The 137934-nt window shown below is 40.0% G+C and overlaps 1 protein-coding gene across 3 annotated transcripts; it reads right to left on the bottom strand.

Moving 5' to 3' along the window:
* Positions 1–23659: 23659 nt before the first annotated feature.
* Positions 23660–97091, bottom strand: add3a (adducin 3 (gamma) a). 3 transcript variants are annotated; one of them, XM_053330683.1, is made up of 15 exons: positions 96925–97091; positions 57320–57564; positions 47342–47480; positions 46522–46673; positions 45866–45946; positions 40330–40479; positions 39714–39857; positions 39009–39107; positions 37495–37671; positions 35565–35822; positions 34765–34869; positions 34264–34350; positions 32398–32521; positions 28957–29049; positions 23660–26694 (listed from the first exon to the last, which is right to left on the bottom strand). In XM_053330683.1, the coding sequence occupies exons 2-15, from the start codon at positions 57512–57514 to the stop codon at positions 26444–26446; spliced, it is 2055 nt and encodes a 684-aa protein (XP_053186658.1). In that variant the 5' UTR covers positions 57515–57564; positions 96925–97091; the 3' UTR covers positions 23660–26443. The 3 variants fall into 3 exon arrangements, with proteins under 3 accessions (XP_053186658.1, XP_053186650.1, XP_053186664.1); XM_053330675.1 differs by lacking the exon at positions 96925–97091 and adding an exon at positions 64970–65364; XM_053330689.1 differs by lacking the exons at positions 28957–29049; positions 96925–97091 and adding an exon at positions 64970–65364.
* Between the last annotated feature and the right edge of the window lie 40843 nt (positions 97092–137934).

Below are 137934 nucleotides of genomic sequence, written 5' to 3'. Positions count from 1 at the left end.
GCACACAGGCACATCCTCTTTAGGTTTTTAGGCCAGCTTCTCCATTTCAGGTTACTGGGTGCAGTTAGACTTTGCCTTTTAGGTTGCATTCATCTCCTGTAGTGAATACCATTAGGGCAAGATTCTCCCAATGCACACACATGTTATATACTAGCATTGCTCAAAGCTATACAATGAGAAGTTGTTAAGCCTTCATAATGTTTTCAACTTCGGCAAGGGTCACAGGGGGTCATGAGCCCAGTAGGTCACAAGCAAGTGTTGGACCAGTCAGGTCACGTGCTGCAGGGAGGGAAGGGAATGGAGGAGTCATGTTGGTAGGCAACAGTGACCACAGTGTGAAGGTAAAGAGACGCTATAGCTCAGGGGTATGGATGTCCTACAGACACATTGTTTGTCACCTCCCCCTTACACAGACAGGTCAAACAATTTCCCTTCACGCTATCGTCCCGATTAAAGGTTGCCCCATACGCTTTTAATTAAAAGGCAACACCCATGTCAAAACAAGGGGACAAGCTTAGTCATAAAGCCACAGAGAGCTCAGACTTCAAGAGGAGACAGGAACAGAGGTCAAACATTTTCAATAAGTCAAGCTCATTTTTCCAAGCCTAAGGGGCAAACCACAACAACAACAAGTTAGTTCATAAATTAAAGGGGAAAAAGGGCTGAATAGCAGAACCAATGCTAAAGTCCTCCAAACTGAAATGAGATGGTAAGCTGCAACAAGGTTTGTCCTTTAACTGTAATGTCCCTTTATCATCAGTAGGGATTCAAGTCTCAACTCATTTTCAATAGTGTTTAATTTGCCAATTATTTGTCTAATTGTGTATAAAAATAAAAATAATAATAAAAATAGAAAACATGCCTGTTCCAAGTTCCTACAGCGATGTCTTCAGAGTGATGTCTTGATTTTTTTGTCCAATCAACAGTCTAAAATACAAGTGTTTATGAAATACAATAGAGAAAAGAAATGAATCCTCACATTGTACAAGTTGTTAACTTGAAATGTTTGGCATTTTCAGCCAGCACTATGACTCAATATTTGACAGTGTTAGTTGGTCTATCAACCACTTGGGTTCAGACTGATATATCTACAACTATCAGGTGGATTGACATAAAACTTAGTCACAGTCCTCACAGGATGCCTCCTAATTACTGAAGAAGAAGATTCCTTAACTTTCTAGCACTATGAGCAGGTCAAAGGTTCTAGTCGGTTGGTTGGTCACATACTTTGGTCCAGACTGAAATATTTCAACATCTTCTCAATGGATTGTCACAATCTTTGGTGGACATTCAAGATTGATGGACAATGTATCCACATGATTTTGGTGGTCATCTGACTTTTTCTTTAGTGCCACTTTGGAGGTGACACTTCTGGTTTTGAGTGAAATGTGTTGACGATATTGGTTGGTTTTATTAATGCATTGCCAAAAAATTAGGTACAGACATTCATGTTACCCTCAGGATGAATTTTAATAACTTGGGTGGTCCTCTGACTTCACCTAACACCATTACACAGTCAAAATCTTTATTTTTTTCAAATGTAGGCTACTTTGATTTCTGGTCAAATACCTGCAAAGCTAATGATGTTCCCACCACCCTCAGGTGTAGTTTCTATTTAGTGCTAACTATACTGAATATTAAACCTTGAAAACATCAGAATGCTTGGCGTCTGTGATTTACTTAAATAGTTAATTGATCTTCATATTACGATGATCAACTAATCATCTGAGCACTAGTAAAAATGATGCTAATTAATAGCTTCTGAAGAGTTTCAGTGGAGAGCAGTAGTGGAAATGTAGCTAACAATGATGATAATAACGTGCTGATGAGAATAATGCATTATTTATCATATGTTTTCAGAGGATGTAAAAACATTTGAAGGCTTATTGAAAACTGATCTGATTGCATTTTGCCTGGAAGAAATTACAGAGTTTGTTTTGCTGGAGCCATTTTGCATCATCTCTGAGTCAACATCATCTATCCAGTCTCTGTGGATTGTGGACGTATTACAGTACCCAGCTAAATGAAACTCTCAAATCATCTGAAGGCGGTATCGTAGGGACGGGAGAAACATTGACACAATAAAAATGTTCAGCTATAATGGGTCTCTCTTGCCCGTTATTGCTTTGTCTGAAAACTCACTGACATTTTCGTAAATGTCACAGATTTACATCATTCTCGGTGGACCACTTCAGCTGGTGGTGTTCATGGGTAATTAGGCAACGTCCATGTGCACCTCCGCACTCATTGAGCTAGAGTGGTTAGAAAGGAAAGAAACAAAGTGGGACTGAGTGATACACAGGAAAGGAAAGTAGGGTTTAAAGAAAGTTGTTGAAAGAATATCATCACATCTCTCTGCACTAAACACAAACAGCTCTCCAGTATGACACCTTTGTCCTGGCAGCGGGGCGTGAGAGATTTGAAGAGTGGCCATTCATACAGCTGACCTTTTTACAGCCTTGTATGCCTGTCTGTTTAGCTTTCCAAAACACCAGAAGCACCCTTCTGCTTCCCATTCACCCAGCTGGCCTTTTGACCTCGCCCTGCGCTTTTTCCACAACTTGAATGCATAAAAAGTATGAACTTTAATTGTAAATGATGAAATCAGAGGTAAAGAAAAATAGAAGCAAGTAAAATACTGTAAACATGTCAAATTGAAAGATGCATTTGAGCCATGAGTGTCAGCTGCAGGGCACTGAATCTACCCTCCTTTTTTGTTTTGGCCACTGTCACCAGGTGGGGATAACAAGGCCTCTGAAAGAAACCCTCATCATTCACCACAATAGGTATTTGCTCTCCGTGGGAAGTCCAGCCCTAAACACACGAACACTGCATACATGTCCCGCTGCTGTTTTCCCCTCCACAGATCAATTACTGTAATTCCTTGGCTTACATGTGAACCAACCGTGATGGCTCTTTACACACACACACACACACACACACACACACACACACACACACAAACACACACACAAACACACACACACACACACACACACACACACACACACACACACACACACACACACACACACACACACACCACATGTGCACATTATTTATCCAGCAGGAGTCGGACAATTGCTGCCATTCCTGTGCGTTAGGGTATAGGAAGAGAAATGGAGAATCTGTAGTTCCCAGGCTGAATAGTCCTAGCTCCACAACAAATAGCTACCACTGTGTTTCAGTTACATCTTATTTACAAAACTCACTGTGCAAACTGATGGCACGCTAGCACAGGTTCCTGTGCATCATTTCTGCCTCCTCCCAACACTGTCCATCAGATAGAGGGAATGCTTGTTCAAGGAAAATGACTGGGTTAGAGTGACGAAGCATTTTTTCATGGGAGCCTCTTCAACTGACCTCATGTTGACACCGTGGGCTATGTTACTGTCAGTGTGCTTATTTTCCCAAGGGCCCCTTAGCTGTATGGTTCTCTGCTTTGTCAGGGCTTTCTAGCCAAGATACTAATCTGTCTTCCATCAAGATTGCAGTGAGGCTTTTCTTTTGTTTGGCTAAAAACCGTGCGGCCGCTGGGGAAAGGCTTCCTGGGTATTATCTCCATTTCAGGATATTCTCAGCCCTTCCTTGTGATACAGTATCAAAACAACACATTATACAGCTGCACCCCGCCCTGTCCCTCAACTCAGTGTTGCTGATGCGGCTACAATTGCACCTCTCAATCTCAATTCTCACTTCCTGTCTCAACATTCTCCCCACTCCATATTTACACTTTTTTTTTTTTTTTTTTTTAGAATTTCACTTTGGTGTCCCACTCTTAGAAAAGACATTCAAAATACTCACAGCACCTACTTGCTCCACAAACACTCTGATGAAAGGAAAGCATTGGTTAAACATAAACCTGTTAGATGACAGACTGATGTCGCCCCTCCTCAGGCGCTTGCCCTTTGGCGCGCAGTGACCATTGTTCGCCTCTGTTCCCAGGCACTGACATCTGGTGACAATGGCCACAGCGGCAAAGAGGGAAGAGAGCAAGTGCGCACATGCAGAACTGCATATATACAAACACACACAAAGAAACATACAAATACACTTGCAGATATTACAGAAACAAACAAACTTGTGATAATAAATATACAATTGGAACAAAAGGCACAAACTGAGTGATTACACACAAACACACACATATGCATATACAAATATATGAAAACAAACAGAAGAGGAAACAAAAAAACAAAAACCTCTGCTGATGAACTCAAATGCAAGAGCTGAACCAAAAATGAATACACATCACACTCATAAACACACTCACAGTTGTTACTCACTCCCCTAAGCATGGGAGTGGCTGAGAGTCACACACACACACACACACACACACCCTTACATGCAGACTAATCAGATGTGTAAATGCTTATTAAGAGTCTAAGGGATCATACTAAATCAGTGCACACAGATACACATTGTACACACATTTCTTCCAGTTAAAGGGGAAAGTTAGACAGGTAAGCAGAGTGGGGGACAAACACACATCCAGCATGTCCTTTCTCTCCTGTCAGTGGAGCCAGTGACGAAATAGTGTTTTCTTTAGGTCCCTCACTAGCCCATCATTTAGTCACGGGGGCCTCAGACTACTGTCTCTGTTCCTCTGGCGCTCCACTGGAGGTGTGGCACTGCGCTTCCCTAAAACATTAAAACAACCCCCCCCCCAAGCCACCCACCTCCACCCTGTGTCTCTGATGTGAGATGCTGCCAAATTAGGCAGCAGGGCCTTGGGGCAGTGTGTCTCTTCTGCAAATTAGAGAGGAGAGAGTACAGAAAGACAGAGGGCGTATGCAGGACAGAGAGAGAGAGACAGAGAGGAGAGAGAGAGACAGTAGGTTCAAAGGACTAATGACCTGCGTAGGAGGGGAGCAGTAATGGGGGTTTTGTAGAAGGAGTCGGTGGCGGGATGGATAAATAGGACGAGAAAGACACATGACGTCGTCCCCTGCTGCTTGTTTAGCCTGGTCATGCCAGGAAGTGGTAGGACACAATGTATTTGTGTATCCTTGCAAAATAGGTGGGTCTGGAAGTGCATTTACATAGTTAAGTTACAGTAATTCAAGGGAACATATTTGAACCATCCAGTCCTGCAAACCATCCCACACCTCTTTTGTGGAGCAGTTCATACTTTAGAGCAGGGTTGTACGGCATAAAAATTAGACAGCGTGACAGAGCTAATGTGATAACTTCTCTCATTTTGGACTTTCTGGTTCCCTCTGTTCTGTATTAATCTGGTCGATTATTATAATGATAGTTAGTGTCCAAATTAAGTGCTGCTCAACAGGGTAACGCTGTCCAATCAAACACAAAGAGGGATTTTTACACTACAAAGACTTCAACTCAGAAGATATCCACTTGATTTGACTGATTTGGCTGTTACCATAAAACAAAGCTTCAGAAAAAAGGCTAAAACACATTATTGCACAAAACGAGGACATATGAATAGGAGGAATGATTACAGTCAGCAAAATCTGTTCCAATGTTCATCTGGGCTCCTGACTATTGTATTTGTACAGACCTAAAACGTTTTGAACCTATCCTTTAAATTTGGGTGGAAATTTGACAGTTGAGAACCTCAGTTTGAAGTAGCTATCTTTCTTAATGATGGAGACATTGCACCTCAAACAGAGACCGATTTGCATTTGGCCAGTAAAAATCATCTTTATGACTCCTTTGCTGTAAAGAGCACTTACTGGAATATTGTCTGAAAAAGGTCAGCCAACAAGAAAACTTAGATGTTGGTTCAGTACTTTAATGTAGTACCAAGTGTGTTTCTTTTTTTTTTTGTCATAAGCTGAAAGTATTAAACATGCTCGGCATTAGTTGATCCTAAAAAAAAAAGGAAAAAAAAAAGAAAAAAACTCAAAAAGCCAATGCTAACACACAAACCTGGCTGTATTCCCCAACACATGCGCGATAATTACACTCTTGCTCTCATCTTTCCTCTAGTTGTAGACGAGACCCCTGGAGACGTTGTGGTGTGATGATTGTGTGCACTCAGAGCAGCTGAAGAGGAGGTGAAAAGACGAGCCAGAAGAGAGGAAGAAAGTAACATGGAAATAGAGGAGAGAAGATGCTGTGAGAATCCTTCCTCTGTTGTTTTCACACTGGCTTCCTGTTGTCACCACTCCCATTTCCTGTCCCAGAGGAACTCCTTTATTTCTCCTCTCACACTTCCCACAATTCGCCTCTGTTTTTGTGTTTATTTCCCCACCTGGTCTACATGTTTTCCTTTCAGGGGTGAATGCCTCTTTTTTGTATTTCCATCTTGATTCGTGTTGTGTAAACCAGTTTCTGTGTCGGTAAGCTGTGCCTTGAAGGAGTTTTGTTGATCATAATTTGCATAATTTAAGTCTGAACTTTCTCCTGTTAAAATATTTGTCATGTTTATCAATCAAAAGGTCTGACCATGCAGGAACACACTCAACCACTCACATCCCTCCTGCATCTTATCTACCCTTTGCCTACCTACTTCTGTCTACCCTCCCTTTTCTGTTTTTTGTTTTCCCAGTTACTTCTTCCTTTCGTACTCCTTCACCTTCCTCCCCCAAGGGCCTGTCTGTGAATCTTCTCCACTCCCTCCCCTTCTTCTCCCCTCTGTGGTCGTGTCTGTCTGTTTTCTAAGGGGTGGGGAGGGGGATTGGGGGGGGGGGGGCATGCAGTCTTCTGCCTGTAAGAGGAGCAGTAACCTTTCTTTGGGTCCTTGCTGATTTCATTATTTTCATTACTGGGAGACTTCCACCGTGGCAATCCCATTAGGATAAGACGGGGGCCCAGCAGGAGAAGGCGCGCTGCCTGGGTGTCGGATGTGTGTATGTGTGTATGTGTGTGCGTGAGTATATAGTGTGGGTGTCCTACAGGGTAAGCACCTAAAATTAAGCATGGCTGCATTTACTTGGAGTTTCAGGGGGTCTAAATTGCAAATGTCTGTTTTAATATTTCCCTTCTCTACTGTAACACACTACTAAATTGAAAAGAGAAACATTTTACATTATTATTATCAATATAATCAATCTGAATATGTGAAGTTAAACAGACTCAGCATAACTTTTCACAGCCTGAGACATATGTGTAAAGTTTAAGTATAATTATAAGATTGTCCGTAACCTAAAACAAGCAGTAATAAGTAATGAAATCGATGAATTTCCCATATGTGCTGTCATTCTGCTATACCCCTCAGATACATAAAAAGGAATCTGTATTGCAACCCTAAAACACGTAACTGCTGTATGTGACAACTTTGCACCTGATGTGTTTTATTTGCCTGCACAAAAATGAAACCTTTGCATCTCATGGCATCAATCTTATTCACTTTTAGAGTGTAAGTGAAGTCATAACCAGCGCTTCTCCGACATTTTCACACTCATCTCTGTCCTCCTCTCTGTCTGCTAAGGTCAAATGAGAGCACTGTGGAGCGTAATCGTCTTTCAACCTTTGCAGACTGGCCTGTTAGTTACTGTGCCTTCACACTATGAGCTACATGGATGATGTGGTGCTGCTCTGATCAGTTATAGATTATCTCTGCTGCATTCATTTATGTTTGTTTTATTCATTGCACATAGAAGCAAAATCAGATTACAGATCTGAACTCTGTGTAATATAATGACACAGGAATTCTATAACTAACTTTATTATAATGTTTATAATTGTAAAACCTCTACACACCTGTATCAGCCCACACAGATGTTTTCATATGCTGCCTTACTAGACCTCCTCTCTCGACTGTGTGAACAGACTGGGCTTGACTATCCTGTTATATTTGTTGTACCTGTTAGGTTCGGACAACATTATCATTGACATCATATAATTACTACTATAACTCCAGGAAACTTTAACCTGACAAGGTTCAGCAGTCTAGTTGAAGACATCTGTGTGGGTATACAGAGTCATATCATGAACATTTTCAGGTGTATATTTATGTTCTGGGGCTCCCATGGTACATGGTACACATTTGCATGATTTCCAACAAACAGTAGCAGGAGGAGTTCACTTCCTTTTCATGCTCTTGAAGTATACACTTCCAAATAACTCAAACACATCCATACATCTGTTGTGAAATAAGTTATTGGACAACCCATAGAAAAACCTTAGCAACAAAGGTTGCTAAACAGACAGTTATTTGTGTCATGTGCAAACAATCTGACGTAATCACAAAGAGGAAGTAGAGGCAACTTTGCAAATGATGTGTTCAAAGCAGTTGACGCCCTGGGTTTTAACTTTCACAGAGAATTTTTACATACATTCAGTTTTAGATCTTTGACTATTTTTAACAGACATCTGACATCTTAACATTATAAAAAATAACAGACAGAAAGCCATAGCGTCTGTTTCTTTTAGCTATGCATTTGATGAAGCCCTTTAAAAAATGGTGAGGATCATGTATATTTTTCTTTAGTGGTTGTCTGAATCATTGCAGTCACTAAAGTATGACTTGTTGTTTACCGGCAACAGGTGAAAGGCATCAGGGTTAATTGGATAAGACTTACATCAGGATGTATATATCCTTACTTCCTGTGGGACAAACCTCTCTCATGATTGAGAAGAATTGCAGTCTCAGTGTATGTGAACAGGTGTGAGTCTAATCCAATTAACGATGAATGACAATGAATGACAATGAATGATCTTTTGCCTGAAGCCATACCATAAAGTACATATTCTTGTCTGTCATCTGATAAGTAAAAAATATTTAAGCTAATAAACAGAGCTATATATTTATACAGTACAAGTGTTTCATCTCCTTTTATCTCCCTGCTGGCCCATATTTCTTGGCAGTGTCTTAATGTCTTTTTCTGTTTGAGCCCAGACCTTTTGAATCTTTTACCGAAAGAAAGCAAAATTCAAAGAGCTGCACTTTCATAAGACAACTAAAGCTCTCTAAATTAATTTGGGAGCAATGTTTATTGCCATTTTCAGACAAACAGTGCTCACTCTCATCTTTGATGAGCCTCAGAGGGAGCCATGGAGCATAATAGTCAATGAATCATCATGAAAGTCGGGGGGTTGAACCTCAGCGGCCTCCTTACATCATCATCTGGAGCCGAACTCCCGCCATGCACTCATCAACCTGACAGCTTAAACGCCCCATTTAGCGCCCTTCTTGTGGAGTGTGCATGTCTGAGCATAGAAGGGGAGCAAGAGGGGGGTGGGTGGCTATGGGGCCTTGTTTAAACCAAAAGGGAATGTGGTGCCATATGCATATACATTCATACAAATATACACATTCACATACTACACTGACAACTGACCCTTTGGCACAAACAGACTTCAGCCCCTTTAACTCATGACTGCAGCTGTTAAATCCTTATAAGTCTAATGCTTTGATGTTTCTGTCAGCAAAATAAATTCCCTCCAAAAACCCTCCTGCCACTAATTTGGTATTACAGGGTGCCTCGGTCACGCAAGTTATGATCAGAGGAGATGTACTGTATGTACAGTGGTGCTGAATCTCCAATCTGATATTGGATAGAGTCTGAGGGAACTTACTAATAGAGTAGAGAACAACTTAGAACTTGCGTGCAGATAAAAGAATTTAGACTGCAACATGCTGAATGTTATCCTCTTGGTAACCACTGAGATTAAGATAAAGTGTCATCGATGCATGTACAGACACACACACACACTCACAGACGCACATCTATCCTTCTGAGTACCCCCCACTGGCATTCATTCCCAAAATCCTCTAACCTAACCTAAACCATCAGCACTATATGTAAAATTCTAAGCCGTCCTCAAACCTTAATCCTTACTAAACGCAAGTTCTAACTGTAGAATAACTATTGAAGAAGTGAACCGCAGTAATGAGCAGAATGTCATTGCACTTCCCTTCAGTTTTATATTGTTTTGGTTTTGGCCTGTAACTTTACTGTTGGTTCACGCTCATCAGTGTTGTTTCCAGAAGCCGCATGCAACCATTTTTTCAGCAAAAAGCTCTCATAAGACAAAAGCATGCTACCTTCCCAGCACCAAACAGCAGGCAGACAAAGTGACTGACTAGCTGGTGAACACTGAGCAGCTAAAAAGCTACAGTAGATACAGCTAAGAGTTGTTTTGGACCATTCATAAGGTGGACAGTAAAATAACCCAAAATGAATGTTAATGCTGGTACTTATTAATAGGCTTAAATGGCTGCTGGAAGATGATCATTACTACTAAGTCTACAACTGCCCATTTATAAAGAATTCTCCATCTTTGTTTCCATCTGATTTTAGTAAAATATTGGTTATTTTTTCTGAAGTGTAATGTTGTATGTGTTAACCATATAAAGTTACACCCAATGTGTAAACTAAGATTATATGAAAGATTTCAAGAACATTAGCTGTATTTCTATCACTGTACACTGCTGGCATGTTGCAAAATGTTATGAATTCTGCTTTAGCACTACGATACTTTCTGTTTTACCATTGACCTACAGTTGAAATAGGGTGACCTTAGCAGTTGGCTGTTTCTGGGTAAGTAGGTCTGGGATGGGCCTCCAGCAAGGCAGAGGCCCAGCCAAACAATGGGAGCCAAAGGGAAAGAGTGGTAGAGAGGGTCCTCCAACCTCTACAGCCAAAACTAGGTCTTCCATTCACTAAGTCGTCATACACAGACAATGGGGCTGGATGGGGGTGTGTGAGTGAGTTAGTGAGTGAATGAGCGAGTGAGTGAGTGAGTGAGGGAGTGAGTGAGTGAGTGAGTGAGTGAGGAGTTTGTGGGTATGTATGAGTGTTTAACATGTGTGCTCTGCCTCCTTTAAGAGAACCTGTTCTACATGAACAACACACACAAACACGAACAGAAGGAGCCCCTATAGCCATGCCTTGCAACCCAGTTATAGGTCCTCTGCAGTCCAAATGTGTCCCTATTGAACATCTGTGCTTTATCAAAACCAAAGGGCTCTCCTCTATTCATCTCCCACTCTTATAGCCCCTGAATGGTGATTTGATGTGTATTGTTCAACCCTCTGGTCACGAACCCTGCTCTGTGATATTTTACTCCCAGGGAGGGGTTTAAAAAAATTGGAATGGGCCTTTAGCATCCCATTTCCATGGCTGATTACATGTCAGATGCCACTTTCCCCCCGTTTCATCCATTCTGCTTCTTGCTGGACATTAAAATGAGTTATGAGTTAAGCTGTGGCTGTCGTTGGGGAGGCGTTTCTTTCTTTTTATTTCTTTGCATCACGTTTGAAATTCAAATGTTCAAATCTTAATCCAGTGTTCGGTGAAAACGACTTTGGTGAGAAGTTATTGCTCCGTTAAATTATTCAAACATTATCTTTTAGGGGGGTGGCTGGTCCTTTTCCCCCCAAAAAAGTCTGGGCAGAGACAATGAGCTATGTGAACAACTTCGGCGAGTCAATCGGCAACTCCCAGCCAAACACAGACTCTCATTGTGTGCCAGTGTGATGGGAGAGACTAGAGAGAAGAAAGACGAGGGAAAAGTTGATATTTCATACTGAGTGAATGAGAGGAGGGGCAGAGCGAACAGAGCCAGCTGCAGAGGAAAAGAAATGACTCTTGATATTCATTTTTTCTTTTCTTTCTTTCTTTCTCTCGTTCTAAGATAGAGAAGGATGCAGGAAAACAGATAGATAGACAGAGAGGGGTGGGATCTCCTCCACCTTGAAGAAAATCGTTAATTCTATCCCACTCGTGTGGGCTGTCCTTCTTGTAGTTGTGTATGTGGTTGTGTAGGGGTGTGTAGAAAAGAAATGGGGTAGCTATCCCCCTCCTTAGACAAAGGGCGCAGATGGCTGGCCCTTCTCAGCTTTGGGGTGGGGTGGTGTGAGCAGACGCCTGCGACAGAGCGCCGTGCCCTCCCATGGAGCTCATTTCAGTTCCCCACTGAAAGAGACAGCAGACAGGGGGGCCCTGCTTATAACAAGAAGGGCTTAGAGACACTGAATTTGACCCCCCCTTCAACACCCAAATGCCCCCTCACCACTGGCCCATGACCCCTGCTCCTCACCAGGTCACATGCGCAGTTACGGTGATGGGAGGAATGCCAAGACAGAAGAGGGGAAGAGGGAGTGACAGAGACACAGACAGAGAACACAACCTGGCCATAAAACAAGAGAACAGAGACTCATTTTTACTGTACTGTGAGAGATGTGTGATGTATGAGCCTGACAAAATGAATAAAACATTCTGTAAGTTTCACTACCTCCCCCAGTCTTCATTAGAAGTAAGTAATAAGAAGCTCCTTATTTATGTGGCAAGATAAGCTGATGTGCAATGTTAGTAGCAAAACTTTGATTGTTAGAATAATTTGCTGTCTGCTTCAATATAATGTAAAGAATAGGTGTAAATAAAAAAAAAACATTGAACTGTGATATTACTCAGCTTTAAAATAAGTCTAGCAGTTAGAAGTAAATGGGACAACTAACAAAGATCCAAAGAGGCAAATATTGAACTCCCTAACTCTCTATGTCAAATATAAAGCTACAGCTAGAAGGCAGTTAGTTTAGCTTAGCAGTACAGGCCTAGAAACAGTTCCAGCACAAAGCTCCTCTAGAACTTTTTACATGTTGGTTTTTGTTTGGATTAAACAAACAAATCAATAATGTGTTATATAGAGGTTATATAGAGGTTTTAAACTTTGGACAGAGCCTGGCTAGCTGTTTTCTCCTGTTTCCAGTCTGTTGCATGGATATATAAAGACAACTGGATACACTGAAGGCCACTCATTCCTATGAAAGTTACTCAGTGTCACATGACACCAAAAAAGCAACTTCCTGCTTTAAGAAATTATCCTGATGATGTCTGATTCAGCCTTCCTGACAACTTGAATGGGGAGAAAAAAAATAAACAATTGCATGCTCTTCTAAACTTTCAAAATGTGATTGACCGAATGATCAGATTTTGCTAGTAAAATGAGTCATTTTGCAGGACACTCAAAAAATGTTTCCAATAATTTACAGATGTCTTGTTCACAATGTGAGTCAAAGGCAAAACGTCTTTTTGGACATATGCGCATCACGTGACAGATGCAGAAGTTGTAATCACACTTTTTGGCCACTATGTCAAATTGGCTTCAAGCCCCAGGACTGTTCCTGGGGGGTTAGTCTCTCGCCTCAGTGATCTGTAGCCTATATTTGCTGACTCTAGCAGCCACAAGTTGACAGACTAAAAAGCAGACAAAAGACAGAAAGAGACAAAGTTTGTTCAAGAAAAGAAAGAGGACAAGGTATCTCATCAACTTTAGAGGTTTGCATGTGTGGTCATGGCTCAAGTGTCTGTATCACCATCATCCTCCCAATCAACCTGACCTAGACTACACTTTGCTGCGTTGTTTTGTTCATTTAACCCACTTCAGATAGCTTGTTCTTGTTTTGGGAGATCTCCCTGCTGGGATAACATAGCCAAACTGTTTCAACATGGCTGATTAGCAGTGAGCTGATCCTGCTCGTGTTTAGGCTACACCAAAACATGTCAACGTACATCATCTACTTTCCCTAAGCAGAGTTTGATTAAGGGCAGCATTCGAATAGGGATAATCTGCAGGTGATTATCTGTAGTAGATACAGAAAAAGAGATGGAGGCACATTCATAATTCCTATGTAATACACAGCACTTAGTCCCTTTGACCCAATGACCTATATCCCGTCTTGTAGAAGGGGGAGCCTATATTGTGATACTGAAAGGCTTACAATGGCTTATGTGGAGGGACCTCGGGCACAGTGAGACGCTTGTCAACCCACTCCAGATCCAGGGGGATTTGACCACAATGTGTGCATTATAATGGGCAGTGGGATGTATGTAGGCGCTGTGGCAGCTGCCCCATACACTGTACACAACGCATAGTACTTATGTGTGTGTGTGCTAATGGAGAAAGCGAGGGGGGGGGGGGGGGGGACTGTTTGCAAGTCTAAGTGTGTGCATGTAATAAAGACAGAAAGGGCAGGAGAAAATATTGTTCGTCAGTTGGGGCATGTGCTGTGTGGCATATTGTGTAAGTGTGTGTGCGCCTGTGGGCGTCTATACGAGTCTGAATGTGTTTCTGTGTGTCTGTGTATATGTGTGTGTGTGTGTATGTGGGTGCATGTGTGAAATTTAATAGAAAAGAAAGAAAAGACTTAAGTTCTCAGCGTGCACATGTCCATCATGTTTTTTTCTGAGAACATGTCTCAAAGCATAAATGTGTGTGTGGAAAGTGTGTGTGTGTGTGTGTGTGTGTGTGTGTGTGTGTGTGTGTGCGTGTACAGCTGTGAAGCTTGTTTAAACCAGTTCCCACTGAGGTGAGAATAGAACATGCACACACATATGAAACATTCATGCATATGTAGACTCAGCAATTGCAATTCTGTGTACGTACTGTATCTGTGCATTGGCATGTGTGTGTGTGTGTGTGTGTGTGTGTGTGTGTGTGTGTGTGTGTGTGTGTGTGTGTGTACATTATAGAGTGAGAGGGAGAAAGGATGGATTGTTTTCACGGTTGTGCACATAAAAACATTGTGTGTGATTAGAATGAGACAGAAGAAGGGCATAAGAAAAGGTTTTGTGTTGGAGTTGTGCAGTGTGTGTGTGCGCACGTGTGTGTGTGTGTTTGTGTGTGTGTGTGTGTGTGTGAGTAGAGTGTAGCGTTACAGTGAGTAGGGAGGAGCCCATGTTCATAGTTGGTGAATGGAGGTCAGTGTGACTCCTGAATAAAAGAGAAGAGACAGGAAAACATGACAGATAGAGGATGAATCAACAGCTACTCCTCGCTTCTCGCTTTCTCTCTCCCTCTCCCTTTTCACTTCTCCTCCCTTCCTCCTTTCAAAACCCTCCATGCCCAGCTATAACCACCCTGTTTTGAAGAAGTGAAGAGTGGAACTAAAGTTATTATTAACATTCAAATTGCAAATCTGCTGTGATAATGGTACATCTCCAACAAAAGACTCAACCCAGGCATTAACACATGGTATTTCTGGTTTGCAAATCGCTGCACAGTCACCATAAGGATGCACAGTCACCATAAGGATGATATCTTTGGTCAGCGTTGGTGCATTACTTCTGCATACTCACTGAACTCACTGTAATAATAGTATAATTTAATCCAAAACTTGACTAAAATTGTTTCCATTTCAGATGTTACGTACATACATGAACCTAATCAAAGTTCAGCAGGCTTTTATACCGTTTTCCAACCAGAGCAATTCCAAACAGTTTCATGATCACTGCTCCACACCTGAGTTTACTGTGAGTCAGAAACAGCTCATATTTGGTATGAAAAGATGAACAGACACAGGAATTGTTCAGCTTGTACATTATGCCACATCAAACGTAGTATTTTTGTGTGAAAGTGGCATTAGTCTCATCAGCAAATGAAAATGATTTCCCCTGTGGGAAGCATGAAATTGGGAAATTTCTGCCAGCAAATGTGATTACCATAACAGACCCCCCCCCCCCCCCCCTTATTCGTCTACAATTAACCAGACATGAAGTTTTCCTTCCATTATTTACTGTATATTAGATAGTCAACCTTTAACATCATCTTGTTTTCACATTATAATAAATTCTTTGGGTTTTATATATATAGTACCAGTCAAAAGTTTGGACACACTTTCCCATTCACATCTATATATATATACACATTTATATATGTTTAATATATGCTTTTCAGTGTCTGGCTACACTGAACAGTACATCTATATTTTTGAATTTTTCAAAGATGCATTTAAAAGTGCTGTTTTTCCAGAAAATAGAAATAATCCTTCATGTTGCTGTCACTTTATTTTCTATACTACACTTTGTTATAACGCCTCTCACACTGCGAGTAGGAGTTCAAACTGAGCAGAAAGTTTATCCTGATCCATATTCTCCACGTCTCACATTTCTCCTCTTTCAGCCACACCTTTCCTCCCCTATGCCCTTCACCCACCTCTCCCTCCTATTTTTCCCTTTCTCACCTCGGCAGAGGGACAGTCACTGGGGAGTCACACTTCTGTCTCTCCTCCCTCCTCCCTTCACAATCCCCTGTTGTTGTTGTTGCCCTCCAAATCTCTGTTGGCAGACTATGGAGAGAGAGCGAGAGAGGCACCCAGGAAGAAATAGACTTCTGTGCCCCCCCCCCCCCCCCCCCCACAACCCTCCTCACCTCACCATCCCCCTCTGTTGTTGTTGTTGTCTCCCCTCCAAATCTCTGCTGGCAGGCAATTGAAAGATAGATAGAGAGAGAGAGGGACAGAGGGAGAGAGTGAGATAGAGAGAGAGAGAGAGAGAGAGAGAGACAGAGAGAGAGAGAGAGAGAGAGAGAGAGAGAGAGAGAAGAGAGAGAGAGAGAGAGAGAGAGAGAGAGAGAGAGAGAGAGAAGGTAGGAGTGGGAAAGAGAGCATTGGGAGTCTTCTCAACAGGGGTATAGTTCTCAGGATGGCAGGAAATTACCCATGTTGTTTTTTGGTAATCCTTTTTTAATATCAGGTTTTGGGACAAGGGGGGTGGGGGGTATGAAGGCAGGAGTGGGGAGAGAGAGGAGAAGAAGAGAGACAAAAGAGGGATCCAGGCCAGACAAAACGATTGGCGACTCCCGGGGGGACGATATGGTGTCTGTGTGTACATAACACACATCTCAAGTGGTAGAAATGAATAGCATTATGAGAATCACACAGTTTGTCTTTGCTTCTCAGTGATGCCATCGCTATCCACTGCAATGAATAACATGAATGGGCTTTTAAGTTTTTCTCTTTGAGAAGATTTTCCCCCTTTTTTTTAGATTTATAAAGCTCTGCTCATGTCACTTTGGTTCCAACGGGACAAACACACCGCTGAATGAAATATAGTCTACTGCATTCCCAAATCATTTTGCATGGTAAACCTCTCATCAAATTAAATGGGTTGAAATTGAAATTATTGTTGACTTTGCTCATGAGGCATGGACATTTTGGTTTACGGTACTCTAGTTTAAAGTTGCACGCAATATTTTTTTTTAGGTTAACAATAGATCATATGTATAATTGAAAAGTTGCTCATAGTGACAAACACAGGAGCTATCGTGTGTCTCTGCAATGCGACATAGCAATGCAAACATTTTCATCTTCCTTTAGCTCATTGTTCTGGTTTTCCAGCCTGCAACCTCCAATCTCAGCAACCTTGTTTTCAGCAGCAGAACAACCAGCTCAGAAGCATATGACAAACATAAAATTAGCATCAAGTCAGCTAAAAATGTTTAAGATTCAGCAGATAAAGACCAAGGTCATTTTGTCAGAAATTGGTGACCAAAACACAGCTAAAAGGTGAGCAAATATTAGCTTTACATTCAGTAGCCCTGTTGGTTGTTGTGTAATTATTTGCTAAAAAAGGATTTATAGATGTGCATCAAGGGGTCATGGCATAACCACAAAGTTAAAACATAGTAGCTGTGCGATAACTGTTGTGCACCTCCCACAAGTTGGGGCTAGAGCAGCTATGGAGATTATACTTCTAGACTGCAAGAACTGTGATTGATCAGCTTTGACAGATTGTGTTTTCTTATTCAGGTGGGGATGTTGATAGTGAAGACATTAAGTTGAATAAGGCTCAGTCTTGTCATAACTTTATAAGGTGATAGTTAATATGCTGTTTCTTATGGAGTTCCTCAGCCCCAAGTAGCCAACACATCAGTTAATGCAGCAACAAACTAAAAGGTTGAAAAATGTCTTGTGATCATGATTTCTTTTCATTAAAATAATGAATATCCAAGATGTTTCTTTCAGAACTTTAAAGAAAATTAAACTCAACTTCCAAAACGTCAAACCATTTCAGCACACTCCACTTCAGATTTGAAGGCTTGATAAGAATGGGCTCGTACTGATAAGGGGAGAAGGATCTGCCTACATTCTCATCCCATTAATCAGTGTCACTTAGAGAAATCCAAGCCTCCCATTAGCGTTCCATTGCAGAGATAGTGGCTGACACAAAAGAGGAGGATCAGCCCACAAGACACAACTCACAGTAGCCTGGTTGTACCTTATTGACCCCCTTTATGACAGACGTACCCCTTTAGCAAGGGAGTTCGTCATCTGTCTCAGCTGTCTTCCTCTCCTCCCCCATACCCCTTTCTTCAGTGGGGTGTGGTGGATAGAGAATAGGAAGAAAAAAGAAAACAGTGTCTCTATTAAGGTATTGTTAAGGTATTGTCAGCAAACATGTACGTCACCTTCTTTTCAGGATGCCGTGTGACCCTGGTATTTAGCACAGGGATGATATATACCCCATGCAACATACACACGCACACACACACGCACACACACACACACCACACGTCCACATTATTTATCTAGCAGGAGTCAGACAATTCCTGTGCGTTAGGGTATAGGAAGAGAGAAATGGGGTATTAGACACAAATCAGTGCAACACAGATAAAAAGAGGTTTTAGAGGTCACATGCAGTCTATCCTTGTTCATCATGTAGGTCTACTTGGCTCCAAAATCTGCCTCCTAACAACTAGGTGAACTGTGACTTTTCTCAACTGAAATGCAAAAAGTTAATGTGGCTAGAAAATTTGTATACATGTGCTGTGTGTGAAGAAATGTGGTTTGAGCAATAAGCAATCTCAGTACTTCCATAGTAGGTGTAGTGGAAGACACCAGAATTTTGGATCCAACACTGCATTTGAGGGTAGATAATTCCTTTAAAGGGAGCAGACCCCAAATTAACTATACCCAAATGACCACATAAGCACATTTCAGCTCGGTCCAATTCATTTTAAATCAGTTTTTTTTCCATAAAAGTTGTGTCTAATCCAGCCCAATCAATTTCAGTTTAGCCTTGTGCAATCCAGCATTCTTAGAGTTCAATTTCATCCAGCAGAGTCATACCCAGTTCAATCAAAACCTACACTATTTAGCCTACTTTAGCCAAGTGCAACCCAGCAGTGTGGCTCAGTTCATCCTGTCAACTGAACCTGTGCGACAAAAACAAACCCAGCATAGATCAGCACACTTCAGGCCCTTCTTTGCCTCTTCCTTCCTGGATCCCTGGTTTCTGGTGATAAGGAGGTTAAAGAGCGACGTGTGTGTGTGTGTGTGAAGGAGTTGACATTGCACTAGAGAACACAATGAGTACTCAACATTCTTCCAGTTTTTGCTAAGAATACACAAACACACTCTTCTATCATCCCCTTTGTAGAAGAGTATTGATCCCTGAAACACTTAATGGCAATATTAACAAATGATCAGGTCAGGATGATTTAGGTGATGCTGTGCTGTGTATCCACACTTAAAACATATGATAGTATAGTGGTTAACACATGGACTAAATGACATGTGCTTTAAAACTGCCCTGTTTATTCACTAAATAATATATATCATAATATATGGTTTGGTCTCAGATAAATCCTCCATTTTTAAAATATTGAGCAGAGGCCCAGCCCTTCCCAGTATTCTATTGAATCCTTGACAACCAATGAGGAAATAGGATGCTATTGATCTCCAATGGAGGATTAGATTTCCAATGGCTAAAGGATACAGGTCCCATTGTGCAATGGGAGGGGCATGTGACCAATGCCCTATATATGTAACCCAAAGCAGAGAGTCAATAGCCAGGAGAACAAATGATACTATGGCAATGGGCAATCTATGCAGCTAATTCCTCTCTGCAGTCACTGCATTTGTCACATGGATCACTTGACTGCAAGGGACTATAAAGCAGATAAGGCAGTCAGTAGCAGACCCTGCAAGGTTTTCTTTCAAGGGCACTTAACGTCCATCACTACTGATTAGCCCCAACATGTAACCACTGTTCCTCTTAATTGGTTTGTTGGGTACTGTTACACTGCTGTTTTGCTTACATTTGTCAAATGGCCAGGAACATGACTCCAGGTGAATGCTAATATTGCTGAATGTCTACTGGATATGTAGGTAACCGCTAACTAACACAACTTATCAACTTATATGATGATAATATGTAAATGTTGTGTTTATAGCTTCTTCTGCTGCCCTCAGATGCACACTGAAGAAGACACATAAGAAGATATAAACATATATATATTTTATTCCCCTGTGGCGAGCATAAAAACTGAAAGAATTAGAAGAGATTTGATTTGGATTTGGAAACTCTGTTTGAACTTGCTAAAGCACAAGTTGTTCATGAAACTAAAATCATATCAGAAAATGTTTAGTTATAGCCTAGTCAACAACTGAAATAAACTTTGTACAAATTTGTCAACAATGAAAATAATCCAATATTTTCATCATGTAGCTCTTTCCAAATGCAGTGTCTGACTTTCTTGGCCAATTTAAGTATTCAGATAACTGACATTTCATTCACAAGCTTGTTTCTCTACCAGGCCATTGCTGAGGGCTCCATTGTGTTCCTGTCCTTGAATGTCAGTGCTAAAATCGGCATTATTTGTTCGAGGAAGAGGTCATTTAAAATGATAGTTTACTTAATACTTTGTTAATTTAACACCATGATAGGCCTGATCACGGTTTTAAAGGAATAGTTTGACAATTTTAAATTTGGTCAAAGTTCCAAAACTCAAAGTGAATGTATGTAAAAATGGTCCCTGCAAGTCAAAAGTCTTTCCTTGAACACTTTGTTTGCAGTGTCCTGTCCACAGGTTGTTGATGTTGACCACTTGCAAATTTCAGATCCACTTTGGGCTCAAACATACACAGATGTATTTTAGGAGTTTCAATTTCGAGTAAAGAGCGAGTTTAGCCCCAGAATAAGAACATAGACCTGGAGATGTGCATGATATGTCCCCTTTAATTCACATAGACACTACCCTGCTACAAACACAAATACTCTGTGTATGGCATGTTGGACAAAACGCGACCACAACTAAAAACGTATGTTGGAAAAACAATTAAAATAAAAAAGAACAATCTTTTCTGAGGACATGTAATCTGATTTTATAATGCTTTTTATGTTTTCTCTCATGCAGAAAGTTCCTCAGAAGAAGAAATTGTACCAGCAGCCTGTTGTATTGCTGTGTGTGTGTGTGTGTGTGTGTGTGTGTGTGTGTGTGTGTGTGTGTGTGTGTGCCTGCATGTGGGTGGTCTCATGGGGTGTGCATTTGGGCTCAGACCTAACTGACCCCTTATGTTGTTTACCAGTTCTTAATTCATCCCAGTGGCATCTGGGCATCATTGCAGTCTTTGGTACCATGGAGTTTGCGGAGTGGAGGGGTGTCTAAGTCGAGTATGTTGGGGTGGGGTGGGGGTGCTAGTGTGTGTGTGTGTGCAGGTATGGGGGTTGCCCTGAAAAAAGGCCTATCATGGTTTCCATACTCCCCCAGCAAAGCATCCATCTGGACACAAGTAGGCTCATTGTTTTGACACTCCCAGCATGGTGCTGTCTGGAGGAGAGGAGAAACTCTCAACCCTCTTAATTGCACCGAATATGTTGCAATAGGATATATCTGTGTAATGTACAAATGCGTGTAATGTATCTGTGTTGGTTTGTTGTCAATTTGAAGTGATTCAGTCTAAAACTCATTATTTAAAAAAAAAAAAAAATCAGGCATCTTCTTACAAAGTTCAAAAATTGAAATGTGGAAATAATCCTCTTTGTCTGATTGCATACTAAATGGTAAAAACTTTTTCCCCCTAATAAAAAAAGTAATAGATATCACACAACAGCAGTTTGGAAATAAACTATACACTATACATTTCACTTATATATTGCACTAGTCCATGAGGGAAGAAAGATACACAATGAGAGATGAAGCTTTTTAGATCCCCAAACTAATTTCCCTTGTATTGTTATTTATCTTTCCAAATACCAGAGTAAAAGAATGAACACACACACATCAAATGACCTCAGAATCAACACTTCACTTTAGCTATAAGAACAGTGAATATAAGCAGCACTGATTAAACCACCACAGTCAATGGACACACAAAATGCACTGAGTCACAGGATCACTCATATGCTTTTATTGTTCATATCAGGAATGCGGCCAAATAAAGTGCTGTATACTGATATCACATTCACTGACACCAGGACAGGATTACAGTGTTGTAAATGCTATATATGGAAGCCACACTAGCAATATCTATAACATAAATGATCCTAGATTAAGACATGGAAGTGAGGGGGGAAACAAAAGGGCGCTAGTCCAGTTTCTTTCTCATTCTTTCTGCTCACTAACACACTCCCTGATGTGTCTTTAATCTGGCTTCAGTGGAGACAAAAATCCAGTCAAACAGTACTTGATGATTAGTGTTTGTTGATAGACATCAGAAGTTTCCTTTCAATAAATGTAGTGAAAGGGTTGAGTTTGACAATTTAATGAATGCCCGAATTGTTGGAGAGAAAGTAATTTCAGCATCAGGACATTCATTAAATTGTCAAACTCAACTATTTCTGGTGTATAAGTAGCCTGAAAATACAGATTTGGCTTGTAGTAGTGGAAGATGAGTTGTATTTTTTTTTCTCAGAAGTGTTGTAGTAGTTGATCGAATCAGCAGTGTTAAGACAGTGGAAACAGGCCAAGGGGACAAAGAGGCATCATTACTACAGTTTAAATTTCTACTCTTATCTAGAAACACACATCATAACAAGAGAAGTGAGTGTCATCTCAGCCAGTCATGTGAGAAACAGCTTGGTCTTGTAAAGCTGAAAACTTTAGAAAAAGGAAATTTAATTGTTTCTAAGACAACACAAAAGGGCAAAGACAAGTTTGGTTGAAAGTACTGTAGAACAAAAAGACTGCTAACTCTACATCAGAATATAAATATTCAGTTGATTGGTAGATATTGAAAGACCAGACAGAGAGAGAAACCTTACAGGGAAGTTAGCACACCATATCATGATGTGGGTTTTGCATATTTTGTTTTGCATCTGAGTATCCTCAGATAAACACAGTCAAGGCACATTGGCTGCTCACACGAACACAAAGTCCCTCAGTTACATGGATACTCTATTGGACAGTCTGCGCTTACTCTGCAACACAGAGGCCATGTTGTGCCCAGCTGTGACAGGGTTTACACCAACAAGAGATAGACATCCCTCTTATGGCAGCACAGGGTTGATTTGGATATTAAGAGTGAGACAGGACTCAAAAGGTCACACGTACTCATACAAAAAGCTAGAACACATAACCTCTGATCAAAGGATATTCTGAAATTGGAGTTTGCAGGTTTGAGGGGTAAATTTCAGCTCTGAATGAATATACAACATTTTTGAGGAAAGGGATTTTCTAATATACAACTTTCTCTACATTCCAAAAGCAAAAAAAAACAAAAACAACTCTTCTCATGGCTTCAGGGTCAATTTCCTCACACAAAGCAATGCATATCTTCCTATGTGAAAGGAAGCGTCAATGTGCTCCACTTGATGGCCCTTTTGTCAAGTGCTTTCACATTTCCTGTGCCTCTGTTAGTCACTCTCACATTCTTACTTGCATTTACTCAATCATTGCCACAAATGTACCATAACGCCCTGATTGAGCTATTCACACACATAGTATATTCATTTTCATCTTGAAATATCACAAATAGAGATTTTAAAAAGGCACCAGTTACTATTATTTCCTGCTCATATTAACACCGTAGTGCTTTAGCATAGGTCCTTCTATATGCTGTTCTGCAATAGTGAGTAGAATGATCATTATGGATGCAGCATTAAGTGTGTCAAACTGTGAATATGTACAATTTGTCTGTGATAATGGTTTAAAGTAAAAATGGATGTTGTATGGATTATGTTGAACACAAAAAAAGAAATCTGGAGAATGATGTGGATTATAATGCACAAAGATGAAAAAATGAGCCTCTGTTTCTTAAAATACAGTTTATTTGTGAATTTACACTGATTAGCAATACATCTAAAAGCAACTCCATTAGATAACCATTTATATAGGATTTTCACAGGTCACAAAGTAGCTTGGCTCATTCTGGCATGCCAAAGCAAAACTCGTTCTCTTTTGAAAAACAGAAAAAAAAAAAGTGGATAAAGAGGCATTAGTAAAAGCAAGGTGCAAACAGTTGGAAACAGAAGAGGAAAAATAAAAAGGATGCAATGCACATTCAGTTCATCTGGGAGCAATTTATGCTCATAAAATGGTTAATAAAAACAAGCCTAGTGCTCTCTGCAAACTAAAAGAGAAAAAAAGAAAGCGTACTGCGATACAAATGAAGGATGAAAAAAAAGAGAACTTTTCAGGAGGAGAGATGGTATGAAAGAGTGATAAAAACATGATGCGTTAGTGTCAGGTTGTCCTTACCCCCTGTTCCTCTCTGCTACACACATATGCACTTCCATTTCCAAACTCACACCTCCCTTTCTCCATCTTTCAGTTGTGTGACCTCAGCTCTTTGCCCAGAGCCAAAAGCTATCGTTTAACACAGCTAAAGATGTGTCCTAAACCAAACCCCTCCCCCCTCCCCCCCTCCAAATCCAATACTTCACATTGCTAGCTGGGATATTGGTACATCTGGTTAAACTGCGGGGGGAGGATATGTGGCAACCCATCACACTTTGGCTTTGCAGAGTTCAACGGTGGGTCATCTGACAGTTACAACACGATCGTGTTTACGAGAGAAATTACACGAGGGAGGCTTTTAGAAACTGAAATGACGACCGGGCTCGCAGAGTGATCAAATAAAAATAAATGTCCATGTGACCTCCTTATAATCTTCCAGTTTGAGGAGGAAATAAACGGCAAATTAAGCGAGGAAGCGTAGCTGCAGTGAATGTAGCTACTGAAAATAAAGTTTTTTGGGAGCCTGAGGGGTGTCGATGCAGTCACTGGGGTGATTTAACAGAGGTCTTATTGGGTCCTTGATGCCCGAGCAGGCAGACGAGAATCTCAACCCTTGTCTCATCATTAAAATAATGGAGGAAAAAAAATTACAATATGGCTTTAAAAACACACACATAAAAACACCAAACAAAGACGTCACCGCTCCACACTCCAAGATCCATGATTCTCATTTCAGCTGGCGACTGCAGATAGTTTGACTTAGTATTTTGGCACTACACCTCCTGTTTTTTTTTAGGTTTTTTTTTTTTTAGTTTCGCTGAGTAGAGATAATATCTCATGTGTGACACCAATGAAAGACTTTTCTTTCTTCTTATGACTCACTTTCTGGGTCCTGACCGCTCTCCGAAACCATGCCTCGCTTGCTACTTGCACACCTTTTACCAAATACTTCACAATCTCCTTCACTGGTGAAACCACCTGCAACTAAAATGTGTTATATACCACAAGAAAAGTGCAGCACAATAAAATAAAAAATATATAGTTAAAAATCTATAGCCAACATATCCAGTTTCCATATATCTGTGTTATATAGTAAATTTGTGTACTCTGAAGATTAGCAATCAGGCATCACGTCAGCCATATAAATTCACTTCTTGCAAAGAAGAGAAAACATGCGTAACATCTGTATTCTCTGTAAAAGCTTAGAAATGAGTACAAAACAGAGGTGACTAACACCAAATTTGTGTTCAATAAAAAAAAGAGATCAAATTTCATGAGATGACATAAACTAAAACACAGTGACACGTCACTAAAGTGAGATTGTTTCTTTCTTTCTTCCTTTTAGTTTGGCAAAAAAAAGAAATTGAGATGAGGAGGAGAAGATACGAAAAATGCTACATAAATATTCAGAGTGGGTTGACGGCTCTTTGAGATAATGTCAACTGAGTTGTGATAGACCGTCAGCCTTCTTCCTCACTCTCTACTCCAGTCTAGTAAGTCTTAAACACGTCTGTGGTGTTGAAATTCAACCACAACCAGTTGAGGAGAAGGTTTGTATCTGAAGCTTGCTCTTTAAGAAGCTTGAAAAGTGTGAGAGAGTGAGGCAGAGGGAAAACCTCTCTCACAGTAAATAAACCAACACAGACCCTGTGGATGTTTTGTCTGAGACCAGTTTTCCAGTGTGACTTCAAATTCCATGTGGCCTCTCAGTTCCCTAATGCAGAGTCAGGTGACCAAATGTGAAAACAAAACCTTAAAAGACTGGGGAGTCTCAGCAGACTAAAAAAGGGTTTTGTTTTAGCTTGTGCAGCTTTGCAACACTCACGTCATGATCCAATCATTTCATAAAATTGGATTTTTGCAGCAAGAAAAACACAAGGTGGTTTCAAGTTCTGTTCTCAGCCTGGGAAACAACACAAGAGGATCCAGTTATTCAGGATCTAAATGGCCTCAACTGACACTTCAAGGCTCATGAGGAGCCCTGTTAGAGTACTGCATAGGTGATGAGTTGTGTAGACAACATACACCATGTCATCTCACATCTGCTGCAACGTTAATTTGTGGACCCACACACCCACCCCAAAATATTCTTGTGTTTTGACAGAATGTGAGACCTTTTTTCTTTTTTTTACAAACTAATTCATTTTTTGTTAAATCCTTTCTTCTGCCTTAAGCACATAGAACCTTCTGTTAAAAACTTAAAATAAAATAAAAAACAGAAATCATAGAATGACATTTAAAACAGGACAAAATAAAAACAGACATTTAACAGAAAAGGTGGCTGCTGCCCTTCTCTCTCTTCTTCTATGCAGACGGTCTTCCTGCCTGCCTCTACCCCGTCGCCTGTTTGCTCTCAGGCCTCCGTCTTCTCTTTCTTTTTATTCTTCTTTAGGAAGGACGGGGTGCGGAACTTCTTCTTCTTCTTGGTGTTGGGTGATTTGGAGGGCGAGCTCTCTGGGGACAGTGCCTCCTCGATCTTCTCGCCGGGGCGCACCGTGATTTCCACACTCTCCACACTGGTGGTCAGCTGGCTCACACGCTTGCACAGCTCCTCATCCACGTCGCCGTGGTCATCTTTGCCATTCATCAGGCCCGTGTGGTTCTCTGAGGGAGGAGGAGGGAGACACAGGTTAGGTAAAGACAGGAAACATTAGATAGATATTATCAGCAAGACAAGCAACAATAGCATCTAATAACACCCATAACTAATATACAACCACATGGCTTGCAGTATGCTTAATATTGACAACCACAAGTACAAAGCACTGCATGTACTGCAAAAATGTCACACATTTTAACTACAACTAAATATATCAATACACAATTATATTAATAATCCAAAATAAAGATAAGGCTCACGTCAATCCTTCAAAGGGTGGGCATGCCATAATACTGTAAAATGTAGTGTAACTCTGTGGCCAAAATAACACCACAAATATGAATGCCAATGCTACAGCCTAAAAAAGTACCATAAAATTGTGTCAAAACCATTTGACACAGTCTCAACTAAAACAGAACATTATGAGGATCCCAAATATATATTTACTGCAAGAACTTTGCCCTGAACTTATATTCTACAGGTGTTTATGTTATTTTGTCAACCCCTCAATCTCTCATACCATCCTCTTGTTGTTACTGTGAGACTGTGCTGTCTTTCACACACTAATTCAATGTGGACAGTGTGTTGAACTTCCGCTTCTAACATAGACACGCTGTCCCCGTGCTCTACATATTTCATAATATCCCTGCGTAAAACCCCAGTGACCTGAGTCTGTCCTCATTTCAACTTCAAAAAATGGGGCTTTGAAGAGTGGACTATACCCTCTCCCTTAATGACTGTTCACGTAACAGGCCTGCAAATACAGGGTAGGGAATGCAGGGCAATGGCATCATGTTACTACAATGAACCACTAAAACAGTGATGACTTCTCAGGTTATTTTCATCTTTGCACAAAAACACACACAGGGCGACATTAAAGTGAGGCTCAAACAACAATTGACCCGCTTTCAGCACAACTGGCTGACCTCAAAGCCATGGCGTCAAAAAATATGGGTCCCCTGGGCCAATGTGCTGTCGTGGCTTAATTGTTACTCATTGTGTGGTTTTGCATGTTTGTGCTGGAGGGAAGCTGACAGGAAGTCAATCCCATAGTGACATTATTTACAACGCTCTGATCTTTGTCTCCCTTGGAGGTACACCAAATGGCTTCAAATGTCATGGACAAGAATAAATTGTGTAGTGTTAAAGAATAAAATACTTTGACAAATAGATCTAAATAGTGAGCGAGAGGCTATACTTTAATAAAGAGAAATCGTATGATGTGACATCAAAGCGCACTCATGTTACCAAACCAGCAGGTCATTGAGGTTAGACACCAAATGAAATCCCCAAGAGGGTTTGCTTCTCTCTCTCTCTGCTGCCAAATGACTGCATTAAGCATTCATAAACCATGATCTTTTAAAGGAATAGTTGGACATTTTAGGAAAAATGCTTTCTTGCCAAGAGTTAGATGAGGAAGTTGACTAGATTCTCATGTCTAACTCTAACCCTAACCCTACTGTATCAATAAAGTATTGAGCAAGAGCTAGAAGGTGAATGACTTAGCAAGATGACAGAAGTGCTGGGTGGACTATACACTATTTGTCATGAAAAATGCCTTTATATATTGTATGTTTCTGTAATGATGAAACAAACTAGATTTAAGAAGTGAATTAGTGAGCTTAACAAGTGTTGATAGATAGATGTTTGAACTTCAGACACAGCTAAGCTAGCTGACTCCAACTAGTTGCTGAGCTATGCTAATTGACTCTAGCTCCATAGTTAACGCACAAATATGAGAGTGGCATCTATCCTCTTATCTTACTCATGGCAAGAAAGTGTATTTCCCTAAAGTGTTGAACTATTATCAAAGCCAGAGGATAGCGATGAGCAAAAATGTCCCAACAACTTGATTTTCACGTAAAATAAACAGAAACCAGTGACACCCTAAAAAAACATCTACAAATGTATGCTATGCAAAATGAGTACTTTAAAGGTTTCCAGTGGATGGGGGATCTTCTTAGCCAGAATTTAATTTGTAAAGATAAGCCATTTTGGGTCACTAATGGAGGAATGGAAAACTCTTTTTTTGTGTTAGTTTCATTCATTTAGACAGGTGAGTTTTTATATTGAACATCATCAGTGCAGCAAACTTACAACATAGATCAGTAGTTTAAGTCCAACATACTGAGCTCAGTAAATTTTAGTGACATTTCCACTCACATGCACACACACAGAAACACATATCTGATCTTAAAGACAAACAGCAAGGCAGCAAAGATCACTGTGAAAAACTCTCCCTCTCTCTCTCTCTGAGTGAATGATACCTTCTTTAGCTGGAGTGCTTTGCGGGGACTGGGTGAGAGACATAGACTGAGAGAGAGTGGAGCCATCGTCGGAGGTTAGCTCGTGTTCGCCATCTGCAGGGAGGGTGGGGAGGGGGTCCGGGTGGGGGTGGGGGTGGGGTTATGAGGAATGGATGAGAGGATTGCAGGGTGGTGTAGGGGATTGAAGTGGTGGGACGACAGCAGTGGGTTGAGAGGTTGTGGGGGGGGGGGGGGGGTTGAGGGATTGGGATGGAGGGTCAGAAGGGGGTGAGGGAGCGAAGGGGGGTTTGAGAGATTAGTGGTAATACACACATGTTAGAATCAGGCCATGCACAGCTGCTTTCACATACAATTTCCAAAATCCTTGTCTGTTGATCATCAGGCTCTCGCAGTGCCATCACTCATTTGTTGTCTCTTGTTTCTCCTGGTGGCTGAACATGTACTGTAACATTTTGTTGTACCTTAACATTCGGGTCTGAAAAGCTAAGCCTTCAGTTCATGAAAGTTAATTGTAACCTTTTGGTGGCCTAAAAAAGTCTTGTTCATTGTTTGGTTGTGCTAAAAGGTCCTCTGAGGAGCTGGATGTTAATTTTTTTTTTCTGGAAAGTACATTTTGTTTTATGGTTGTAAGTCTGTTTTTCTTTCTTTTTAACCATAGAAATTGCACTGTGCTAACTAAGGTAGCAGCTAGCGTTAGGGTCAGCTCCACCCTATCATCCAGATATGATCACTTCTGGCTCCAAAAATCCATGATGATGATGTCCGAATGGCATAGTCGAGAATTAAAATGTCCACAACCCAATGGATGACTATGTTCATGTATGATTTATGCTTAGACTTGAATGAGTAAGCATATCCAAACTTTTGACTGGTACTGTAGTTTGTAACTATATCTGAAAATACTCTTTTTAGTATTGTGGTTTTATAAATGCAACAAACATATTTTGATAGTGCTGATTATTTTGACACATAATTCACAAAGTGGTGAAAAATGGCCTTATGATTGCTTGTTTTGTCCAAAAACTATTCAATGTACAATTACATAAACAGTGCAAAGCATCAATATTTTGGTATTTCTCCTCAATAAATGACTTCAACAAATACAATACAATTTTTTTTGGCTTGATTTTATTCAATGCTATTGACTAAATGGACGACTCACTAACTATTTCAGCCCATATATCAATCATATCATGCTGATGTTAGCTTCTAATCCTCTGTTTTTTAAAAACATAATCATGCCTAAAAATAAAAGCTTTTAATGCTCTTCATCTTCTTGCTCTAGATTAAATAAGACTTAATACTTTTTTGTATCCCCCCTCCTGTTTTCATTTTTTTCTTCAAGAGCAACTTATCGTTCCTGCATCTTCAAGCAAAAAAAAAATCCATTTGTCTTTTCATGTATCTTTCACAATAAAAAACCTTGTTTGCAGCAGCTGTTAAAACAACTTTAGTTGTATAGTAAATGTTGCAGTCCAGCTCAGCATTAGTAGCTTCATTAGTGTTAAAACACTGATAAGTGTGAATGAAATGATATTCCCATATCACGTTAACACATTCATTAGCACATTCAGAGTTACACATTCAGTTGGCTGAAGGCATCATTCACGACTCCTTCATGCACAGCCTATAGAAATGTGTGTGTGTGTGTGTGTGTGTGTGTGTAGCCCAGGCATGTATCAGGCCATTCCAGACGGTCTCCAGCTTGCATCCAGATTGGTCACCGGGGATTCATGGGGCTATGGGGGCAACAGTGTCATAGCAACAAGCTCCGCTCATGCGGCGGGCGTGAAGACCTGCTGTCTGTTCAGTCATCTTAGTCACACCGATCTCTCACACATGTGCACAAACACACATCGACACTTGCTCCATGTTTATGCACATAAGAACATTTGGACGATCCTATTAACATGCATGAACACATGTGCATACTTATGTACATGTGTGTGTGAACAAAAATACACATTCATCTAGTCCAATGTGGCAGAGCCTGAGTAGACAAACCCCCTTCACTATCTGTTCACTATTGATATTGCCTCTCAGAAAGGCAGTGGGACAGAGGGCTAATATGATTAGCATTGACTATTCTGTGTGTGTGTGTGTGTGTGTGTGTGTGTGTGTGTGTGTGTGTGTGTGTGTGTGTGTCACAAGGTTAATGCAGATATAGCCAGCAGCTGTACCCGTGGGGACGGATCCTTGAAAGGTATATGGTGTTTGTGTTTGTGTTGTGTGTGTGTGCGTTGTGTCTATGAGTGTGTTTGGAGTGTGTAAGCATATGGCAATAATGACTGTGACTCCCACTAAGGAGACAGCGCTACACACTGGGATTGTATGGATGCTTATTGACAACTAATCTGCTGAGAGAGCACTGAATGACGATCCAGATGCACAGTAATCAATTTCTAAGTCAAGATTTGAGGAGGAGGAGGGAAAGATTAGTAAGGGCAGAGCATGTTTTTGGAAAACCCAGATTTGCTTCAAGCTCAGTTTGAAATCTGCTCCAGCTGTTTTAGCCGATTCTGAGCACTTGAGAATGTCAGACGGCACTTGTTAACAAATCTAACAGGCTTCAGCAGGACGTGCCCATATCTGGCTGTTAGGGTCACATATTTTTCACAGACAGAAAAATGAAAAAGCTGATGGAGCACACTGGGAATGAGCCTGACACAATTTACTCTGCTCTCATTGCATGTGAGGTAACAAACTAGAGATAAACTCACATTGGATTTTTTTAGGCTGATACTGATATAATAATAATAAAAGTCAGATAATCCAATATGCCTGGTTATTAAAGTATTGTGATACAGATATGTCTAGGGTGAGATATTTAAGCTATACAATGAAACTGAATGAAATTATTTGAAGGAAAATGTATATATGACAGATATAGGTAAAGCCTTCAAAACCTGCCTTGCTGAAAGTTACTGAGCTGTATATCAGCTGACATCTACGCCAATATATGTGGTTGGCTTATAAACTGTGCCCTGCTGTTACATCAGTTGGTCTTTAGTGCCAACTGAAAAAATTGAGAACATGCTACCAGCAAAAATCTAATGGCACAATCTTGCTGTCTCAAATTAATTTCTGCCCAGATGCTCTCAAATTGTGACTTAAATGTTGATGATGGATCAGATGTGTTTTAAACCTGTTTAATAATTTGGTTGAAAGGCCAAATTATGTTTACGGCTAACACTAAGGGACAAGAGTTTGGCTTTGAGCACATGTCACTGTGTGTGTGTGTGTGTGTGTGTGTGTGTGTGAGTCCATATGTCTCTCAGTGTGACTGGGCTCTTGTGGTGTTTGCAAGTTGAGCGAAAGAGAGTTCAGGATCCAGTCCACACAACAACTATGAACATTCATGAATTTACATGTGTGTGTGTGTGTGTGTGTGTGTGTGTGTGATTGTTTGTTTGAGTGTGTATGTGTGAGTGTGTGTCGTACCGTTAGGGCCCAGGTGCCTCCTATCCATATTTTTGCGGTACTCATCCAGGTCTTTCTCTGACAGCTCACTGAAGGGGTTGGGAGGCAAGGGAGCCATCTGCTCCTCCTCTGTGGGCACGTATGGCTGTGGTAGGAGACAGAGAGAGGAGTGAGCAAGGGAGCACACGCACACGCACGCACATGCATGCACGCACGCACACACACAAATGCCTTCTTAAGTCACTTTTGGTGTATTTCCATAGATTTACATTCATTTCCTAGGGACTTATCCTAACATTAATCACTGACCCAAAAAAAAGAAATCAGCATTTCAACATTTGGGGACACAACTTTTGTCCCAAACTGCACAAAACAACCCCAATCAACTAGTCTTAAGTCTGGTATGTGTCCCTGAAAGTGACTTAAGTCATACCCCACATACACACACTACGCACTTACAGAAATGCAAAGAACAAAGACTAAACAAGCACTCACACATACACATGAGCAGATGTCTGTACAAAATAAATGCACACACAAAATCTCTCTCTCTCTCTCTCTCTCACACACACACATAGTACACACTCACTGACTCAATTAAATACTCAGAAAAAAACAAAAAACTAAACAAAGCATAAATCATATACACACTCCTAAAGACAGACTCGTTCACCCGCTGTGTCTGAGAAGGACAATCATTCATTACAGCATAACTGAGGCTGCTCATATAAAGATGAAAAGAGTGTTGACCACATCACACAAAACTCATCTTATTCTCATTCAATTAGTTTGCAAACCCCAACATCTTTATAACAGACTGCAGAAAATAAACACTGTGCAAACATGAGACACATACTAATGCAATTTACATTACAAGCACCACACGCAACAACTCATACACATGCACACTAAACATGTGAGGGATATTATATCTTCTCAGGTGTATGTGTAGGTGTGTGTAGGTGTGTGTAAAAATATGTCCTCAAGGCTGTCATGCTCCAACACACCATCAAACTCTAACATCTCACAGAAAAATGGGTGAAACTTTGTCTGAGGTGGAAATAAAACTGATGTACATGAACACAATTCTGTGTTGATCTTGGAAGACAACAATAATAAAAACATGCAGTTTTGTGCTCTGAACAGGCAACAACTGTGAAAAAATAATGAGTAAAATTAAAACACAACTGTAAACAGGAACAATTAGCAAACACTTGCGTATATTTACCAGAACTTTTATCTGCACCAGATCCTTCAAAACAAGATACCAACCACAGCATAGTCAGCATCAAATATTATTATTTTCTAATGTCACCATGCTGTCATTATTTTCTGTTTTGATGTGCAAAAATATCCCATAATGAAATTAAGACTCATTCAGCATTTGCAGCACAATGTGTTCACTTGCCTCCACCTTGTGGTCAAAAGGTGTATTAGCTACCTGTGTTTTCTGGTACATCAATGAAGAGAATGGATCATAATTAAAACCCATTAACACCCACAGTTCACCCACATAGGTGATTTTCACTGATTCAAAATCTTGTCAGGACTGTGTGGGTGTATGCAAACTGTGCACATGTGTTTTTTTTTGTTTTTTTATTGCATCTGCTGGGTTATGAGAACTTACAACTTCATGATTCATATTCGTTGATGGAGTTTGGTGATCTCACATAGGGAGTCTTTTCACAGCAGACTTTCTGACTTGTCATAGCATAAAAAGCTGAAATGTTACACTAGTGGCATGAATGATGGTTGTAGTCAGAGCAGGTGTCCCAGCTCTTGTGCACCCTGACTCATTGTTTTGCATCAGTGTTTGAACAGGAAGATTTATAGCTATGATGCCAGTAAATCAGGTGAATTTGGATATCATCAAGGGCTCAGTCTTACCCGTCGTGGTTCGTCGACAGGGATGCCTGCAAGGTGTTGAGAGCGTGGCCCTGATGTCATCACATCAAACCGGTTCTGCTCTCTGATCTGTAATAGGACAAAACACACAATCATATACCTCATGCTAATCCAGGCGTCTCCTCATAAATAATATTTCTGCTTCAGTGCAAACCTAAATTCTTCTTTAAATATTCCTCTTAGGGCAAAGAATTAACAACCTCTCAGTTCAAATGTACTGCTCTAGTGTTTCTATCAAGAACTGTATAAAAAGAAAATGCTCTCTCTGTTTCTTTACTCTTATATACTTCCTGATCATTTGACTCAACCTACTAACATCACCAAATCAATGATTCAAATCTTAACACTTTTAGATGCTCATCACCTTGATGATCTAACAACTGATATAGTTAGAAAGTGCTGTTTAACTGGATGAAACTTCTTCCTAACTTGCTTCTTGCAACATTCAATTCATGCAGAGTGAGAGCAAAAAGTCAGACTCACTTGGTTCCTCTTCTGCAGCACCTCAGTAGGGTCTGTGTTGAGAGGGACAAACTGATTGGGGTCCTCAATCCGGATTGGGGTTCCCGTCTCATCTGCTTTCATCCACTGTATCAGGAAAGCAGATGAAAACAAGTCAGATCCAAACATTCAACACATAAAAACAACAAACTAGCACTGTAAAAATCTGTAAAAGCTCCAGTGTAAATGTTGTAAGTTACCCTATGTATATTGCACTGTGTGAAAACAATTTTATTACAACCAGATACAATCAAACACCAACACCCTTAAGGCCCTTTTCACAGAAGACATTAATCATGGCCACATTACATTTACAGTAACACATGTATTTTCTTTTCTACTCTATATAGTTTATATATTTGTTAAAAAAGCCTGGTTTGCAAATTACACTTAATGACTGGAGCCCTCTTTGAAGGTCTCATACATTATTCACTAAAAGCTAAAAACCACTACGTAAAAAGCTTCAATGTAAATGAAATCAATTGGTACAACTAAGCCAAAATTATTGTAGTCCTCGATTCAGCCACTAGATGGCGACCTAGTACCAAGCCAGGAAACACATCCAGTCAAAACAACATACTCAGCATCAACTGTACATGGACTGAATGACAAATCAGGCCATGAAATATACACTGTATCTATATAACTTCATGTTTAGTTTTATTATATTAAATATATTAAACCACACGTACTTCACAAATACACACTAATTTGTTAAAACCGTGTGTTCCTTCATTTTATCACAACACACACACACATTCACACACAGACACCATGCTCACCATGGTTGTCCGGCTGTTGTAGCGCTCCTCTCCTCCCTCCACATTGACCTTGGTGTAGCTGTTGGGTGAGTTGAGCCAACGTGTCTTCTCCCTCTGCTGCCGCTGCTGAAGGAACTTGAAGGGCAGCCGTGAGGCGCCACCGTCCCCATCATCCTCAAACATGAACGCTGTGACAGTGGCAGGGATCTCCACATCACTCTTGTGCCTCGGCTTCTCCCGCACAATTGGATGCCGGTAGGTGTAACCTGTCCTGTAGCCCTGCAGCAAGACGCAAGATAACACAAGTTCACACTGACCGATTACAGGACCTGTAAATATAAACCATATGGGCTCTCAAGAAGTTTCTACTTGTTTGTTGTATGTTTATGTAGTCCCCATTTGACTTCTATTCAAACTTGTATTTGTTGTTGCAGCATCCTGTTTCACCCATGAGGATCATTAAATTGCCTTAGCTCATAGCTTACATCATCATACATATTGTATATGAAGTGAATGCTAAACTATAACTGAAATGAGCATTTATTCTGTAATTTTCCTTCCTGTAATGCTAGCTGACCTGCCAGTTTCACACTCAGTCAAACAGAGAGGAAAAGACAGAAACATTGCTGTGACCGCAGGGTTTCTGGCAGCACAGACCAGAGTCATTCACAGTCAGTCACAGAGCCATTTCCTGTCTGACCCTTTCTCTTTCGCCTCTCTCTGCCCTCTCCTCTTTATCCTCATGTATCCTTTCTTTCACACTCCAATTTCCCCCTCTCTCTGTCACTGCCCCCTCACAACTGTTTTTCAGAATTTTTTTTTCCAGACTCGATTTGACAGTTAAGTTCCGTGCTTGTCTGCTTTTTCCTTTACTGTTCATCTAAGCCCCATGGTCAAAGTTGACCTTTTTAGATGATTTGCTCACCCAAATGGCATGCTCTTTTCCTGCTTCACATGGGGACATTTATACACATTGACAGCCGGAAGCTTGTCACATTTCTAAATGCATAGAGTGACAAGTTTATTCTCTTCCCCCTTCATTATCTTTACTGTTTCTGGGTTTTATACCGAAGAGCTTATCAGATACAAATGCTGTGTTTATGAGGTGAGAGAGAAGAGAGGGATGATGGGAAAGGAGGGGGGAGATGAGATGTTGGAAGGCAATGATTCATCGAGAGGGGGAGAGAGCAGAAGGGTAGGATGTATGGAGGAGGATGAAAAGTGTGGGGTGTGAGAGCTGAGATAGGGAGACAGAAATAGTGATGCAAGTGAGACAGAGACAGATAAGTGCAGCTCAGATAGAAAGAGAGCAGAGGGACACATTTACCAGAACCCCTACACTTGATATTTGTAAAAGAAGCCAGCTGTTTTACATTGTGACTCAAAATGATAATGTTTTTTTTTATCATCACTCATTTCCTCCTCAAAACACTCTCTCCATTAGTATCTTTTTCCTAAATTTCTCATTGTTGTTTAAAACAAATCCCTCCTTGAACTGTTTTTGAACAACTTTCCTTCTCAAAGACACCCTTTTTTTTCTCTAAAGATAGTCAGTTTACATAGTTTAGGTTTCTGTAGGTGGTGTGTTTTTTTTCTAACTGCTAATCCAGGGTGATTTTTAGTATCCTACCCAGCCCTTCTGCCCTGCTCTAATCCAAAGAGACAGAAATAGGCACAAATGTCAAACAGACCACAGATTTTTAAAATGGCAATTATGAAACCTTAATAAAATGCGTATAGATGTGCTTTTATTCATCAATGACAAAGAAAAGCCAAAGAGACATTTGGGCATATTTAAATGTCACATATTATTTAGAAAGGCTTTTTTTTTTTTTTACCCCTTATTACCTTATTATAAGAGAAGATAACAGTATATTGTACAGTATATATGTCATCAGTGTGTTTGTGCCAAAAATGTATGTACGAATATCACTTTGACATATGCACTTACCAGATTATCCAGCATTCTCATCAGAGACTCAAACTCCAGCTCGCCAACCTTCCACTTGTATTGACTGGCCATGTTCACATTGCCCGCTGAAGCCACGGCATGCACTCGTGACTTGTACTTCTCTTGGTCCAGCACTATCAGGTTGTCCACGCCGCCAGCACATGAGATGGCATTCACCTAAAACCACAAAGTAAGCACAGAGGGAGATATGTGTGAGCTTTACTCTGACATCACCAAACATCTGAGGCATTTTGTCATGTAAATCCTTAAAATGAGAATATTCCTGCTTGTGTGCAGGAACAGTCTTCCCCCACGTGGGAGAAAAATATCATTAAGCTACTGCAACACCAAGTAATGTACATGACATACAACAAACATGGTTGGGGGATTTATTTATAGAAATTAAGCTGGGCTTTGCGGGATGGATTAATGTTTTCTTTTGCTAGACTGGGGAGAGTCAATCAGGAGATTTGGTATGCCTGTTACAGAAGGGGACACAACAACATCTCTAAAATCCACTGCACAAGAGAACACAAAGACACGCAAGAATTCCAAGAGAAAAACACCAGAGATATCCCACATGCATGTATACACTTTGCCAAGCTTGTGAGACATGAGCTCACATACTGGTATATACATTGTTTGCTTCTTCAATAGGGCTTTATAAAGGGTCTTTAAAACTGACACCCACATGATAACATGTCAAATAAAAAACGTACTTATTCCGATGATAGTAATTCCCAAATTGGGAGATAAATCTGAAGATGATTAATGGCATAAAAAGGCAAATATATTTCTGTTATGCATAATGGAATTTTTTTTTATGTAAGATACTTCATGCTTTCACTTCTTCAGTGCTCTGAAGATCCTTACACAATCTAAGGAGAAAAAATATCTATACTCAGGACATAACCAGTAATGAGGGGAAGACAACATTGCTCCATTTCAAAAAAGACAATTTGTGTCATCAAACTAGAGAAGACAGAAATTGTTGCAGTCCTATAAAGGTAAGATTCTGCTGATACAATAACACCTACTAGCTGCTTATTAATGCAAAAACAACAATCAGTCTAACACTAATTTCTGGTTTCTGGTCCAGATCTCATGATCTCTCCCCTCTGCCAACATCTCGTCAGCTTTCTTCTTGACTCAAGCAAAACAAAAAGGAATAACACCACCCTTCTCTAATGCTGCTTTGGACCGACATCAACAAACACACATCAGATCGTCACTCCCTTCATTAAACTCCTAATAGCCTGGCTGTGTGACAGTGTTTGGCCAACATGTGCAACAAGGGAAGAGATTATGATTTGCAGTGTTGTTAGTGGCCGTTGTTAAAATAGTGAGGGTGGGGAAATGTGGAACTACTATAGAAGATTAGAATTAGCGGGAAAGCTGCCGCCGTTCTGGTCTAATTCATGAGTAGTGAAGCTGAGTGCTGCTGGAATGTGCTGGGTACCGAAAACAACAGCAACAGTTAGCTGGCATGTGTGTGTGTGTGTGTGTGTGTGTACCTGGATTTCGCAGGCATACTGGGCATTGTAGATGTAGTGAAAGGCCTCTTCGATGGTCTCCCCAAGAGCAACCACGCCGTGATTCCTCAACACCAAAACCTGCAAAACACACATTAGGAAGAGCCGAACGACAAGATTAAACACTTTGAGAGTTTTTAAGTGGTCCAACCATCTAACTTTCTCTACTTGTGACTGTACAATTATGTGACAGGCCCTTTAATAAATAAGTAACAACCAAAAAATGTTTGATTTCATGGATCAACAACTGTAATTGCCACTGGATGACAGCAGGATCTGGCAACAAACCAGAGACGGAAATTCCCTTGAATTCTCTGAAATATGACTAATTTAAATTCTGTTGAGAAACATGGGGAAGTACATACAGGGGAATGAAAATGACAGCAAAATGAATTTAAATGATCTATAACTTGCAGAAGACAAGCCAAACGCAGCGTTCCACAGGATGCTAATGTTTCTTATATGAAACACACCACACCCTAAAATCAGTCAATTTCTATTTCTTGATTGAAAAGTCAGATATAACTCCTTTCTTGTGGACTTTAAACAACCTCGAGTCATTGTGTCTACCCTTATTTGTTGTGAGCTTTCAGAAATCTTCACTTCTTATCATATTTCTGTGTGCTGTCAGGATGACTGTTGAGCACCATGTTGTGGCTCAGTGCTTGGTTTTATTGGTTCTCATACCTTTGCTGTAGGGCCCAAGGCTTTTTGCAGCTCCCTGCGCTCTTCTTGATCATCCAGGCTGCCGTGGTAGTTGTAGTAGGCAATATCACCCAGGATCAGAGCCTCCTGGGAAATGGGCAGGATGCCACACTTCATAGATGACACCTGAAGCAAGAGAGAGAGAGAGAGAGAGAGAGAGGGAGAGGAGGAGATACATTAGAGATAAGAAGCTTGGACGGAAGTATTAAAGCTGTCTCATTTATCCCTGTCAGCAGCTGACATCTTCCCAAGATGCTTATGAGTTGAGTCAACTTTGAAAATTCTTTGAGAGCTGCAGAGATGAGGCTCCTAAGTCATTTGAAATATAATTGGATTCCTTCCCTGTAGACGGTGAACATCACAAATACTTATCATACCACTGTCTAGTCACATAAATCTTTTCAGTAGAGATGTCAAGATTGTTTGCAGTTACTTATTTACGATATTCAAATTTTTAAGCATCTCTGATACAACTTACCTCAAAATCAATTATTACTTCCCGGTCACAATGAGTATTAGTTTTGCAGCCTTAAGATGGAGAGGTCTGACAGTCACTTGCTTGTGGGTTTGAAAGCTTTCTAGTGTAAAGCAAACTTACAGCAGCCATGGCAGGAGTGTGCACATGTATGACGCAGCGGATGTCCGGACGCATTGAGTAAATGGCAGCATGGGGGCTGAAACCTGCATGGTCGATCCTCAGGTTGGTGGAGCCCTGGTCGATCACATCCCCAATGATGTTGACCTTCACCTGAGAAAACATGGAGAAGAGCTGGAGTCAGTGGGAGATTTTAACAATGGTACAAAAGGCACTCAAACACAAGTTGTATGAGGTTTCTGAAAACTTGACAGCAGCACCGCGCTCTCCTGAAAGGGAATATGATGAGGCTGGAGCAGAGCACAGGGAGACGTACAGTAGAACTAACCATGCCAAGATCAGTGAAATCAAATATGCTCAGGCACTAAAGCACATCCACAGACTGATACACGACGTAACCAGATCCACCTACCTCACAACACAACCACAGATCTGATAAACCTTCAACATTAAGTATGAAAACATAAACACAAGTCAAAATCAATGAGTGTGATGACAGAAATCACATTATCAATGATTCCCCCTCTGTCTCCAGGAAATGAATTGGACCCTTACTAGGAAACATATAATATAATAATAATATAAATAATATAGTCTGTGAGTGGACATGACGTCCTTTACAATGACAGCTTCATTACCAGGCAGTTAGCAGTTATTAGGTTACAGGGCAGGGGAGAGGACAGATGGAGGGGAAGATGGAGAGAAGAGAGTCAGGCAACCAGAAAAAAAAGATAGAACAAAGACAGATAACTGTTTAGAGAGACTGGGACATAAAAAAAAAAAAAAACAGAATGAAGAGCAACGACAAAACGAATGCAGATGTCAGACCGCGATGTAAAAGCTAATAACAAACAGAAAACACATCTTCGCCTGCAGACCTTGTACACTACCATCACTGCAACCGCATGTTGTTCTTGGATATAAACCAGAACCTGCGAGTGTACATTTCTCTTTCACAACACAACGTACAAGTGTGTGTTATCACAACAGGAAAGGGCATCCATCTTCCAGTCTGAGACTAATGAAATCCACCCAGTTGAGCCAGAGCCTGCTGAATACTCACTGAGCCTTTTTTTTTTTTTTTTTTAAACTTATGTGCTTCTGCTGCATTTTGAGAATAGCTGAGTGTTACAGGAGATTTTAAAGAAAAGAGGCACAGAGGAGGGATTGCAGTGGTGGCTAATGATGTAAAACAGTGAGGAAACTATAAACCTGTATGACAAGTAATCTTGCATCCAAGGAGCAGCTTTGGCCTTCATACCCCACACAAAATTGTGATCCAACTTTCTGTAAGTTGTTTTTTGTATTGAGTTATCATTCTTGATACATTTGTACATTATTAGTATATTTATCCATGATTTAGTTTGCATAATAAAAGTCACCATGAAATGAAATGCAGTCATAATAGTAGCTTTGTACACGTCACATTAACATTCTTCTATTTAAACCTGCAGTGCAGAACAGACAAATGAACATCCGTTACATTCAAGCACTTGCCAAACGAGTTTGCACAATGCTGATTAAGCTCATGAACTGTCATGTAAACATCCTTGTATTTCACAGTATACACAGCTCTTAAATCTGGTGTCTGCTCTGACATTACTGCACTGGCTGGTTGAATGCATACTGCACATTCTCTATGGAGCAGAGCATGTGCACCAGAGACTCCGGTCAGCTTCCAGTTAGCTCTCTGCTAACTTGAATGGGGATAACATAATTTAATTGTGTGCCTCTTTTAGACTTTTCAAATGTTATTGGACTGAATGGATCAAATTGTGATAGTGAAACCAGTCATTTCATGGGAGTTGTGTGACACTTAAACAATTTATCCACCCTTTTACAGCCACAACAGTAAAAAACGGAGTAGGCTACAGTGGAACCTATTACATAAGCACATAATAATTTTGTTAACGTATTCTTTGATAGTCATTGTTGCTCGAATACTCTACAAAGTTCTACATTGGATTTTATTTGGTATATGTTTTTGTGGTTGTTTTGTCTGCATGCAACATTATACATTAAAGCATTCATTGACATTTCTTTTTTTTTTGTTAAATGTGGTTTTGTTGAAGAGCACGTTTATATTTATAAAGTAAGAATATTTTTGGTATCACAACAGAAACTCAGATATAAGCCTCTGTAAAGTGAAATTATTTATCCCTGCGCAGATTCACTAAGGACTGATCTTAATTTAAAATGGTATGTGTGAGGCTGACAGCTTGATGAGTCAACCCAGTCTGAAAATCCTCAGACCTGTCCAAAATGGTACTCAGCCTATTGTTTAAATGAATGACTGTTTATTGATCTTTCACCCAGCAGAGGGAAATGAATGGCACCAGCCGAGCGTAACTAACCTCCATCTTTGCCTACACATTGCCAGCTGTCAGACGATCGAACATTGATTAGGTTACATCACATGTCCATTACAGTATCTGTTTGTTCTTTTGTATCCTTCAATTTGTGGTTCCCTCACTCTGCAGCAGCCTGTCAGTCAAACTGCTCTACGGCTAAGAGGCCACAGCACCTCTAAATATTAAAAGATGCAAAAGTACATGTCAGGAACAATCTTTGTTGGATGCTGACTAGGTGTTTTTTAAAAAGGCTGATGATAGACATTAGAGCATAGCAGGTCCCCATAGGAGGTTCCTGGGGAGCTGAGAGGATCATTCAAATTAAGCAAACTGAGCAATTAGATTTTGACCTCTGATTTTAAACTGATCAAAGCTCAGATTACATTTAAAGTGATCCAACCTCAAACTCTACAGCAGCATCAACTAAACTAAAATATCAACCTTATCCTGAGAGATCGACCTATTCCTCTGTGAACTGGAATGACATCACCTTGGAGGTTAGACACAGAAATTGAGAGGATGAGTCAGATGGTTCACCCTAACATGACCTCTCACACTCTTCATCCTGGATAGTTTCTCGTAATCAATTTGTTCATGTCTCTAAACACTCAGCTGTGTTACTATAGAGACCAGTGGATTCCAAACAGACTGAGGGAGATGAAGGGCAAGAGATGGGAGACAAACACAACAGAGACAGACTGGCATCAAAACATAGACTAGAAATCTGAAAGTGGCAGACTACATCATTTTATTTCATCATTCTCCTGACATCTGATGTCTTGTGGTCATTGCTCTCATACAGACACATTTTACCGCACAACCTCAGTAAAGATGGATGCGGTCCACACACACAAACTAAAAATATGTATAAACCTCTAAGGCTACCGAGTCTACACTTGACTCTGCTGTGTTCTATACAAGACAGTATAAGTAGCACTGTGTGTAATAGCCATAGCACAACCCTACTTCAGCTAACTAATTAAGAAAGTGTTTTCAAATTGTAAGATTTTTTTCCAGTAGGACAAGTAAAAGTATCAGCAGCCTATCAGTCAAACTGCTTAAGAGGCCCACAGCACTTCTAAATATTAAAAGATGCCAAAGTACGTGTCAGGAACAATCTGAAATGTGACTTTGTTGGATGTTGACTACGTGTTTTTTAAAAAGGCTGATGATAGACATTAGAGCATAGCAGGTCCCCATAGGAGGTTCCTGGGCAGCTGAGAGGATCATTCAAATTAAGCCAACTGAGCAATTAGATTTTGACCTCTGATTTTAAACTGATCAAAACTCAGATTACATTTAAATCTATGTGAGTGGGCAATTACAGCATAGATCTGCATATCTTTGTAAGATATTATTTTGAATAAAACTTTTATGCTTAATATTCAGAATGGTACAGAGAGCGCTAGGGACTTACAGAAGGGACTGTACAACATCTGGATATGTCTTTCATTTTGAGGCAGCTAACTACTGCAGCTACAGCTATTTGGTGGTGTAAAGTTAAACCATGTTATACAGACATGTCATTGTTTTTTAACGTAATATGTCACATCTCATTATTCTGAGAAGAATGAAGATTTAACCTCAGAAGTCTTAAACTTACGTATAAACAAAAAATCAGTCATTTGTTTTTTGCTTAACATGTAGATCTTGGCTTCATCATTTCTGCACTTTATGTTACATTAGAATAAAATTTAACAACAATTTCTCCTGCCAGATGAAACTTTGCAGTGTACTTTCTGGTAACTAATGCAGCTATTTTTCTTTTGAGAACAGCTTGTAAAAGATATTGCTGTAATTGTAGTTTTGGTAAATGACTGACTTTGCTGGACAGAAAATAAGCCTTTCAGGAATGCCAACAAGGCGTAGCAACGAATTTTGCCTGAAGGACATTGAAAACATTGGTAATTGATTTCAGGCTTTGCTATGAGGCAGCAGCAGAAATCATGTTACCAACTGGAACTAAAATTCAATCGAGTTTCATTCAATCTCTCAGCTTGCCGACACTCCTGCAGGTCAAACAGTGAAATGTGTGTAAGCAGTATGGCTACTCTTAATCTTTATTCTTAATCAAAGACATGCATGTTAGGGTTTATACTCCTCTCAGTGCCCCTGACTAAGGTACTGCTAAAAAAACCCACTGGCTTTGGTCCCTGCACTGCTGCTGTCCACTGTTCCTAGTATGTGTATACAGAATGGGTCAACTGTGGAGGAGCAATTTTCCCCCCGGGGATCAACAAAAAGTACATCATCTAACATCCAGCTGACAACCCTCACCTGCAGCTATAGAACACAGGTGTTTGTGTGTAATGTTTGCACAGATGTTTAAGAGAGGTGCAAAGCAGAGAGAACAGAGAAAACAAAAGACAGAAGATGTGATTTAAACAAACTTTGGCATGAACATAAAAAGCAAATTAAGGACAAAGAGTTGTGTGGGTTTGTTTGAATAATTCTGTTTCATAAATATCAAACAAACTGCATCCACAAGAAATATAAAGAACATTCCAGAAATATATTATCTCTGTGTAAGTTATGGTATTCTTGTTATTTAGTGTCAGTTAATGTTTTCCACATTGAATATGTTATGGATTACACCAAAAAACAATATCCCAAAGCATATAGAAACTGAATTAGGGGGAGTTTAAATGTAAGGCAGGAGGAAACAGGGTCGACAACAGATTATTACACACATTATTACGCACCTATTGACATGACACGCCCAGCACTGTGACAATATGTGCACTCTTTGAACCGAAACTAGGCGGACAAACAACCTGAACTACTGTATTTGCTGACTTAAAATGGGCAAGTGGGAGGGAGTGGAAAGGGGACTTGTGTCAATACGAGAGGAGCCGGTGACATAATGCATGAGGAGAAGGAGAGGGACGGTGGCTGTTGTATAAACACTGACAAGAAGTTCATGCCCCCTACATACAATTCAAGGAAGATAATGAAAAGGTGGTAAATGGCTGATGAAGGAAAGTAGGTAAAAACATTAGTTCTGTTCACTATGGACCAAAACCCTATTAATACTTGCTTGAGCTGTTAGCTCTTAAAACAATAAGATTTTTATCCAGTTAAATCAAACGGCCTCATCTAATTCTGACTGTTTTTGTACATATTTTAAGGCTGATTTCATAACTAAATTTCTATGTTGGGATGAAGCCATAATGGCTCATGCTTCTTACCAAGTTTGCTGCGGATGCCTCGGCGAATGACAGTCCTCTAGGGATGATGAGGATGTGGTCTTGCTCTTTACTGACTCGGCCCTAGAAAGAAAGAAAGGAAGACAAATAAAATCACCTCTGTTTCTGTGGGATCAAATGAACTCCAATCTAACCCATCTGACTTTAATTCTTACTCTTTTTGTTACCTTGAATACTGAACAATTAAACTTGATTGATCAAAAGTCAAGGGTGCAATATGTCAAAAGACGATCTGTCTGACAATTCACTGATTAAACCTCAGCAAATGAAACAGTATGTCCATTCTTATTGCTGTCAGCAACCATGGCTTTGTCTGAAATCACTGTCTTTTTCAACTAGTTACTAATCCCTACAATCCCAAATGTACTCACTTAAGAGACATCAATATTTTCTGGCATCTTTCACAGGTACCACTGTAATTTATCCATCTATAAAACTATGGAAATATTGCATTGTGGGACTGTTAGAAGAAAGTAGTATACATGCCCTGCTTGGACACTATTTTTGTTCCATTGTGTGAGTTTTTGAGGGCACTTTGTGTAGAATAACAATCAAAATAGGGAGTGATTTCAGACACAGCCCACTACTGTCAACACTTCAACTCTAAATGCAGTGGTTCTCTTTTTGTGGCGTCTTACTGTGATGTAGGAGCTGGCAAAATGAGCCCAGCTGAACAGGTCCACCAGTCTGTAGAGGCTGGCCAGTTTACAGCGCGTCTGCTTCTCTCCTTTCACCATTGTGGTGGATTCCACTCCGTACATGTCGTTAATGGGAGTGACCATCCCCAGACCTGTTGTATCATAAACAGATAGGGCGTGGTTTTCATTTAAGTCTACAACAACAAATTCAGTTCAATTGTGTGTTGCATGCAAACTCTATGCTTTATAGTTGCACCTAACGTTTTCCACAAGCAATATCAGTAACATGTTCTATTCTTTAAGTTACTACTGGCAACAGTGACAGACAGACACAACCACTACCCAACATCTGTCTTTTTATCTAATAATTTATCTGATACATCTGTCTCAAGCACTCCATCTTTTAATACTTCGTTTACTGCCAACACCTGCATACATGTACACATTACAGGTATATTTTAAAGAAGAGCCGAACTGAACCGCTGTTCTCCCTTTGACGTGTAATTCAGCATTAGTTGTGCATTCCAGTGCTGTGATTGGAAGCAGACTTCACATATGGACTTCTGGACAGAACTCTAGGATCAAAAACCAGTGAAAAATGCACGGCTCTTCCGGAGTCTGGGGGTTGAGTCGGTATTTACGCTCTTAAGTGAACAAAGCCTGTGTTTTGGTATGGATCTCCTGTCTTCAGATACTGATGCTGTGTTTTGTTTTTGAGAGCAGTTCAGAGTGGTTACACCCCAGGCAAGGATGGCATGTCCTGCTGAATGTTAGTGTCTGGTTGCCTGGGGTAACGGGCAACAGAGCTGCGAGTACTCACTGAGGGGGGAAGTGTTGAAACCGGCCACTGAGCTGGCCATGAAGAAGTCAGCGATCTGTCTGAGGGCCAGCAGGCCAGTGGGGTTGTTCCCCTTCCGCTGCTGCTCTTGGATCAGACTCTCCAACTCCTCTTTGAAGGCCTGAGAGAGAAGGAGAGAGAGAAAGAGAGAAAGAGAGAAAGAACATGTTTAGAGAGGAGACGTTGAACCATAAGATGAGGCAATGTGCTAAACACATTATCTCATCTTAAAGGTTACATTTTAGAAATGTAACCTTCAGACTTTTCCTTAAAAAGTTTTTAGCTGCATATTATCAAACCTGAAAACCCTTTATCGCCATTCAAATGCACACAAAAGCCTTTGACGACTGTACTCTGAGTTACAAGATTGGACATTTCAGTTTTGTATCATGCAGCAATAACCGTACGGTGGGATTAATTTATCTCACTTTGCAGATAGAGAACCTAGTTTAGACATAACAAACTTTCATGAACTACTAGCGCAGGGGGGGGGGGGGGGGGGGGCTATTAAGAGACAAAGGCTGAACTGAAGGGCTGCATAAAGGGCCAGTATAATATAAATAAGGAGTTTTTTTTAAACTGAGAATCATGCAACGCTACTATAGTTGATTTATAAAAATAAAAATATAGAGCTGAAAATTAGCATAATAGATGGCCTTAAAGACAGACATGAAGAGCGGGAGTAAAGAGAGGAAGAATGAGAGAGACAAGTTAATCACAGATTAGACATGCTCCTCTGGCGTCAATCTAAATGGTTCTAAAGGTGCTCTATGAAGCTGAATCCCAATAGGTTAGCTACCCAACAACAGTGATCAGGATTGGCTGGCTGGCTTGTGTTACGATTGGCTATTTGATGTCACTGGGAGAGAGTGAGTGTGTGTGTGGCTAATCCTCTTGTCCAGACTACGGTCATCTGTTGAATCCACAGACACAATACAATATATACTAACATGCTTTAATGAAATACTGCATACACAAAGCTGGCTGGATTACATCACATTAAGTATAGTATGATGTTATGCTTCTAATCTCCTTCGTCTTGCAACGCTTCGTAAATCAAATGTCCAAACAGAAATCAAAAGACTTCTCAATAAACACGAACATCACAACAGACAGTATCAGATCAGGATATGAACAGTAACTACTCCAAACATGTTGTATTCATCATGCAGTCAAGCTCAGGCTGCAGAGGATTTAATACTGTGTATGTATAGCTGCTGATAATCTTAATAAGGTTACTAACCTCTCAGGGGGCACACTCACCTTTCTGTATCGGCTAATGTTATTAAAGCTGTGATCAGCACAGAGGATTTTAAAGACAAGGACCCAAACAGACAACATGTGTGAATAACATACAAGCTGTGGTTAGGCTACCTGTCTGTCTGATGATATCACTTCAGTCAAAAAAAAAAGTTTTGTTTTTAGTTGTCATAGTTTCATCCGGTTTTTCCAGTTTATAATGTCATATTACGTTATCAAATGAGCACTGTTAAATCAACCTGGCATGGCTGCATCAGCCAAGTAAGCTATTCCTGTTTCACAAGTTGAACTTACATTGTATTACAACATGAGGAAAATGTATTGTTGCTGTGGTCAATTATAGTTTAATAATAATGTACTGGTATATCTTAATAGCCGCCTCCCAACCAATTGCAAATCCTTCTCATGTATATGATGTGAAACCTAAAACACAAACGCAAATGAGGTATCAAACATCTGCAAGCTTGACTAACATCATATAACATCATACCATTTGTCCTTTTTTTTGGGAGCATACAGCTTTGGGTCTGAATCAGTCTGACATGATTTAATTTTTTTCTCAGACACTACTGAACGCTAACTCAACATTTACTGACCCTTCTCAATTATGTTTTCTCCCCTTGTTCAACACAACAAAGAATATGAATTGAATCCTGTGTGTTTGGTTATTTGATGTGTACGTGTGTAGTGTGAATCTCCTGCTGGTATATCTATATTGGCACTGTGAGAGTGAAAATAGGCCATGACATTTCCACATGATGACTCTCCTCTAGTAAGGCAAACATTCAATATTAATGCCTTTATTTCATCTCAGTGCTTATGCAACAGTCAACAGACTCCCAACAGAGCTCAAAAACATCTCTGACACTTCCCCTTGTCCGTGCCCCCCCACATCCCCTCATGTCACCCCATGGGATGATCCATTAGTCTCCATGCATTAGTGTCTTTCCATTCTCCATTAGGGCCTTTGGTTTTATGCCCATGTGGGGGTGTTTTGTTAAAAGTGGAGCAGCCCCCTCTGTCCCGGAGCACCGCTGGTTCTGAACCCTGGCCAGACATTCCTCCGTCCCTGGTGGCGAGGTTGCTGTGGTAATAGGCTTGTTGCGGATGTCTGACAGTGGTGTATCAGAGTGTGTTTTTTCAGTTGTTGTTGCTGTTCTGGACATTTCCTTATTCAGAGACTGTTGTGCCATCACACTGACATTAGAGTCACAGTGCTTAAAGCTCGGTTTACTGGAGCCAGAGCTCGATCAGGCGATCAGACAGATTCCTGACTCAACTACAGAGGTCTTTGTTTTGGGTCTGTGCTGAAGGATTCTTGCTAGCTTGACACTGTCTCTCTGTTTTGGTCTCCACTAACTGCTGAGGGAAATATCTGGGCCTTTAGCTGTAAAATGCTCCACTGTGTTCACCAGCTGGTCACTAACTTTGTTTGTCTGCTGTTTGGTTCTGGGCAGTTAGTTTATCAGAGCTTTTTAGATGAAAACAGCTGCCTGCTCTGGTCACAAACAAAGCCACTGAGAGTTAACCAACAGTACAAGTGATGGTCAAAAAAAAGGAAAATCTCATTTGTTAAAAAACACCCAGGTGCAGAATCACCTGTGCTTTTTTAAATACCATCTGATTAGTTTCATATGACAAATCTTCTCTACACTGAACTTGGAGCAATTTGAAATGAAACCTTTTTAAAAGCTCATGCACATATAAACACACACACATCCAGAAACCACTCACTAGCAGGCATCTGCTCTACAATTTGTGTATGTGCATTCCCAAGAAGATTATGACAGCAGGGATTTTATTCCCATCATCTAAACAGATTAATCCCTGGGGCCTAAAAGTGGATCGTATCATTAATATTTTGGCAAACCTCTCACAACTGCAGCAATAAAAATAAAATCACATCAAAGTGTGTTTTCAACTGCTGTGGCATGCCTGCTAGCCTTATAACCACAATCTCACTTTAAGCCAATGACGCAAAGTTAGCTGCATCTTGAAAATGAAGTCACGTCATTATAGTTACCTCACATTGACCTCTGGAGTAAAAAATAACTCAAATGTCCATCATGTATCCTGTCAGATTAAAATCACAGGCAGCCAGACTAAGCAGGTCTCTCCACTTACTGGAGGAAAAATGTGATCCAATCAGAGAAATGAGGAAGTGTTTCCATGACTGCTTTTAAATGGCAAAAGCTAATCTTTCAAAATGGGACTGCAGTGATCTTGAGTATTGAGTTCACATGCAAATGGTCCAACTCTAGCTGAAGAAGTAACATGGCCATTTATGTTAAGTGAGAAAATGCTGATTTGAGATTTCAAACGCATGGTTGAAAAGACTAAATTTGGCCTTTTTAATATAAATAAATAAATGAATATAAATAATACATATGTAATGTACTTTTTGTTGCTTCTAAAAGGCAGTCAGAGTAAGCTGCAGTCAAGCGCCCCCGTCAAGGACACTACATCAGAGCAGATGCTTCCTGAAAAGGGCACTTTATCCCCAGTTTACTGTTGGGTGGATACTGGATAAAAATACATTGTTATATGCATATTTTAGATTATCTGAGTCAAAGTCCCCAAGTAACAATTAAAGGTTTCCTTCAAAGTTACTATCACAGGAAGTTTCTAGTCTTCCAAGAACTTGTCATCAGACTTCCAGAGATGTTTCCTTTCGTTGTGATTCCCATGTTTCTGCTGCACTTATTGTTGCAGATACAGGTGACACTTAAACTGCTGTACGTCATCCTTTGGGAAAGGAAGGCAACACCTTTTATGACTATGTTGGAAGCTGATCCTGCTCATCTGTGCTTGTGGCCGGATCTAAGACGCGTGTGTCACTCCTGATGGTTTCAGCATTACCTCACACGCTTGTGTTGTCATGTGAAATTAAGCTATTGTGTTTAATTAAGTACATTTTGGTCATTGCTTAGGGTTGAAAACAATCTAGAAAGTATCTTGTTAATAGAGCGGGCTTAGGTTAGGCTCTAGCTATTGTACTCAATATCAAATGTCAACTTCCGTTTTCCTTTATCCATTAAAACTGTATTTTGAGGTCATATCCTGCAGCTGGATAAGATTACATTCACCTGAAAGAACGTAGTGACCTGCATTTTCAGGCGTCTTGATGATGCTCTCTAAGCTCAAATTGCATAAAACAACATTAAACAAACTAAACCAGATTTTTAGTAAAACACAGCAAACATATTTGGAGTGAAAATATTTTTAGATATGGCTATGTAAAAGGTAAACACACACACTTTCCCTAAAAGCTTACAGACACATGCAGAGACCAGGTGAGGTCTGTAATTTCAGCCATACACTCAAATAGCCTCCTCCAGTTATGTTAGCACAATGCTGTTCTTTCAAACTGCCAACGTGACACAGCTACAAAGCAGTGCAGTGGCTGCCTGCAAGCTTGCCAATGCTATTGATTTCCCCCCATCTAACCTCAGAGTGTGCTTTAGTGAAACTGGTCCCCTCACTGCGGCTGTGATGTCTCACTACTCTGCATAAACTCCATGCCCTTTTTCTTGAAGATGCACTTGTTCACCCCGGCACAAGATGTGGAGCAAGAGGAGATCATTCACACTGATCTCATCTATTAATCAGATACCTGTGCAATGCTACCACAATGATTCCTCACTGGAGTTAGGGTTAGGCAATATTGCTGTTTTATTGATATCATGATATGAAACTGGATATAGTTTTAGATTGTTGATATCATAATATTGTGATATGGCATCAATGTTGTCTTTTCCTGGTTTTAATGGATCATTTTCTGAATTTACCAAACTGTTCTAGCTGTTGCATTATTTGTCTTTACCCACTTAGTCATTATATCCACATTAATGATCATTATTTATAAAATTCTAATTGTGTAAATATTTATATTGTGTTCCAGTAGCTAGTCATCCCTACATAATGAGGTCATTCATTTTGTCCAACATAATTGGTCTAACTGGAATCATCTTAATGTAAGGTAACATTAAAACAACTCTAAAATGTACTAGATTTCAGCATTTCAATTGAACAGAGAGCAGAAACACTAAATGTATGACTGTGACAAAGAATCAAAAGTAGTATAACGTGGATTGATCAGGCTGTGGTTGATACTCGATCGGCTTAATATGGCCAGTATCTGCATTGACATTGATCTGGAATATTGGATTGGCACATTCCCAGTTGAAAATATGTTCATGCACCAGTTTCTACAAGAAAAAAAAATCTTTACAGTCATTTTGCTTAGAGACAAAAACCTTTCTGTCTCTGATTTTAAATTGAAAATGTCAATTTGAGTTTCCAGAAAGAGAAACTAGGGTAAAGCTTATACTCACCAAGGGGATTCTTTAGACTTTTGGCCTTCCCTTTTGAGGTTGCACATGATCTAAAGTGGACTTAGTAACATTTCACTATGCTACCCTCTAATCCTGAGGGCAATGCTTCACCGCTGGAGGTTTTGCTAAGTTCAGCACCCAATAGATGATGTGAAATGCCAAACTGAAACACATCTGCCGAGACGCGACTCTGAGGGGAGAAGCAGTGGTTTTAAAAAAAGAATCTCTGGAGTGAGTTCAACCACTAATGTTCTATCAAATGAGACGTTCGGGACTCTAAAAAGAAAAACGAAAAACATAATAGAGAGCAGCCGTGACATTTGCCTCACACCGGGGGGGGGGGCTCAGCAACACAAGCCAAAGCACCATAAATTATCCACTTGTGTTTTCTGGCAAGTGGCAGAGGAAGAGGAGAATATGTTCACTTCCTCAGAAAACCACAGACCTAGTGCAAATAAGGCTGTGTAAATTTACCACAAGGTATTGGTAAGTAATTTCTATGAATGATGAACAAACTGTGCCACATCCTGGAAAAGTGCAGAGGGGAGGAGTAGAAAACCTAATAGCAGGGGAGAAAGCAAGATGAGCGGAGATGCAGAAAATAGAAGCAGCATGTGCAAGTACAACTCAAATTCAATTTCATCTGATTTAATCTTGTGCTTCTGAGGGCTTTTGACCTTTTGACTTTTTGGGTCGCAATCAAAGTCACGGAAACATAGTTCCCAGCAGCCACAGAGAGAGACGCTTAACCACATAATTTAACACTATAACACATTAATATGATTATTTACCAACCATGACATCATGAGACTTAGATTTGCTGCCAAAATCTGTATCTAAGTGCATTCTTGCATATGGAATGCAATAAAAAAAAACCCACCTCACAAATCAGCTCAAGGCAAATTTCAACCCTTCCATGTCATATAAAACATGCCTTGTCTCAACCAACATGACCACCACAAGCCTCTTTAAAAATCCTTTTCCTCCTCTTCTTCCTTCCTTCATCATGTAACACATAATAGTCAAATAAATCAAATAATGTCTAGAACAAAGCAGATGGAAACAGAATGCACTAACCAGAGGTTTAGTGCCATAAATGTTTCCTAGGACTGTTTCTCCTGCATGTTTAATGTGACATGAATTTACACATGCATGCATTACTTTTACCCATTGGTCTCTCTCCATCTATTGCTTTAGATTGCCTGTATGCATGTTGTTGTTGTATACAGACAATATACTTTAAGTGTTCATACTTCTGTAAATAAAGACCTAACAATCTGGTAAAAAAAGAGCCCTGAAATAGTTTGAAGTTTAGCTGTAGGCGTTGACTTCCAAAGGTAAACACAGATGCATGAATGAGATGGGTGGATGAAGTCAGCTGAGTTGATTCTGTCCCGCCTGGTCTATATTGGTCTGACTTTAAATACAACCTGCCATCTGAGTGCTAGAAACATGTAATCTGGAGCCGCCACTAGTCCCATAACACTGAAATAAAAACAAACAGAGAGCGAAGCGAAAGAAAGAGGAAAAGAGGGAGGGAGAGAAGGGAGCGCGAGAGAGAGAGGCAGGCAGATGTGTGGACACCCAGGTGGGGACACACATGTTAAGTTTGTTAGAGCTGAATATGTGAGAGAGAGAGAGAGAGAGAGAGAGAGAGAGAGAGAGAGAGAGAGAGAGAGAGAGAGAGAGAGAGAGAGAGAGAGAGAGAGAGAGAGAGAGAGAGAGAGAGAGAGAGAGAGAGAGAGAGAGAGAGAGAGAGAGAGCACGTGTCCACTTGTTATTGTTGTTGTTGTAGTTGAATAAGAGTAAGCTGATGCTGAGCGGCCAACTGTCCTGATATAAGGGCTGGAAACACTCTGCGGCCCACAGGGAGCCACCTGTTACTGCTGACTGAGAGCTGGTTGGCTCACATTCAAAACCGCATCAAGCGGGAATAATATACATACCACTGCATGACCACAAGTGTGACACACAGGGAGAGCTAAAGGTGCTCTCAGCGTGATGTAGTGGTAAATAATGATGGTGGGTAACCTACAATGTCCAGCTGGTCAAATCAGCTATCGCTGGTGGTGATAAACATATCTTACAAGTCAAAAATATTCAATGTAAAACTGTATGAAATATCTGACAAATATAAGTTCGGTACTCATTCTCGTTTTGACTCGATTTTGTTCCCCACTAACTTCTGAGGGAAACATCTGTCTTTTTACCTGCTAAATGCTATACTATATGTTCACCAGCTCATTACTAACTTTGACTGCTGTTTGGTGCTGGGTAGGTAGTGTTTAGTAAGTTTTTATTAGAGCTATTTTACTCCAATTGACTGTAATGAGAATTGTGAGTCTGAACCAAAGCAGTTCAGGAGCTGAAAGATATTAACACGCTTAGAGCTGAGTGGAACTTGGGACTTGGGTGACACATTTTATCCATTGCTAATATAAAAATATTGATTGTAACAACAATACTATAAATGTTTAAAATACTGAACTTGTGTATTGTCTTCATATATTTAAAGAAATCTGATATTCACCATGAGTTGAGACCATGAAAACCTATCAAGACTCACAAGAACTAGAATAGAATGGAAGTGCCACAAACTACTGTCGACGGTCAGCTAGTCATTGAATTCAATGTGTGTTGTGCAACGGTCTTAGAGGAAATAACTACTCAGAAGTTTGTGTTTCCAACAAAAATATCCTGAGAGGACAAAATTGAAAAAAACAACAATTTATCAGGCCCTCTAAATACACAGATTCACAGTGGCATTCAATTATGTACGGTCATAATAAGAATTGAGAATATGTGTGATAAAACACTGAAGCTGTAAAGTTTTGCTTTTCACTGGAGTTGTCATCACACACACACGCACACATGCACACACACACACACAGATACAATGGAAACCTACATCAGCAGCACCATGCTCCTGCCCTTCCAGACATCTGGCACAAAACAGAGGATGCCAAGAAAACCACACTGGGCATGTGCAGAATGCGACTCACATTTAAAGCTTAAAAAAAGAACGGCCAAACCACCGCAGGCACTACCCAATATCAGTCACATACACACTTCCAGGCTTGTATTACTCTACTTATGAAGAACATTCACTCATGACATTCCCTACCCAAGTGACATATAACCTTATCCATTACATTACTGTACACCATAAATCTGTCTCTGCCTCCTCTAAAACCGACAAAGTGTGCTCACTTCAAAGTAAGTCAAAGCACAAACGCATACAGAGACATGAACACACTCGTGTCTAAAATGTAAAATCCTAATGTAAATAGTCAGGAGCACTTCAGTCAGAGACCAGCCTTGAGTCAATAGTGCAGAACAAATAATGTGTGGGCAGAATTGAAAAGCGGGGGGCTTGTTGTACAATCTCCAAAAAGAATGAGGCAGTTCAAAGGGCACAATCCAAACAGCGAGATGGGACAACACGGACATCTTTACATGTGTCCATGAGCTTGACTTTGTCTCCAGTTAAATGAAAGGTTTGCTAGTGAGTTCCTGTCAGGGAAGCAATTTTATTTGGAATCAAAGAGGAGATAAACCAATCCAGAGGCATGATTTATAGTCAATACATCTAAAATACGATGGCATAAGATGTTTTTCTTTGTGAACTTTGACTCATGTATAGTTTTATGTTCAACTGTTGCAAAGTGCAAATACATTGTCATTGCAGAACCATGAGTGTCTTATTATGTCTTATTATTAGCATGTGTGATCCCAAATAGGTTCAAACCTCTAACTGTACATCCAGCACTTAAATCAAGTTTGGCTAGCAGAGCAAAAGGTATCAATCCAGACATCCAAGGAAACAAAAATAAAAAAAAATTATGTGTTGGTTGAAATATGCCCTGTGCTCACGGAGTTGTTTACTTCAGCAAAACCTGACCCAACATGAGAGCTGTCTGGAGGGAACTTGGAGAGCTCCAGCATCCCGAGTGAGGGTGTGGCAGCTGGTGCTTTATTAGGGTTTTAGCTGACTGCTGTGTTTCTCTTGACAGTGTCACAACATCGGTCACCCTGGACACAAGTACACACACTGATGTAACTTTGTTAGAAACCGCTGGGTTGAGGAATAGTAACTGACAGCTGGAGAAAATGGGAACTGATTACTCAAACATTAGCCAGTGAGATGAAAAGATCTTTGCATACACCAAGTTCTGCTTTGTGCATTTTATCTATAACTGAACTTTAAAAAAGTTGTACTTCTTTCTTTGGCACATGATTTGCATCCATCTTATATTTTTATATAACTGTGGTTTGCAAATAATGCAGACTTCCAGCACCAAACGCACAATACAATGTTTCTTAAACAAATGTTCTCTGGGTGGGACCATTTCTTATTTTAACTTACGGGGCTTTGTAAGATCTGTGTGACGCGTTTCTTCTGCTCCAGAACATTGAAGTCCTGCCGGAGGTCGGGCGACATGTTCCTGGCTCTGATGTACTCCGGATCGTTGACATTGACCCGGTCGAAGTAGCGCTCCTTGGTCCCGCCACCGGATGGAGGAGGGGTGGTCACAACCCCCTGATGGCTGTCCTCACTCATGCCTGCTTCACCTCAGTCGCTTTCTCAATGGCTGCCGCTCTGCCTCTCACCTGAGAAGAAGAAAAACAGACAGGTGGATTGGTTAGAGTACAAATCATGGGAACAGTTGAATATTTACATTTTCACTTAGATGTTTTGCGGTATTTCATTTCACAAAATACTAGAGTGTGTAGAACAGAACAACATGTACCAGCATTCAAACTAAAGCACTTATGACAATGTGGTATGCAAATAATTCAGTCATCAGGAAGCAAAACAGACTTGCCTGTAGAAGGTAAAATGGAAAAGGGAAGAATTGCAAAGAGTTTCACAATGCCTATTTTAATCAATTATATTTTCATGTTGCATTATTCTGAACAAATATCACAGGAACAACAAAACCTTCACTAATGGACATAGCACTTATGTTTAAAGGCCAGTTCAACAAGACTGGATAAAATATGAAAAAGAATCCAAGACGCCTGATTATATATGTTCTAAAATTGGGCCGTTCATCGCAGCAATAGGAAGAGACACAGATGACCATTTCCATAGCAATGACACACTTGCATACTCCAATACTTCTGCGTTGATACACTGCATTAAATGGATTAGCTAGATTTCTGTTTGTGTTTACCTGACAAGAAATGGATGATGGTGACAGTGACTTGCTCACAGTGATAAATGGGGAACTAGGAAACTGAGAATCTGGAGTTATCTTTGACTACTACAGTGGAAAAGGTAGGGTGCCTGCGGAGTTGGAGCTGGAACTCTCTCTCCTCATACTCATACTAGCCTGTGCTGTTTGCTAATTGGCTGAAGAAAAATAGCAACATCCTTATGTAAGACTGCACCTGGGGAATTGACCGAGCAGGTCTGTTGAGACCCCAGGCAACAGCTTCAGGCACTCAGCGGCTAACCAGTTCAAACCGCTGCAATTGTTTTCTACAGCATTCAGCAACAACCATGCTTAATATGTATTTTTCCTCTCTCACACAGGGTTGAGTTAAATTATGGTTGTCATTCTTTTAATCCAAGTGGTTACTTTACAAGGCAAGCAAATAGTAATTTATTTCTGTCACTGATGATAATGTCTGGCATACGGCACTCCTACTGACAAGTACAATAATGAATCTTCTTCTGTTGTCAGCAGATGACAGACATGGAGTCACAAAACATGTTTGTCAAACATGTAAGGACGTTCATGTTCTGGTCTTTGGTTTGACACAAATAACAGGCTCCAATACGTTGTGTCATTCTGTAGACACTTACAATGGAAACTACTGCATGTAGGCAGTAATCAGGACACACTGACACACTGCCCAATGAAGAGTAGAAGGAGGACAGAAGCAGCTTTGTTTGAACATCCAGGCCTTGACTGTTGCGGTGGTTTACTCCCACTGTTCATTTTCAGGTCAGCTGGCATGACGACAAACACTTTGCAGGATACAGTAAATTCTAGTGAAAGTTTTTGACATGTCATGCTAACTAACAAACAAATGTGACCAAACATAACTTCCCTGGCAGTGGTAAAATGATGAGGACTCAGGGAGAGAAAGAGAAAGAAAAGAAGAGACAGTCAGAATACATAAAACTGCATCAGTGGTTGCTGTAGCAGAGGATAAGCTGGTGGTGTATTAGGGAGGGGCGGAGCCTATGAGAACAGATGGCATCTTGGCTTGGAGAGCGGAGGGGAATGAGAGAGAGAAAGCAAGAAAGACTTTAAGAAAGGGATCCCGCTGCTTTCTGCCTTGAAAAGCCCAGTGTCCATCTGACAGCAGACATATTGAAATTTAAGGGTTACTCTGCTAGAGACGACTCCTTCTCTACTTTTGACCTTTTCTGCTGTGAAGTCGTTTTGTTGGGGTTGTCGAGGTGATTTGGTTTAACACATGCCACTAAGCTACTCATTCAGGTCAAATGCCACTTAAAAAGATGTCTGAGATTAGTGGAGTGTAACACAGCTCAGTGTAGAGAGGAGTTGTTTTCAGACCAAAACAGTATGTTAAAAGAAATCCCTCCAAGAGGATGAAGTGTATGTAGTGCATGTAGTGCTACTACTCCTATTCAAATATACAAGAAAGCAAGCAACACTTCCTTACAAGGTGTTACAAATTAACTCAATACATGACATTAGAGATGAAACAGTTCATCAAAAATTGATTGGTAACTATTTTGATAGTCAATTAATAATTTAAGTATTTTTCCCCAGCAAAAATGCTAAATATTCATTGGTTCCAGGTTCTCCAATGGGATGATTACCTGCTTTTATGTGTTTTACCTCATTGTAAACTACATACCTTTGGGTTTTGGATTGTTGGCTGAAGAAAACAAAGCTATTTGAAGATGTTATCAGTTTTAAAAGACTGACATGTATTTTTCACTACTTTTTTTAATGAACCATTACTACATTATTTCTCTTTATTTGAACCTCAACTTAAGTCTAGCTGATATTCTTTTTTATTTAATATTTTTGCAGCAGCAGCTGATGTTATAAGTAACATTAACTTTCACATAGAAGCAGCTATCCAATATTAAGACCTCAAATTTACCTCATACAAATACTGCTGCTTCCTTTACTGAACACTAAGCAGTCTAGTGGTTAAAGTCTGTGTAAAGTAAGAATAAATATGTGTTCTGAGTTTGACATACTACAGAAAAGTGTTTTGTTAACCACCCTGCCAAATTCGAATGATTAAAAAAATTGCCAAATATATGAAATTAGGCTTCAAAGTTGTGTAAAAATCAGTTTCTTTCTCTGCTCCCAAACGCTGTGGGAGTGCCCCCCGAGTTCGCTGAAGCCACGCCCCCTACCAAATGTCACCTGTCAATCAAAATCACCACCTCTACCAGAAACATTGACACTACGCCTGAGAGCTTTCTGCTGCTAACTCAGCTGCTAGCCCGGCGGCTAACTCGGCGGCTAGCTCGCAGCTAACTGTAGACTGTAGTAGTAGTAGTGTGCGCTGAATGTAGTTATACCTCTACAGCAGCAGGGGCGGGTTTATGCCAATCACCGCCGCGTTACATAATGCCGCTGTGATTTTCAGACCCGCCCACTAAAACGCAGAAATCTTGAAACACAGTTTGTGAAGCTTAGCTCCACAATTCAAATCTAAATGGTTGAAATGCTTTTTACACCTCTTCTAGAAATACATTTTTGACCAATTTAATGTGTTTAGAAGAAAATGTCTGAATTCACCTTTAAACAGCCTTTAAGGTTTCATTCACTTGTAGACAGAAAATTTTCTACACTGGAATTAGAACTGGCAAACCACAAACATGCAGTTAGAAGTTTTAGGGAAAAAAAGAGTATGTTACATCTCTAATTTGTTTTGCTTGCTTTCCTGTGAATATGCCAACGTATCTATTTAAATATCCAGCATTTCCTATATGGTGTTATCTCTAAAGCAGAGAATCCATAAGAACGCAGGGGAACCTATTTTCCTCTCTACCTGATCCCCCTACTAAAGCTGTGACTTATACTATGTAACGAATAAAAGCCGGCCAAAAAAACCCTCTTTAACTGGAGGCAGCTGGGCAGTGCAGAGTTATGTAACGTGATATTGAATTCATCCTCCTGCACTGTTCTTCTTACTGAGTAGCTGTGCACAAGATGGGCTGGGATAAAAACTAGGTCTGAGAGAAACCGCAAAATGACTGGTGATGAGAGTAGTATCATGATATAAACATGTCTTTAAAGGAAGGCAGACCAGAGGAATCAGTTGCTACTGTGCAATATTTGTATCTCACTTGCTTCATTTCTTCAACTTATTCTTCTGTTTTTGGTCTTGTGGCTTTATTTCCTCATTGTTTGGTGACCCACAGACCCCACTGCTGTTTATGTGTAGTAACAGTAATTGCAAAATAAATGTGTTCATTTAAATACTTTTTATGCCTTTCTTCTGACCATGAAGAACTATTACAACACTAAAAGAGGAAATGTTATAAGGATGAAGAAATATAATTTATTTTGTTTGGCAAAAAGCCACAGGCAAAGAAATATTCAGTATTTTATTCTACAAAGTGCTATGATTCTATTGTTAACAGGAATCCCAATTGACATATTAGGATTTGAGATGGGTAGCATTGTGCACAAGGGTACTGGCACTATAGGAGAGCAACTAACACTTATTTTCATTATCAATTAATCTGTCAATTATCTTCTCGATTTATCCATGAGTTGTTTGGTTTCAGAAAATAGTGATAGTGATATCGATAAGTGTTTCCAAAAGCCCAATATCTAGATTTGTCCCAACCAACAGTTCATAACCCAAAGAGATTCAATTTACTGTCACAGAAGACAAAATAAACCAGAAAATATTCACATTTGAGAATATGGAAATTTTCTTCTTAAAAATTAACTGAAAGTTATTAATCAATTATTAAAATAATTACTGGTTTAATAGTTGGCAACTAATCAATTAATCATTGCGACTCTCACTATCATCACTTGTAACAGATTTAGAGCACATGGATACATCTGAAACATGAGTTAAAAATCATGTTTATTAGTAATTACTAAAAGTAATAAAGTATCAAGGTGTTAAAACCAGTCCAGTGTCCAAAACTTAAAAGGTAAAAGAATATAGTGTATAAAATCACTTGGGCATGGAAAACATATCTGTGAAGGTGTGATTGACGGCAGAAACGAATGCCTGAAATCTGCTGAATGAGTGGAATTCTGTGTGCCCCAATGCAACAGCTGTAGCCTTAACAAAAATAAAGTTACACACCCCCCTTGAAACCACACCTCTCCTTACACACATACACACACACACAGCTCTGCAACCAGACTCATAACTCCCCCAGTATGAGCTGCCGCCATCACTTAGTCTCTGTCAATAGATCATTGTCCCTGTCCCAAACCCTCTCGGTGTGGTCACATCCAGAGAGATCAACCGCTGAGGGGTGAGTGATTGTGGGTGTGTGTGTGTGTGTGTGTGTGTGTGTGTGTGTGTGTGTGTGTGTGTGTGAGAGAGAGAGAGAGTGCACAATTAATCCAATAACAATGAAATCTAATACTTGCATTACAGCATCAAAGTATATAATTCAAATTTCATGCTTCACAACAGATGCCCTGTCATGATTCCATCCAAACACATCTTGAATGACAAACATTGAACTTACACAACAATGCCAGAAGTTTGAGTGGCTGGATATTTGAGACACAGCTGCCCTTTAAATATATTGAATTGGAGGACAGTGCCGTATTGTAATTGACTTAAACTCCATTCATTTGTAGCAGATAGACAGGTCTGGCTGTGTTTATTGAAGAGTGCTAGACTGTGACCGCAGCCCCGAGGCAAGGTGACCACAACCTCTTACCCCATGACCTTTAGCGACCTGCCCCCCTCCTGCTCATTTTCAGCAGCTCTACAGACATAAGCCGTCTTCATCTTGGGGGAGGCCGTCCGTGAAAACTCTCATCTATAAAATTTAAAGAGTGCAATAAACCAAAGACTGCTTAACATTTTTTTTGGTATCTAGGAGTTACATGAAGAGTTGTGTGGATCAGGGGCCTTCGTTTCCACACAACAATGGGCTCTTAATGCATGAGGGGTAAAGATTTTAGGGATGTCCAGACAGTATTGGAAAAAAATAAAGCCCATCAACTCTGCTGTGTTAGCTTTGTCCACCTCTGCCTGCTAGTGTTGCAGCGCTGCTTGCTTATAACACAGCTGGGATCTAAAGTGTGAACGTTCTGTTACATTACATGGAGTGAGTTAGGGAGTTAATGTGAAAAACTATTTGAGTGTGCAACTGAAATTTTGGCTTATTCTTCGAGCCAACATTGCTTTCAATTAAAATGACAAATGTTAGGCAATGGCTCATATCAGTTGTCTCTAATTAATATTAAATACGTAACTAACTACATGACAAGACTAATTAAATTTAGCTGTTTTATTTGTGTTAAAGTGCTCTCTGCACTTGTGGGGAGGCACATTACATATTTAATAACAAACATTTTATGTCATGCGAGACCTCAGTGAAGCCACACTGATGCATGACTGCACTCACACATCCTTTTTAAAAAAAAATTGAGTCTGAAAGAATGACTTCCATCTTCTGTCTCCATTACGTGAGCTTACCCATGATGGCAAGTGCTCCTCTGACATTTGGAGCTGGATGAAAGCCAGCCGCTCATACAACACACAACTCTCCATCTTCATCTGATGACAGGCAGCTAATCTGGAAACCTAGGTCTACTAATCTCTCTGTCTTGCTATACTTTGGCTCCATCTCCAGCTCTATCTCTCTCTGCCCATCATTCTCTCAATGACTTGATTTCATTTTCTGCCACTAAACATTTTGTTCTAGATGCCTGTCACATGCAAACTGAAGAAAAACAAACTCACCCTAATGCTGATTAAAGTCTTATACAGTGCACACATGCATCAACAAACAACCCCAGACAAGACGCTCTGCAACACCACCACACAACCACCCACTCGCTCACCTTTATTGTGCCTGGGGGAAGCTTCAAAGCATGGCTGCTTGTGTATCTACTAGCTGCCACCCCTAAAAATAAACAAACAGCCTTTTGGGTTGTGTTACAACCCCAGCAGCAACAATACCAGGAAAGAATCTGTATGTTGGCTAATTATATCCACACTCACACACAAATACGCACACACTGACCAGTAGTGTAAACCCTGTAAAGCAACACACACATGCACAGACATACACACTCAAACAGAGGGGTGGGCGTGTTCCTTGTCTAAACATGCCTGTGTGACAGATCTTGCAGTGTAACTGGAGGACGGTGCGTGAGCCAAAGTCTCAGCAGCTTACAGATTCTCCAGCAGCAGCTTTACTATGAGCCGGGGAAACTCTTCTTCAGAGCCCACCGACGTGCCAGTCACCGTGTCACCAATCTGTGATGGACACATGGCAGCGTCTGGTTGAAGTTGGAAGAGTGGGTTCCTTTAGCAACCCCAATTCGAGTCCAGAATTTGTTTCGGTTGCACATTGCAACACAAACGGTGAAATCTTTTGTGTTGCAATCTCTAAAGCATTCTTTCTCAGTTAATTATGTATGTTTAAAAAAAAAAAAAAAGTATGCTGAAGGTTGATTCTTGTTGCTGCAGTGACCCTTTAATTCTCTGTCTTCCTTCACATACAAGCTCTACTGTTGTACACATTAGAGATAATAACCAGAGCTAATCTTCACTAGTGCTCACACTCACGGCACTGTTACTGCCAAGTGTGTTCATAGTGCAGAAGAGTGTGAGCGCCCAACAAGGAATTCCCCTAAAAATACAAATCAGTTTTAGGGATGGTAACCGGCAGCTGGTTTGAACACAAAAAAAGAAGACAAGTTTGATTCTTTTTATAGAAATGAAAGGGACTGGATTACCTCAGAAGAATATATCCCAGAGGAATGAAATCCCTGAACAATATATTCCAAATGGCTACCCAGGTGTATTGGCACAAGATACCAGCATATAAACAAATAAACCAAGCCCAACCAACCTTGTATTTCCTCCTTGGTCAGTGAATGGGAGATAACAGGCAGTAGTAGTAGGCAACTGAGGCAAAACACATGTCTCTATTTTTCCTCTGTTGCTCACTGTCTGTGCTAAAATTCCAACACTGAATTCCAGAGCCAGAAAGACAAGAAAAAAAAAAGAGCGGGATACGAGCGTTAGAATGCGAGTACCAAAGCAGTGATCAGTAAAAAACCAGCCAGTCCACTTGTCTGTCTAGATATTCCATATAGATGCTCTTTGGTTGAGCTGCAGGCAAACAGCAGATATGCTTTCTCCTAGATTCCTGCGGGCTCTGCTCCCCAGCGTTCATCAGCGGGAGAAGTATCAACAGCTGTGAGCGTGTGTGTATGTGAGAGGATCTGAGTGTGTGTGTGTGTGTGTCTGTATACCCTCAGTGAATGAGGGTGTGTTTGTGTGGAAAAGAAGCTAAAGGAACCACGTGATACAGGCTTAATCCCCCGCCCACTGGCTCCAAGCATATACACACACACACACACACACACATAGAGACACACACAGATCCAGGCAAACACACACATACAGGCTACTAGACCAATCAGAGCTCAGGCTTACACACTAATCACCCCTCCTCCTCCCCCGCCTGTGCTCTCTCTCTCTCTCTCTCTCTTTTTCTCTCTGTGTAGTCTTTTTTTCTTGTCTCTTTTTTTTTCTTTGATCCATTCACTTTCTGGTCTCTCTCCCACATTCCACAATCCTCTCTCTCCCTCTCTCTCTCTCTTTCTCTTTATGTCTCTCATTCACACCCCCTGATTCCCCAATCACCCCCTACAGGCGACTGTAAAGGTCAGTGTTTATGAGTCCGGCTGGATGTCTGTAACTGCAGCCACACAACCTGCTGTAGCATAAACCGTGTGGCCTTTACTGCCACCTCGGCCCATCCGAATGAACAATCAACAGCCTCCAAAAGACAGAGGACAGACACTCAGATTTTCAAAACAGACAAATCATGATTTAATTATTCTCCTTCCCATCCCAAGTCAAGGGTCAGGGTCAGCCAAATAACAGCTGCTTGCAATTCAGTGTCTTGCCTGAAACAAACCACTGACTGTGCAATCTTGAGTTTTACTCTGAGCTTTAACCAGGCCTTCCACCCCCATTTTTATTCTGTTTATTCTATTCTCTACTGACCAGCTTCATACAGTTACAGTGTTTGTTAATCAGTTACTTTACTCTCTGACACATTAATGGTGAACTGTTAGTATGACTCATGACTAAGGCTGAGTGATAAGGGTTAACCAATGTTACTATGTCAATACAACTATTTTTATGATAATATATAGGATTACATAAGAAATATGCAAAAAATCACATAAGAAATGATCACATTAATGGTTGTTCCATTTCAACAAATCAGACTCCTGAAATGACCAAAACCAATTGTGCATTTTCATAAAAAACATTAATATAGACAAAAATAAAATAATATGATCATGTTGTCAGAATACAATACCACCGACAACCGATAAAAGTGAATTAATGTTCAGCCTAATCTATTTTTTTGGATTGTCCACTGGCCTTCAAGCAATAGCTGATGATTAAGTGATTTTAGAAGTAAAAATAAAAACAAAATAACAAACAAATTTGATCTTTGAGGACACTTTAGTATAATGTATAATGAGAACAGAAACAGGAAGTTTGTACCTGCGTGGGAAGGTCCCTTACTCTACTCTACTACCTGTTGCTTCATCATGGCAGGACCACCAACACATAGTCACTTGTAATATTTGGATATGGTCCAATACACAAGTCAAAAAAACAAGGCAGATTGCCAGCAAGATGTCAGCTATGTCATGAGTCATGCTGTTTAATTTTACACCTTAACTCCTGTGCATATTTACATTTGGATCACTTTTTTATATGATCACACTTTGTGCGATTGCTTTGTTACATGTTCAGATTTGTTTAGATTTAATACAAGTGATATCTTTACTTAAAGGTGCATTGCATAATGTTTTTTAAACAGTCAACCTAAAGTGAACATAATTTAAACACAACTAAATGCCTAAATTGTCGTGGATATTGTTACTGTTTTTTTTGGCTTAGTGCAAGTGGTGTCTGAATGACACTTTTAGTAGCATTCATTTTTAACTTTGAACTGTCTTGTAAAAGTATGTCACTATCTCATTTATGACTTGAGACTCCTGTCATAAAATGTAACTTCCAACTCATGCAAGTAGAGCAGCAGGTTTTAGTGCCAAAGGTTGTTGGCCGAGATCTTTTGGGCGACAACAAACAGCGGTGTGTGCTGACTGTCATCACCTGAGATCATCAGTGTTTTTGTTTAGGCTCCTAAAAAAGAAAATGTTACAACTTGGTCGCAACAGACGCCAAGCCCAACCTATCTGATGATCTGCTCTGAAGTTGAAAACGTGCCAACATGACAATTCTCACACAAGAGCAAGCATTGTTTTTTGCAAACCTGCTAATCAGTTCAAATCAGCTGTTTGGGTATGATGTTTTCAATGCTGTAGTGCAAAGTGGTGATGCTCTCTACTTGTTCAAGCTAGACAACAGTGTACGAGTTCAGGCAAGAAGAAAAAAATAATTAGCCAAGTATGTATGACATAATGTTGATGAGAATGAGTGAGTGAAGACACACAGGATTATTCTAAGTGTTCAGGTATGTGTAGTGTGCCTCTTAGTCATATACATACACTTGCACAGTCAATTATCTTTACCTGGCTGTCATCTACATCAGTACAATGACCTTTTGTTGTTGTCACTCCCCTCTGCACGCACACACACACACACACACACACACACAATCTTTACAGAGGAGAAACATCAGCTGTGTAGTGATGAAACTGACAGTGCTGATGAGGTCTGAATCAAATGTACACACACACACACACACACACAGACACACAAACACAGACACACAGACACAGACACACAGACACACAGACACACACACACACAGACACACAGACACAGACACACAGACACACACACACACACACACAGGGTACTGAAGGGAATGTAAAACAGGATGATCCCTTGAAACAGCATCACATGGCTGTGGAGGAAATCAGTGTAGCGTTTGCTCAAGGGAGCTGCAGCTGGTTTGTACCAATAAACAAGAGGTATCACCCTGCTGTCACCACATGATCAACAATACCGTCTCTTCCAACAAACTGTGTCTTCAACACAAATAATGCCCTCTTAGGGAATTACTTGCTGCTGGTCTATGAAATTACATTAGAAGCAATGCTTACAAAATGCATGAACTGCTTACAGAAAACGCCTCCTCTCTGTATGAAGTAGCTGGAGAGACTGTTTATTTCACACTGGGGACTTTGAAGTAAACCTTTTTCAGTTCACTAAACATTTGCTTATTTGTCTTTGTGCTGAAAGTGGGGGAAAAAAACAGTTTTAGCGCATCTGATGAGTCTATTTTCAGTCTAGCCAAATGCCAACGGCAGATTTCACTGTTTAGTCTCTCCAATCTGAATGAAGGATGAAGATGATCACTAAAATCTGCAGAATAACTGATTTACGGGAATCAAAACCTGCAGATTTGACATGGCACACCCTACACAATAAACTGTACTGTAAATAACTGAATAAAGTCTCATGTCTCATGTTTGCTTTGGCGACTTTAAGGTTGCTCATTTCCTTTCAATACTGTCATTGCTGTGGAATAGTGATAAATAAAATAAAATGTTATATACTGACACTAAAATGATTAAATGTGATTGGTAAGATATTTTAGTGTTTGTGTATTGGCCAGCCCTCGCTCTGCACACAGTATTCTTATCCGCAGTGCAGTGAATATGCCAAGTGCAGGTTGGCATAGAAAGGAGTCTGGTCCCCCTCCACCTCGTACCACCACCACCACCCCCTCCTTCGGGATGTTGGTGCATCAGTCAGCAGACCAAACTCCCCTCTGCATGCACACACACACACACACACACACACACACACACACACACACACACACACACACAATCCCCAGCTGCCACTACCAGGCCTGACTCAGGGAAACAGAGCTTCCTGCATAATGCTGCGTGCTGTCACTTAATGCAGGACAGATCCCATGCACTGGTCATAATATGAAGACATGTTCCACTAAAGATATGCAACACAAGAAATGCAACACAACTATGCTCTATCACCTGCTGTTCATGTACAATTATGAGATTAGTCTATGATTATTGACTCATTGCTGCATGACCCATAACTACAACCAAATAAAACATCTGGAGAGTGAATCTTGTGGATCAGTATTACAAAACCCTCCTGTCTTTTACTGGGAATTTACACAACTGTTAAACATTGGTAGATAATAAAGTCAGAAACCTTGGAGATTCAACTCGCTCTTTGTTTTGGCTACATGATGAGTGGGAAGGATGGTCAAAGCAGAAACAACCCATCAAACTGGAAGAGTCCCAGGACAGTGTCCAAGCAGCGATGTCTCACTGATAACTGTAGGCTTGTCTCTCAACGATACCTAATTATGGCGTTGTAGAAAGCAAAATGACTGTTATTTCTTTAAGTTGACTCATGTGACACAATACAGGCAGGGTTAGACTAAACCCAGGCGGTAAAATGCGTGCTAGATACTCTGCCAACCAGACAACTGTTATCATGCATGATGATTAATACCGTGCTCTTAAGTAATCCCATACTTCTGCTGACGTCACCCCTCCTTGACCCCTGTGATAAGCTGCGGACAAAAACAAAACACAATGGAGAGGAAGACCTGAGCGTCTGCTGGGCTAAATTCATGCTGCTATCTATTTACTGCTATCAACGTTTCCCACCAAATAGCAAGCAGTAACAGGAGCAGAGCAAAGGAGCACATTCACTGATGCTAACTTTACAGGAATGCACAAACACTTGAGCTCATTATTGGGAGCTCTGTACTTTTCCCCCCCAAGAACAGAAAAAAAATGGCCGACCAGCATAGAGACCCCACAGTGGGACACTGACAGATGTAGTAATGCTTGAGAAAATACAACCCGTCCAGTTAATGGTTGTGCTGCAATCCCACTGACATAAGAGACGTTTTTTTGTTTTGACTACTTTTGCTTCAAACGCCATTTTCCCACATGACAGAGAGGTCAAGTTGATCCCTGGTGAACAGTATAGAGCCACACGGCGGCCTCCAAAATAACTCTTAGTGACAGCTTGTCCGTTTATATATGACACCACTTTGCATTGTGAGTCAACGTAGAGGAGAGATTTAGGACAAGCACATTGAGAAGTTTTCCAAGGAAGACTGCAACTTCAAATGTTCATAGGAATTTAGAGCAGAAACAGCACTGTCTTAAGAAAAATGCAACGGGGCTGCATTTTTGGGGGCATATTGCAACAATGATATACAATCCAGGAAGGCTGGTTAGAGTCAAAGATCCAAGAGTTTGAAGCTCAACAGAAGGCCAAACACTATTTTACAACATAACATATTAAAGTTTTTCATTCATGTTTAAAATGTAACATACCAGGAAAGCACAATTGTAAGTCTTTGATTGGTGAGTCGCTGAATGATGTCACACTGCTGCTAAACTTTACTGCCAGATATATATTTTTTTATTTTTAACTTTATTTAAAATGTTATAGTCCGGTTGAGATTACATCAAATATTTTATGAATAATATTTTTTAGTGTTTTTTAAAGGAAACATGCCAGTTGCAGCTTTTCAAATTTGAAAGTTACATCAGTCGTACGTGATAGAAAATTGAATATGATTTGAGGATGTCATCTTGAGCTCTAAAAATGTACAATGGTCATGTCATACTATACTGAGAACTATCAAAACGATGAATTGATTAATTAAGAAAATCATCTGCAGATTAAATGATAATGCAACTAATAATTATCTGCATTACCAATTTATCTGACATTCATTTTCTCGATTAATCATTGTGTCTTTAAACAGCACATTGCAGTTTTCTGAAGCAAAGTCTGATGTAATCAAATGTCTTGCTTTGTGTGACCAACAGTCCAAAATCCAAAAATATTCAATACTGTAAGACAAGAGCTAATTGATACACTTGCAAACAAGATCAGTATGGATACAAAAATAATTAAATAACATCAATGAACAAGGCTGCCCTGCAAGGATAAAAATAATTAAATAAAATTGATGTGTTTAGGTACACACAGAAAATCACGCAGGGGTTGGAGGAGGTTTACAATTCTGTGCATTGTTTGAACTGTCCCATCACTCTCATCCCATCCATTAGAAAAATGAGCAGAATACAAGTTGAACTATCTTCATCACCAATTGTCCAAAAGTACAGCAACAGCAGGTGGAACAAATACCTGTGTCCCTTTTATGTTTATGAATAAAAGAGAAGCAGATGTAATGAAAACAACCACAGTTTCTTTGTGTTCTTGTCATCAGCTTTTATGGTGATAGTGGGTGTTGCAATGTAGCCACCTGTGACTCTGATCATTTTTTTTGGAAAAAAAAGCCTTAGGTCCCATCACTTAGTATAGACACACAAACACAAACACACCTACACACACAGAAAACCTGTAAAGCTGTCACTCCGCTGTTTATCCGGCTCTTAACAGCCTGTCTAGTTTTACGCTTGTATGGGAGTGATCCTAAGTAGCCACTAATCCACATTTGAGAGCTGAAGAGGCGTTTAGAGAGAAGCTAATGTTTAACGCACTGAGACGCATTCAGATTCACTTCCTGGAGCGATCAGAGCAAACAGAGCTGTTACTGTCTGAGCTGTTGTGTTACTTAGCATAAAGAGGCAAAACACATATATAGGCAAAGAGTACATGCATGTTAACACACCATTACAAGGATGCATTTAAGCATGACCAGGGGCGTCTGCTGCTGCCTCATGGCTCAGGTTGAGAGTTAACAGACTTCTCCAGAGACAGAGGAGGGCGAGCAAAGAAACACAGTGTGTATTTGTAAATGAATCATTTCTCCCTCATTTCCTCTGTTGATGGAGATGAAACGACCCCTGGAAGTGACAATAGGAAGTTACCGCCCAGTCATCACCTCGGTCAAATGTGCTATTCTAGGTCAAGTTGAACGAAAAGCACTTGGTTGACAGATTGCTTAGGAACTACTTTGTTTGTCTGTGGGAAATTTAGAGCAGGTCAAACTGAAAATAACAATGAAAACAGATGATAATAATAACCAGTTCATTTCTACTCACTTTCATCTTGTTGAATTTCACTTCTGACAGTTTTAGTTTTATACTTTTAGTTTAACAGGGACATTTCCGCATATACATTTATTAAAACCTACATGTGCATGTGATATTTTGAGCCCAATTTGAGAGAATATCAGATTTTCTATATAGACTACATTGGTGTTTTCAACCATCAGCCCAGGTCATCCATGGACAACATTTCACAGATCATCACGTCACTTAACTACAGGTGATATTTGGTATCCAGGTAACTAAATCAAGCTAGCCTTTTCTTATCTTTCTTGTGGACACAACAGTTCACTAAATTGACTTAGATTAGCTTCTGTTTAAATTGTCATGAATGCATAATTGAGTCATTTTACTTCCTGTTAAAAAAATGAGGTAAGATTCAGTAAAAGCTTTATTTACGTTAAGTTCTCACAACTGGCCAAAGCTTTCACTTTACAACATTCCATGCCTCGGCTTATGTGAAAAAACATGTAGGAATGGTATTGAAACTAAGTGACAACAATACCTGTCATGAAGTGCAGGAATCAGGTTTCCAGCCAGTGTTCATTCAGGTGCACTGTACTGTCTTTATCTGTCCTCTATATCGCATAGTGAGGCCTATTCTTAACAGAGCCTACCATACCTGTGCACTGCTGTCACTCCCATAGCCTCCTGTTGGATTGCATATCAGATAACGACATACTGTACACACACACACACCTTTTCTACTCCCTGTTGACAACAGAATGTCATACAATAGATAATCAGAAAGAATAGTTTACTATATAATTTCCTCAGTTTTTCATATCTTTATGTTCAGTGAGATTTTATGTTGACACTTGATCCATTAATGAGTTTAGTCTACTGTATAAAATGTAAATGGAGATTCAAAAATGGATGTAGAAAAGATGGAGAAGAGGGGATATTCTAAGGTAAGACATCAAACATTTTTTCGAGTCCACGTTGACCTGCAGAGGTCAGAGTGGGGAAAAAGCCAGTGGGACCAAATTTAGCACATGTCAAAAGAAATTTCCTGTCAGGTTTTATTCCGAAATGGCCGGATACAGCTTGAAGCAGCAGCAAGCTACAACTGTAAATGAGTGTGGGACCGTTCAATCTCACCTTAGAAGTTCAAAGCAGATGTTACATTTTTGAACATCTATTTCAAAGTCCAAACTTGGCAGTCAGGACTTCTGAATGACATGAAAGCCAAAGTACTGCAATTCACACAAACTTTCAGGAGACCAAAAAAGTACTTTGCTGCTTCACATCCCACGCACCGGTTCCTCTGAATCAAAGCTATGAAAGAAGGTGGTTGCCCACTTTTATCTTTGGCACTGAAAGTCGCTGAGCGTGCATGAAAGCATCCAACGACCTTCAAATCTGGAGAGTGTGTTCCTGTGGGTATACATGTTCTACTCTAAGTCTCTGTGTGTGTGTGTGTGTGTGTGTGTGTGTGTGTGTGTGCCAATAAAGACACAATATACAGCACCAGACAATATATTTGAGCTATGAGCCATACATCTATGGTGACACTCAGGGCTATGAAGGTTTTCAGTAGGCAATTAGAGCTGTGATGGTCATGCTGGTCTTTCCTAAATGGTTATTAAATGGTTTAGGAAGCATGGAGTTCTTGCACAAAGATGAAATAAGTGAGAAAATGATGATAAAACCTTTTTTAAAATATTTTTCAAAATGTATATCATGATATGGAAAATGCCTGCATTTGACTGAGTAAAAAAAGTGTCTCTGTTGTAAGTTTCAATTACTGGGCACTGTTGTCATGTCACTGTCAATGTCACTAATATGTTGCAGAGCAAAGTCTTTTATTACTGTAAAGTCTGAGTTAATTGGTCAACTAAGTAAACTGATTCTGACATTGATATTACTGCAATTTAAGACAATTTAAAACTGATTACATAAGTTAAATGTATAAATACCACATGCAAACATACTGTAGACACACACACACAGCGATCCTGCTAATCGGCGTATAATTATAGCTGGTAATGACAGAGCCACAGACACAGTTTAACAAGCCCCTGTTGCTTCAACCATGCAAACAAAAACAATTCATCTCCGGGAGTCACAGCTGCTAACTGCTACCGTATGTCCTAACTACCAGACGCCGGTTGTACATCGGGCAGAGGATAAACAGCTGAACAGCCCTTACTGCTTCATGGCTACACAACACAATATAGTTTTACAATAGAGCTGTATGCCGAATGCACTTGGGTGTGAATTCCTTTACATTTTCTCAAAGCTCTTACAGGTATCAATGTTGACTCCTCTGTTTTATTCTTTAATTATACTCTGACGGTTCCATAAACCAAAACACTTTTTGTGAAGATTCATATCACAAACTGGGGCTGAGTAAGTCTCTTTATCATCAGAGCTCACCCACTGATGAACACACCTGGCTGAGCTGCTTTGTTCACAGGGAAAACAAGATTTAGTGTTACAGACTCTTATAGCAGTTCTTGTTAACTCCAAACAATATTTTTCCTTTGCTGATCAGTCACTTCACATCATTAAAATCAACTTGATGTAATCCTTAAAGCAAGTCTGCTACCTCACATGTTCACATTTCTTATACTGTGAAAGCACTGTACAGGTATGCAGTTGCTCTCACCTGAATCATGATATGGAGCTGTATGGAAACTGTCTTATTTATAAAATGTGTTAACTCAATCATTCTACCTGTCAGTATAGTCATGTATGACAATTCATGCCATTAAAATCAAGATCCAGTTTTCACGAACCAAATCTGCAGTATCTCTTTGGCTGTGACTATGGAAGTTGTGCAGAGGGACCTTTCATAACCTTTTTTCATATTTACAAGATCCATGGAGAGATATCTGTGCTGCAGTAGCTCATACAGAGTCCCTGCAGCTGAGGGTAAGAATACATTCCTGTCCTGGATTTCCAACAGATAGCGGAGTTATTTTTGAAGTCTCAGGGGCAAAAGCTGTGCAGTGACGCACAGAGGAAGACAGTGTCGCTATTACAACAGCGAATATTTCATTTTGGGAGGAAAATTAATTTGTATGTTGGGGAATAATATGTGGCTGCAGCAACTTTAAGGAAGCTAGATTGTGGTGCCGTAAAGCTTTGCAGTTCATTTTCAAGCCAGGCAAATGGTTTCCATGCTAATCTCGCTACAACAATCTGTGCCCATGTGAGCACACACTTTGCCTGAACTGACATGTGGGAATTGATAGGCAAATTATCCCTCCAGCTTTGAGAGATTTCTGTGCTATGCTGCTTGAGTTGCCTGAAACAACCTTTCAGATGGGAATATAGTCGGAGAAATGATCAAGTCAGTTATTTATTTATTCCAATATGAAAGATCTACTATTCATCAGACTTGAGTTGCATGTAATTGGACTGCTGGTCATATGTTAAAATCCTGACTGATACTGGACTTTTGGAGCCAATGCCAATATTACGGAGTAAAAACACTGATAAAGCGAATGTTCTTCATATATACATAGAAACACACATTTTTGCAAAGATTCGCTAAATGTGGTTATAAACACTTGTGGCAAAGATATATATATATATATACATACATATATGATATGTGCATATCTAATGAAATATGCCAATAGTGATATATTATATATTATATTATGAATATAACTGTGACGGGCCAATGTTGGCCAAACATTATTGTTCAAATGTAACCGATTTTCCCCCCTGCTTTATTTAGCAGAGTGCAACTGCAATGTGGCAGTGTTTCTGAATGTGCTCTTTTTACAGTGACTATGGGACTTTTCGTGGAAGACCACAGTCACATGGTAGATCAATAATTGGGCCTTTAATAACTGTGTACATTTATGCTTTGGGGGAAAAGATATCTTCCAACAGTCTTTGTGAATTGAAGCAGATTTTTTCCCCCCTCGGAGAAAGCAGCACTCTTTTCCACGTGGAAAGGATTTCTTACCACTGACTTGACTCTCAGCTATAATAAATACACATCAACAGATGGGCTATGTTCCACATTTTCACACTATCCAAGATTAGCAGCTGAGGAACGTCAAGTGTTTGACCCCGGGTGATAAGGTGGGGGTGGGAGTAGTTTTGCAACAACATAAAACATTGAAATACAAAACATACAATACACGAAGAGCTCTAAAGTTCGAGGGTTCACTGAAAGTTCATGAACTCTGTTTCCCCTTTTTTTTAGAGACGGCTGATACCAGAATTCCAGTCAAACAAATCTAATTCCACATTTACGCATAATATGAAATCAAATGATCAAGTAATCATGCATTGTTCCTGTTGTTTTACTATTGTTGCTGAGCCCCGTGACTAGTCTGTGGTCAAGCACAGACGTGCAACACTGAGGGGGCGTCGGCCAGAGATCTGGTGTGTGTTTGGGACTATCAATTATACAATCCGAGGAAGCAGTCAGATTCGATATGTCAGGGTCTGTGTCTGGATGAGGTCATTATGCATGAAGCAGAACTGCAGCCCCATCACACCCACACATACACACACACACACACAGGGCCATGAGCTCACCAATAGTCACACACTCACATGGGTTTCTATGGCAACTCCAAACAAACAGTGTGTATGTCTTGACCCCACCCCAGCAGAAAAGAGCGAGAAACCAAGACAGTGAGGCAAAAGCTAAAAGTGAGATGAAGGCAGCAGTACAGGACATCACATGGAATTCTGCAGCAGCATATTTCACTTTATGAATGCTCTCTATGTATCACGCGCATCAAAAAAGTAAGCACTCATGCCTCCCCACAACAGTCCTAGTGTGATAAAGCCTAACCATGCTTTGTATTCCTAAATCCAGCCTCAAATTTTGTAACAAACCTAAAAACAACACATTTAAAGCCTAAAAACTGAGATTATTTTATTCAGGCCAACAAAATCTCTTAGATGGCTATGACAGCGCCATTGGCACCCTGAAGTCTCACTGTCACGCTTTTGCAAGGAACCTTGCTGTTATTTTGGACAGTGACTTTAGCTTCGATAAGCAGATAAGCTCTATTGTCAAAACGAGCTTCTTCCAGATAAGACTATTAGCAAAAGTAAAGGCTTATCTCCCCAGAAATGATTTTGAGAAAGTTATTCACACCTTTGTTACTTCACACTTAGACTACTGTAACTCTTTGTTTGTTGGTCTCAACCAGTCAGCACTGCACCGTTTACAGGTGGTCCAAAATGTAGCTGCCCGCCTGCTGACTGGAAAGAAACGGCATGCCTACATCAGTCCTGTCCTTGCATCTTTGCACTGGCTGCCTGTTAATTTTAGGATCCAGTTCAGCTTATACAGCCTCACAGTACTTCCAGAGCACTTAGGTCGACAAACCAGCTGCTCCTGGCAGTAACTCAGTCCAGACTCTCTACTCGTGGGGACAGAGCCTTCTCAGTGGCAGCCCCAAAGATGTGGAACAGCCTACCTTTCCAGGTTAGAGCTGCATAGTCTGTTGAGCACTTTAAGAAACCCATCTTTTCTCCTTGGCATTCAGTCCCATCTAGGTGAGAATCCTTGGCTTTTACTTTTACTCTTTTTATTCCTTTTTATTCTAATTTAAGTTTTTTTTTAATTGAGCTCTGACTTGACTTGACTTTCCCAAACAGACAGTAATTGTGAAATAATCTCATCCCATCAGTATTCCATGGACCTACTTCATCACACCACACAGGTCAGACCCTGAACACAACCGACCACACAGAACACCAGTCCGACCAAAAGGCCTTTTCATTTCACCTTTGAGCTCCAGAAACAGTAAAGGGAACAAACCAATAATAGACAAGCAGCTTTGTATCAAAGTGAAAGCCAGTTATTGAGGCTTAGCAACTTCCAAGTTTAATCAACATTGAAAACGCCCACATCCGCACATTGAGAGGATGCTGGCATTTAGATGTTTTGTTAGGTGAAGAAACCTCTGACCACTTGGACTCTTGGTATTTTCTTCTGCGTTTTGGAAAGGCCATCCTGTCCAGATAAAATGTGCGACTTTGCTGTGCCTGGTGAAAGGTTATGGGTTAAACTATGGGCACTTATTTTGGAAGATGAAAAAAACACATGTATTTCACTGTTGCTGTATGAATAAGGCAGTTCTTAACCAGGTTTGACCACAATAGAAATAATTGTTTCTCCAGCAGACATTTTACATTTAAAAAAATGTATAGAATATACCACTACAGCTGAATATTTAGCCATGCTATAACGTGGCTCTTGGGATGTCAATGAAGGGCCAATCAACAGACTGCTGTTGGTTGGCCTCTCATTTTGGTCCAGATTGAAATCTCTCAACACCTATTGGATGGATTGCCATACAATCTAACACAGACATTTATGGTTCCTACTGACTTTGGTGGTCCCTTGACTTTTCCTCTAGTGCCACCTTTAAGTTGACATGCCAAGGGACAACGGATGAAAACTAGCTATTTTAGCTAATTCAGGTGCATTTACATTTTAATTTGAAATGTTCATGAATGTACACTGTCCCTTTTTAAATAAATAAACTAAACTAAACTAGACATTTGTGGCTCAGAGTGTACTATATCCAAATAACTATTGGATGGACTGTCATAAAAATTAGTTCAAACAATAATTTCCCCCTCATGATGATTCGTAATAACTTACATTTAATCAAGTGTGAAAATGTATACTTAGTAATAGGTCTATAGCAAAAACACTACATTCCCATCAGCCCCAGCTGTACTTTCTGTTTTGTGCTAATTAGCAAATGCTGACATACTAACACACTAAAGTAATGTGGTATACATTGTACTTGGTTAACAACAATGTGGTACCATTGTCATTGTGAGGCTGTTAGCATTTTTCTCAAACCACCACTGTGCATAACTATCTCACAGAGAGCAGAGACCAAGCATGGCTATTGACTCGTAGTCTTGTTACATGATGGAACACCTACTATATGCTACTTTTCACCTATAGGCATTTGAAGCATTAAGTTACTAATGTTGCCCTCTTCCCACTCAGTTACTTCCTCGCCATAACAACTGTTACTTATCTTGATGAGACGTCTAGGTTGAGACTGGCTGAAACAGGGGTAGTGAACATTCACAGAGCCACGAAAGGCCTTACACATGATCAGAGATTATCTGTACATGTTTTTTAGTGTTTGTAAGGTCACAGCACTATGGCAACTATCTTAGAACTCAACCAAGATCACCATTGCCTACTGCCTTTGTCAATATGTGGTGTTATAGTGGTGCAGTGTAAAGTGCACCTGACAGCAAAGAGCTCCATAGTAATATGAAGTAATAAGGACGCTGCTGAATAGTGACACCATGTACCCGACAAGACACCAGTATTAGCAGACCATGGAAATGACTAAATAACTCAACAGTCATCCAGGATCTAAAAGTACAATTGGTTGATTAATCAACAACACAAATTTAGAAGCTTTTTGGAAAACTGATAAGAGTAACAGCATCAACAGTTGTATTAAAGTCCCAAAAGCTGGTCTCTGGGCAAGACTTTCTGGAGTACAGCTTGGATCCATGTGGGGTGAAGATCAATTGGGTGGTCTTGACTTACTGGAATTTCAGCAAGGGGTTTAGACAAGATTTTGTTTTATCTGAAAGAAAGTCTCAGCATGTCTCTACCGTGACAGGAAAAGAAACAAGCAGAGTTCTTCTCAGTGAGTCACTGTCGCTCCTTTGTGCTTTGACCCCTTCTATCACATCTGACCACTCAATGACATGCTTTCAGAACAGAGTGAAAAAGAGCCTCTGCAGTGTGTATGTGTGTGAGCGAGTCCCTCTATGTTTCCGGATCTGTCAGGCTCAAGCCTTGGGGGTTGCGACACAAATCCATACAAAGCGTCCATCATAGAAAAGAAAGTGGCAGCAACTGATGCTGATGACATCCAGAAGGTCAGGCATCTTGCTGCACTGGCTCATGGGGTTCTTCCTCGCCTCGTCAACAGTTCATTCACAGAGCATTGCAGTCTAGCAAACATGGCAGAAGATAAAAGAATTTCAGCTTTGAAGAGGAAAGAAGTCCAGTTAACTGGTTCCTGTAGTAGTAATCAAAAGTACAAGTGCGTGTATTGTGCCAATTGGTGACAAATCATGGCACTTGTTGCCAAAAAATATCTAGTATTTATTTAAAGGAAACCCTTACATTTTGAAAAGTTGAATTGACACACTTAGTCAATAAAACAATACATTGTTCGAAAGAAAAAAAAGAATTTTTTACTATTTTTACAATAATAATAATTTATCAAGAAAAAATGCATACCCAAAATTAATTTTCCACTGTTCTTATTTCTGTTTTTTCTTGTTTTATATCACGATAAATTGAATATATTTTGGTTTTAACCTAAACATGCACTTTGCCACTTTGGGTTAATGAGTAATCAGTTATTCAAGAATACATTTGTTAATTGGTAGCGGAAATCAGAAAAATAATGTCAGCTGACAACACAAACAAAAGAGAAAGAAACTAATTACAGTTATTTATGACTGAGATGTAGTTAGTCTCTAACAGATAGTTTCAAGCCTGCACCACTTTAACATTTAACCACATCCAACACAGGGATGCTAGGCTGTACTGACCGTACCCCGAGTTCACATCTACATCATAGCACCAAAGTGAGAACTTTAAAGTCTGGAAATCAGCAAACACAATATTTTTAGCTAGTGTAACTCATTGAAGAATTATATTTGCGGGACATGAACATCTGATCAAATAGCTATCTTAAATTGCCCCCTAATTGCTTTGTAAAGCTTAGCACAAATACAATCTTGGTTCTGTTAAAAGTTCACAATAATTGGTGTGACGTTTTTGGGATGCCAGGCCCTCAGCATGGGGACAGAGCTGTATACAAAGAGGTCTTGGTGCAATTTAGGCAACATTTCCCCTCATTTGTGGTCTGTGTAATTAATTCTATTCATGCTTTTTCATCTCCGTCTCCTTATCACTGTTATTTTGTGGTTGTTCGATTGAGCATCCAGCAGAGTTTCAGAGCCTTTCTCCCCCTTTTTAAACACACACACACACACACGTGTTTGTGTGAAGGAAGGACAAGCTTCCTGTCAGGATGTGGGATCCAGCAGGGGGACAGTGGCACAAAGCCAGAAGTCACAACTTTCTGTTGAACTGTGTGTGTGTGTGTGTGTGTGTGTGTGTGTGTGTGTGTGTGTGTGTGCTCTTGTGTTGCATGCATTCATGTGCAATTGTCCGCATCCTGATTGCTCTGACCACTGAGCAAGCATACTTCATTTCAGAGGAGTCATTTCATCAACTGTAGGAAATTCTCTTTCAACATCAAAGATATGTCAGCGCTATACTGCCGTAGAGCTTTCATTCATGAACCCCTGATTAGCTGAGTTCTACATGAACCTGAATAAGGCCAAATACCAGTGATATCCACCAGAATCATAGTGTAAGGCTTCACTGGTCTATATGGACTCCAGATAATTAGACCACCAAGGAGGAGAAAAATAGTCCAGAGCCTGGGCCTCATAGATGCCCTTTCATCCTCTCCTTCTGCCTATCTACTCTTTCACATCCTTTCTGCTCTCTACATTCTTCTTCACCTTCTCTTCATCTTGCCAAACTCTGCATTCTCTCTTCCTATCACCATTGTTCATCTCTGTTTTTCTACAACCCATGCAAAATGTATAATAATCATTCATGCTTTATCGACCAACAAATGTAATGCTGAGAGAAGAGCTAAAGAAGGCAAAAGTAGAGAATTATTTATATCAGGAGAAACTTAAGTGACACTGCATCAAACATTACTATAAAATTACTATTTTCTCTGAACCAAGATCAAATACCAAATCAAATGAAAATCTTCCCACTATCACATGATGGCTCCAGCTGTTTCATATGATATTTTCATTGGCACCATTGCACCTTTTGGCTGTTATAGCAAAGACAAAGTGGAGGAAGATAAATGATCTCATGAAATTTCAACTCTTTTTCATTCATTCACTTAACATTTGCAAAAAAGACCCCAACACCTGGTACAACTGAACAACAGAACCAAATATGATTCTGCACAAATGTATTAATGACCTCATCTTCATTCCCAGTTGTATGGATGTGGATGACCGTCTCTCTGTGTGTTTGTACATGTGGGTCCAGCTGTTTCCTTCTTATTCCTACTCACACACCAGTGCACACACAAACTGCCATCCTTCCCGGTCAGGAAGAGCTTAAAGGATATCCAAATAGTAGCAGTGTATCATTGTGGCAATGCATTGTTCCTGACAACAGGCATGCTATATGACTCACAGTTGCCACGGAGACCTAGACCTTGTGATGCAATCAGGAAGGAAAACTTATAGGCATGGGTGAACTGTGTGATAACCGCCACAGCTGAATGCTGAAGCAAGCTGCTACTCCCTTAAAGCTGCTATGCTGCCTCAAAAGAACAGAAACTGACCATACTGAAGTGACCATCCTCTCACAACTTACAGGGATGTCCATATTTTTGTGTGGACTCAGTTGTTCATAAAACAAATACTGGGGTTTTGATGTAACACCTGAGAGCTTGAAACTATATTTTTAGCAGCAAAGCTGGTTTCAAGCTCTTTTCAGTTTGGAAAAGGAAAAAGGAATGCAATTCTGAACTTGCAGAAAGCTAGAACTTGTCAGTAGTACTTACTCATGGTATGCATCTGCTCATTTTGTCTCAGATGCATTCTTGCTTTTATCTAGACATAGTTGACTTGCAGCGTGCTTCTACCAACATCACACGTGTCACTGTCAACTTGTGAGAGACAGGGAACATACCAAAGGATCTAATGACAAGATATCTGAAAGCCATGAAAGACAGTAAGACCTTTAAAAAGGCAGAACAAGAGCAAAGCAAGCAAAAGAAGGATTACACAACTGATGGTGGATCATAAAGCAAGAGGGATTATCTTTTCAACCTTCAGGCTAAGATGTCTGATCATTTCCCTGCTGGGATAAAGATCACTCAGACGTTAATTCAAGAAAAACTCCTGCAGGCTAATGGTTACCAGGAAGTACAGTGTGTCACTGCATATCAGCGTCAAATAAAATTGGCCCAGCCCGCTTGTCTGGGAATTTTACATTTCAAATCCGAGATAAATCAGGAATTACTTTGTGTGACAAAAGCACTTTGTTGAGGCCAAAGTCATCTAAGGTTAAACTTCAATGCATGTCGTTTGCACCTGTTAAACTCAAACTGTTATCCACAGTGGATTACAATGAATAGATCAGCAGAGTAAATTAAACTGTGTAGATTGCCATGTGGAAATCTAGTCAGTTCTCTCTGGGCACTTTAGCCCAGAAAGAACTGACTAGATTTCCACATGCCATTACACATTGCGTATGACAGAGGCTGACACCATTAGTGCTACATGCAAGCAGTCACACAGAATAACCTAGGAGCTTAAAACATTGAAGAACTCATCAATCACTGCTTTAAAACTACTGATTCTGGGACACCTCAGCAGTAAGGAGAGTGTTTCTCCATCACTTCCTATGGTTCCAGACCTCAAAATGACATGTCATCCAACCACAAAAGCAAAAGTGGTTATACATGCTTTAAATGGCAACTCGGCAGTGAAAAACCTGCAGGCATTGCCTCTTGTCTTTGTAGTCTCGTTGCACACAGTTTTGAACAGTGGTTGTGTTAAGAATGAGTGAGTGTTCAAAGTTGGATGTTCCTTTTCAGGCAATTCCACCATCTGTCAGGGTATTTCAGACACAAGATGATCCCACAAATGAAGAACAATGTGACATTGATGATTCAAACTAGGCACAAGCCTTTCTCTTTGACGTCATAAAGTTTAAAAAACATGAAAAATGAGAAAAGACCTTAAGGGGAATGGCTTGTGTCTTGGATTAAGCATTAAAAGGCTTGTTGACTGATTAATCACTTTTGTAGGAACTTTAAACACATGGTGTGATTTTGGCAACAGACAGGGGAAAATTGATCTTTTGCATGCAAACACTGTGAACTTTGAAGCAGAAATCTGTTTAGAGTTTTTCAAAGACATATCTACATCACATCTTCGGTATGAAGACATGCAGCTGACCCAAGGTACTGATGTCATGTCAACTCCACTTAATGATTTAAATTGGCATCACAGACTTGTAATCTGACACTTGGATATATGTCAAAGCCCACAGCCTTCTGGGAGATACATTAATGTGGGAGGGAAATGCAGGTTCTCATGTTACATCTCAATTAGTCACCGATTTGATGGCAAGGCAGGTAAATGCAAGGATCACCCCCCTAGGGTCCACATTACAGTGTCAGTTTCAATTAGACAGATCAAACGCAGGGAAATAAGAGGGAGAAGGAGAAAGAAAAAGAAGGAAAAGAGGCATGGACATGGAGAGTGACCTCAGTGAAGGCCTGTTGCTGCAATCTTCATCTCCTGGCCCTCTAAGAGGGGAGTATCAACAGTAAGAAAGATCGCTTTGATATATTTTTCAGCTGCTTAAGGCGGTACCGCAGTTATGCACAGACAATTCCACAGCCTCCTTCTTTCTCTCTCGCCCTCTTCATCCTACCGGGCTGACAGCACCATCGCCATAACTCATGCCCTTGCCTCTGTGGTGTCCTTTCGATCTCCTCATCCATTTTCATTGTGTATTTGATAAATAAGGACTAAGATATTAAAAGATGGATGGACCGAAAACACTGAAGTTAGCCCCATTGCAGGTTTTTCCTACATTTAAGATCCTGAAAGATAAAAATGGTAGGTGGAGATTCTTCAAAGTTGAGGTGACTATTTAACTCAGTTCATACAGATTGGTAATTTCTGTTTTCATCTACCACACCTACAGCAGCAGATTACAGTATCAGTTCCCCTAGGTTACACTCTGCATCAGTATCCCTTTCAAGTCTTCCCTCTGTTTAAACAATCAGAAATAACGCCCACCATCACAGCAGGCTGCCCTTAGATCTAGTTAAAGACGAGCATGAAGGGATCTTTCCACATTTAAAATGAATGCAAGGAAGATTTATGGCTAGATGGTGGGCGATGTTAAGCATGAGCATACTGCATATGGAGGAACTACCTGGTCACAGAAAATGAGCCATGCTCTGAGGTCTCTTATTAACAGCCGACAACAGTGGATGGCTTTAACAGAGGTATAGAATGACCAGTGAAAGAGCTGCTGGAGGAGATGGTCTGATGGTCGGATTAGCTGCTCCTGTGAGTCTTGTTTTGTTACAAGCTCTGGAGAAATAATTTCACCTCATTGTCAAGTCGTGCATGTCTTCCGATTCAAGCCGTCAATATCCGTTTTTTAAAGACTGATTGTCCTTTGACTGCCTTTCTGTGCCTTTCTGTACATTATTTGAAATTGAATCTAGGATCCTATGATATGATTCTGTATTTCCGTGTCATTTTAAAAGTTTGTGTAAACCTCACTTGACAGTTGGACAGAATTATATCTGTCATTCTCTGTGTCCCTGTCTCTCTTCACTCCTCTCTCGCCTCCAGCCAGTGTGTGAATCCATCCATCTCTAATCCTCATCTTGCATGGCTCACTGAATCCTCACCGTTCATTTGTCAGACTTTTTGTTTGCCATCCAGTAGAGGGTGTCTGCCTCTCCCCTTCCGCTCTCTCCCTCACTCTTCATTCATCCCTCCATCCTCCATTTCCCTCTTTCAACCACTTCCGCCCTCTCCCTCCATCCTCTGCTTCACTCATGCCTCCTTTCATCTGTCTTTCATCATCTTGTGCTCCATCAGGTCCTCCCTCCTCTCTCTCACTGTCCACTTTTCTATCTTGCTGAGAGAAGGACAGTGCAGTGTCCTGGCAGCTCTCCACTCTTCTAGCTTGGGCGGAAAAGTAAACAAGCATCCACATGTTCCCAAGGAATTTTAATGACTTCCATAACTCTGGCTTCTTTACCTGCCAAACCCCAGGCAGCATGAGGGAAGCAGTGGACTTGGAACGAACCAGTTTAGCAGCACTGATGACGAGCTTTGGGAGCCTGAGCCAATCTGTATGCTTTGAAGCGAAGGGCAACTTTAAAAGAGGCTTGAGCTCTCTCCAATGAGAAGGCAAAAGGATATATCGATGAGCTAATAATGCACTGGCTCGATATAGCATGCATTAGATATGCTAGTTGTGATCAATGAAGCTTCACATTAAGGGACAACTGCCCTGACCCCTGATATTATGGCCCTGACCACGACTATATCTGTCCTCAGCTGAACTGTGCCATTGCACTCAACTGATTGGGTACAAGCATGAAACTCCATTTATAAAAGTTTTCCTTAAATGTCATACTTCTGTTGGTCCTGATTGCCTCTCTGGTTTGTGTAAATGCTGCAAATGATGATGATATAGTGTTCCTTTTCATGTGATCATCCAACCACATCTAAAGTGGTTCAAAGTGTCATAGCAGTTCCAAACAGCTAAGCTAAAAGCTGACCATCTTAGCCTCCTCCTGGATGTTTGCCTTTTACCTTCCTACACTCTTTCCAAAAACTCAGTGCAATGATTCATACAACTTGGCATAAGGGTGCACACTTTTGGTCTCCTCGCAGAGGCATTGATGGTGTTCAAGTGAGGTGTACTTTGGGCTTCTGCTATTTCACATTAAAAGGTTTACACTGCCAAACAACTGAGGGGCTTTTATTATGAGGCAGCTCTGATGACAGCTGTGTAGAGCATATAATCTAGCAAGATCCTTCCCTAGTGCTGGATGGTCTGTGTTGAATATTCTTGCATACATGAAGTGTCTGTGAGTGTGTGTCTTTGTGAGAGCAAACCCTCCAGTCCACAGTAACTGGTTTCCAGGAGTGTCTGACTGTCAGGTGTGAAAACCCTCAAAACCTTGTTGGGAGTATATTTTAATGGTGCCATGACCCACAGAATGTCAGGTCGAGCTCCTGTGACCTGACCTGAGGGTAGACAAGGGGTTGATGGAGTTCTCTGTCGAGGGCCAAGGCAGGGCAATAAATCTGTGGAATTACTCTTGTCAGACCAAATATTGAGACCTATTTAAGAGCACTACAAACAAGGAGCAAACCAACTGGTGGATGAAATACCTCAGAAGTAATTAGACTAAACATTGGATTGGTGGTTATATATCTCGTTATGCACTAACTTTTACTATAATTTAGAGCTGTAACTATTAGTCAATTCATTGATAAGTCGTCAACTCTTAAATTACATAGCAACTATTTTTTTTTTTTTTTTATAATCGATTAATCGTTGTGAACCTTCTTAAAAGAAAAGAAATTCCCAAATTCTCAAATGTGAATATTTTCTGGTTTCTTTAGCCTTATATTACAGTAAACTTATTATATTTGATTGGTGGACTGTTGTGGACAAAATAAAACATTTAAAAGATGTCAACTTGAGCCTGAAGACATTTTGGCATTTTATAGACCAACCAAGGTAATTGATTAATAGATCAATCAAGAAAAATTATCAACAGCAGCCAATAATGAAAGTAATGGTTAGCTGCAGCCCTAATATAATTTCCAATTCATATCATCAATCATATATCCACCTTGTAAATAAATGTTTGCTAAATAATCATCAGTAATGTGAATATAATGACAAAGTGGGTAAAAGGTAAATAACAGAACAGCTAGAACAAAACCAGGAAAAGACAACTCTGATGACATATTGTGATATTACCATATCCAAAATCTAAGATGATATCTAGTCTCATTTCACGCTCAGCCCATATATATATTATTTTCTTTCCAATCTTTGTAAATGCCTTGTCCAATATACTGATCTAGTTAACATGAGGGCTGTGTTTCATCTATGCATGTTTCTCCTTCCTGGCCTTCTCTTCACCTTCATTAGCTACACATTATGAAATGAGATAATGTGTTTTATTACAGATGTGTCAGTGGTGGGGAACACCCAGCCCACTGGCAGGACCACTGTTTAGATTTCTGATCTCCTCAGTTGTGTTTTTCTTTCCCTCTCAACCCAGGACCAGCTGCGGAGGAAATGACAATATGGGGAAAACAACAGAGATTAATAACATCTCCTCCCACCTACCCACACTCTCACTCCCAAACTGGTCTTTTTCTGTCAGTGCTGCTTGTTTGATGTCCCACTGCACTTCTTAATCTGCATTTCTACTCGTTTCATCTGTGGGTTTGTGAACCTTGACCCATGAAATTGATCCGTTGCTCTGTCTTGCATACATTCAGGAAGCTCACACACAAGGTTGATTTAGTTTTTCCCCTCCTTCTCCAATTTGCACCCCATCTTCTCTCATGCAGAAAGAATCTGGGATGTGTTCTCCAACTTGCAGTCCACAATGATTAGTAAGGCCTTGGGGTGTGGACCCACAGAACTCCCCCCAACTTGTGATGTTGGAGCACCATAATTAAAAGATTTCATATATTTTTTAAATACTTCATTTTATCCATTTACATTCCTTTCATTTTTCTGCTGCAGTCCTCACAGCTTCAATCTATCTCTCACAGAGATGACAAAAGGAGCAAAAAGGCACAGTCTGCCACAACCAGTACTGACATATCTTTTCCAGTAAACCTGAAACGAGAGGAAAAGACACAAGTTCAATAATAACAACACTCATAGAGGATGTGGACCAACAAAAACAGAAAGAGATAAAATTAAGTTGAAATATGGATGGTCTCTGAGAACTTTTCTTTGGAGACTACTTTGAGTGACAGATTTATCTAGATTTGATCCCCTCAATAATGACTCAATGATCCATTCCATTGAGCTATGCCCAGACAGAAAAGAGTGGGGTCTGTCCTTTGAAATATCATGCATAGACACTGCTCAAATAAACTGCATCAGTTAAAACTTCAAATTCCTAATTCAATACTTCTTCCTCTGATCATCCATCCTTACATTTTCACCTTCTGGATTCACTTCATGTACTTTAGTTGGACCAATAACACAATGCGATACAGCCTGAAAATAAGGTAACTGAAGTGTGCCAGTACTTCATTTCTGATTCCATGTTTCACGGTAGCTCAATGTCTCAAAATCAATGACACTGACACAAATTCCAGCACTTGGTTTGCACTTAATAATTTTGGTGAAACCATGACAGTGATAAACACAACTTCTGCTTTAGTAACTAGCTTTAGTTACAGCACTGAGATTCCCAACTCCATTCTGACGCAATTCCCTTGATGGGAGGTGTGGGACATCAAACTGGAGTCCCTACTCTCAGAGCTCTACTCACATATCCATTTCTGGAGAAGTGAAACCCCATCCTGACTTCATAAATTACTTCCAGGTTTTAGTTAAGAAGGCATGAAGGCAAAAAAAAGCAGAACAAAAGAAAGAAGAATTAAGAAAGGGAAAAAGATTTAAGGAGAAATTGGGGGGCTGTGTGCTCATTCTCCTCACCAGCAGAGTCAATATTTGCCAGGACAGAGAAACTTCCCACTGAATGATGAAGTCACTGTTTCTAGACTTTTTTGGGGGAAAAAACAAGGATCTGCAGGGCTTTGCAGTGGATCACAGGGATATAGTGTAATAGTGTGTGTTTGTGTTTGTGCTGGTTGGTTGGTATGATTCCTAGTAATGTGGGAGCTGACAAGGCCAGAACGAGTAAAGTTATATCCTCCTTGTATGCTTCACTCCCAGTTATCAAGCTTCTCAACCTGTAACACATCACATTACACTGAGCTGCAAATCCCTGTAGACATATGTTACTGGAACAAACTAGCAATTTGTTATCAACTTTTACCCCGTTCTTCCCAATTCAGGCTTCCATTTTTCTTGTTTTCCTTTTCTTAGTCTCTACTAGATAGTCTTTACTTTTGCTAACTTTTATGCTAGGAGATAGAGACATTACCACTTATTGCCTGCCATTTGTTAGTATTTACAGTGAAAGTCAATGGGGCATTAACCATCACAATAAAAAATAACCCATAAAACACCTTTCAAACTGTTCAAACCCACTTTTTTGTTTCCACTTACCGCAGCTACCGAAAAGCCAAGAATGGATTCAGTTTGATGTGGTGTTGCTTACTCAACTGTCCTGCATGAACAACTACTAACTACTGTTAATAAAAGGCTTTTATACAATCAGAAACTCTGAAATTCCTTCCTTTAAACAGCTGAACTGGTGTAAGACACATGATAGCCCCTGTGACTCAGCACTCGTCTTTGCTGTTACCACTGCCAAGACAAGGAGGGACACTGTCCTTGACGAAAGGCAGGCAAACAAGACTGCACATATCAGATGCAAACAACATGCTGATCTGCAAGGTTCCTCAAGCATCGTAGGAGGTCGACGTTCAAATACAAAATTTGGTCTAAAAGACATTCATAACAGACAGAGAGCATGTGCTACATACAAGTAGTCTTTGCAGATGGAGACAATCAAATTGAATGACCTGAAGCCAAAAGCAACTTAAGCATAATGGAAAGTGGTGGAATGGTCATAAATGTTGGGGAGACATGTCCTGTTGAATCATGTCCCTAAGGCCCGACTCTTCTGGTGGTTCTGGTGAATTTTGCCCATCATTTGGTGGAAACTTTTACTCATAGCAGTAGATATTGAACCCTTGACACAATGTTACCATCTTCTATCAGTAGCCCATTCTCTGTAGTATAGCTGGGTTTTCTAGTTATTAAAATTACTTACCTTCAAGACAGGACTGTTATAGACACAGCTGCAATATTTATGTCATATTTTTTATCTGACAAGTCAGACAAGAGAATCTAGGAACTTTTTTAAATTACAAGGAAAGAAAGTTTCTTTGATATCTCATCTTCGGCATGAAGGGAAAAAAAGCTCTCTCATTTTGGTGTCAGGCCCATTTTCAGGCACTTTTACAAGAGTAGTGTGGCTAAATCGCTTCAGAATCACATTTTCCATTTTGACTTAATCTACAGTACATGATTAAGTCCCAGAATTTAGACCAACATCAGCTCTGTGTGAAAAAAACAGTCCCCTTATTAATTTGAATAGGGGCAGTGTGTTAACACAGGGGAGTTGCCACCACAGAGGGCTCAGCAAAACATTGCAGTGGTCGTCTGGCCAAAAGGTTGAACTGGGCACAATGTAAGTAATTCCACTGAGGCGCTGTGTTAGCCAATCACATACAGGCAAGTCATCATTGATGGTTTACCTTGCGATTGTCACAATGACAGTTGCTGTTGTGATAACTTTATGAAATAGTAAAATCCTGCCTGCGAGTATTACAAAATCGTCGAAGGGTGTTTTGGCATCTGTTAAGTCTTTCAATACATTTGTAGGCCCTGCTCAACAATACTATGACATTTTGTTTCATTGTTTTACCGGTACTTAAAACATGCTGCCAACTTTGCATAGTTTTAAAGCAGGGCTGTTATAGGTCTGAACATCGGATTACAATGTCAGGTCCTAGTCTCTTGTGATTCAGATGCACACAATGCATAAAAGCGTCACATGCTAAATGTAGCAAACTTGACTTAAGTGGCATCATTTTTTATACATACCTGACCTGCTAAGACAATATTACAGAAATGCTGATACGTGGGCAGATATAGATTATATTGATTCTATATCTAAATATCAGTTTATTGAGCAGCTACTGTAAGTCTAACAATCACACACTGATGAGTAAGATATGCAAGATCCTAATTTAGTGACAAGTCATGTCAGAAACATGTCAGCACAAGCAGTCACTTGGTGAAGTCAGGTTCAGCAAAGCTTTCCCATGAACTCTGACCCCCCCAGAGCCATCTATAAAAAAGTATTTGGGGAGGTTCAAACCTTTATTGGTTTCACCCTACAAACCCCAACTCACTGCGGTCAGGGTTGACTGGGGGCGCAAGGTTGGAAGGGTCTGACCACTGCGGAGCAAAGAGCAAAGCAACCCTGACAATTGGCATTTAGCCACTGAACTGATATTATTATCCAGAGGAACACTGTGGATACTACGAGTACAGTTCTGTTTTGCCATTCTCTCATAACTTAATTAATCCAAAGCTAACTGCAGCGGGATGAATGATGCCCAGGAAATCAAATAATTCAACCACAAAGCATTAATCCCTCTTTTTTGGAGGTGTTTCCAGGAATCTGATTGAGTACCTACGGTCCCTTTTATACAACCTGTGCAAGGCAGGAATGTTGCATTAGACTGCCTTGCCATAGAAGGTATGAACACAGAATGGGGGGTATGTTGTTGTTCAACCATTTTTGCAGCAGATACAGTCACATTGCCAACTCGATGTCTGTGTAAAAGGGACAGCCATCATGGCGGGACAGTCAATCCTAGACACTTTTGCTGTTATGTTCAGATTCTAGAACACCAGCAGGATATCTAATGTCACACACGTGGGCAGCATTATGGTGGCTTTGTTCATTTCAATGTAAAAAAGCAAAGCCACCATAATGGTTCCTCTTTACGGCTCGATCTCAAGTTAAAGGAGGTTTGTGAGACAGGACATCAATGAGTCAAGCTTAAGTCAACACAACACTAGATGTGAACTTCAGCCAGAAAACTGGAGGATCAGTTAACCTTGTCCATGGGAATATCAACATTTGAAAGACCTCATTGCTTACAAAACAAAATCATCAAAAATCACAAAATCTTTGGTTCAAAGATGTTATGTTCTTGCTTTGCTTTTGGCAAAGAAACCCGATCACTGTGTATTTGGGCCCCTGCGTACGCACCTGCATTAAAGCTGGGATCCTTTTGTCAAAGCTCATATTTAAGCCCCTCTGTGGAACCCAGTCCAGATACATTTGGTTTAACTTAGAGCTGGACTGCAGCGTTCAATCAGATCCAAATCACAATCATCAAAAAAAAAAAGAACAGAAAAAGGTTCAATGCTTTCATCAGCCACAATCTGACAGCAATTCTTTTTTTTGTTCAATGGGCCAGCAGAGCAGATAACGCCCCGAACAATTTATCGAGTGTGCATTTATATACAAACAATACTAATTTAAAACAAATTTAAAATGGTACAAATGTATACAGTGTATACACACACATAAACAATGGAGACACATACACATACTGTGGTTGGGGATGACTTTCTTGAAAGCAAAATTAAATGCAGCTGAATAGGACAGCTGGAAACCATGCTGCATGACATAATCACAGGCAGGTTGGCCAAGCTATTTAACACACACACACACACACACACACACACACACACACACACACACACACACACACACACACACACACACACACACACCTAGGTCACTTCTGGGGACATTACATAGACTTATATTCCTGGAGACGTATCCTAACCCTAACCATAAGCTTAACTTAACCACCCAAAAATCAGCTTTTTCCCAATTGGGGGTGCAACTTTTGTTAGATTGAAATGTATCCCTAGAAATAGCCTATGACACACACACACAGACACAGACACACTTTCCTGCCTTTATGTAAAACACACATTTATCCGCTCATGCACACACACAAACGCATGGTCTATCTGGCCTCCTAAAGTGGAAACATGAGGAGAGGAACTGGAGACAAGCTTGGGTCACTGGGGTTGATTGAGACAACGGGACAATACTTCATCATCGCAGCACTCCGTTCACCTCCTCGGTCTCAGCATGAGGGGAAAGTAATTTCTTTTGTAACATTTAGAATGTTATCGAACTATATGTCCAAGGCTGAAGAGCACTAACTCACATGCACCACTGAGAAATCTGTCTTAATTTGCCACAAAGATATATCTCTAAACCTTGACCCGAGAGTAGGCATGCGGTGTTCAATTCAGCAAATACACAAACGCCGTAGCAGAGGAAATCAAGGCCAGGAGGACTGCAAATCATTCGGCCTGAAGCAGCAATATTTTCTTCAAGGTCCTGACACATCAATTCATTCCTGAAACAATGAAGAAAAACCTCAGAGAATTGCCAAAAGATGAAGACCAAACAAAGCCTGTTGCAAGGGTCCTGTTTTATTACTTCTCTGAAAAAGAACTGAACAAATATTTGATTTGACATCTCAGGATTCCTGAGAGGACCGAGGCCATCACCATGGCAGCTGCAGGAAGAGCTGATCTCAAAGCAGAATATTCTTTGGTTAAATGTGTACAAAGTCAGACAGCATCTGACATTAGGACTATGATGATAACCACAATACTGCTGTCATGTGATTCCTGCTGCAGCTCATTATCTCATCACTGCATTTTTTACAATTGTCAACCACAACTGTCACATACGGTAGCCAAATACACTTGTGCATATACTATGCAATGAACAGTAATGCATTGGAGACATAATATTTTGCCAAATCTATTTTGCAAGCCCACAGGAACACTCCCAGATATTGAAGTCAATTTCACATAGCCAAACTGTGTAATTACGTCAAGTGATGCTATTTGGCCCAAATAGACTTCCTATACAGTTACATTACGAAAGAGGGTACATATTTCTGAGCGTCACAACTTCCACAAAATGAATTGTTTCCCTGTTACAATGTGATCCATTTGGTCCGATCACATTTTGAATTCCAAAAGAGCGATATGATTAAATAATTTTATCCTCATTCAAGTTAGCTGGAGGGCCAAAGTAGCCAGCTGACTACCAAAGACTGCTCCTGACCTCGCAAACTACAAAAGTATCACTGACTTTATGATTATTGAATTCCCAGTTAGGTTTACCGTTTCACTGCCCTGATATCATTTTATACAATAAAGTTTATTACTAAAGTGTAAAATATTGTGCCTTCCTTACAAAGCTTTGTGTATGATAACTATATTTAAGGGATCATTGCACAAAATGTGGGTTTATGCGTATAGTCTATCTTTATAAAATGATCAGCTAATTCATCGATATTGCAATTTTTTTACTCCCAAATATTGATATCAACATCTGCCCCAAAAATCCAGTATCAGTTCGGGCTCTACATTTATTATTATCTTATTGTGATTCTATTATAACTAATATCTTTAGCAGAGGTGGCTGGGTGAAACCAACAGACAAATTGATGTGACAATACAGAAGGAAAAAATGTGCATATGAGCGTGTGTACAATGTATGAAGAGGTCACTGCCTTCAGCATCACAGATGACGATGGTGTCAGTGATGTGAATCCATCAGACATCACTATTTCAGTACTGAGTAGACAAACCTGACAGCAAGTCAAGATCTATTAGCCAGCGGCTCATTTAGATGCATTTCAGCTGTGCTTGTCAGGAGGAATTGTTATATGATACAGAGAAGGACAGTTCACTCAACAGTCATTGGCTTTGAAATGTACATCTATAAGATTCATTCTATATGGATGTGAGGTTGACATTTTAAAGCTTTTCTAAAATTAGGTTTCAAAACCCCCACTATGGTTATGCTTTATGTATAAAACCAACTCAGTTAGGGTAAGGAAAGATTATGATTTGGGTTAAAATTACAACTCTCTTAAGGTTAGGGGACCTTTGTTGCCACAGTGCAAAGAAGTGATTGTAACTGCAGGAAACAAATCCTGACCTCCTCCCTTTGTGGACTTTGTCACTTTTTAATAATGCCACACGACTTCCCACTTTGCTCGCGACAGACAATCCTGTGGGCCACTAGAGGGCTTTCTCACTTCAACACATTTTTTTATGGGAGAATCTTGTTTAATTTATTGCCCTGTAGGATGGACAGGTGGTTTACAGTAGCAATATTGATTTGTGCCACACTTAAGTTAAAATTTCAGAACAACTGCAGCACAAACAAGATTCAACTTGGCTCCTAATCTCCCTCACATTTCATTCCCTAATCCTATAGACAATTCCCGTTTGCTGTCAGATAAAATGCAAAGCAGAGGGGAAACATTTGTGGCAAGAAATCTGCTATGTTCAAATCAGAAAGGATTGAGCTAAAGCATTGAGGTTTTAAAAGGGAAACGAAAACAAGCAGAAAATATTCCATAACCTTAAAGTCTGGAATGCAACTCTTCAATCATGCAAAACACCTCGAGCAACATTAAATCGAATGAGCTGCAGCAACTGTCAGCAGCAAATTCAAGGGGCTGGCAAACAAATAACAATGTGACGCATGAGCACAGCACTAACCAAACCACAGACTTTCCCATCAGTCAGTTATCAAACTGTGAAAGGGGGCCTTTCACAGAAACACCCAGGAATAGACACAAGAAGCACCCTAACGGCTTCTTATCACTGCTCTCTGAATAGTAAACAGACACCTATGAAAAGAGAGTTTGACGGAAACACTTGTCTATACCGCTCCTCCTTTCCCTTGGGGGATGCAGAGCCAAGGCACAGGAAGCAACATTAGAAAAATACGGACCTTCTGAGATTCATTTTATAACAAGTGGACGACTTAATACAGATAATAGCTTGTCTTGTATTAATATGGCCCAGATACATGAAAGCCAACTCCCTCTGCAAACTACAAGCGCATGAACCTAACCCCCACCACCCACCCACCCACCCGCTAAGCATGGTAACACTTGAGAGGGCGGCACCTCTCTTATGCACACAGAAAGCCATCTCAGGCCCATTCACAGCTCCCAGCTCTATTCTTCTCTGTAGTAAAAGGACCCTCAATCTGAAAGGAGGGAAGAGGGCCTCTGCTTTTTTCATTTAGCATGCTTAACCCACTGAAGCACCCAAAGCAGAAAGTCTTCTAGTCTTTTCTATACTTAAAACATTCTCATGTAGCGTGAAGTTTAGTGTCCATGCAAGACAGGAGCACAATCCATGCCTCAACCTTGAAAAAACATAAAAGTTTATCACAAATTCAAGTTCTTTTTCCTGGTACTCTCAGCTCTGGGAACTGTCACAATGAGAGAGGACAGCAGTGAGATAGCAGGCCTGATTGTGGAAAACACAGCATCCATTATATCAGACACAGAATACACACACACACACACACACACACAGTCTCTTTCTCTCAAAGCACAAACCATGCAAGCATTGTAAAGAAACAACACTACAAACCTGTGGGTTGAACAGCCAATTAGAGTTACACCACTGCCTGCAAATCTTCCTCTTCAGCAGAGGGCTGAGATCCACCTGCACTGCAGTGAGTCCTCTGCCTGTACTGCTGCTACTGCTCACTCACTCTCTCTAACACGCCTCTCCCATTTTAGCTGAACGCAGTGTAAAAATCTGTTGCTCCAGCTGCCCTCTTTCCTTCACGCTCCTCCTATCTCCCTTTTTTTTTTCCTCTTTAGTGCTCTTCCGTCTTCTACTAAAGCAGGAGCTGCTCTGCTTTATCTGGTTCTGTGCAAAGCAAAACACAACTTATCAGTAGCAGAGGCTGCGGAGGACTGGCCAGCATGCAGTGGTGGTGGAGGGGTTGAAGAGGGGAGGGGGGGAGGGGCAAACCTGATTTAAATTCACACATACCGAAATGCGCACACACACGCACACACACACACACACACATACACACACAGGAGTGAGATGACAGGGTCCTTTCCCCTCACATTGCTTCAGAAATCATTTGTGAAAAAGTGGTAGGACATTTTTTTTACTTATTTCAAAAATCTTTATTGATTTCCCCAAAGTTGAAGGCAAAGGGGGAATTAGAGAGAAATGAAAAGTAAAAGTTTGGTGAAATATAAATACCTCTCAGTTTTCCTCCACCCAGTCCTTGTTTGCTTTCCTAAACTGCTCCCCTCCTTTCTTTTAAGACCAAACTGTTAATATATACTCCTAAATGTCTTATTTTCTGAAGTCTTTGGCACAAAAACAATGTCAAGATAACCCTCCTCTACTTTGACTCTACTAAAAAAGCTCCCTCCCTCATTACTCCCCCAAAAGACATTGAGCACTTGCCCTGATAATAGTCTGACAACCTCCTCATGTGAGTAATCTGCCTTCACACAAAATGTATGAGGAGAATTTGACCAAGACAAAGAAATCGGTCTTTAGAAATGGGTTAGAACAATTTCGTGAGATTTTTTTGTGTGTTTAATCTTTTTTTAAACTTTTATCCATACATAACCACAACTATATAGTGCTTTTACATAACATGTGCTTTTACATGTTGGTAGATAATGTGGAGACTGTATTTCCATTAAAATATTTAAGACTGAGGAGAACATGGATAACAAATTTGTTTTAGTGCTGTCACATCATTGCAGTTAGGTCAATTTTCTAACTGGGTTTATTTAAAAAAGAGGCCGGGGGATGACATTAAATTACCATGTGAAAGGCTTACTTTCTCATTTCACACTGACTGTGCTGGTAATGTAAAGTTCAACAAAGGGAGCATCTTTATGTTCCTTCAGTCAATGTGTTTGCACTCTCACCTCAGACAAACAATGCCCATACTGCACATTACAGGCTTTAAGGACATCATTTAATTAATCGGTTTCCAACAGTTTGTAAGAAGATTTCCATAAAGAACCATTCTCCAAAATTTTCCAAGAGGCCTCCGATTTCTCACAACTCTGTTTAGAAGAATTACAAAGCCCATCAACTCACATTTAACTTTCCTCAAGGAAAACTGTTGGTCATTTATAGATAGTCAGAGCAACAACTTAATCTCAGATGATTATTTAAATGATGCTTACTTGAAAATGCCTCCATTTGGAAGTAAAAGCTTTACTTTATTGCTGACTAGCACATAAACCAGGCAGACAATAATTATAGGAAGCAAAAATACATGCGAGCTGCTGAGCCTAAGATCAGTCTAAATCAATTCTGAATCAATTATTCAGACTGAGGGAGGGTGATTATGGGGAGACACAGTCCAGCCAAGCTACTGTACACCAGCTGTCAATCTCTAAGTGGCAGGGAATCCCTGCTTACTCTGCTTGTCTGTGTGGTGAGTGTGGTTTCATGTTTTTCAAACTACGTCTAGGATGAGAGAATCAATCCCTCGTCGAGGATGAGAGCAGTAAATCTCCCACACTGGAAACTATTTAATTGTGGTGTGGTCAAGCTGCACTGGAATAAACGCCATCCTCTGTCTTGTTGGGGATAATTTGTAATTGACAGTTAATAGCTCTTTTTCACAGACAAAACTCAAACCTCAGTAGTCCTGCATGAAGTTTATCAGCTCCAACTGATGATCATTTCAGATAAAAACACCTCACATGTGCATTTCTCAAACTTACTACACACATACTACACACACACACACACACACACAAGTCTCACGGTCTCCTTCCAGTGCAGCATACCTGTCCCAGAATAAACTCACCCTCTGGCCTCCCGCAGCATAGCTGGAGCTGGATGCCTAGTCTAACATTAGCACATATTTAAGTGAAATGTGCAGGGCCTGGCAGTCTCCGGGTCAAAAAGGGATGCACATCTAGATTATTTATGAGCAAGATTGCTAGTTTTAACTTTTATACAATACCTCTTTTGAGGGGAGGAAGGAGGAGGAAGGAGCTGTGCACTTTGCAAATGACCAAAGGCGTTTGCATAAAGTACGTTAAAAAGCACTCATGTTCGTAGGTAATTACAGGGCTCAAGCAGAGCAGGGTGAGCTAAAGACAGTACAGAGACATAAATCTGCAGTAATTAATGATAATTATATGTGTGTGTGTGTGTGTGTGTGTATGAGCAATGCATAGAAAGATTTATGTTATAACTCAACAAATCATCCAGTCCTTGTCAGTCATTATCCTTTCATTAATAGAGCCTGACATAATATTGTTCAATCACTGGACAGCGAGGTGTGTCTCACTGACAGAACCTGCTGCTGAAAGTCACAACTAAAAATAGAGTAAGGAGATGTTATTAGGTTGGCTTGTTATCGTTTTTACAATACAATTCTACACATCAGCTTCTGAACAATGGTTTAATGTATTCATATTTCATTATCTATTTTATCTAGAGACCCCAAATGTTAAAGACAGGCAGTTATTTCTACTGTTACACATGACAAATATGCAACGTTTCCTTGTCAAAAACAGGACAAAACCCACAAAACTGCAACGTCAACAAGAATTGGACAAACAAAACAATAATTTCCCTATTATTTGTCATATATTCTTCTGAGAGAGAACAAAATGTGCCTGAAAGTCAGATCTAGTCAGTAAAAAAACAATTTCTTTGCCCCGAATCCAATTTTATGCATGCAGACTGAATAAACCCCTACTACTTTACAAAAACACCAGAGGATAGCAAGGCAACGTAACGGCTGACGCAAGTTCAAATCCCCTGAAAAACCCAAAGGAAGTTCTGGGATTCACCTACAGTGACTTAATTGGAAAGCATCCAGCAGTGAAAGTAAAGTATGCATGTGGAATGGAGCAATGATGAAGCAGGAAGTCCTATATCACAGTGACTGACCTTTTTATATTGAAATATGAGCCATATGTTGTCAAACTGCATAGACAATACAGAGAGCAGTAGTAAGATTTAGAAAACTGAAAGCATTATTTATTAAGTCCTTCAGGACTCTATATGGTTTCTTATTTTATAGCTGGAGATGTTCATGAAATACTGTATTTACTCAATAATTTATTAGTACATGTCATTTCTTTATTATAACTAAACACGACAAAACTCAAATGGCTCCAAGCACTCTGCTTTGTTAATCATCAAGATTTATTTTCTCCTTGTTTATTTCACAGAATTCGGTCGACTCATGTCCTGAGGCGACCTCCCCTCCCCCTGTGGGGTGTCGAGACTCTTGGCCCATGTGTGATGGGGTGGGGGGGTCCTCTTTAATTCCGTATGTTGACTGTAACCACATGTGACAGAGGTAAACATGGTGTTTCAGCTAATGAGTCTGTGTCTGGCTCACAGTCAGGAGGTGCTCATTGTGGCCACAATACACACAGTGACAGGGACTATAACAAACATATAACCTTGTGATATGTTTGCAAGACTTCATTTGAAAGATTTTACAATCCAAAATTCCTATTTCCTGTCTGCAATGAAATAATTACACATGTTGGTAGCTTCATAATAATGATGTCAGGTTTAACACATCGTAAAAAACATAAAAACTCAATCCAATCTCCTGGTGCTGTCCAGAGGGAGCATTTATGACATGAAGTAAATCTCATAGGTATCTTGAGGAGGGCAGGGAGGTTGTTGGGCTGTGAGAGCCCCTCATCGACAAGAGGCCAGGGCTTTAAGTCTGCCTGACTCCAGTGGAGACAGCGAGGGAGAGATCCAGACAAACACAGCTCTCTGCCAAGCGTCGTTACTTACAACACCCACTACACTTCAGAGCACATTTCCATTGCTCGCTGCCAGATTCAGTAATGATGATGTCTGATAAAAACAATCTCCTTGAAAAAAAGCAAAACAAAACAAAACAAAACATCTCCCGCAAAGAAGTGATATCATTGTGCGATGAGCTATTGGAAAGAGTGTATTTATGTTATAGCAGAATGACTGAAGAGGGTAAATATTTTTGGATCATTTTGTGGTTCCATTGTGAATAATCATGTGTAATGGTTGCTGTCAGTACCCTCTAAATTTGGGGGGTTTGGATGAACCAGTCAGTAAAATAAAGCAGAGGAATTTTTGGATAGTGTTTTTTAATAGAGTTTTTAGAATTACACTACTGTAATGAAATTGTTATATACGTGGACCCCCGCATCAGAGCTGGGCCATGATCAAGATAGCAAATTATTTGCAAGCTTACCTACTTGGGGCTCCAGGTGTTTCTCATTTAAAAATATTAAAGACAATTGCAAAAAGAGATCAAAATGTGAGTGTAGTGCAGATAAATGTGAATTAAGTTAACCACTGTTATTTGCCTGATGCAAAGTACACACAACATTTATGCCAATCAGCAGGAGGATGAGTCATCCTAACAAGTTTTTCTTTATTGCAAACACCTGCAAAAATACTAAACTGCAAGAAAGAGACCACTGTGAATGATACTGCATGACTTTATATGATTTCATTTAAGATCCCTCAGTGAAGGCAGTAAATATAAAATGACTAGTTAAAGTGTAACCGAAATCATTTTGAAAAAAGTAAAAGGGGCGACACATGGTTGCTTAATACAAATGCATTGATTTAATCTAAACTGATAAAACCAATGTTGCTAATGCTTCTGCCCACAAAATGCCTTGAATGACACTCCTCTAATATAATAATAAAAACAAACAACAACAAACAAGATGAACTTGAAACTTGAAACAACATAGTCAAATCAAGTATTTTAGAGTGTAATTTTCTTTTTAGACTGACCCGACCGCTGTCAGGTCATTCAGTCACAGAGTGCTGAGTTGAAAGACTCTTGTCTCCTCATCCTCCCTTTACTGCAAGTCAGTTTTCTCATCTAGTGTCATGAGGTGGCTCTAATGAATCAGCCTATTGAGCTGTACAGAACTGTGCACTGGCTTGACACTGCCAAACTGTGTGTATGTATGTGTGTGTGTGTGTGTGTGTGTGAGTGTGTGTGTGTGTGTGTGAGTGTGTGAGTGTGAATGCGTGTGTGTGCTGTGGCGCAACTTTCCCAGCCTTCCAGAGCACAAAGCTGTCGTTTGTGGCTTCTCAGCACTACAAAAGCCCCACAGGCCAGTAGAGCTGAAACTGAACATGTGCCAGTTAGTGTGCCTTTGACTGTATGTGTCTATATGCTTGTTTATATGCATACGCCACATGTGCTTGACTAAATATGTGCACATGTATGTTTATGAGCAAAGAAATCAAAAGAAAATCTGCATGACTGATGCTTTTCCATATTTCTTCACGTATGTGTTTGTGTCCTGCATTTGCATATGTGGTCAAGATGTGGCCACATACACCCAGTCCGCATTTCATTGGGACGCGCCTAATTATTACAAGACACATCATGTGGCCCACAAACGACACAAACATGAACTCCACCACAAAACCATGGCACACAGACTGACAGCCATTAAGCTAAAGATGTACGACCGCTGTAAGAACTCTCTCTTGCATTTTGACACAACTACAAACAGAGGGCAACAAATCATATCAAATATAGCTGTCAAACATAAACCAAATACAGTACATGTGCAATCAGGCATAAACCCCATAGAAACCAGACTCCTCCCCTGGTTCCTTTGAGGACTAATAACTCATTAAGGAGATGGCTGTTATTTATCAAGGAAACACCCATTCCGATTATAATTAAAACAGTTTGTAACTACAAATCAGTGTGTCAGATTGTGTACGGTCCCCACAAATCTGATGTGTGTAGGTCTTGCATAGGCTACTTTCGGGGACAATTTTCAGACTTAAGAGCAATTCATTGCAGACAGCTGGACAATTGTGCACAAAAGTCGTGTCCCCAGCTAGTAAAACACTGAATTTTAGTTCAGTGGTTAAGGTTAGGCAAGTAGTGGTTATGGTTAGGATTTTTTTCAGAAGTTTTCAGGAAATTGTGTGTGTGTCTGCAGGCCCTGAGAGTGAGCGTTTTTCCACTATACAGTTCTAGCACTACTCGACTCGACTCTACTCGGTTTGGTACCAGGTACGACCTTTTCCATTACTTCATAGTACCTCCTCAACATGGGCGTGGTCGTCATAGCGCTGTTGTGCGGAACTGCTGTGACTTTGTTTTATACGTGACACAAACACAAACAATGGAGGACATCCACGGTGTAGTTTTGCGCATAGGAGCCATGTTAACTGGCGTGAAACTCGCTATAACTATTGTTGCTGGTATTAAAAAATACCAGCAACAATTCTTGTGTGGGACGATGCGCTTATGACTCTTCCACTGACGACACTCTCTGACCAATCAGCGGCCGGCAGTCTGTTGACGTCACATTTTAGTATCGGCCCCATAATAGGGATTTTCCATTATACAGTTAGTTACAGTGAGTTTCACACAAGTTAACATGGCAACTACACCATGGTCCAAACCGAGTCGAGTCGCACAGTGCTAGAACTGTATAATGGAAAAGCACCATTAGTTAGGTTTTGAACTCCACCTTTTCCAGACTCATCTCTGCCTAACCACACAGTTATCTTGACTCACTGAATAAAACTAAAGCTGCTAATATTTTCACTACCGATTAATCTGCTGATTATTTTTAAATAGTTGCCACTGCCATTTCTTTTGTCACTGCTGATAAGCTAATCATTAAAACTGCCTAATTACTGTAGCTCTAATACAGATTATATACAACAAACCTAAAAGGTTACACTAATTTTATCCATTTAGATGTCAACATTTATTCAGTACCTGTAAATGAATACATGTGACACAATAGACATGATTAAAAGAATATACTTGTAATGTCCTCAGCCTATGTTGTGCTGGAGGGCAGAGCTGAACATCATTACACCATGATCCATGTCAGATGTGCCCAGCCTTTTATGATTTACACCAAAGACTCTCCCTCCCAGCCCACAAACTGCACGCCTTTTATTGTTTCCACCCTCTATAAAATCCATCACTTTGGCAGACTGCCTGCAGCCTTTTTATGTTTCTGTATCACTGCATGTGCCCACCAACAGCTGCCCATCTCTGCAATAAAAGCCTGTACAATTCAAACACTTTCTTTGTCCAACAGATTCCCACAGTAGTCTCTAAATGAGAGCCAGCTTAGCAATTGTGTATTGACTTGTCATTGAAAGAGTTACTGAGTGTGAGGCAAAAACTTGTCTGACTGTGTGCATCTGTGTCAGAGACTTTTCATTCAGTGTGTGTGTGTAAACATCTTCAACATCTGCCAGCCTTTTAAGGTATGGTGAAATTCTGTACGCATCAAAAGCTTTGTCAGAAAGTGTCATTTTATGCCATAAATTATAGCTAAAGATGTCATCATCCCAAAAATTAGCTACAAGTAAATTAGAGACTGAAAGCCACAATTAATATGTTGGCATACTTTCAGTGCCAGCTTATATATATTTAAAATCATCTTTAAAATCAGACCGGCTGCTGAATCTGAGTAGTGGAAATTAAGTAGTAAGAACAATCTTTGAGAGCTGATGGTAATATATAGCCAAAATTGGTTTATTATGACAATGTGTCTGTCATTTATAATATGTTTTTCAATATAAAAGTATGCCCATGCTTTATATTACAATGAGCCTGTTCTCAAATGTTTTATGCTCTCATTATTTTCTAGCTGCCATCAGTGCATCCAAACTGGCAAGGCCAATAGCAAAAGGCGATTTATTATGAACTTTTGCTTTATGAAATAAGAGCAGGCAGATCCCAACAAGTCAGTGAACTCATATCCCTTCAGTAAAAAAAATCACTGTAACTGACATTATAACCAGGTGCAATACATCATAAGTGTGCGACGGCCAGGTCTGGGCTGCATGCTGAGGCACTTAGGAAATGAGAGTAAAGACAGACACTCACATCTCTTTACTATCCTGCTGAGTAGAGGACAGCTTGTCTTACTTAAGAAAATGTAATGAAAGACAAGAAAGACAGTGAAGAGGGAGGCAGTAGATAAGATGACCAACAGCCACGGAAAATGAGAGAGACATGTACTTGAAGTAGAAATATGAAAAAGCAAAGAAAAAAGAAAAAAAATACAAATAAACCAAGCACCTAAAGAGAGAAAATAAGCAGAATGAGAAGAAAGAAAATGACTGGTGGAAAGTTTTGACCTTAGCAGTCACATAGTTTTAGATCTCTATTCTCTTCTTTTGTTTTTCAGTTTGGCTTTCAACTTGTGTTTTCAGCTGTCCTTATTGGGCAGACACTCTCAAAACCCTCAAGAAAGCCTGGTCTGTGTCTTTATTACCTAGTTACATGGACACCTTGTGTATTGCTCTTTCACTTTTAACCTCGTTCATAACCATTAGTCACATTAGGCTGGCTTACAGGAATGGTTAACTAACTGGAAAGAAAGAGAAAACTTAAAGGTCCAGTGTGTAGAATTTAGTGGCATCTAACAGAACAGACTCAGCAGAAATGGAGTATAATATTCATAAATATAATGAGTGTGTCTTGATTACCTTAGAATTAACTGTCTTTATCTACATGAGAAGCAGGTCATCTTACATGGAGGCCACCATGTTTACTAGCTGTAAACACAATCTTAATGCACTGTTATTGTTAACATGTTCGTGAACCTAACACATTCAGTAGACATGGTGCGACATTAGTGTTCGTTTGGGTTTATGTTTCCATCTGACAATTGAAATCCAATATTACCTCTTCGTCTAGCTCTGTTTTACCTTTGTTTCTATCAACTCCTGATAGAAATATCTGGCTCTTTAGCTGCTAAAAGCTTTACTTTATGTTCAATAGCTAGTCTATAACTTCATCTGCCTTTTCACTAAGAAACACACATGATGAGAGCAATAAGAGGGAACAAGACCAGTAAAGTTGGTTGTTGTAAAACCAAAATCAATGAGTTAAAAGAAGCTACAACACACTATAGGCAGCTTTTAATTCACGGTTGAAACAAAATGACTGATTATTGCAGCTGCACAGAAGTAGGAAAAGGATTGACTTGATTCTCATCTGCCTACCACTAAGTTTAGTTATTATAAGAAAACATGTCAGACACCTAATTCAGTTCAGTAGTAGTATGAATTACTCCTTAACTCTGCTATCAGTGTAGGATAAAGTAAATCACAGAAGACACTATGAAACTCATTAGGGGATTACATCAACAGCTGTTAATCCACTTTCTATTGTGGCGTAATTTATAAATGGAGCATTAGGAGCTAAGCCAGATGGCTTAGCTGTCATTTGCAATCAAAATGGCAAACATGTCCAAATCACAAAGCTGTCAACGCCACTGAGAATCCTTAATGGTTATAACACTGAATCAACTTGCATAAAAGTGAATGTGACAATTTTTGAAACAAGATTAGAGTCAGTTATCAAACCTTAACACCCTCATTGTGGCTATTTGAGATTAGCTGCAAATACATACAGACATACACTATAAAATGTTTGGCATTTTTGCTTTAAACATTTATTTCAGTTCCTTTTGGTTCATCGCCTAAACAATCGATAGACTAATTATTGCAGCTCCACAAATGTTAAAGGCATTCAGAAATCTTGATACAAAAACAGTTTTCGCCTTTGTTTGGTTTGTTTTTAATTGTATATTTTCCATAAGATTGAAAGAGATACTTCATTTGTAGGCAGCATAGCTCTGTTTTACCCATTTCAGGGTTGCCGCTGCTAAGTACCTCTATTATCTGAGGAACATGCTTGCGTCTCGTTGACGACATGTGGGTAATATCATATCATATTCAACATACTGATCTAAATATACAGCACAACATTATCAACAGACGCAACCACAGCAGCAATCAGACGTACACTAGTCAGACTTCAACACAACTGAAGCACTTAGGTGCTAAACTTAGCCAGGGTTCAGATGCTCCCACGCAGGGGAGAAGTACCCAGATATGAGGATGACTGCCACCTAGCTCAGTGTGCAACTGTCCTCTGAAAGGTATCTGACACATTGAATGACGCGTCAGCAAGCAAGGCTGTAATGTTTTGTCCCCCTCTGACCTCGTAAAGCCTTGGACCTGGGAGTGCTGCCAGACTACGATTGGAAGGATAAGAGAGATGTTCAACTATCTGACTGGGAAAGATTGATGTACTGAGAGGCGGGGTAGGTAAAGAATGAAGCAGGAAGGACAGAGAGACATGACCTGTCCCAGTAGGAATTCCTGTGTTGCTCAGTACACATTTAACATATCTAATAAAATGCATGCTGATGAGAAAGCTCTAAATGCACCGCAAGAACACAAAAAGAACCACAAGGAGTATAAGAAAGTGAAAAAAAAATCCATGAGATATTGTATACGCAGCAGCAGCCTAATGTCCCCGTGAGTAAGCTAGCAGGCACTGCTGCAATAAATGAGATTATCTCAGTAGAGTCTGCATAGACTTCAAGTGAATTAGTAGGCTATAAAATGGGGAAAGCATAATTTCTCAAAAAGTGGAAATGAAGCACGGCAGCTGTGGCCTGTGCAGCCATGTGAAGCTATTGAATTATCGAATCCTGAAAGGCTGAAATAAACAGGTGTTCTTCTGCTTTAGAGTTGGTACAGTTTATGTAAAGCAAGACTGGGCGGATGCAAAGATGATGCAAAGATGTTGGAATGAGAGATGAGAAGTACAAAAGTTAGGCAGAGGAACCTTTACATGCAGGATTAGAGGTGCTTTGGTGTCTTAAGTTACATTTAAGACACCAAAAGTGAAATTAAGTAACATCCAAATACATGTTGAAGTGTTAATGTTGTATCTGATGGTGTTTTGAGAGAGAAACATTTGCAAGAACCACAGCATCATTAGGAAGTGTTGTGTAGTGACACACACAGTGACATGCTCTGCTTTCAATAGGGAATTCATCTGCAGCACATCGTATAAACAAGCAGCACATGCAGAGACTATCGTCAGTGTTTGTTTTGTTAAACAGAAATGTCAAAATCCAGTAAGGGTTCCATTAAATTCACCAAAACAAATTTCAACCCATATTGGAAAATAAAACAGTTCAGATGCTGATTGTTACTCTTTCCGCAAGCTACTGACAGATGACAGAAGTTCTTAAAAAAAAATCGAGTGCCAGAAAGTAAGTTAAGGGCCCTGCTGATCAGGTACATCATACAGGTTGGGAAAAAAGGAATTATCTGGCTAGACTGGATGAGTAAGTCAAGCTCAAAAGGGCATCAAGGACTGTTAAGCTCATCATTGTGAAAAACCAGACCCTGGTAAGTTTTCCTGACCACAAGTGGGCAAATAGGCAAGGGAGAAACATATATATAGATAAATGGCCTGTCAGTTTTTCCTTTACAGGATAACTTCCAGCACAGTAAAATGTCTGGCCAGAAGCAGTTTGTAAGCTTACCACTGAACAAAGCCCTGTCATTTATTCAAGGCTCTCCGAAAAGTATTTCACTATTCCTCTCCGTTTACCTTCTGTGTCCTTGGGGAAACTGTAGAGAAGGGCGGAGGCGTTTGGAAGACAGACCAAAACTTTCCACTTCAGTCAACACCACATTTGACACTTTTTTCATTTTTATTTCCCATCAATTGTGATTCTGATGGCGTAAAGTAATACGCATAAAAAGAGTTGCACTGCTGATGGAATCAACAGGTGTTTTAAAAGCTTGAGCAGGATTCAATGTAGAAATTCTTACCTCTCAGGAGATCTCTTGAGTTAACAACGTCTCGCCAACTAGGACAAAAACAGAGACAAACACATCATTACTTTCGGCATCTAGAAAATGTCTGAACCATACAATGTGTCTGAGGTGAAGATATATGTCCCAATTAGAAGCAGAAACATTAATTTGCTTAAATATTATTTACTCATTGTGTGGTTTATGAAGTCTATAATGCAAGGACATAAAACACAAATTAGCCAAGAATGACTGAAATAAAAACCTGAAATGAAAGGAGGACAGCTCCCACAATAAAGTCTCCTGAAACCTGAAAGCTTTTCATTATCCTTCAAAAAAAAAATTGTAAAAGCTCTGTAATTCTGCATATTTGACACACTCAAAAAATTCAATCAAAAAGGAGATACTCAGTGTCACCCAGCTCCTGTAATCTTTCAGAAACGTTATCTTCATGTGACAGACATAAAATTACTCTTCAATCCTAAATGTCTCTTCAGTTTGTTAGGTGTGTCAAGCCAGCCTCCTCATTTTGAGATACAGGAGAACTCATACGTTGCCAGCTTCCTTACAAAGGAAATGTTCAATGTGTTTCTTCCTTTCTCATGAATCATTTCCAGGAAGGATGACTATGTTGGGACACATGGACAAGTCGCACAAGTACTGCATTTGTTTTCATTATGCTCTCACCATGATTTCAATACCACAGAAACCTCTATCATCTCTGGATGTGGCTCAATTACTATCCATGTGTATAGTATTGTGAGCGTGTGTTTGTACTGGTGAAGTCTCACGTGAGTCTAAAGGCTTCAACGTGTGTGTTCTCGGTCACAGCGGTCAGTAGTTTCCACTGTGCCTCCGTACTGGGAAGGCAGCTACACTGAGCACCAGGCGGCCTGAGGGACCCGCTCTGCCCTTGATAGCCATCTCTGTCATCTGCACAAACACCAACTGTGTCAACACCAGGGAGCACGGCTCAGCGTACGAGAACGTGAGAGCTATTGATAGCATAAAAAATGTGTTATTGCAGAGGGTGCTGCTCCTGCATTCCATTATAATGATAATTGGCTACCTGGAATTTTAGGATTGGCTCAAAATAATACATCAAAATATTCCAAATCTGTCTGAAAAAATGATGGAACAATGTGTGGAGAACAAGCTGCACAACTATGAAAGATGAAGTGATCAAGGTTGAAGCTTGTTTGTATTTAGCAGAACAGGTAACAGCTGGATAATGAAAATGATGTAACTACGGCCACAATCACTGGAGGTGTTGCCGGCTTCTGGGAGTTGTGAGATATTGTAGGACACCTGAAATTTGAAAAGCCCCGTGTGTCACTACACTCGTGGAAACCACAGACTGTATAAAAGAAATGGACGTAACATCTGTGACGTCACCCATTGGTTTGTGGACTGCTGCTCGGAAGCCAATAGTTTCGAATCTAGGCAGCGCCATATTTTTTTTCAGGTACATGCTGGGAAAAATAAAAACATGGATTCTACTTATATGGGCATGAGGTGGAGCCATGGGCGGGGCCATGGGCAGAGCTATGGTTGCGAGGGCTGGATCTCGAGGACATTGGGCAATCAACCTGTCAATCACGACGTAGCCAAGCCCTAATGCATACCCTGCTTTATCGCCAAATATAAAATCAGGGAGGCCAAAATTTCACAAATGAACATCATACTGCATTGAAGAAGGCTTTAAACTAGCGATTGAGACCATAAACACATTTTGAAAACGTTTACTGAGGTTAGAAATCAAGTGAGAAATTGAATTCTCCATTGACTTGTATTGAGACGGAATTCCTTTGACACCAAAACGGTCGCCCCCTGGTGGCTTTTTGCTAGAATGCAGTTCTAAGTTACTTCCGCGTTGGCTTCATTTCAGAGGACCAGAACTCCCCGCCTGGTGGAAACACACTTCTGTCCAGGTTGGCTGAATGAACAGGAATTAAAACCAGCTGCTGAATCGGGTGGAGATGTTTTTCAAATTATTGAAGGTGGAGAAATGAATTTTCCTTCAGTTCTTGGGTGTGAAATGACAATGAAAAGTGGGAGAAGTATAGAGCAGGTTGACAGCAAGTCTGCAGCTTATGTAATTCACATCCATCTAGCCACATAAAAAGCATAAAGCAGTCAGCAGAGTAGTCAGTTCATTGGCAATTGTCTGACAGTGAAATACAGAGCTAAATTCCAGGGCTGAGGTTCACTACATATTTGCCTTCTCGGTTTAATTAGCTTGCTTCTTTACATTAAATGAATGCTAAGATGTATTTTCTTCTAACTAGATAAATTTGAGATTGCGCCCCAATCAAGTTGAAAATGGACAGCATCAGTTTCAATTTTAGATCCGTCTCAGCAGCATATTTGTCATTGAGTTTGCCTGCTGCAATATAAAAATGACAATATGCATCACCCTTCCTTATAATTTGTCCATGATTATTTCCCATTAAAACCTTTCTAGAAAGTTTCAAGTGGTCACAGGAAGTCTTGAGTGAGCTAGCAGCTCATTCGAAGTAGGCAATCAGTTTGTCATACAAATAAAGATAAATATCATCCCAGCTTTCCAAACAGGTAAAATTGTGTTACTGGGATGCTACAATTACGGTTCCTTTTCTTGACTGTTTTTACATTTTGATGAACATCCTCAGTTTTTCTTGCTGCTACCTCCCACTCTTAGTCTGATGAGAGTGTAGAGGTAGACAATATTACCTACTGTTGATTCAAAGCAAATGGAGTCAATAGTGATGTATCAAGAAAATGATCCCTCACCACCAGCTTCCCACACACCACAACTACCTGTAACTCTTGAAGCCTGAGGTACTGCTGCAAATGGCTCCCTCTGGGTGTCAGTGGTGGCTAAGAGCTTTTTTCCCCTGCAGCATCTCAACACCTCCACACCTGAACTGACTTATTAACTTAGTTCATAGTTCAGGCTGAATTGGTGCACGTTTGTACCATAAACTATCAGAAAATGAGTACGTTTATGGTAGATGAAAAGTTGACGCCCTGTTATGTGCCTTCAATGGAACATGCTGCATGTAAAAAAGTTATTTTTCAGCAAACAAATGTGTGTATTCTATTAACTTGTGATGTCTAACACTAATTTAAGTCCCTCAACATCCACACACATCTCGGGGTCAACCACCATTTGAAGATAACATGGGTGTTCTCACTGTCAGCAGCAACTTGTACCAGAGTAACTGTGATAGCCAAAACGAATCCTGCAATAAGTGATTAACTAAGCCGGGCACTGCACTTGGCAAAATGATAATTTTTTCTTTGGCTGAGATGCTGCGAGACAGAGAAAACCAGCACAGTTACATAACAACCCTTTTCTGCTGACTGCTGTGGTGGCCTCAGTGATTTGGTGGATATGACTGTCTAACAATACAGCACGGTTCCCTTTGGCCTCATTATACATAATTCAAACAAATTCTAAATGTTATTTTAAACTAATAATTGTTTTAACCTGATAAGGATATGCAAGGTCACTTCAGATACAAAGGGAGCACCTCCAAACTTGGGCTTAAAACAATTCAGGGACTAGAAGAGAGTCCACTTTGCTTGCTGTCTTGTTAGTTCAGCCACCGTTACACAACAATCCCAACATCTCATTAATCTGATTCTGTCAGACGGGTTTAGAGAGACGGCATGAGCTGCAGTGTCCAGTCTGTTCAGCTCTCTCATTTTCTGATGACATAGCAGTTGGAGATTCAGTTAACCCAGAGGTATGAGGGGGATAACAGGTGATCCTTTGGACTGCTGATTCTCTTGTTGAGCTCATTTGTTTAACATGTGACTTTGAATTTTAATAAGGGCAAGTGAGTGAGATGAGAAGAAAGCAAGAGGTCTAACCATCAGAGCAGAAGTCAAAGTCTGAACTGAGAAACAAAATCATTTAGTTGAGCTCAAAGCAAAAGCAGGGGTTTATCTTCACATCAGCCTCAGAGCAGATGGCAGCTGAGACAGTCTATCAGGGTTGTGCTCATTCATCAGGAAACGACAGACATTCTGTAAAATGCTGTTCAGGTGTGAAAATCAACCCATTTATCAGAGTAATCAAATATGCACCCCCTAGCATCCAACTATGATATTCATCTACAAGATCATTGTTTCATACAGGTGACAGCATGCCTGCTTTTAATTTAACTAAACTACATCATTTTGACACAGTGCGTTGGGGCAAGACTGAACATAATTGAAAAATGCCAGCTAGTGAGATGTAAAAGTTGAGTAAATATACTGCATTTAAAATGTTTAGTGTTGACTCTTCAATATCTCTCTTTTAGTTGAGACTTTGAAAGGACTTTGTAAGAATAAGTCATTAAGTAAACTTTATTTCCATAGCACATATCAAAACCAGAGTTACAAGGTGCTTCATAAGAGCAGACAAATACAAATCTGCGACTGAAAAACTTTTGCTGTCTGTGCCTGCCTGGCTGAAGAGCAGCTAGCTACAAGTCCAACTGGTAGTAGCACTTTTGCAGATTCTGTGACAGTCTGTGCTGCTGTCCACTATAAAAGCCCCCTAATCTGACTGCTGTTGACTCTGCTTTATAGATGTGTGTGTCTGTCTGTGTGTGTCTGTGCGTGTACATGCATGGTGTTTGTGTCACACTTCCACCAATATACTACCACTATACATACTTCATGTTAAATTAGATAACTTAACAAACAGCCTGAATAAATGAGTCAGTTCAGTGTTTCTGCTATAATTTTACAGGACTGGCTTGGCTACAATCTTTTTTTAATGCCAAAAATAACATCAAATACCTATTAATTTGGAAATCAATAGAATTTGGGGGCTTATCTACACAGTAAATTTTGCAGTGTTAAATATGCAGTGTCAAAGTTCATTGACTCTTTCAGAGTTTTTACAACAACAGATTGAGTAGATTGCCCCCCAGTGTTGGTGAAAATTTACGTAGTTAAAAGAGGTCGTGTTAATTCGACACTGGAAAGCTCCGCCCACCCTTTTCCGAGTTCAATCGGATGAAAAATTTTCTGGACGCCATTTTCTCACCATCCAGCAACAGAGGTAAGTTTCTTATTTAAACATATTAACTCAATGTTATGTTAGCAAAAACTAAAAAAAAAGGCATTTTCAACAGAAATTGTGTTGGCTTCTGTGTTTTCACGGAGTTTGTATCTTGTATCCATCAAATTCAAGACGGCTAACGACTGAGTGAATTACCTAGCTTAAAACGCGCGCGTTTGCCATGTCACAAAAGGTAATTAATTAGCAATATGATAGTTTTATTTTATTACACATAAATTTAGTTCTGATGAAAATTATACTGGGCTGAAAACGTTAACGTTAGGGTATGCTCCTTTCTTTAATTATTTGGTCCTTAGTCCTTAATCATATGCTTATTTCTTTAATTATTTTTCAAATCTACCAGTTAATTAACGTTACCGAACATTTTATTAACATAGCATTTGCCTGTGCTGGTGACAGGAGTTGGCTTAAAGAGTGAACTTTCGTGTTAATAACTAACGTTGATGCTCTAAAGTTAACTTTGATATTGGCCACACTGTGATATAAATTGCTCTGCGCCAAGGTATTACACATTAACGTTATATTCAGTCATTTTATTTTACGGGCAATAATATGATAACATGAAGCTCAGAGAATCAGTTTGTACGCTAACGTTACGTGTTTGAGAACTTGACCATGTGCCTCCTCCAGCTTGGTCACATCAGCAGCATCACATTTTTATTTTTTAGTCTATCTTACGGTGATGTTAACAACACAGACCCATGGATTTTATTTTGAATTTAAAAAATAAGCTGTGCGCAATGCTGCAGTGGGTCTGGATCAAAGTTTTCCTTCGCAACAGGGGATTTCTGTCCGTCAATTCCCAAAAATAGGTAATTTAAATAACTTAAATGATCTTGGAATTACTGCGTCTTAATTACTGAGTCATGTTGAAACTACACTGTCTGCTGATACAGAGGACTGAAGCAGCACATGTTAGCGTCATGTTGGGCTTCTTTGCTCCGTTCATTGCTGTGTTAGCTGTGTGGCACCAGTTAATCCAAATAGAAACTTCTGAGAGTGGATGTCTACATCAGTGCAAGAGCAGTTAAGATTATGCACCATGCACTTGCTGTTATATTTGTGTTTTTCTAATCATAATATAAGCATATACATTTTCTGACTAAGGAATTATGTGTTGCAGAAGCCATGTTGATTAAGGCCAGACTTGGTGATGTCCAAAAATTTGTTAAGATAACAGAGCCAGACCTGAAAGAGTTTTTGATTGCAGGTAGGACATTGACATTAAAATTAAGCTTTCCAGTGGAAGCTTTTAAGTATTAATAGTAACTGTACCAATACCATTTTACTTTATCTTTACTCTTGTTATTGTTAGTTATTATCTCTATTACACTGGGTATGTTTAAATGCATGCTTTCTTTGCTTTAAAAGTAGAAATACAAGTTTCATTTTACACAAAGTTATTGATGTTTGTTCATTGTATATGTGTGAGTATTTGACCAATATGAAGTCTGGTTAACACAAGCATTGTCTTTTCTTGTAGCATTTGCAAAGTTTGGTGTACCAGCAGTGACGGATGGTGTGAAGGTTGTTGACAGTTCAGGGACTGAGTTGGATTATGATGTATTTGAGGATGTCATTAAGGATCCCTCAGTTGGAGTGCTAACCATTAAATATGACACTGGTTTGTCTCATTTACATTTCTAATTTATATTGCAGTATTTAATGGATTTGTTAGTTCCTTGTGGTTAATATTTTTTCTTCCATCTGCTTCTCCTATCATGGTCAGAATTTGTATCATCGGTGCCTTCTTGTCAGGAGTCTGAACCACAATCCCTTGATTCATCTTGTTCTCAAGATACAGAAATCCTTTCAGAGAGTCCTTCTGGTAAACGACAGAGGCTGGACACAGAATCCAAGCATGTAAGAATCAACACACAAACAACAGCGCCGAACAGATTATTTTAGGTCACCAAGACCATAAAAAGAATGTTGTTTTAATGACAATTTTTTAAAAGATCATTCTAAAGGGACATATTCACAGCATACAGAATTATTTTGCCCTTTCTTTGAAGTTGGTGGAAGGCATTCTTACCAAGAAACCTGGTGGGGAACGCGTAATAAATGAATATAATCGGAGCAAGTCACTCACGGATGAAACCAGAAGGAAAATGGTGAACATACTGGCAGCTGATATGACAGAGAAGCATGGGTAATTTGTAAATATTTTTAGTTAGCTCAAGCTGATTACATTCAAATCTTTGTTCAATTCAGTGTATACAATTCAGAAATCCTAACCTTTTTAAATCTTGCAGTACATCACCACCCAGACATGTGAAAGAAATGTATGCCAGAGGAATTGTGAGCCTATTCCCCTACCTCAGTGATCCATTCTCCCAGACCGGTTACGTAAGTCACACATTATAATGGAAGTGATAATGTTAAATGCTACAGTGAAACATTTTGATTAAATATCAATATATATATATATATGGGCTAATATAATATTTTATAAAATAGGGCTGGGCTAATATAATATTTTATATTAGCCCAGCCCTATTTTGAAGTACATTAACTTTAAAAAAGATATCATTAATGGAGTGTCTGTTTTTGTTTTCCTTTCACCCTCCAAGGAGCATTATTATGATGGCGAGAGTGGCACTGGGTACTTGGCCTGGAGGATTAAAACTATTCAGAGATCCACTGCTAGAGACAGACGATCGTCATATGGAGGTCTGAAACTTGTTTTGTTTATTTTAGTTTTTTGCCTATGAATTTGATATGGTTGTCAAAATATGATATGTTCCCATATTGTGTAGCATCATCTGAAGGATCATCTCGTGGAGATGGGCTTGGAGGACCAGCTGCCAAACGAGAGACTCAGTTTGTTCCAGAGACTGTTCTGAGTGAAGATGAGTGTAAGGAAGCCATCGCACTGATTAAACATTCAGCTGATGAGGACGTGATCAGAAAAAAGATGAAGTTGACATTTGACTTCCGTCGCAACATGATCCTTGACCCACAGCAGTCAAGCAACATTCTGTCTGTCTTTCCACGTTTCAAAGATGTCAAAGGCTTGGTAATTGTTTTGTATTTTGATAATGTCATAATTATGTAAGAAGTGTCTTTTAGTGATAATCTCAAACAATTAAGCTGAATTAACTAAATTAATCTTACTATGAAATCTTGAAGGTTCTCCATTATTCTCACTCTAGGTGGAGCAGGATTTTGTTTTGATGTTTGGGGAGGATGTCTCTGGCAAGTTTCTCGAGAAATGGACGACAACATTCAAAAAAAAGATCATCCAGCAATGCCGAAAGCTTCCATCCACCAGTGAGTTTGAGGACCTCCTCCTGGCAGCTGATGCCCTTGAGGATGGCATTGACGTGGATGACGACATGATGACAAGTAAGACTTTTTCCTCATGTCATTGGCTACACTTGTTTTGTGTGTTTCATTATATCCTGTTAGTGTTAAAGGGCATTTTTAGTCATGTTTGTCTCTGAAATCAGGTCACCTATCATCAGTTCATCTCATACCAGCCATACACCTAACTGCAGTGTGTGGACCTTTTAGATTCAGTTTGTTCAAGAATCATCATTTTGTCAATGTTAACGTATGGACACCAGACATATATTAAAAATTGTTCGGTGGTTGAAAGTTTCATCCTAGAGACCTTCATTACAAAATGTATAAAAAGATCATTTTAACCAAAATCAAACATTGACAAAGGCTTGATGTTATAAAATCAAGTATCAGACTGTTTTGAAGTTAGCCTATGCTTAGATGTTTTATGAAACTGTGGAAGCTAATAATGAATGCGAATAGTGAAAGCCCGCTTTCACTGTGGCTCTGACTAATGATTGGCCTGAAGACAGATCACTTTCTGTTACAAAACCAGAGTCATAGTATTAGCGTTAATGTTGGCACCATTGACTTAAAGGAGATAATAAATACAGATTTAAAAACAGTTATAAGTTAAATAGTTAAAAACGTATTGTGACAATAAATAGGAATTAAAAGTTCATTGATGGTCCACTTAACATTAAATTTGTGTTGTTACAGGTTGGGACAGTGACCTCTGCTCTATTTTGCTGCTGTTACACCTGATTCCCCCCTCTGCCCAAGGTCGTAAGAGACCAGGAAAGGTCTCTGCTTCCCAAGCAGAGAAGCATCTTGTGGTCTTCAAGAAGGTTTGTAGTTGTTCCTAATTTTATTTAACAGTCTATTCAATTATGTTTGACTGAGGGAGCTTTGGTTTTGCACGTCCTGATCACACACCTACAGGTGGAAGCTGACTTGTGTATTTTTTGTGTAATATTACAAGCATGTAATTGTAATAGACTTGCCATGTGTTTGTTTTCTCAGACGGGAACCAACCTCCAAGAACATCTTGATTCCATCACAGTAAGCACACAACCCTACCTCCTGGCTGTAGGACAAAGGAAGAAAGCAGTCCACCAGTTCTTCATAGTGCTTGACAAAGATGCTATCCCATGCAGGTCGGCCTCCTCACTCACTGCCTTTGACGAACTGTTTAAGGCGCACTATGTTTTCGCCACCTCATACAACCCTATGCTGTACAACATGTTCACGTTCATCCAAACCACTGTGTACAACATAGATGTTGGCAAAGTGAAGGAAAGTCCCCGTGTTGCAGAAGTTCGGGCTAGGTTGCTGCATTAGTACTTGAGGGAATCTGTTTGACATGAAGTGTTTTGTTTGTCAGACTGAGTTAACTTGTGCAAATACACTTGTTAGGCATTTACGAGTAGTTCATGGTTACCTGGATGGAAAAAATCTTCGTCTTAAATGTGCTGAGACTGGATGTGGCCGTGTGCTTGGAACTTTTTCTGGGTTCAGGAAACATTTAAATACCAAACACACTGGCAGTACTGACACCTTGCATGTTGTTCCATATTGCCATTTTATGCAGACCTAAGGTCAGGGTTCTTAACTGGTGGCAGTGTTAGGTAAATGGTGTATGTGAACAAGTTGTTGTATTGGAGTGCCTGGCACGGCAGGCACATCCATTCCACAACTGTTCACATTTTTTTTAAGCACATCATGTTAAAATGCCTTTGTACAACTAAATGTTCAACATACAAATGTTAAATGCTTGAAAATGTCCTTTTGTATAGTTTAAAAAGATGTTAAATGCATTTTTATGGTAACTTGTGAACATGTTGTATTGGGGTGCCTGGCGCGGCAGGCATACCCATTGTATTGAACTATTCACTTTTGTTTTTTACAAATAAAAGTGGTTAAGTGCATTTTTGTAGTAATTTGTTTTTATTCAATTGTACATTTTCAAAGTATTGTGGATAGAAGCAATTTGACACTACAAATGTGTAAAAATTACACTACATATTTATCTGTGCAGTGTTAATGACTGCTAGGATTTTACTCTATCTGAGTTGGGTTTTCACAGCAACAGTGTAAATCACTAACTCAGCAGTGTGTAATATTAACACTTATTAGAGTTAAATTAGCTTCTAGTGTTAACCTTCAGTAACTCAATGTGGTGTTAAAAAGTGTTTAGAATCAGAGTTAATTTGCCACCACAGTAGAGTAACTTATCAACACTGCTAAGAGTCATAAATTTACACTTTTGGAGTTATTTAAGCTGTAGTGTTAAATTTGATTAACACTGGACAGTGTTAGCCAGTGTTAATTTTTTACTCAATATTGAGTTGATTTTACTCTGAAATTTTAACACTGTGGAAAGAGTTAATTTAACACCAATTCCGATAAGGACCAAATACACTCGGAGATAGTGTTAAATTTAACTCTTTAAGTGTTGATTTAACACTGCAAAATTTACTGTGTATGAGTTAATCTCAGTGTCATTGGGGAAACTCTTGTTAGTGAAGCTCCTTCAAGGAATAGGGCAGTGTGTAATGTGTATGTGTATCTAGTGAGTGGTTGATTGAGTGTGAGTGGCAGAAAATTGACAATGAGTGCAAGCAGAGGAAAAGGTTAGGAGTTTGTTGTAAAGCTGCCAGTAAAAGATGTGAATAGACTGAAGTTGTGTTAATTGCTTAAAAGGTGAACAAAGACATTAGTAACATTGTACTACTTGACTGCAGGGTTGGAGAGCCTTCCAAATCCATTATCCATTCAATCTTAACTGTATGGTTGCGGCAACCAAGTTATTATATATTGCCGACGAGTGCCTTGTTAAATCTCCAAATTGACTATAGAGCTGATGGAAGTGCCAGGTGTGCGGTGATGAATGTGTGAGATCTTGTCTTGCAGTAATTTCACTGGAGAGAGAGGCAGTAAGGAGACAAGCAGGTCCCCAATAATAAGGAAGGATAAACACAGCTGCTCAAGTCTGGAACTCTGCACAATAGCACACAGTATGAATGTGCAAACATGGAGATGCCTTAACGATTCAAATGCACATATCAAATATAAGTTCTTGCACACATATGCAGGGTGGGGCACACTAACAGCAGCACAAGCACATAATCCGGTTGAATGATATAACCATGCAACAAACAAAACTGTATTGTAGTGATTAAATTGTGACACAACACTTGAGGCAGTAATTGGTCCTTCACAAGCTGGATGAAACAAAAACACTGGAAGTTCTAGTTCAAATCTATTAAGTCAATGAGCTCAAAGTATTAATATGATAGCAATGAAAGTTTAACTGGGAGAATGAGACACCTGAAACTGACATGACATGATTAGCTACCTCACTCTGTTGGTGTTGTGGGAACTACAGAGACACTCAGTCCACTCAAGATTGTACAGTGGTATTTCAAAATGGACCCTTTTCCCTCACACACAAAAAATAAATAAAAAGATATAAATAAATAATCTTCGGACAAACACAGACACCACTTGTAGAGCGCACACAAACCCAACGATAAACAAGTTCACTTTAGGCCTGCCATAAAGTTACTCACAGAATTGGTATCATTTAGTGAGATGCTGCTACCTTAATGCTTAGTACGCTGCTCTTAATAAGAGAGAAGAGAGATTTATTAGTGTCACAGTTTGGTGAATTTGTGTATTTGCGTATTTGCCTCGAAGTAAAAGCAAGAGGTGTGGCCAAATAATTTTTCACATTTACACACTCGAATTTTTAAGCTGCCCGAGTTGCTGTACAGCCCATCTGCGCATGCGCGAACGAGCTGCCATCTTGTACAGTAACTCCACTTGTGTGTGTGTACACACACACACACACACACACACACACACACACACACACACACAATGCATAAGTCTTAGGCCACCAAAATATATACACTACGCAAAAGTGCAAAAGTCACCTTTAATCCCTAATGCAAATATTCACTTCATACTGCTCATTTTACAAGGGGAACCTCACCCATAAACACACACAAAGTCAGTGTATAACATTTTCCTGTGTATAACATCTGGGTGCACTCATACACAGCCTATAAGAATTTGTCATGATGGAAACTAAAGTTTTAGTCGAATATTTACATTCACAAACCAAAAGTAATGGTGAAGTGTAATGTAGTCACCTTTAATGACTAAAATCACCAATAGAAACAATACATTTTCCTGAGCTCAGCAGATCAATTTGAAGATGATCCAAGACCTCTAAGTCAGATTTAACTTTTTTGGTAGTAGGTGGATAATATTAGGATGTCAAGTTCTTGAAGATATGCACACACACACACACACACACATACACTTGCTTTACTTCAGAGGATTTTCACTGATTTACCAGGCGGGGAGTTCCTGTCCTCTGAAAAGAAGCCAATGCGGAAGTAACTAGAGCTGCATTCTATCAAAAGGCCACCAGGGGGCGACCGTTTTGTGTTCAAAAAGACGTCCGTCTCTATACAAGCCAGTGGAGAATTCACCAACTTCTCACTTGATTTCTAACCTCAGTAAACGTTTTCAAAATGTGTTTATGGTCTCAATCGCTAGTTTAAAGCCTTCTTCAATGCAGTCTGGTGTTCATTTGTGAAATTTTGGCCTCTCTGATTTTATATTTGACGATAAAGCAGGCTACATGGCTATGTTGTGATTGACAGGTTGATTGACCAATGTCCTTGAGATCCAGCCTCGCAACCAATCGCAGCCTCCCCGCTTCGCCGTTGGTCCCGCCCATACGTCCGTCCATGACTCCGCCTCATGCCCATATAAGTAGAATCCGTGTTCATTTTTTCCCGGCATGCACCTGAAATTTTCAAGATGGCGCTGCCTAGTTTCGATACTATTGGCTTCCGAGCAGCAGTCCACAAACCAATGGGTGACGTCACGGATGTTACGTCCATTTCTTATATACAGTCTATGTGATTTACATTAATCCCCTGGAGACCAACTATAATCTTGATGCTACACACCTGCCTTTTTGTCCCCAGATGTGTGTGACTCAGTTACCAGACAGAATGCGATAAAGTACAGACATATACTCACAAACCCAGACCCACAGAGACCCAGCCCAGCAGGAACCTCTTCATCCAAGACAAACTACAAAATAATCCAATTTAGGTGATTATCCAAAGAACAACTTGTTTAGGGAAAAACAACAAACTGCAGAGAAACACTGAAGTCATGTAGATTTGTGGTTAAAAAACAACAATAATACTGTAACAGTCTGACCCCTGCAACAGATAATGTTGTGTTGACCTAAACTTTTAATCAGTGGGTCTGGACAACAGCATCTGTTACATACAATATGCAACTGAACATGGAATGCATTTCATAGATAAAGAAAACTCATGTGTTTACATTCATAATACAAGAGAAGCATTCAACACTTCGGGCTAACACTGTCTACACAGTCATCTGCATTTTGCCAGGACTCCCAACTACTGATTTGAAGAGTATAAAATATACTTCTGGTCAAAGTTAAACACATTAAACTTAAATGAAACATGAGCAGATCTGCAGCCTGCGTAGACAGCTGTATTGATTAAAATAGTTGCGTATCTGTTCCATGAAACGCACTTGTGACAGACAATTGAAAACCTTTTTCTATGCAGATACTGTGTTAAATGTTGTGTGCTGCTCTTGTGAGACGACACAGTCCCCCACTGTTCTTTTTCTCAGGTCTATCTGTGTTCAGGCCTGGCAATCAGCCACACTCTACAAAGCCATTCTGAACAGATCATACAGACAGCTGTATTAACAGGAAGGGATCCTCACTGAAGGATGAGTTCAAGAGAAGTACGTGACACAACTAGCCTGGAAACAGCCCCATTAAACACTCAGGATTGTTTTCATTTGTTTTATTAACAATAACAACTTGGAAAATGTGATACACTATTAATCCCAGCAGGCAAACACTCCTCTTCAGGGAGGTCGGGGGTTGAGGCTCAGTTATACAGCAACGCCTCTTGAGCTCATACAGATTCAGTGTCTTGCTCAAAGGCACTTCAACTGAATCAGTGCTTGGTGATGGTGGGCTATGTAGTTAAAGCATGCAATGACCCACAATGCTGACAAAAACAATTAGAAATGAAACAAAAATGTCTTATCAGGTGCAAGTATAGTATTGTAACTATTGTAAAATATTTTGCAGTAATATAAAGTTACTGTTCTCAGATGTCTTGGGGGAAAAAACCTTGTGATGTGTTCTTTTTAAGAGAAAAAGCAGCTGAATGGGTCCAAAAGTTAGTTTTTGTTGACCTGTTTCTTCTTCTACTTAAAGCGACTCTTACCTTTCTTGCATTTCACACAGCACTTTGAAAAAACTTCAACAGCAACAACCACTCCTCCCTCCTATGTCCCATCCCCGCACTCCCTTCCCCTCCACCACCACCCCTCTCCCCTCAGCCACCTTCGTGAACTACAATAGATTTCTAATATAGTTTTCTTTTTCCCCATGGGAGCGGCTGGAGGTGGAAGCCATGGCCCGCTTTTGTCAGTCATTGTCAGTCAAGGTCTTCAATATATAAGAATAAAATAACACAATCTCTCACTGACATACACACGCACACACGTGTAGTTCGGATGTAGATGTGATTTCCCTCTGCAGCTGGTTGTCATTCAGTTCTTACATTTATCATTCTAACACTGCATCCTGACATACAGCGAGCGAGCGAACTGGCGACGAAATCTTGTGCGAAACTGTCCTGATATGCAGTGTAACGATTTTATCGTGAGTATATTCCAAGCCAATCAAATTATTGAGGGGCTAGCTAGCTTGTCAACTGGAAGCAGTGTGTACATTTCAACCAATAAGAAGTGTTTAGGGGCGGGACACGGCCACAAAATTTCGTTCAGATAGAGACAGAGCGAGAGATTTTTTAGAATGGTGGGCATCATCGTTGGACAGGGCGATGTCGCTTACGGCATGTCAGGAAAGGCAGATTGAAAACTCATGCATTTTAATCACATTTTCTCAATCGTGTCGCTGTATGTCAGGATGTGTGTAATGCATATCTTTTAGTCTAGATCAGCTCAGGCTTCCACTGCAGTTCTGGTTCATTTCATCCTTGCAAATGAAGATCTCACTCAGACTTTGCATGATGGGAGCACTGACACAAGCACGTTTAAGAGAGGTGGCTATATGTTCGTACTCTATGAAAGAATATAGAAAAAAAAAATGGATGCCACCATGACATCACCCTTTGGCTGGTGTACCCCCGTTTTGAAGTCTCACGTTGCATTTTGATCGTTGCCATCTTTGGATTTTTGGAGCCAGAAGTGACCATATTTGGACAAAAGAGTGGCGCTGACCATAATGCTAGCTGCTAGCTTAGTTAGTGGTTACTGGAAAAACTGAACACCCAACTCCTTAGAAGGTCTTTTAGTACAACCAAACACTGAATAAGATTTTTTTACCGAACTTTCATGAGCTGAAAACACTATGGCCACACCTATACTCTATGAATCTGGGATTACGCCATGTTTACATTACTTAACCAACACTGTCGCTGTCACATTGGTAACAGTGCCATGCCATAAAGCATACCTAGCTATATCATCTATTTTACTCTAAACCAGGCATGTGAAACTCATTCCATAAAGGGCTGTGAGGCTGCAAGTTTTTGATCCAACCAATCAAGACCACACATGATTCGACCAATCATCTGTCTGAAGAGAGAGTTCAGCTGATTAAATGAGTCATGCCTGGTGTGTTCATGCTAGGTTGGAATGAAAACCTGCAGCCACATGAACCCTTGTGGAATGATTTTAACATGCTTGCTCTAAACCATAAACTCATTGGGAAAGTGTGCTGATGTAATAAATCCAAGTGAAAAACAGGGTCATTTTCTTGTAGACTTCTATCAACCATCTGATTTCATTTTTAAGCTTGCTTTCATACAACACACCAAATGATAATCCTATGTGAGTTATAGACCATAAAGTTTTATCAAAGTCATTAACCCAACTTCAAATAAAAAGATGCTTCTATTCAGTCCATGCTGAAGGATTTGAATTTGAAAAATAAAAATTGGTACACACTAACACCACAAACCTATGCAATCTTTTCCCCCTATTGTCAGGTACCTTGGGCCATGATTCACATTTTTCCTGTGCAAAACATCAGTCCTATCAGGCCTAAACTGATGACATCATCTTTGAGACAAGCATTGTACTCTTTTTGACAACAAGATAGATGACATGACTCATCCAAGTTATAAGTAACAATTGCTCTAACCATTGTATTGTGTCATCAACCCACAAAGAGTGCAGAAACACAGCATGTGGAGATATCACGTGGCTGTGTACTACATGATACAATACAATACACTACTAATATACTTTGTCCCACTTAGGGAAATTTGTCTTGGACTTGGCAACTGCACCATAAATGCCTTGACAACCACAATGACAACAGCCATACCATCCCAACAAATATTACATAACGGTATTACACATGTGATGTGTTTGTCTTACTTCCCACCCGAAGCATATCAGTGACCGTCCTGTGAGGACAGAACAAAGATGGGTCCTATCCAGTGATTTCCTTTGCTGAGATATAAGGAAGCACAGCCTTCCTATACTTCCCATCCTGCAACAAGAGTCTGAGAAATTGGAGACGACGTCACACATCTGACAGGGTATCTCTCCCTGAATAAGTCCAGATACATCCTCAATGGAAATTGTGTGTGTGTATGTGTATGTGTCTGAGAGAGAGGAGGGGGTAGGGGGTCATCCTCCATAAGGAGAGGAAACTGATAATACTGAGTATTTTCCATTTTTATTTAATGTTACTATTTTCAGTGGAAAAGTTGTTTTTCACATTTCAATCCACGGCCATCAAGTCAACCTTCTGTCTAACTACACTTTATTCTACCAGCATGACTGAATATCACTTTATAATGACAATGAGCTGAAATGAAGCCTATTATGCCTTCAGAACATATGTTTGTTCTAATAAATGCATGATAGAAATGATGGTGCATTTATTGTGCTGTTGCAGAAAGTTCTCCTAATGCTGAGACAATTCATTTACTAAAAACAGATATTGAGTGGTGGTTTGAACACTTATTTCATTTTTATTGATTTACTGATTTATTTCACTGAGATGAAAATCCTCTAAATCTACTTAACACAGCTGATGTTTCGGAAACCTAAAATTTATTGAAGCTGCATAGCAGACATTTGTAATGCAAGGTACTGTTTATATCACAATATTTAATTATTTCAGGGTGGATCTTCCTTCCTTTTAAAAAGGAAAGGTTGAGTTGCAATCTGAATTCACAGGATGTAATGCAATTTTGCTCCTTGAGTAACTGAAATTGGTAACGGTAGGGAACACTGGGCGTGACATGCAATTTGCTGTCTAACACAACATCTAACAATCATCTTTGGTTATTTCTGCTCAGCCTCCACAAGGTTCACTGCTTATTAATGACTAAGACACTAATGTGAGGACTGAGCTGGAGAGGATGAATGACAGACAGTGGAAACAGAGACAGATGGGAAGGTTTGGCAGTGTACCTGATAGGGCTGGGTGATTAATTGAACTTTTAACCTTGATTACGATTAATGAACGATTATCTCCACCCTTGAACAATTATGTATTTTCAGTTTCTTTTTCTTTTTTCTTTTACACTGCCCTCACACAATATTTTGTGATATTTTCGCACATTCGAGTATCTTTACGAAGTGAAAATAAAGATGTTTTAAGGTGTGACACTGTGGTTAATGTCTAGTTTACTTGATTAGAACTATGAAAAGATCATGGTTTGGGTTAGAATGATCACTGGAGACAACTTCTCAAATTCCTTAAAGATATGCAACCTTTACTGTCATGGCAACAGTGAACACCACGATTAATTGACATGAGCAAGATTAAGTCGATTAAAGTTTCTAAATGTCGGCTTCAATTATTTTTTGATTAATTTCCCAGCCCTAGTACCTGAGCTGCAATACAAACACAGATACATACATTGTTCATGCTTTTCACAATAGATCATAGAGAAACTGTACATTTAATATTGGAAATCATAACTAGAAAAACTCTTACAAAACTCCAATGTCACCATGCTGACAAACACAAACACATTTTCTCACTGTAATAAAACAGTAGCAATGAATTCAAAGGGATCACGCACTTGGTTGCACATCAAAATGTTAGCAAAAACATATCAATGTGTGTACTGTGCACACAAACAAACACACACATTGCAGACACACACTCACAGCCTGCTCTACGATGCCCAGGGGGCTACTGAGCAGAATACAGCATGCGTCACTAATAACATGCATTGGCCCTCCAGCAGAGGAGACGAACAACAATGTCAACAGCACAGCAGACAAATTGCTCCTGCACGTACAGTATACAGAGCTGCCTTTCAGAAATATTGACCTTGATAGAAGGACGCTCATGGCTTTACGTGTTGTCTCTGTCTACACATACAGTACAGTGTAGAGGAGATACGGTGAATGGTTCTGAGACTAAAGAAGAAGAATTCAACATAATTTCATCAGATCTGTAGAGCTGGCAGAAAGGCTTTAAAAGGTATACTCAGGTTTTTGAGCCTCACACTCTGTTAAGAAACCTGCAGCTACTTGTCAGCCTGCATGTAGAGTAAAAGTTTATGAATACTTGTCCTTGTAGCGCATCAAGAAATGCCAGGCCTGGACATACAAACTGTACTGTACTAAACAGTAGGCTTTCCGCCGATCTGATCGGCTATATCGGATCGGCCAATATTTTGCATTTTAATAATTTGTGAGATCGGCTGTAATGTCTTAATTCGCATATCTGATCAATGTCTTCACTGTCGCGTTGAAACTTTTTGCAGATACTCCCGTTGCATAGATTGCAGATGGCTTGTGATTTATCTGTCTCATTTACTGTAAAGAAGTTCCACACCACCGCCATGTTTGTTTGAATCCGACAGTTAGTTTTGAGCCCTGTCACGATGAGATTATATTTGACGATAAAGCAGGGTATGCATTAGGGTGTGGCCTAATGGGGGGGGGTGACGTCACAGATGTTACGTCCATTTCTTTTATACAGTCTATGAATAGAACCCAATCAGAAACACATTATTTTCATGTCTTAAAACAAGGCTGGAGAGGATTTTTAACCAATTATCCTAAAAAATAAAGAATATTTTTGGACATGCATTCAAGGTCATAATAGCAAATGTTACTTAATAAACACATACAAGGGCACGCCAAGGAGATTCTTTGCAAACCAGGAGGAGAAGAAATAAACAAACTGTGGATTATCACCATGGTGGTCCTGCAATTAAATTCCACCAACATCATTATTTATCCATCTGTATCTTAAAATACACCCTATCTCTATGGTCAGCTCTGACAGCATGCTAAAAACACACACATCTAACACACAACTGATTAACAAGTGATCTCTGGGACCCTGGGAAACACACATGCAGACACCACTACAGTAACAACTGTGTGGTACCTCAGATGGCATCAAAATTCAGAACAATAACCGCTTTGATTGTGTGCCGTGTAAACATCAAGACTGTTTTATAAGATGACAGTTGGCTTCATGTCTCATTTGTCACGCCCCATCAATTCACACATCCAAATAAAAAAACGCTCCAAATCTATTAGAAGCAACCACTAAGGGCAACAAGTAACTGCCCAAACCTAACATTCGGGTGACACTCAGCAGTGCTGACACAGCGTTTTAGTTCAGAGTCAGCGAGGATGAGAATCAACATTTAGTACACAAATTGACCCAGTTATAGAGGAGACAACAGAGGAGCACAACACACACTACATACCCACACTGGCGCCAGGATTCACCAACCAGCCAGGCTCACTGCTGCCAACTGTGATTTGACGCTGGGTGTGTGATGTGACAATACCATTGTGTGTGTGTGTGTGTGTCCACAAACAGGAACCGAGGCATGGGTGTGCCTGCTGAAACAGTGGCAGATGATGTGGTAAATGTAGATGTTTGGTCAGAGAGGCATAAAGCATGTTTCCTGGACAGATGAGGCAACAAGAGTTCACTCACACTCTAACACACACACACACACACACACACTTCACTTCACTTCATTACACTGATTGACATTCATTTCATGGAGATGCACTGTGACCATAAACTTGCCTAACCCTAACCTTACTTCAACCTTAAACCAAGTCTTCACCTCCAAATGTAATGATTTATGTTATGAAGACTTGCGTTTCCCCACAATGTGACTGTGTAACCCCACAGCATGAGCACTACCACGCACAGATGAGACCATTATTTTTATTCTGTGAACTCACTTGATCAATAAAATGTCAGAACAAAGTCAAGTTTCCAAAAGTTGATGTATTCAAACAGCTTGTTCTGTCTGCCAGCACAAAACTAATTCAGTTTACTGGCATATTTCTTTAAAAAAAAACTATCTAACTAACAATTAACTAATCAAATATTTGTTTCAGCTCTGATTGAATTATATAAATGCATGATGTGTGGTAAATTTGCTTTCTCGATTCAGCCACAAAATTCTCCCACACACACACACACACCACATTCAAATGACAATAAAACCATCCACAGTGGTAGATAGTGACATGGCTGGCACTCTGTTTAAAAATGCAAAATTAGCCAGCAACTAGTGAGGACACACCTGGGAGGGCAACTGGTGCAACAAGTGCTATCTTATTCAATTGCTCAGTAACACCAAAATGTTTTTCACCAGCTCAGTGTTGACATTAGCATGTTGTGTATATTGGTTAAGACTTCAAACTCCAGAATGTTTCCCTTTGGTGATGCACAATGAAAACCTGCATGCTCATTACCTGGAAGCTCAATCACAGAGTGATATATCTTCATCTAATGCTATGATGACAATAAAAAGGGTGCAGTCAGTGAAGGAAACAAAGCACATATGGAGTTTATTCCCTATCTTAATTCAAGAGCATATTAAATGGATTTGAGAGCAGTATTTATTGATTTCATGCTCAGATTTTGTGATATTTTCTCTCAAAACTCTGCTCTCGCACTCAAATTTGCTCCCTCGCACTCGGTTACAACGCTGCTCGCACAGATTTCCTGCGCTCACACTCGAGTTCTTCCTCTCGCACTCAAGTAGTTTGTGCTCGCGGATCTCTGCTCTGCTCTCGGATTTTTTGTGGCTCAAAGCTGTCAACCAATAGAAGGCCGGCTAGTATTGACCAATCAGACTGTCCCTGTTTGTTTATGGGTGCGTTCGCTGTTTTTCGAGGAGCGTCGCAGACGGGCGGGCACTCTTTCAACCGGGTTTATACACTCCTGACCTCCGCTGCTGTAATAAATGTGGTTTCTTTCATTTTTTTGACCACTGTTGGTTCACTGTCAGTGCTCCGCTGTTTTAAGAGAGAAAGCTCTAAAAATCCACTCTACAAAACCCCCAAATATTGAGCTGTTAATTATGTTTGAGGAGGATTTAGCAGCTAAAGAGCTGAATATTTCCCTCAGAAGTTGTTAGAGAACAAAAACAAAGAGAAAAGTGGAGGTACAGTCACCGGTGTCATGACTCCAAATGAATGATAATGTTGATCATTTACTGCTGATGTGAAAATAAACAAGTGTTTTATATGACACAGATGATTGTTTTGCGTTTGAACAGGTTAGAAGCATAGACATATACATGTCTATGGTTAGAAGGGTCCAAGAACAGTGAACGCACCCATAAACAAACAGGGACAGTCTGATTGGTCAATACTAGCCGGCCTTCTATTGGTTGACAGCTTTGAGCCACAAAAAATCCGAGAGCAGAGCAGAGATCCGCGAGCACAAACTACTTGAGTGCGAGAGGAAGAACTCGAGTGTGAGCGCAGGAAATCTGTGCGAGCAGTGTTGTAACCGAGTGCGAGGACACACTGTGAGCATGCGCAGAGCAAATTTGAGTGCGAGAGCAGAGTTTTGAGAGAAAATATCACAAAATATGAGCATGAAATCAATAAATACTGCTCTCAAATCCATTTAATATGCTCTTGAATTAAGATAGGGAATAAACTCCATAAGCACAACGCATGAACTGAATGTCGCTGAAGGGTTGGTGCAGGGCTTCAAACTGCGTCTGTTTTCATGTGTGTGTATGTATGGAAGAGATATGTTGCCTAGTAGGACTTTTATAGCTGGGTAATAAAACAGCAGAGAAACATGGCACAATATAGAGAGAAGAGAAGAGAAGAGAAGAGAAGAGAAGAGAAGAGAAGAGAAGAAAAGAAAAGAAAAGAAAAGAAAAGAAAAGAAAAGAAAAGAAAAGAAAAGAAAAGAAAAGAAAAGAAGAGAAGAGAAGAGAAGAGACACAGCTCAGAAGGCAGTATCATTGATTTAGATAAGCTGCACACACAAGCAATTTGAGCTTGCCATCACACTCAGAAATAGTGACTGTGCATCCCCCAAACAGCAAGGGGATCAACACCCGTAATGAAGGCATCCATGGAAGCTCCACACATGGCCAGACACACACACACACACACACACACACACACACACACACACACACACACAGAGCTATAAATGAACAGAATCAACCTCACATGGGCTTGCTGTGAGGAATGGATTCACATTGGCTGATGAATATAAACGACTGCACTTCACTGTATAGGCCAGTGTTTTCCCTTTGCCAGTAAATATGTAAAATGACAGTCAGTTAATTGAGTAGATTAGGTGACCTGGAAGATTTCTAATCTAATTTCCATACTAATGCGGACCCTCGGGGTCCAGTAATGGGGGCAGTCCCCCCTTAACCCCCCTTTCCACCACTGGCAGTGGCTGCACACTCTCATGACTGGCAAGCAGCTGGGGCTCTGTTCAAAATGGTAACATTTCATTGGTTATTAGCAAAACAATCAACATTTAGGGTTAATGATTATAAAAAGTCAATATTACATGGATCTAACCTCACAAGGAGAGGATTAATACATTGTTCTGGTTATATAACCATAACCGTTTGATGTTAAAAGACCAGCCTAATGGTATTACCACATGACAGACTTGATGATTCTCAGCGCACATCAGCACACATTCAGTAAGTGGAAAATAAATGTGTGTGTTGTGTTGTCAGATAATTGACAACATATTTACTCTCATCATTCATCAACACTCCAGAACAATTAAAAGCTAGACAGTGAAGTGGGCATTTCCATGTCAGCTCCGAACTTTATGATCTCAAATGTTTGACACTTTAATAAGGTGATGGCTGCAGGGATCAAAAGAGACACTGTCTGTATCAAAAGCTCATTTGGCCAAAAACTTGGCAGCTCTCCTTCTCCCATGGTCGGAGGCTGACCCCGTTGCCATGGTTACTCCACTCTAATATCTATGCAAACGTCTTCTCGCTGCATGGGAAGGCCCACTGCTGGCCGGAGCTGAAACTCTGTCCAGGACTGACCTCCGCAAACACAAACAGAGAAAAGGCCTGTAAACATAAGAATATTATAAACCCTGTGCAAAATACACAAATAAGCACACATAAACATACATGCACATCCAAAGTTATGGCATATGGATGCTCATATGGATATACACATCTACACGAGCTGGACAGAAGTCAGCTGTGTTCCACGCCAGGCCGGATGCTATCAGTAATTCATCCACCCACAAGTGTATAATAAGGTTATTCTAACCACCCACCCTGCTGGGACCACAGGCTCTGGCAACCAAACAACTCTGGAATCTAAACACTCAGCCCACACATGTATCATATCAAACAGCACCCTGACTGTGGATGTACAATAGCATGTAACAAGAGACCGCTCAGCTACGCCTGACTCCTTCAGTCAGAGGAATCAGTGCATAAAAAATAAAACACTGAAGCTGTGGATCAGCTGTGCTGCTCAATGCCATTTTATCAAGATATTTCTATTGTTATTTCTAACTCTGTGAAAGACATTTATTTCTTGGTGCTTTTTTTCTAGATTTTGCAGGGATCCCTAAATAAAGTTGCATAATTATCCCCAGTATGATTGCCAGCTTTTCCCTCCACCTTCAATTGTGACTATTAGAAACAGGCCCAGTGTCAACACTTTTACCTTTAGAAATTGCATCTTCCTCTGGGGCGTAGCATCACAAAGTTGCAAAAGATAAGAGCAAGATTTCACTATCCTCAATGTTGTAACTACTAAAAACATCCCAATTTAACACTATTTTAACATGTCAGTCAAGATAAGTGACATTTTAATTTCATGTAAAATGCTGAATTGCTTAAAAAGTATTGTATGGTTGTTAATAACATAAAAATGCTATTCCCGTTATGTGTTTCTTCTGGTTTCATTGGGCGTAACACACACATACACACAAGCTAAAACACTCTGGTGTATGAGTCCAACTCCACCCTGTCTGACCAAACCCAGAGCTTCAGGTTTAAACAAGCCAAATGAATGACAGATGAAGTCGAAACCCAGAGAGAGACAAGAAAATCCAAGATAACAAAATGAGGCCTGGTTGCACACATACACACACGTCCACTAACAAAGGAAAAAAATTGGAGTCCAAGACTCAATCAATTTGCAGCATGTAGAGAGAGTGGAGCCACATGTTTTTGATAAGTCCTCTAGCAGAGCAGGGTGAGGTAATGATGAAGTCATCTCTGTCCTCTAGACAGGTTCAAATTCACTGGGCCGTGTACATTTTAAATGACTCACCAACACACAGATGTGCGTTTCCATTTTTGGGGGGGTGCTACGCAGTGAAAAAATAACTGCAAAAGCATTTTACTTTGTAGTAGGTATCAAGACTAGAAATTAAATGAAGGAGCTGCAGCATGCGAGTAAGCTACCTCATCTTCTTCTACACACCTGTCACTCAGGAAGTTCTTTTCACCTGAAAAAAAGTGTTATCAAATATCTTCACCCTTGATCTCCCTCTTCATTCTTTAGTTCATGTTTCCCCAAAATGTTTCCAAGGAATCAAGTCTTACACCTCATTAAAAGTCTGTGCAGACTGCACCCACTCTACCAGTCACTGCCGATATGTTATTACTGTCACCTCATCTATAAGGCTGCCAGTCCATTCCTCTGGCATGGTGGACACTGTTCTTCCTGTGTCTCCACATGGATCTCAGTGTTCACTGAGCTCAGAGATCTTGGGTCTTGGGTTTTTATTTTGAAGTTATTCATTAGGGGAGAGAAAATAAACTAAAGAGAACAGCTCAGACAGAGAGACTGCAGCAGAAGTGTTGAGACTAAAGATTCCCTTCTGCTTAGCTAAATGTTATTTTGCAATGACAGTACAGTCTGTCCATGGAGAGTGTTAAATTCAGATTCTGGCTAATGTATTATTATCAGCTGTACAGATGACACCCAAATCTCAAATATTAGATATTAGATAATATTAGTCAGCGGCCAGCAAGAGATTCCAAGAAGTAAAGTGAACTGTTCTATTTTAACCAGCTTTCATTTCAAGCATGAAAAATAGGTAATGTTCCTCTTCTTCACTCAGACTGGTGACCAGAGGCAGAAGATTTGCCGTCTTGCCTCCCTAGAGTCCCAAGAAACTGCAAAATTCATGAGGACCTTACGAAACACTCAGAGCAAAACAAGAAAGAAAATGGAGTTTTCGTCAAAGGGGAAGTGCGGAGGAGGAGGAAAAATAAATATGGACTGTGTTTGCAATTACTACCCATTCTGTCATTAGCTTTGGGTTAAATATCTCACTTATAGAAAGTCCCAGACGGATTTTGAAATGTGGGCGCCTTCTGACCAAGTAAATCAGAGAATGAGGGGAATTCCTTCTTAGATGTCAGATCCATATGGTGAACATTCATACGCTGGAGAAAAAGATAAGAGAAAAAAGGAGGAAACAGCAATGAAAAATCAACTATGTCAGAGTAGAGGCCTTTGGATACAATAAACATATTTATCTGGGCTCTTTTTAAGTTCAGCCTGCTGGGCTTTGGTGCGGCAATCAATGGATATCCTCAGAGAGTCATAAAAGGTTGAGAAATATCCGAGAGCCAGAGGTGCTTGAGGAGGTACTCGTGGGTAACATGCGATTTAAGAGAGGGAAAGATGGAGGAAGGGTGTCTGCTACACTTTTGATGTGCAGAACTCAGAGGCATGGCAAGAACGAATGAGTTCAAACCAATGAGGCAAAAGGCAGGAAACAGAGAGAACATGACGAGAAGAGATACATGCATGCACAAGGAAAGCCAGCTGTTTTTTTTTTAGAATAGTGCCATTTAAATACCCCTTCATCTACATCTTAGCTTACCACTTTGACCTAAAGGAGTACTCCATTAATTTAGCAGCAGAGTATTTATGAATAAATTCCAGTAACTCTGCAATATCTGTAATTTAAATGACTTATGAATACTTTTGCTCATGTAAGAAACAACTAAATGCTGATCAGACATTGTAAATTACCCTAAATATAACTTAAATCTTCATGTGAACTTTACAGCGACCTACAGGCTTTTTCTCTCTCCATAGGATCATTGTTTGTTCTAATAGCAGATCGACAGGCTTTTGTTAAAACTCATATGTGGAGGATTTGTAATCTCTCAATCTCGGAACCCAACTCGATAGCATTTAGGGGCAACTGCCAATATTTTGGGGCTTCTGGCTGTTTGACAAGTTAGAAATCTCAGCTGATTATTACAGATAGCAAAACAAAAAAGTAAACTCAAGTATCTCACCTTCTCCTTTAGTATATAGCCTAACTTGGATCTGTGAATCCCTTATCCTATGAAGAGAACTGTTGTATTGTACATATTGCAGTGCCCTCTGACCTCTTTCAACAAGTACAGCAGTGCAAAGTATTTGAAAGTATTGTTTTCCCTTCAACATATTAAAAAATATGATGGTCATTAAAGTTAAATAATGTATCTGTATATGCATGTGACATGTCTGTTTTTGTGGTTCAGTACTGCTGTCTGGTTAGCAGACACTGTCTATGACTACAGAGCTATTAACGACTAATTGAACTGCTTCTACAAACAAGAAACAGCACCATATCAATAATTTACACCGTAACGTTACTCATGTGACAAAGTACATAACGTTGCATATGTATAATATATACCATCCATTATATAAGCCTACCAGTAAGGGTGACAGTGTTGACAGCATATGTTTCACTTTTACATGCATTCAAACGACAGTAAACAACGTGACTACAGGCGTACACGTACACTTTAAACACAGAACGTGGTTGTCTGTCTACGACCCGGAAATATGTATAAAATCACCCATTTACCTGCAGAGAAGAGGTCATAAGAGCTGACAGTGGACCTGCAGAAACATTAAGACGACCCCGGACCTTCTCAGACCCTCACTCACGTTTGAATTCAATGGTGCCGTTAAAGCACGACGCTATCGGCCAGCACTTTCACTGATGTCCAACCAATATGATGGACTTAACTGGCTGCCGGCAGACGGTCAACATGTTTTGTAGATCTTCTTTGCCGGCTACAGCGGAAACACTAGCTCACAATATGGCAGGAAGTGGAGTCTCATCCATAGCAGTCGGCGTCGCTCTATTTCGCAAATCCCTTGCTTGGGACGACGCACACGTGATTCACGCGGGTTTATGTTGATGTCCATTATTTATGTTTGTCCCCAATTCAGACAGGAAGAGTATATATGATCCTCAGCTGTGGTTCGCCAGATTAGGACAAGAACATGTCTCACAATACAGACTTTAAACCTAATGCTATGTAGGCTGCATGCAGAGAAAAGTGTATAAAATAGGTTAGGGTTAGCTTAAATCATATTATTGACAATTTACTGGATGTCAATACATCTAATACAGAGCTTTTATGAACGATTGTCACATATCCAAATATTTTACAACTCTACTTACTGTTTGGTATTGAGGCCCTCTTCCTTCTGCTATCTATACTGTTAATGTTGCTTTTGCATTTGTGGCTTAACTCATATGTTGTCATATTAAGCGTACAAATGCATTTTTGTGCAAAGACTGAATCACCAGCCTTTATGGTTATAAACAACAACTCATATAAATTTGATGTGTTGCCTCCATCTAGTGGCCATGAAGGTGGTGGTGCACAACAAGAATGAGATTTCATGAAAATGAATAGTGGACACAGATTGAGGAGTGTTTAAATAAATATTAGTGATATATCTCTATGAGAATTTGTTTTCTCTGTTGTGTGGTTAAAAATGTTTCATGTTAAATTGATTTGTGTAAGCTCTAATAAAAAATAAACAGTGGGTTTGATTAAAAACAAAAATACAAAAGCTGAAACAATGTCTCTATTAACACTACCCGATATAATGTATCCTGTAAAATAAAAAAACATCACTACACACCTAAAGGGGTATGCTTCAACACTGCGGAGCAAATTCCATTCTTGCAAAGATGAGATCAGCTGTGTTTTTGTGTCTTTTATGAACAAATTTGGAGACAGCTTTTACATCATATGACTATACTGGTAAAAAACAAACAAACAAAACAAAAAAAACACATGTTGCACCACTGGAAACACTGGACTACTGGAACACATTAATGGATGAAGTAGTGATGACTTCATGAGTTTCTTTAATGACAAAATTGTAACCATTAGGGACAAAATCAATCACCTCTTGCCCTCAATAAACTCTGATTCATCTTCTAACACAGAACACCTAGACATCGCTGTTAAACCTGATACCTTAGACTGCTTCTCTCCAGTCAA

The sequence above is a fragment of the Scomber japonicus genome, chromosome 2, assembly GCF_027409825.1.
Source record: "Scomber japonicus isolate fScoJap1 chromosome 2, fScoJap1.pri, whole genome shotgun sequence".
Lineage (NCBI taxonomy): Eukaryota > Metazoa > Chordata > Actinopteri > Scombriformes > Scombridae > Scomber > Scomber japonicus.
Note: the sequence above shows the minus strand (reverse complement) of the source record. Positions and strands in the feature narration are given on the sequence as shown.

Bases quoted from the DNA above. Each gene is read 5' to 3' on its own strand.
- add3a (XM_053330683.1), bottom strand. From the start codon at position 57,514: ATGAGTGAGGACAGCCATCAGGGGGTTGTGACCACCCCTCCTCCATCC. The intron at 32,522-34,263 runs GTAAGACTGAGC...CTCCTACCACAG, and splicing joins CTGTCGACGAACCACGACGG to CCATACGTGCCCACAGAGGA. The intron at 29,050-32,397 runs GTACGACACACA...CCCTCCCTGCAG, and splicing joins GAGGCACCTGGGCCCTAACG to ATGGCGAACACGAGCTAACC.